Below are 144,179 nucleotides of genomic sequence, written 5' to 3'. Positions count from 1 at the left end.
TCCTACATGACTGTAGCTGGCCCATAAAGGAGGCTATACATCCTACATGACTGTAGCTGGCCCATAAAGGAGGCTTTACATCCTACATGACTGTAGCAGGCCCATAAAGGAGGCTTTACATCCTACATGACTGAAGCTGGCCCATAAAGGAGGCTATACATCCTACATGACTGTAGCAGGCCCATAAAGGAGGCTATATATCCTACATGACTGAAGCTGGCCCATAAAGGAGGCTATATATCCTACATGACTGAAGCTGGCCCATAAAGGAGGCTATATACTACATGACTGCAGCTGGCCCATAAAGTAGGTTATATCTCCCAGCTCCTGTATTTGGAACCCAAGACACTAAAGTGATAATGTGGTGGGCAGAAGGTTGAATCAGTAAATGAAAGCCTTGATTGGTAGGTGACTCACCACTCTAAATAAAGCCTTTACAAAATGTCACAAGTCAGCTCTCTTAAAAAAAATTTAAAAAACAGGCAAAAGCGACTTGCGGAGAGAGGAGGATAACCTGACCACATACCAAAAAAAAGTGCTTGATAACTAGGCCAGAGGTATACATTTCCCGTTGACCTTAAGCTGCACAAAGAGTTTAAACAGCTAAAATACTTGATTATGTCATGAAGATGAGCATTCCCTGTGGTTCCCATTCAACTCCATTCTAAAAACGCAAATGCCCCTGTAACACAAACTACTATTGACAAACTGACAACAACAAAGGTTCTGCGTATTGAAACAAGGTGTTAGTAGGCTCTAAGAGTACACATAACCACTATGCATAACTTTACTCACATCTTGGCCATAAAAGCAAAACACATTGAGAGAGAATTGAACTATGGGCCTGGAGGAGACAAACACAACCTTTCCAACTTAATGCGAGTCCTCTCGCCAGGTTTCTATAGGACTTCGCAATGGTATAGGGATGTCGTGTCTTCCAACAGGTGAGGGTGCTTGCTTTGGTAAGACACTGATCTAAATTCGGGAACACCATGAAATCTGCTACTGCTGTTCATTCAGTTTGAAGGTAGATCGAAAAACAAAAAAAAAATACCTTGTATACGTCTCCATATGTGCCGCTCCCAACTCGTTGAATAAGCTCGAAATCCTGCTGAGGGTTTTTTCTTTGTATTTCTCCACTAGGTCTAGAAAAAATATCCATGGCAGCTAGCTAACTGGCTGGCTACTCCACTTTACATTTAGCAAGTTAACTTGTGCAAATACACGTCGGTATCATTCGGTGAGGAGTAACGTTGTTACTTCAAGTGGTGATCATTTGGTTATTCTCTAAAACTGCAGGAGTGTTGCTTCCAAGTCCAGCTTCTGGTCCATTTCCTGCCGTTAAGACAAGAGTAGAAAAATAATAGTTAATAAACCTCTAGCTAATAGGTAGTTACAAAACAAACAACCACAAGACATTTAACAATCAACGTATTTGATGTCTGGCCGGCTAACGTTAGTTTGAGGCTAACTAACTAACTTGCAAGCTAACTAGTTAGCTAGGAAAAAAGTTAGCAGAAACTATGGATTGATCATTGAATTTAGCTATAGAAATACAATGATTAATCCTCTAACGTTAGAGAGTAAGTCAAGTGAGCTACTTACACTGTAGTTAGATAACAACCAGGGTGATGTTTTTCAAAAACCTAGTTAAATTGACTTAGTTAAATTATCCAAAGCAAACGTTACAGTAGCTAAACGGTTAGCTGGCTAACGAACGTTAATCCAAAAACAGTAGCTCGGTTGGCGAATTTACCATTTACACCATATACATTACACATACGAAAGGCATATGTTAAAATGTGCCAATGGTATAAATTCCCTATTGTTCCAAACATAAATTCAATGTTGCTATTGAGAGAAAGTGTAAAGTTCTGCTGGCAGCTCAGTCTCCCAGAAAACAACGGCGAACACAGCTTGAAGTGGAACAGCAACCTAGTCCACATCCCCCTGTTGACGAGATGCTACTAACTAGTGGGAAACCGTACTTTATCCGCCATGCATTCAACTGTACAGGGTACCTACCGACTTCACAAGAAAACAATAACAACTAACATCATTTCATCGATTAAAATGCTTTTTGTTGTTGTTGTTTAAATCAAGCCGTATTTAATCTGTCTGTTAGATGATGTGTAACTACCGCCACCTACAGATGTAAATAAGCAAGCAACTGGAGCCACAACAAAAACGTCCAGAAAAACATCGAAACAGCACCACCTTGAAATGTATACAAATACTGCACACCCAACTCCCGTGGGCTTCAGCGTCCTCTCTTCTATGAGCATCCTCCTCGGTGTCGGTTTGTTAGAGGTCCTCCAGTTAACTCCCGTGTCTACATGACAGCCGCGTCGGTTCTCACGTACCGTCAAACAGAAAGGAACAACACCATGGCGAGAAACCGTAAAGACCGAGACAGCTGGGGTGAGTGGTTCATCATTATGAAGATGACTAAATCGGTCCTCTGTAGACGCACGTAATAAAGAGGTGCGCTATTTAGCCTATTTAATGTAGCCTAGGCTATGGGAGAGTCTCAGCAATGCAGCTTGATCAGATTGTTTGTGTATGAATAATGATGGGACAGTCGTTGTAATTTGCATGTTGTTGTCAGAACAAACCGTTAAAATCTATTGAATGCTCAACTATCGCAAAAACGCTGACCTGGATCAGACCCAACCAAGCCCCGTTCAGCTGATCAACTAATATAAACCCAGGCCAAGCGTCTATTCTATTCTATTCACTCTAGTTCTACAGGCCAGTGGATCGTCTGTCTGAGCATCCCCGCACCCTTTAAAATGATTACGGCACAGAATAACGAACGACACCAATAAAAACACAATGCTAGAATTAACCAGTGTTAGAGAGATTTGATTTACAGGACTAGGCCCTTACACAAATACCTGTCAAGGCGGTGTGGCTATAGGGGGTATGGGTTAGCTACAGGGGGTATGGGTGGACCTGAGGCAAACAGATGGCATCATCCTCAGCATTACATTTCACTCAGCTACTGTATGTATGTCGCTGGTTTCTGATTGGTGTTCATCTCATATCTGTTTTGATAAACACCAATTGTGCCATGTCGTTTGGGTCTGTTATCACATAGTAAAAATGAGCTTGTGTACAACCGTCATCATTAGACATACTAAGAGCCATAGACGTCAACACAACCCTGCTATATCGTCTATACTAAGAGCCATAGACGTCAACAGAACCCTGCTATACCGTCTATACTAAGAGCTGTCAGGTATTCAACATAATGTAGCCTATTGTGATAGCCTATTGTGATAGAATGACTGGGGTGGAAGCTATAGAGTGACATAGAATGTTTTTTTGTTATCAAAGAGATTTGAGCAGCAGTGAGCATTGACCCAGTACATGTACAGAGTAGACCTAGACTGCTGATGTCTGAAGCTGCTCTGGAGCAGGAGTCAAGGAGCAGCTAGTTTGGAAGTTGGGGATTGTGTCCCAAATGACACCCTATTCCCTATATACTGCCCTATTTTGACCAGGGGTCCATGTCTCAAATGGCACCCTATTCCCTATATAGTGCATTACATAATCATGTGCCATTTGGGATGTGGAGATACCTGTTATTTTAGGACAGGCTTTGCTTTGGCCTTTTTTTCTTTTTTGTGAGAATTAAATAAATGCCCCAGTCCAGACCAGAGAAACATAGGATGACTGGACTGTTCCTTTATCACCTACAGTATTAGTCACTTTTGTATTCATGAGACTTGCTATGTTTATTATTATGTCATCTTATACAAATGCAGAAATAGAGCTTGGAGTGTTGTGGGTGATAAGATATATTCTTAGACAGTAGGCGTTCCATCTATCAACTCTTCTCTGTGTTAACAGCCTGCTAACACTGCACATTACTTCAAGGGGAGAAAATGATTCAACATTGACTATTGTTAACCACACACACACCCCGAAAGATAGACAGCCACCATATAGTGACTGTGTGCTCCTCAGTCTTCTCCCTGTTAGCAGACTAGCTAGGATTTTGCGGCCTACACAGCCATTAGGCCTCTGGAGACTGTGAAGAGGCAGACTGAGTCACTGCCTTCCTGGAAAGGAAAGATTTCTCTCTCTCTCTCTGTCTCTCTCTCTCTCTGTCTCAATGCACATCCTCTGTTCTGAACCAATGCTTAACTTTAATCATTACTGGATTTAACATCTCGCTCAGCTACAGTATGTTGGTGTCCCAAATGGCACTCTATTCCCTACATAGTGCACTACTTTTGACCAGGGCCCACTCCATATATGGAATAGGGTGCCATTTGTGATGCAGATTTTTGGTGATGAGATGATACTGATCTGTTAACCACCAGGGTAGATAGCTGTTATGGTATTAACAAGCCTTTAACACTACTTGCCATTACGAAAAAGTTATTGACATATCCAGATTTTAATTCAATTCACAAAAACATGTTTGTGCGCTTTGATGGCATCATCTTTTTCAGTTTATTCCTCCTCCCTCTGGATATTGGTGTTAAGTCTGTCTCCGTTTTCCCTTCAACCCTGAGGAAGGTACTGGGTGCTGATGTAACAGTGTAGGTTCCATCCCTCTCTTCGCCCCAACCCGGGCTCAAACCAGGGACCCTTGCACACACAACAACTGACACCCCACGAAGCATCGTTACCCATCGCGCCACAAAAGCTGCAGCCCTTGCAACGCAAGGGGAACAACCACTTCAGGTCTCAGAGCGAGTGACGTCACTGATTGAAACGCTATTAGCGCGCACCACCGCTAACTAACTAGCCATTTCACATCGGTTACACTGAAACATTGGTTCCCCAATAAATCACTGGGGAGTATTATAGTGTGAGTCGGTGTCCCAAATGGCGCCCTATTCCCTATTTAGTGCACTACTTTTGAACAGGACCCATAGGGTAGTGCACTATATAGGGCTCTTAGATCTCTGGTCAAAAGTACACTATACTATGCACTACATAGGAAATAGGGAGCCATTTCGGACGCACTTGAGAGAATTATAGGATGTGAAATTTCTTTGTAAAAATTTGTACCTCCCGTGTCATGTGACAGGGTCCTTCACAGACAAAGCCACCTACGACTGGAGCTCAGAGGAGGAGGAGCCTGATGGAAGGGCGCGGCCCATCCAGGTGCTTGTTGTCAAGGAAGACCACACCTTTGAGTTGGACGAGGCGGCGCTGAGCCGGATCCTATTGGCCGAAGAGGTCCACAACAGGGAAGTGGTGGCCATATCTGTGGCCGGGGCGTTCCGCAAGGGCAAGTCCTTCCTCATGGACTTCATGCTGCGTTACATGTACAGCCAGGTGAATTCAAAGGTCGTGCTTGTGTAAATGATGGGGATTGGTAACCTCACTCCTCAGCTTGAAATGTCTCCATCCATGTTGCGGGGTATGCTATCTTTTTAGTGGCGAAGTTGGCTAAGACATTAGGAAGGTCACTTGTGTTTGTGAGACAGCGGTCCAGAGGTCCAGTCTCTGTGTGAGCTGGTGAGGAAGGAAGCAATACTGTTAAATGACGCCTGTCACACCTGGCTTTTGGGATTAGCTTGTGTTCATATCTCTTGACCCGGCTATGACCCATCCTTCAGCGTGTAAGAGACGATCTGTAATTAAACTTTGTGTCACTGTTGCTACATTGACATAATGTGATGATTAAGGTTATGGTGCGTCTTACTGTTTTAAGGTTTGTGACTAATATGGTAGCAGCAGGATTGGTCGAAGAAGCTTCAATCTGTGTTGTGTTTCTCTCCTGAATCAGTCTATATCCAATCTAATGTCCCCAGGCGTCTGAGGAGTGGCTGGGGGAGGCAGAGGAGCCTCTGACAGGGTTCTCCTGGAGAGGTGGATCTGAGAGGGAGACCACAGGGATTCAGATCTGGAGCGAAGTCTTCCTGGTGGACAAGCCAGATGGACGCAAGGTATCAGATCCTCACATTTGACCTGTATTCAAGGGTATGCGTCCCAAATGGCACCCTATTCCCTAAATACTACACTACTTTAGACCCTATTCCCTACATAGTGCACTACTTTAGACCCTATTCCCTACATACTACACTACTTTAGACCCTATTCCCTACATAGTGCACTACTTTAGACCCTATTCCCTACATAGTGCACTACTTTAGACCCTATCCCCTACATAGTGCACTACTTTAGACCCTAATCCCTACATAGTGCACTACTTTAGACCCTAATCCCTACATAGTGCACTACTTTAGACCCTAATCCCTACATACTGCACTACTTTAGACCCTATTCCCTACATACTGCACTACTTTAGACCCTATTCCCTACGTAGTGCACTACTTTAGACCCTATTCCCTACGTAGTGCACTACTTTAGACCCTATTCCCTTCATTCTGCACTACTTTAGACCCTATTCCCTACATAGTGCACTACTTTTGACTCAGAGCCCCATGGGTAGATTCTGTATAACGACTACAGTTAGAGACATTGTTTGGTCCATGTTAATCAGGGATGGGCCCGCTCAGTGGAACTCAGTCAGGGTCTTAACTTACTGTTGTGATTTATAATAGTAGAATAAACCAGGTGAATTTCTAAATGTGGTTGTGCATCATCAGTTTTACTCTTGTTGTCAGTCACTGAGAATCACTTAATTAGCTCATGTCAGCTAGCATGTTTTTAGATTGGTAAGTTAGTCTAGCAGCCAGCTACCTAAACCTGTAGTAATTATGTAAATAGTTCTCTCCTCGCCATGGCAAAATGTGTAGAATTGCAGGAAGTGAACTGTACATCTTCAGGTTTGTCTCTCCAATTTAAAGTGTAACAACATTAACACTGATGAATGAAGAGTTCTCTTCTCCTGTCTCGTCCCTCAGGTGGCAGTTCTACTGATGGATACCCAGGGAACGTTTGACAGCCAGTCAACGTTGAGGGATTCAGCCACTGTGTTCGCACTAAGCACTATGATCAGCTCCATGCAGGTACAATACAGTGGCTTTGGCCCCTAACGACCCTACTGTCTTAACAGATACAGTGGCTTTGGCCCCTAACGACCCTACTGTCTTAACAGATACAGTGGCTTTGGCCCCTAACGACCCTACTGTCTTAACAGGTACAGTGGCTTTGGTCCTTAACGACCCCACTGTCTTAACAGATACAGTGGCTTTGGCCCTTAACGACCCCACTGTCTTAACAGATACAGTGGCTTTGGCCCTTAATGACCCCACTGTCTTAACAGATACAGTGGCTTTGGTCCTAACGACCCCACTGTCTTAACAGGTACAGTGGCTTTGGCCCTTAACGACCCCACTGTCTTAACAGATACAGTGGCTTTGGCCCTTAACGACCCCACTGTCTTAACAGATACAGTGGCTTTGGCCCCTAACGACCCTGCTGTCTTAACAGGTACAGTGGCTTTGGTCCTTAACGACCCCACTGTCTTAACAGATACAGTGGCTTTGGCCCTTAACGACCCCACTGTCTTAACAGATACAGTGGCTTTGGCCCTTAACGACCCCACTGTCTTAACAGATACAGTGGCTTTGGTCCTAACGACCCCACTGTCTTAACAGGTACAGTGGCTTTGGCCCTTAACGACCCCACTGTCTTAACAGATACAGTGGCTTTGGCCCTTAACGACCCCACTGTCTTAACAGATACAGTGGCTTTGGCCCTTAACGACCCCACTGTCTTAACAGATACAGTGGCTTTGGCCCTTAACGACCCCACTGTCTTAACAGATACAGTGGCTTTGGCCCTTAACGACCCCACTGTCTTAACAGATACAGTGGCTTTGGCCCTTAACGACCCCACTGTCTTAACAGATACAGTGGCTTTGGCCCTTAACGACACCACTGTCTTAACAGATACAGTGGCTTTGGCCCTTAACGACCCCACTGTCTTAACAGATACAGTGGCTTTGGCCCTTAACGACCCCACTGTCTTAACAGATACAGTGGCTTTGGTCCTAACGACCCCACTGTCTTAACAGGTACAGTGGCTTTGGCCCTTAACGACCCCACTGTCTTAACAGGTACAGTGGCTTTGGCCCTTAACGACCCCACTGTCTTAACAGATACAGTGGCTTTGGCCCTTAACGACCCCACTGTCTTAACAGATACAGTGGCTTTGGCCCTTAACGACCCCACTGTCTTAACAGATACAGTGGCTTTGGCCCTTAACGACCCCACTGTCTTAACAGATACAGTGGCTTTGGCCCTTAACGACCCCACTGTCTTAACAGATACAGTGGCTTTGGCCCTTAACGACCCCACTGTCTTAACAGATACAGTGGCTTTGGCCCTTAACGACACCACTGTCTTAACAGATACAGTGGCTTTGGCCCTTAACGACACCACTGTCTTAACAGATACAGTGGCTTTGGCCCTTAACGACACCACTGTCTTAACAGATACAGTGGCTTTGGCCCTTAACGACACCACTGTCTTAACAGATACAGTGGCTTTGGCCCTTAACGACCCCACTGTCTTAACAGATACAGTGGCTTTGGCCCTTAACGACCCCACTGTCTTAACAGGTACAGTGGCTTTGGCCCTAACGACCCCACTGTCTTAACAGATATAGTGGCTTTGGCCCTTAACGACCCCACTGTCTTTGAACATAAATAATGACATAAATAGAGACCTTGACAACGGTAGATGTTCTGTGCAAAAAAACATGTTGGAGTAGAAAAGTTGAATCTCGTTTCGCAGGTGTACAACATCTCCCAGAACGTGCAGGAGGATGATCTTCAACACTTACAGGTACAGTAGACGGATTGATTACATCACCTACATTATCACTGAGATCTTTCACTGTGGAGAAATTCAGATAGATAATGACTCTAAAATTAGCTGTTTCTCTGAACACTTTTAAAACGCCTGATTGTGATCAATGTTGATTTTTTTTTTCTTTCTTCTCCTCTCTCTTTGTGGTGTTTTTGTAGCTCTTCACTGAATATGGCAGACTCGCTATGGAGGAAACTTTCCTTAAACCATTCCAGGTAGGACATTCTCTCCTTTCTGTTATTCAGTTTTAGGCTTGTGCAACCAGACTGACCACTGCGCTGATGTTCGTGAAACAGAATGTGAGCTCGCGAGATCAGGGTGGTTTAACGATGCTGATTCAGTTGACCAGAAGGCTGGTTTAGATCAGGCTGGTTTAACGATGCTTTACCAGAAGGCTGGTTTAAATCAGGCTGGTTTAACGAGGCTGATCCAGTTTACCAGAAGGCTGGTTTAACTCGGGCTGGTTTAACGATGCTGATTCAGTTTACCAGAAGGCTGGTTTAAATCAGGCTGGTTTAACGAGGCTGATCCAGTTTACCAGAAGGCTGGTTTAAATCAGGCTGGTTTAACGATGCTGATTCAGTTTACCAGAAGGCTGGTTTAACTCGGGCTGGTTTAACGAGGCTGATCCAGTTTACCAGAAGGCTGGTTTAAATCAGGCTGGTTTAACGAGGCTGATCCAGTTTACCAGAAGGCTGGTTTAACTCGGGCTGGTTTAACGAGGCTGATTCAGTTTACCAGAAGGCTGGTTTAAATCAGGCTGGTTTAACGATGCTGATTCAGTTTACCAGAAGGCTGGTTTAACGATGCTTTACCAGAAGGCTGGTTTAACTCAGGCTGGTTTAACGAGGCTGATCCAGTTAACCAGAAGACTGGTTTAGATCAGGCTGGTTTAACGATGCTGATCCAGTTTACCAGAAGGCTGGTTTAAATCAGGCTGGTTTAACGATGCTGATTCAGTTTACCAGAAGGCTGGTTTAACGAGACTGATTCAGTTTACCAGAAGGCTGGTTTAAATCAGGCTGGTTTAACGATGCTGATTCAGTTTACCAGAAGGCTGGTTTAACGATGCTTTACCAGAAGGCTGGTTTAACTCAGGCTGGTTTAACGAGGCTGATCCAGTTAACCAGAAGACTGGTTTAGATCAGGCTGGTTTAACGATGCTGATCCAGTTTACCAGAAGGCTGGTTTAAATCAGGCTGGTTTAACGATGCTGATTCAGTTTACCAGAAGGCTGGTTTAACGAGGCTGATTCAGTTTACCAGAAGGCTGGTTTAACTCAGGCTGGTTTAACGAGGCTGATTCAGTTTACCAGAAGGCTGGTTTAGATCAGGCTGGTTTAACGATGCTGATTCACCAGAGCAGGAATTATTTAGGTCCTTTTTACTTTGATAGCTTCTTGCTGTCAGAGACTTTCCTTGCTAATGCTTTGCCACTGCACCGTAACTTACTGAAGCCATGTCTGTATTGTTCCAGTCCATGATATTCCTGGTCCGGGATTGGAGTTTTCCCTACGAGTTTGGCTACGGGCAGGAAGGAGGCATGAAGTTCCTGGAGAAAAGACTCAAGGTCAGAGGTCACAGATGAACAATGATTATAGTGGTTCATATAAAGATAACAAGAGTTATATTAACACAGTGTTGTTACTTGAAACTGAAAGGCTGCTATTTATGCGACATGATCATGTTAGTTATAATAATGATAATGATGATAATAATACTAATAATAATACTGATGATAATAATGATAATAATGATGAAGCTGATAATGACAATGATGATAATGATGATGATAATAATGATGATAATAATAATAATAATACTGGTGATAATAATAATGATAATAATAATAATGCTAATGATGATGGTGATGATAATAATGATGATACTGATGATAATAATACTGGTGATAATGATAATAATAATACTGATGATAAGAATAATGATGATGATGATAATAATAATGCTAATAATGATGATGATAATGATAATGATGATGATGATGATAATAATAATGATAATAATAGCGATGATGATAACAATAATATTGATAATGGTAATGATGATAATGATGATGATAATAATAATAATGATGATAATGATTATAACGATAATGATGATAATAGTAATATAAGAAGACACTTTAATCCAAACAAACATACAGATCCCTCTAATCCTCTGCAGGAATTGAACCCATGACCTTGGATTTGGTAGCAGTACCCTGTTACCAACTGAGCTTGTGTCTGTGGTTGACTGTTTGTGTCTTTGTTGGTGTCTGTGGTTCTGTATTGTAGATCTCTGAGAACCAACATGAGGAGCTGCAGAACGTTCGTAAACACATCCACTCCTGCTTCACCAACATCTCCTGCTTCCTGATGCCTCACCCCGGACTCAAAGTGGCCACCAACCCGAACTTCGACGGCAGACTCAAAGGTACAATACATATTTTGTCATCTTGGTGGTCTTAAAACAAGCACAACACACTTTGTGATGACAAAACACAACAGACTAATCCCATTGATTAATTTAAAGCGCACAGCACACTATAGTTTGAGGCGGCAGGTAGCCTAGTGGTTAGAGGGGGGAGGCAGGTAGCCTAGTGGTTAGAGGGGGGAGGCAGGTAGCCTAGTGGTTAGAGGGGGGAGGCAGGTAGCCTAGTGGTTAGAGCGTTGGGCCAGTAACCGAAAGGTTGTTTGATCGAATCCCAGAGTTGACAAGGTAAAAATCTGTCGTTCTGCCCCCTGAACAAGGCAGTTAACCCACTGTTCCCCTGGTAGGCTGTCATTGTAAATAAGAATTTGTTCTTAACTGACTTGCCTAGTTAAAAGTAAATAATAATTAAAGTTAGACGTTCCTTTGACGCGATTTCATTTTACAGGAACATGACTGAAATTGTCACATGACAGGAAGTGTGTTTTTGTTTAGCCCTCCTATTTGGTTAATGCATAGGGCCGCTGGTTCAAGCCCAGCTCGAGACAGGATAGGCACGGAAGTAACATGGTTACATACCTACCCTACCATTCATCTAATCTCACTTCTCCCTGACCCGTGTTTAGAGATCGACCGTGAGTTCATCAACAACCTGCAGATCCTGGTCCCGTGGCTGCTGAGTCCCAAGAACCTGGATGTCAAGGAGATCAACGGCAGCAACATCACCTGCAGAGGCCTGCTGGAGTACTTCAAGGTCCGGGGTCTTCGATTTTTAGCCTGGTTCCAGATCTGTTTGTGCAGTCTTACCAAGTCCTATGGTTGTTGTCAGAAGTTAACAAGACAGCACAAACAGATCTGGGACCAGGCTACTCGAATTTAGTACGGTTAAACAATGTGCATCAATCGATGTTCACAATGGAGTGAATGTTTCAACCAACCAGTGAAAATAATGTTATTGAAATGTTGTTAAGTAATGTAGGTGTTTGTTGATGACGATTTCCCAAACCCCCCCCCCCCCCCCACTACCCAGGCATACATCAAAATCTACCAGGGGGAGGAGCTGCCACACCCGAAATCCATGCTGCAGGTAACAATGTCTTGTGTTGTATCTTTCTTCCATCGTTATAATGCATTATTACCGGATGAATCTAACCATGTGGTGTTCCTCAGGCCACAGCAGAGGCCAACAACCTGGCAGCAGTGGCAGCAGCCAGGGACCTGTACAACAAGAAGATGGAGCAGGTGACAAGGCAGGGCTGTATTCTGTGACGGACTTATCCGGGCTTATCTCCAATTCTAATGCTGCTGCCTACCTGAGACCTACTGTTGTCCCAGAGACCTACTGTTGTCCTCTCTCCCCAGGTGTGTGGTGGGGACCGGCCCTTCCTGGCCCCAGCAGAGCTCCAGGCCAGACACAGTGACATCAGAGAGGAAGCCCTCCAGGTGTTCCGTGGGGTCAAGAAAATGGGAGGGGAGGAGTTCAGTCGACGCTACCTGCTACAGCTGGAGGGAGAGGTATGTCACAGGAAGCACAGGTGGAATCTGAACCCCCTGTCTCTCGCACGGAAAACCAACATCTTTCTTATAACCATTAACCCAATAGGAAATTCCCTCTTTTGTGTTATGTTACAGGTGGGATCTGAACCCCCTGTCTTCCGTTGGGGTTGTTGGGATAGCGCTCTACCTACTTTGCATACCTTTGACCATTGTTCTTTACAAAACTGTTCAAGCTCTGTTAAATTCCTGGCGGAGCGTTGATGGACAGCAATCTTCAAGTCATTCAATCTCTAAGTAATTTATTCCTTAGCCACACCACTGTAGCTTTGACTGTGTGCTTCGTTGTCATGTTGAAAGGTGAACTTCTGTCCCAGTTTCAGCTTTCTCGCAGAGGGCAGCAGCTTTTCCTCAAGGACTTTTCTGTACATTGCTACATTAATTTCCTGTTCTATCCTGATCAGAAACTTCTCCATAACATGGTGCTGCCAACACCATGCTTCACAGTAGGGATGGTGTTCATTGGGTGATGTGCCATGTTGGATTTGCGCCAAACGTAACGCTTTGCATTCAGGGCAAAAGGTTCAGTTGTTGTTTCTTCAGACGACTAAACTTTTTGCCATATAGCTAAAGAATCTCCGTAGTGTTCTACTTTTTTATTTGTATTTATTTTTGTTTCATCCTTCAAACAGGATTCAAGGTGGGCTTTCTGGAGTAATGGCTTCCTTCGGGCCACGCTACTATACATGGCAGACATTGTTGTCACGTGCACACTGTGACCAGTCGTGGAAATAAAAACCTGTAGCTCTTTCAAAGTTGCCATTGAACTCTTAGTAGCCTCTCTCTGATCAGTCTCCTACTGACTCAGTCATCCAGGTTGGAGCGACGACCTGATCTAGGCAGGGTCTCGGTAGTGCCATACACCTTCCGGTTCTTAATGATCATCTTTACCAAGGGATATTCAAGGCTGTTGAAATTGTTTTATACACATCCCCTGATCTTGGCCTTAACACAACTTTGTCCTGGAAATCTTTTGAACGCTCCTTGGTGCTCATGGTTGAAGTGTCTGCTTTGCAATTCACTACCCAGCAGAGGGAACCATCTTTCTTCTTCTTTGGTATTATGGCGGTCAGCAAGCAAACAAAATGTTCTAACCTTGTTACCCATTAGAACTTCCCCAATAATAGAAGGAACCTACAGGAACTGCTGAATTTATCCTGAAATCATGTAAATCACTCAAATGTAATACAGATGGATGCTAATTCACTTGGTGTGTGAAGGTGATTGCAGAAGGTGATTGGTGTAGGTGATTGGTGAAGGTGATTGGTTACAGCCAAGCTCATTTAGGATTGCTATTACAATATTACAAGTGGGTGGACACTTATCCAACCAAGGTATTTATGTTCGTTTTTTATTGATATAAATAAATCTGAATATGTTTTTTCACTTGGAAGTTGTCGGGCAGGATGTGTAGATCGATGACAAAAATAATATATTTTAATGCATTTTAATTTCGGGCTGTAAACCAACAAAAGGGGGAATATTTTGAAAGTGGGTGTAGACCTTAGGCACTGGAAACATTCAGGGGCCGTCGACTGGAAACAGTCACGGGCCGTCGACTGGAAACATTCAGGGGCCGTCGACTGGAAACAGAATAAGCCTTATCCTGGACTATAAAGCATTTAATGGAGATTCTCTAGAGTTATCTTTTTTCACCCAGGTCTAGGTTTAGGGCTCGATTCAATCTGTAGCGCTGAAGAGCCGTGCTAACAGTGCGATTTGAAATTTTAAAGGTGGAATCTGCATAGAAAAAACCTGTAATAGTCATCTCTATGCAGATGGCACTGTTTTGTATGCTATGGCTCCTACATCTGACCAGGCTGGGCTGACAATAAATTGATGTTTTAAAAAAACCTACAGATGAGCTAGTTAAGAAGCTGAATTAAGGTAGGCTTATTCTATAGAAATAGATCCTTCCCTAAACAGCAGGAAGCAGATTGTAAGTCAACCATCCTGTCGGTTCTTTACTATGGTGACATCATTTATGGGAATGCAGCAATCACTAGTCTTAAACCTCTGGATGCCGTCAACCATAGCGCCCTTCTTTTTTATCACAAGTGACATTTTTAATACGCATCACTGCATCCTGTATGGAAAGTTTGGCTGGTCCTCATTAATGTCTTGTAGATCACTTCATTAATCCTTCTGTTTACAAAGCTCTACAGCACAAGCTTCCGACTTAACCTCACTACGTTGTTGAAGTATAAAGACATGAGTGACACAACACATTGACAGGGTTGGTTAACTCTTGAGGTTCCTCAGGTCTCCAGCAAATTGTGTAGATACTTTTTTTTTCGTTTTGAAGCGGGCCCACTTCTGGAACAATCTGCAGATCTCATTAAAATGGGATGTTCTAGTGCCGCTCAGGTAGTTTAGAGTGTTGATTGAGGACCTAGTAGCTGAGATATGTAACTTTTCTTTATGATTGTTTTTTTTTTCGCGTATTTTTGTGTATTGTGTTCACAGGGCTCACCTGGAAATGAGACCCTCTGTCTCAATGTTGACTTCCTGTTAAAATAAAAGGTCCAATATGTACATAAAATAAAGACTATGGGTCAATCGGAAATTACCTTTTAAATTAGAATTCTGCTGTAGCTGTGGCTCTTCAGAGCAGAATGAATGGACTTATTTCTAGAGTAGCATTATGGTCAATCCCCTATAACCAACTCTGTTCCAGGTGGACGAGGTGTTCAACCAATACATCAAGCACAACGACTCCAAGAACATCTTCCACGCCGCCCGCACCCCGGCCACGCTGTTCGTGGTCATCTTCATCATGTACGTGGCGGCGGGGATCACGGGCTTCGTGGGGGTTGACATCATCGCCAGCGTGTGTAATATGATTCTGGGCCTGGCGCTGATCACCCTGTGTACCTGGGCCTATATCCGTTACTCCGGAGAGTACCGAGAGCTGGGCCAGGTCATCGACCAGGTGGCTGGAGCACTCTGGGACCAGGTAGGTCCCCAGACCTGGGCTATGCCCAAATGGTATTTTATTCTATTTTTTAGTTTATTGCCAGGGGTATGGGTGTCCATTTTTAGGATATTCACAGCCTCATACTTCACCCCATCCATTGAGTCAAATCGTACTCCTCCTTGAAGGGATTGACTCAAAAGGAGGAAAAGGAATGACTCAAGGAAGGTTTGAGGCTGAGGATGTCCTAAAATGGACACCGTACATGCTCTCTATGACAATGTGCGTTATCATATCGATGTGTGTACCATAAAGTGATTAAAAGTTTATGGACTCCTAAACCCTAAGGATCCTAAGTTTTAACTACAGATGTTGTGTATAAGTAAGTGATAGAGCATCTAAACCACTAGGTGGCGACATAACATTTTACTGTGTTGAACAATCTGGAAATAATCACAACGTGTTGTCTTTAGAGTTTGAGCTGAAAACATTTCAAAACATGTAAATATTTTATATTACATTTGATTTATTTGTCTAAGACCTGTGTTTATGTTTTTCCTCTATGTTTTGCAACAGGGAAGCACAAATGAGGTGAGTGGGGAGTTGGGCTCTCAATCAGTCAGTGTTAGGCCATAGAGATAAAAAGAGAACTTCAGATGGATAGAACTAGTTTATCCATAATGGTACAGATACTAAGATAAGTCCTCTTTCTTATCCATCTCTATGGTATAGGTCTACTGGATGTTTCAATCCATCTCTGTGGTATAGGTCTACTGGATGTTTCAATCCATCTCTGTGGTATAGGCCTACTGGGTGTATCAATCCATCTCTGTGGTATAGGCCTACTGGGTGTATCAATCCATCTCTGTGGTATAGGCCTACTGGGTGTATCAATCCATCTCTGTGGTATAGGCCTACTGGATGTATCAATTCATCTGTGGTATAGGCCTACTGGATGTATCAATCCATCTCTGTGGTATAGGCCTACTGGATGTATCAATCCATCTCTGTGGTATAGGCCTACTGGATGTATCAATCCATCTATGGTATAGACCTACTGGATGTACCAATAACTCTATCCATCTTGAGCATTCCAGTATTGGTTAGTCTGAAACACACCCTCTTCCTGTCCTGTTGTTCACAGGTTCTGTAGAAGGCTAAATGTTGCCTAGGAAGTACCGTTTCTGTATCTAGACACATTGCACACATTCGGAACCAACAATCTTAAGCATTCTGACAATGAATTATTTTAAAATGCCCCCCCCCCCTATTCTTGGCCAGATAGTTACGATCCCTCTTTCCTCCTCCTTTCTCCAGGCACTGTATAAGCTGTATAACGCTGCAGCCAATCACGGGCACCTGTACCACCACGCATTCTCTGGTCCCCAGGCCTCCGAAGAGGGGGGGGAGGCCCCCGAGAAGCCCACCAGGAAGAGGAACTGACTGGGTGATCTGATTGGCTAGAGCACAGCAGGGACTGCTGGGTACCTCTTAAGTAGCATGATGGACAGAGAGGAGGGGAAGCAGGGGGAAGCATCCTCATCCACAGGGCACTCTTTTACTATGGTATTGGCTGGAACAGTCCAGCGACGCGTTCACTATTTTAAATCCAAATGTGGACAATGTAATGTCCCAGAGGCAGTGGCACAATCTCCCTTTGAACTGGGGGTGCTTCCCTATCAACAATGGGGATTTTCACTTATCATTGTCCATCATTTGGAGAACATGGGTGCAGTAGAGAATTTATAGTTTACGGCAGATTTAATTGGTCTTACGTCAGATAGCGTGACGAACCACTGTCTGCAACTGGTAGTTTGGCAACGTGTTCCCCTTTAGAAAAACGAAGCCATCTGTCTGAAGACAATGCTGCTGATTTTCACAAATAGGAGTTTACCTGATTATGCCATTTGAGGAGAGGTTGACCTGTAACTGACTGGTGGTCCATGTATATTGATGGTCATGTTTGATCAAGTTTAGTGATTTTTATCTAAGAAACGTATACGATGGATGCATCCCAAATGACACCCTAATAAAAAGGGAATAGGGTCCCTTTTGGTCGCAGACGCCATCTTTGCTTAAAATATACATTTTCATCAGCATGGTAAAATCGTTAGGTCTACCATTTTAGGCTCTCCACTCTTATCTTGAGTCTGGTATATTTGTTAACATGTTTAGGGCTTGTACTTATCCTGGCACTTTAAAAGGAAAACTCCACCCAAAGACTATCTTTTGGTATTTGTTTCATTGTTGACATAATCCTAAAAATGTTTTGCTTATCAGCGATCACGTTTTACAGATAACTTTCAAAATGCAGAAATCATCCCTGTGTGATGCATCATATGATGAAAAATACATCATACAGGGATGATTTCATTATACGGGATGGTTTAGTTTGTTTCTTAGTTACTGAATCTATGGGTACTGTGTGCCAGTATCGTGTATCTACAGTTTCATGCAGCATTGTCTTCCTTCGTATGTGGCTGCCACTAGTTTACATGACGTCAGAGCGTCATACTGTGCACACAGAATTAAAATAAAATATATCTTATTGTATCTCAAAATGGTCACAAATTTAGACTGGAAAATAATTCACTGGCGGAGACATGATAGTTGTAATTCAAGTAGTGGAAATACTCCCCAACACTGAGTTAGTTATGGGATAGGTCAGTAGACATGAACCAGAGTGTAATTTGTGATGAGATCAAACAGCCTTCAACTAATAGCACAGGGCTGGGTAGAGGTAAAGAGTTCAAAGTTCACTCTATTATATGTATCTATCACTTCATATTGGTCTGCTTCCTGCTCAGTTTTGTTAAATAAATGAACTTCAAAAACAGAAATTGTATGATCCTTTGAACTGGTGTGGCCTTTGTGGGTGGAGGGATGGCTGGGGAAAATAGATGTTCGTCCATTGTACAGAAGAGGAGAGAGAGAGAGACCGTTGTTGTTGGTACACATTGAATGTTCTAGCAAAACACTAGAACATTCAGAATGAGTTTACTGGTCATTCATCTAGGAAGCCTGGTTATGAAATATCTTCATAGATCCCCTCTTACTAGCCTGGTTTGTACGGTCTTGCCAACTCCTGTAGTCCTTGTCATGCAGCTGTGACCGCAGTAGTTGGCAAGACGGCACAAACAGATCTGAGAGCAGGCTATGGTTGGGAAAGATGTCCATACTTCTTCAGGCGATGTCTGTCTGGACTACTGCATGGTAAAGATAAAGGAGGCTGCCCTAGAGGGGTAAACTACAACACAGGATCAATGAGTTAGCCAGCTAACTTTAATAAACCAGAAATAACTTGATTTTCTGATTCATTAGAGATTCTCCAGTACTTTATAGCCAGTAGTTCTGAAAGTAGTGTATACTAAATCTGCCTGATCTTCAACATACAGTGATTTAATATCTAAAAGGAGAATGTCACGTCGTTTTCATTAAGAACCAAACGGATTGAAACAGGGACTGGGAGGCTACGCTCACGTTTGTTTTTTCCCCTGAACAACACCCTGACTTGTTAAAATGATGTTGGTCAGGTTTTGTACATTTCTGCCAGAATGGTGTTACAAACAATAATTTCAAAAAAATTACCTCTCAATAGGTTTAAATAATTTATTGATGCTTTTTCAAAAGACAATAGTTACAATTACAGATTAAAGAAATTGACTGTACATAAGAGGATTGTGTATTACTTGAGTGCATAGTTTGGGGTTTTGAATGAAAAACAGGCATCGGTTGGAGGAAAAAAGACAGACTAGCTGTTTAGTCTCCCCCCTTTTCCACAGGCTTGAAAAATAGTTGTTTTCGCAGCAAACTATTGCTTTTGTCCTGCATCTGCTCTCCATGAGGTTAAGCATCAACTGTATGGTGATATTCTGAACAGATGGGTCGTGGCTAGCTGTAGGGTGACGTCATTCTGAACAGACGGGTCGTAGCTAGCTGTATGGTGACGTCATTCTGAACAGACGGGTCGTAGCTAGCTGTATGGTGACGTCATTCTGAACAGACGGGTCGTAGCTAGCTGTATGGTGACGTCATTCTGAACAGACGGGTCGTAGCTAGCTGTATGGTGACGACATTCTGAACAGACGGGTCGTAGCTAGCTGTATGGTGACGACATTCTGAACAGACGGGTCGTAGCTAGCTGTATGGTGACGACATTCTGAACAGACGGGTCGTAGCTAGCTGTATGGTGACGTCATTAAGAACAGACGGGTCGTAGCTAGCTGTATGGTGACGTCATTAAGAACAGACGGGTCGTAGCTAGCTGTATGGTGACATTCTGAACAGATGGGTCGTAACTAGCTGTTATTGCATAGCTTAGTAACTGTGGTTTACTAAGCTCAGAACAGAGCTGAGACAATGTCACTCCATCACAACATAATAAGGCATTACAAAACCCACATCCAGAAAATAACCAATTATCAGAGGTTAATTCCCAAACGGCACCCTATTCCCTACATAGTGCAATACGTTTGACCAGAGCCTATAGTCTAAAGTAGTGCACTATATAGGGAATAGGGTGCCATTTGGGATGCAGACAGAGTACATTCACATACAGAAGATCATCAGGAAATGCACTTCAGATGTTTGTTTTGGCAAAGCTAAGGCATCTTGGGAAGTCAGTGTTATAATAGGTAGTGCCCCAAATGGCATGCTATCCCCTATATCGGTGTTTCCCAACCCCGGTCCTCCAGTACCCCCAACAGTACACCGACCCCGGTCCTCCAGTACCCCCAACAGTACCCCCAACCCCGGTCCTCCAGTACCCCCAACCCCGGTCCTCCAGTACCCCCAACCCCGGTCCTCCAGTACCCCCAACCCCGGTCCTCCAGTACCCCCAACCCCGGTCCTCCAGTACCCCCAACCCCGGTCCTCCAGTACCCCCAACCCCGGTCCTCCAGTACCCCCAACACCGGTCCTCCAGTACCCCCAACACCGGTCCTCCAGTACCAACAACACCGGTCCTCCAGTACCAACACCGGTCCTCCAGTACCCCCAACACCGGTCCTCCAGTACCAACAACACCGGTCCTCCAGTACCAACAACACCGGTCCTCCAGTACCAACAACACCGGTCCTCCAGTACCAACAACACCGGTCCTCCAGTACCAACAACACCGGTCCTCCAGTACCAACAACACCGGTCCTCCAGTACCAACAACACCGGTCCTCCATTACCCCCAACACCGGTCCTCCATTACCCCCAACACCGGTCCTCCATTACCCCCAACACCGGTCCTCCAGTACCCCCAACACCGGTCCTCCAGTACCCCCAACACCGGTCCTCCAGTACCCCCAACACCGGTCCTCCAGTACCCCCAACACCGGTCCTCCAGTACCCCCAACACCGGTCCTCCAGTACCCCCAACAATACACATTGGTATTGTAACGCCTATAACTTGTCAACTAATCATCAAGCCCTTAATGAGGTGTGCTTGTCCAGGGCAACAACAACGTGTACTGTTGGGGGTACTGGAGGACCAGGGAAACACTGCCCTATGTAGTGCACTACTTTAGACCAGGGCTCTTAGGGAATAGGGTGTAATTTGGGCTGAAGACATGTTTCCAGTAGCTTGTGTTTTCATAATAAACAGGTCATATTATAATAAGGATAGTGTGATTTAATTCATTAATTATGATGTATAGTGATGCACAGAGCCAAGTTCCTGACATGTAATGCTGTAGTGTATCCTACAAAGCCTCAGGTCTTCATGAAGACCTATTCCATATCAGAACGTCAAATTCTTCTGTAAGACAATTACATACGTTTTAGAGGATTGTCTTATAAAAGGAAGTATTGATGACAATTACAATATATCACATGAAATTGTTGAAAAGTTCAATAATATCCTTTCTGTTTTATGGGGCGGGCTACAAATACAATAAAAAAAAAACATTTATGAAGCAGAATTAATATGGAAACGAGTTCCTAAGGCAACGCTGCTGGTCCTGCTCTCCTTAAAATTCATTTTTAATATAATTTTACAAAGAAAAAAATAACAGGCAAGTGCTGCCTCTGATGAAAAGGCACAATATCAACCTGCCATCTCATTATAGTCATTTATGAACATTCAAACAAGCAGATCTGTCAGCCTGTAATCTTCCTGTCTTCAGAAAACACAGCCAGGAGCTTCCCTACTGTAGAAACCTACTGCAGCCCGACCCTCAGAGGGGGGTGGAACTCCCTACAAACCTCAGGGGAACAAGGCCAAAACCTCAGAGGAGGAGAGCTCCGTACTGTAGTAACCTCAGAGGAGGAGAGCTCCGTACTGTAGTAACCTCAGAGGAGGAGAGCTCAGTACTGTAGTAACCTCAGAGGAGGAGAGCTCCGTACTGTAGTAACCTCAGAGGAGGAGGAGAGCTCAGTACTGTAGTAACCTCAGAGGAGGAGGAGAGCTCAGTACTGTAGTAACCTCAGAGGAGGAGGAGAGCTCAGTACTGTAGTAACCTCAGAGGAGGAGGAGAGCTCAGTACTGTAGTAACCTCAGAGGAGGAGGAGAGCTCAGTACTGTAGTAACCTCAGAGGAGGAGGAGAGCTCCGTACTGTAGTAACCTCAGAGGAGGAGGAGAGCTCCGTACTGTAGTAACCTCAGAGGAGGAGGAGAGCTCCGTACTGTAGTAACCTCAGAGGAGGAGGAGAGCTCCGTACTGTAGTAACCTCAGAGGAGGAGAGCTCCGTACTGTAGTAACCTCAGAGGAGGAGAGCTCCGTACTGTAGTAACCTCAGAGGAGGAGAGCTCCGTACTGTAGTAACCTCAGAGGAGGAGAGCTCCGTACTGTAGTAACCTCAGAGGAGGAGAGCTCCGTACTGTAGTAACCTCAGAGGAGGAGAGCTCCGTACTGTAGTAACCTCAGAGGAGGAGAGCTCCGTACTGTAGTAACCTCAGAGGAGGAGAGCTCCGTACTGTAGTAACCTCAGAGGAGGAGAGCTCCGTACTGTAGTAACCTCAGAGGAGGAGGAGAGCTCCGTACTGTAGTAACCTCAGAGGAGGAGAGCTCCGTACTGTAGTAACCTCAGAGGAGGAGAGCTCAGTACTGTAGTAACCTCAGAGGGATGGGACAACGGTCCACCAGGGCTGAACTTCATATGAACAGTGTAGAATGAGAGTCCTTGAAGTCCTATGTCGAGCTAGCCACAGAGTCCATTCCTCCGTCCAGTCAGTTCAGGGTTGTATTCATTAGTGCATACCGTAGCAAACTGTTTAGCAACAACCAACTGGTTTATTATTGGACAAATTCAGGTAGGTCCTTCCTTGTTTTGTCACCGTTTGCTTCCTAGTGAATTACGACCCAGTTCACATGTTCCCTGTGAAGTTCTTGCCTGACTGCTGCTGGGCCTGAGCGTACCACTGCTGCCTCGGTTTCCTTTGGTCCACCTCAGACAGCAGGGCGTGACGGTAAGCCTCGTAGGACTTGACGATGCGCTCCAGTTCCTTCATGAAGAGCAGCTTCAACATGCCCTGGTACGTGTCCAGATCCACCAGCTGGAACAGCTCCCACTTCAGGATGTGGTCATACCTGGTGGAAGAGAGAGGTGTGCGCACCTGAACATCCTGTCTGCCTCCTCACTGTCCACATCCTTATACCTGAACATCCTGTCTGCCTCTTCACTGTCCACATCCTTATACCTGAACATCCTGTCTGCCTCTTCACTGCCCACATCCTTATACCTGAACATCCTGTCTGCCTCCTCACTGCCCACATCCTTATACCTGAACATCCTGTCTGCCTCCTCACTGTCCACATCCTTATACCTGAACATCCTGTCTGCCTCCTCACTGTCCACATCCTTATACCTGAACATCCTGTCTGCCTCCTCACTGTCCACATCCTTATACCTGAACATCCTGTCTGCCTCTTCACTGTCCACATCCTTATACCTGAACATCCTGTCTGCCTCCTCACTGTCCACATCCTTATACCTGAACATCCTGTCTGCCTCCTCACTGCCCACATCCTTATACCTGAACATCCTGTCTGCCTCCTCACTGTCCACATCCTTATACCTGAACATCCTGTCTGCCTCCTGAAAGTCCACATCACAGGGAAGTGTAATCATAATACATAAGATTTGAACAATGCTCGTTTAAAACCCAAAGATGCTTTACAATAAACGCAGCAACAGTAAAATCCCTTTACAATAAACGTAGCAACAGTAAAAATCTATTTACAATAAACGCAGCAACAGTAAAAGGTGACAAGAACCTCTAATATAGCCATCACTAAATCAATAAACACAATAACCTTTTCCAGAATATTTAACCAAGTTGCTAGTTGTTAAGTTATGAGAAAGAGTACAGTATGGAGCCCCACTCCCCACTGCCTCAGCCATGGAAACAAGTATCGGGGTAAATCCCCACAGATATACGGAGGAAAGCCAGGTGGATGTTACTCACTTGAGTGGGGCGCGGGCGTACACCTGTAGCCAGTCAGGGATCTCTGCCGTGTGGTACGGGTTGGCTGGTACCATCACTGGATGGTTCCTCTCTGAGGGGCGAGGCTGGTATACTACCGGAGGGGGCAGGGGAGGGGGCTGGTCATAACGAGGCACGCTGGAGCAGAAGGAGGAGGGGGGTTGGACAGTCAGTATGGACAGAGGCTAGGGTTAGGAGTCGAGTTGAATCATGTCAAAAACAAAATGGTAAAAAAAAATAAAAAATAAAATAAGAAGTCTACATTTCCTCCCTTACCTAGGAGCACAGGGGCGCCTCTACTGCCTACCTAGGGGCACAGGGGCGCCTCTACTGCCTACCTAGGGGCACGGGGCGCGCCTCTACTGCCTACCTAGGGGCACAGGGGCGCGCCTCTACTGCCTACCTAGGGGCACGGGGGGCGCCTCTACTGCCTACCTAGGGGCGCGCCTCTACTGCCTACCTAGGGGCGCGCCTCTACTGCCTACCTAGGGGCGCGCCTCTACTGCCTACCTAGGGGCGCGCCTCTACTGCCTACCTAGGGGCGCGCCTCTACTGCCTACCTAGGGGCGCGCCTCTACTGCCTACCTAGGGGCGCGCCTCTACTGCCTACCTAGGGGCGCGCCTCTACTGCCTACCTAGGGGCACAGGGGCGCCTCTACTGCCTACCTAGGGGCACCTCTACTGCCTACCTAGGGGCACAGGGGCGCCTCTACTGCCTACCTAGGGGCACAGGGGCGTCTATACTGCCTACCTAGGAGCACAGGGGTGTCTATACTGCCTACCTAGGAGCACAGGGGTGTCTATACTGGGCCCTCTTGTTGACGTGGTCCACGTAGTAGGTTCCAAACTCAGCCGACTCCACTTTCTCCCAGCCAGGGGGCAGACCCTCTCTCTCCAGGGGGTGGGACCAGTGGGTGGTGTTGGTGTTGTGGTCGATGTAGTACTTCCTGCCTCGGATGGTCCAGTCTACCGTCCAACCACGGGGCAGGGGGAGGTCCTCGCCGCTCGGACTGGACAGGTTCCCCAGAGACTTAGCCTGCATCCGACCGATACCTGGGGACCCAGAGAGGAGAGGAGAGAGGAAGAGGGCAGAGGAGAGAGGAAAACAGTCAGGCTGTGTCCCACTCCCAAATGACACCCTCTTACCCAGAGCAGGGTTTCCCAAACTCGGTCCTGGGGCCCACTAGGTGTACGTGAAGGGTTTGTGGCCTAGCACTACACAGCCCGTTCAAATATCCAACTGATCATCATCAAGCTTTGATTATTTGAATCGGCTGTGTAGTGCTAAAAATTCTAATAGTTGGCCTAATTTCAGTTTGTGACAAAACCATTAAAGGGTAGAGAATAATTGTACCACCTACACCGCTGAGAAATATATATTTTCCATAATCAAAACCATTGTATTTTCAGCTGGTGTACAAAACTAAAAAGATGCAAAAAATCGAAACTTGACAACGGGAAGCATAGAAATAGAACACATTTCAATGAGAATTACTATACCACAAATTTCGATGGAAATGGTCAGGTTACCCCCCCAAAAAGTACATATTGCAGCTTTAAATGCATACTTTAAAATTGTGAGACAAATTATTATTTTTTGTTGTTGTTGTTAAATCTAATGTTACTGTCCCCACTACAACAAAAAAATGCATTTTATTTTGTCCTTTATTAACATTTAAGTGAAATACTGTAGAATTCCATTCATTTCTATGGAGGACTGCTCCTACAAGGCCTCTCAGTGGCCAATACATAACATCAGCACTCCAGGGGTTTAAATACGTACACGTCATTGGTTGGTGCTCATGGGTCCGTTAACATGGAAATGATAATTAAATTACATTTTACAGGCTCAAATGAGAACTGTAGCATCAAAAAGAGAGAGCAGATATTTTCAGCACATTTGGCAACTGGGAATCTGATCAATTCTGCTTGGGAGTGATGGACGACAACACGATTGGTGCTCTTAGCCGGTATAGTGAGTAAAAGACTGGAATGTGCACACGTTCGACAGAAATACACTGCTCCGCCCACAGAGAGGGAAGCATTGGTTCAGTCAGTTACAGAGCATTGTCTGAGAGGAGAAATGTACTGGGATAACTAGTAAAATCACCAAAAAGCTTCAATCTATACTAATAACAAAACTGGGAGTAGCCAGCCACCTAGAAAAAGTAGACAGCCAGGACTTCAAAACATTTTGCCCAACTATCAATATTTTTGGTGGCCTCTGTTACATTCTAATGCCTTGATTCCATCCAAAATACACAGCCAAACTATTGAATACTTAATCAAAATTGATCTCCCAGGTTAGAAACATTAGTTGTGGTATTGTGTGTAAAAGGACGAGACTTTACAATTTAAAATAACTGAAAATGTATGAATTCTGTCAATTTAAAACAAAGGTAGGGGAGTGGATCAGAAAACCAGTCAGCATTCTCGTGTGACCATCATTTGCCTCATGCAGCGCGACATCTACTTTCACATTGAGTTGATCAGGATGTTGATTGTGGCCTGTGCAATTTTGTCGCACTTCTCTTCAATGGCTGTGGGAAGTTACTGGATATTGGCAGGAACTGGAACATGCTGTCGATCCAGAGCATCCCAAACATGCTCTATGGGATTCTCTGCCTCTAACCCCATTATGAGGGCTGAGTCACTGGCTTACTGGTGCTCTTCCATGCCGTCCCTAGGAGGGGTGCTTCACTTGAGTGGGTTGAGTCACTGTAGTTATCTTCCTGTCTGGGTTTGCACCCCCCTCGGGTTTGTGCTGTGGGGAGATCTTCGTGGGCTATACTCGGCCTTGTCTCAGGGTAGTAAGTTAGTGGTTTGAAGATATCTCTCTAGTGGGGTGGGGGCTGTGCTTTGGCAAAGTAGGTGGGGTTATATCCTGCCTGGGGGTAAAGTTGATTGACATGGTGAATATGCAGGCCACGGAAGAACTGGGACATTTTTAGCTTCCAGGAATTGTGTACACATCCTTGCGACATGGGGTCGTGCATTATCATGCTGAAACACGAGGCGATGGCGGCAGATGAATGACACGACAATGGGCCTCAGGATCTCGTCACGGTATCTCTGTGTATTCAAATTGACATCAATAAAAATGCAATTGTGTTTGTTGTCCGTAGTTTATTCCTTCCCATACCATAACCCCACCGCCACCATGGGGCACTCTGTTCACAATGTTGATATTAGCAAACCACTTGCCCACATGACGCCATACACGTGGTTTGCGGTTGGTTGGACATACTGACAAATTCTCTAAAACGACTTTGGAGGCGGCTTATGGTAGACAAATGAACATTAAATGCTCTGGTGGACATTCCTGCAGTCAGAATGCCAATTGCACGCTCCCTCAACTTGAGGCATCTGCAGCATTGTGATGTGGCCTTTTATTGTCCCCAGCGCAAGGTGCACCTGTGTAATGATCATGCTGTTTAATCAGCTTCTTGATATGCCACACCTGTCAGGTGGATGGATTATCTCCATAAAGTAAAAGTGCTCACTAACAGGGAAATCAACAAATATATGCACAACATTTGAGAGAAATAAACTTTTTGTGCGTCTGGAACATTTCTGGGATGTTTTATTTTAGCTCATGAAACATCAGACCAACACTTTACATGTTGAGTTTTGATGGATTCTGACTCCTAAACTTGGAATAGTGTTAATTATTTTATTTAACTAGGAAAGTTAATATTTCAATAGGATACATGATAATTTGAGTGCCGTAGTCTGGTTTCTACACCAGAAGTTAATGGGTATGTGTAAGAGGAATGTATATGGTGGAGGCAATTAAGCTGGAATGTACCGAGTGAAGGAAAGATAATCACATGGTTGCAGGCACTGATAAGGGCGGAGAGATGTGGGTTAGTGAGGAATAGAGGTCCGATCAGGTCACATTAAGGGAGAAGGAACCGTTTATTGCCCGCGTCACTTAATTTCTTGCCTAGCAACAGAGATGTAATGTTTAGCGAGAAAGAGGATGTCCCACAAATTGGCATATATATACCCACACTACCACTGGTGGAACTGTGTCCGTCTGCCTGCAGCTGTATGACCCAATCAGCGAATAAACTTGGTTAGAGCTTTACTAATCTTCTGTGAAATGTTATAAGGTTCATTTAGAACCTAACAGTTAGTATGTGTGTTCAGTTTTGCCCCAAACATACAACATATTGAGTACCACTCTCCATATTTTCAAGCAAAGTGGTGGCTGCATCATGTTATGGGTATGCTTGTACTAGTTAAGGACTGGGAAGTTTCAGCATAGAAGCGGAATAGAGCTAAGCACTGGCAAAATCCTAGAGGAAAACCTGGTTCAGTCTGCTTTCCACTAGACACCGGGAGATTAATTCACTTTTCAGCAGGACAATAACCTAAAACACAAGGCCAAATCTACACTGGAGTTGCTTACCAAGACGACAGTGAACATTCCAGAGGGGCCGAGGTACAGTTTTGACTTAAATCTACTTCAATATCTATGGCAATACTTGAAAAATGGTTGTCTAGCAATGATCAACAACCAATTTGACAGATCTTGAAGAATTTAGAAAATAATAAATGGGCAAATGTTGCACAATCCAGGTTTGGAAAGCTCTTAGAGACTTACCCAGAATGACTGGTGCCAAAGGTGCTTCTAACATGTATTGACTCAGGGGTGTGAATACTTATGTAAATTAGATATGTTTGTATTTAATTTTCAATAAAATGTGCAAACAATAAAAAAAGATTTTCACTGTCATTATGGGGTACTGTGTGTAGATGGGTGAGAAATGTTTAATTCAGGCTGTAACAACGTGGAATAAGTTAAGGGGTATGAATATTTTCTGCCTCCAGAAAGTATTCATACTTCGGAAAGTATTCAGACCCCTCGACTATTTCCAGATTTTGGTAGGTTACAGCCTTATACTAAAATTGATTAAATTGTTTTAGAAATTGCTAATTTACTTTTACATAAGTACCGTGCCATTTTGTTGAAGCACCTTTGGCAGCGATTACAGCCAAGTCTTCTTGGGTATGACGCTACAAGCTTGGCACACCTGTATTTGGGTAGTTCCTCCCATTCTTCTCTGCAGATCCTCTCAAACTCTGTCAACTTGTATGGGGAGCGTTGCTGCACAACTATTTTCAGGTCTCTCCAGAGACATTTGACAGGGTTCAAGTCCAGGCTCTGGCTGGACCACTCAAGGACATTCAAGACTTCCCTACAGCATGATGCTGCCACCACGCTTTCCCGTAGGGATGGTACCAGGTTTCCTCCAAACGTGACGCTTGGCATTCAAGCCAAAGAGTTCAATCTTGGTTTCTTTAGACCAGAGAATCTTGTTTCTCATGGTCTGAGAGTCCTTTAGGTGCCTTTTGGCAAACTCCAAGCGGGCTGTCATGTGCCTTTTACTGAGGAGTGGCTTCCCTCTGGCCACTCTACCATAAAGGCCTGATCAGTGGACTGCTGCAGAGATGGTTGTCCTTCTGAAAGGTTCTCCCATCTCCACAGAGGAACTCTGGAGCTCTGTCAGAGTGACCATCAGGACCTTGGTCACCTCCCTGACCAAGGCCCTTCTCCCTCGATTACTCAGTTTGGCCAGCTCTAGGAAGAGTCTTAGTGGTTCAAAACTTATTCCATTTAAGAATGATGGAGGCCACTGTGTTCTTGGGGACCTTCAATGCTGCAGAAATGTTTTGGTATCATTCCCCAGATCTGTGCCTCGACACAATCCTGTCTCAGAGCTCTACGGACAATTCCTTCAACCTCATGGCTTGGTTTTTGCTCTGACATGCACTGTCAACTGTGGGACCTTATATAGACAGGTGTGTGCCTTTCCAAACCATGTCCAATCAATTGAAATTTACCACAGGTGGACTTCAAGTTATAGAAACATCTCAAGGATGATCAATGGAAACAGGATGCACCTGAGCTCAATTTTGAGTCTCATAGCAAAGGGTCTGAATACTTACTTAAATAATGCACCTGGTTTTTTGGGGGGGGGGTTTTGTAATACATTTGCTAAAATTTCCAAATACCTGTTTTCATTTTGTCATTATGAGGTATTGTGTCTAGATTTTTTTATTTTTTTTAAATCTATTTTAGAATAACATAAAATGTGTCTTGTCACAACTGATTGTCTTAAACGCATTTAAGGAGGAAAGAAATTCCACAAATTAACAAGACACACCTGTTAATTAAAATGCATTCCAGGTGACTACCTCATGAAGCTGGTTGAGAGAATGCCAAGCTGTCATCAAGGCAAAAGGTGGCTATTTAAAAAAAAAAAAAAAAATCTCAAATCTATTTTGATTTGTTTAACACTTTTTTGGTTACTACATGATTCCATATGTGCTATTTCATAGTTATGATGTCTTCACTATTATTCTACAATGTAGAAAATAGTAAAAATAACAACAACCCTTGAATGAGTAGGTGTCCAAACTTTGGACTGGTACTACATAAATTATTTTACACATATTTAACCACTTTTTTGGGGTTGTTGTGTTGGCACAAAACTACAAACATATTTCCAATCCTTTTTTAAAACTGGTACCGGGTTACCTTAACAGAACACCATTGTGTTTGTGAGAGTCTCCCCTTCCCATAGTAGGGTCATATTAGTTTGTAGCCAGAACAGTTTTGGACCCTACAGACAGGAGTTGACACGTCAGCGGTAGCGACTTCAGACAAGGTCCGATGGCGCTTGTGGGGGTCGTATACGCTACAGATGTTTGTGAGAAGACAGATTTTCAGGGTGTCTCCTGGTCTGACAGAGCTGTAGCTCTGCCACCTTCCACTGCGGATGGGAAGACCGACATATGCAGAGGCGGTGTATTGAGATACAACGGGTACGTCAAATTGACTCTTAAGGATTTACTGTACATACAGAGAAAGACTTGTGAAGTCAACATTTGAAATGAAGCAGTCTGGGGATGAGGTATTTGACTTGGGTTCGGGCGGTCCCACTCAGTCTGCAAATTACTAGTTTGCAGCCAGACTACATTTTGAAGATCCAAACAGTGAGGTTTAACTGAACCGGCACCACCCCTTTCTCTTAAGGCTCTATCCAAACCAAAAAAAACAAGGATCTGCTAGCTGAGTACCCAGGAGAATGTAGCAGCAAAGAAATACTTGTTTCTAAGCTGTATTGACTAGTTACAATATAGCTCCATGGCCAACGCATTCATGCTCATACTGAAGAGTGGCAGTCCAGGAATTAACCATTGAATATGTAGTCTAGTCACCACGTCCAATGAGCAGCCTACTCACCACGTCCAATGAGCAGCCTACTCACCACGTCCAATGAGCAGCCTACTCACCACGTCCAATGAGCAGCCTACTCACCACGTCCAATGAGCAGCCTACTCACCACGTCCAATGAGCAAAGCAATGTCAACCTATTATTCCCCATATCCTAGTGGACACAAGGTTGTTTGACTCATCTCAGTCATGAAGAAAAATAACTTTGCAGCCGTTACTGAATAATAAACAATGGCGTGCTGGAGGTTGGTAACATTAAAATAAAACCCAGTCTTGAAACGAAAACCTAAAATAATTTGTATGTCATATCATAGGAATCACACAGATTTGTAGGGGGCAGTTCATATTTGTCACTTCAAGCCCAAATACATTATACTTTGACTAAAATGATGACTTGACTTAAATCGTTGTGCAACATCATGGCTAAGCTTTGGCCATTGTCTTTCAGCTGGGAAAACGTGGCTTTTTACTGATGTGGGCATTTAAGGCCTCAGTCATCATTTTCTTCTTGTTGACTAAACTACAACGCTGCCTTATTACTGAGTCATAGCTTTATTATGCTCCTTTATTAAATATGTATCAAATTTCAAAAAGATGTATGGTAACAGTTGAATAAGTTGAGAAGAAAAAGAAGAAACCTGCACACTGCTCTGGCTAGTATCACTGCTCTTTAAGCTTTACGTGTCATCCTCAAGGCCTTCGTCAGAGCTTTACATATCATCCTCAAGGCCTTCGTCAGAGCTTTACATATCATCCTCAAGGCCTTCGTCAGAGCTTTACATATCATCCTCAAGGCCTTCGTCAAAGCTTTTCGAAGACAAAAAAAAGAAGCTCTGACTAAGGCCTTGAGGCCGATACGTAAAGCTCTGACTAAGGCCTTGAGGCCGATACGTAAAGCTTAATAATGACCAGTGATACTAGCCAGAGCAGTGTATGGGTTTCTTATTTTTTCCCCTCATCATATTGGATCCAATTGAAATGGGTTCAACTGATAAAAAAAATTAAAAATAAAATATTAGGTAAGACTTATTTGGGGTGATTTCTGGGATAGTTTAGAATTTTTTAATCCAGGACTAAGACTAATTTATGTCTGGGGAAACCACCACTTTATTCTTACCTGTTGGCGGTCTGTTGGGGGTCGGGGAGGTGTGTTGTTGTGGTGGTAGTCTTTGGAAGTTTGGATGTTCGTTGTGTTCATAGTATCTATAGTCCTCATGGAAGCGTTCAGGTGCTCTGGGCTGCTGTGGCCTGGGCTGAGGCCGTCTCTGCTGCTGCTGGCTGTCGTAGTAAGGCTCCGGAGGCGGAGGGTAGTAGTAGCGTCCAGCGTCTCCGTTCTCAGCCACGGGGCTCACGTCCGTGAGGAAAGACTGTGAGGAGCCACCGTACTCGTGGGTTATATCCCCCAGGCTACGTGGTAGGTACGGAGGGGCTGACATCCTATGGCTTTCCCTCCGAGCCACCTCGTGGGGTGGTCTCTGCACAGGGGCACGCAGGAAGCTCTTGTTGCGGGCCACCACAGGCTCAGGGCTGGGTCCCACGGGGTAAGCTTGGGGTCCTGGCTCCGGCAGAGGGACCTCTGTGCGTCTGGGAATAGTGGGTCCATGTCGGATGAATGAGGGCATGAGATCTGAAACAGACCAACACGTGTATGTGTCAAGAACATTGGGGGGGAGGGGGGGGGGGGGACAGATTACAATTCTGGGTATACAGATTAGAGTAAGGACTCATCCGCGGTCTACCAACATCTTTAGTCGTTGGTTAGTAACTAAAGCCTTTCACTCAACAAAATCATGTTTGGAAATCAACAATGGATGACGCTCGGGACCAGAGCTAGCTAAGAAGTTAGCTGAATAGCGCTTGGGACCAGAGCTAGCTAACCGCATATATATCAACTTTGGCTAGTTAGACATGCAGAAAACACAGTAACTATTTAAATATTACGTTTACCAAGCTTCTTATGCTTGGGTATCATCATATGATCAAAAACTCACGACTTGTAAAAAAAGTGAACGAAGAGACATTGCTAACCTAGGTAGCTAGTTAGCCAGCCAACTTACTTCTCAGGACTGGTGAGGTCTCCTTCTTCACATATTTCCCGTGTACCTCCGCTGGTTTCGACGCCTCGCTTTTACTTTTCTTTCTTGAAAGCATAACTCAAAAAGGAGACATCAATGCAATGTAATAAACTCGTGGAAAGTTCCCCAAAAACTACGAGCGTCCCTTCCAATCTGCAGTGTGTACATTTTAGCTAACTAACGTTAGATAGCTAGCTAGCAAGGCTAATTAACTAGACTAAGCTAGCTAGCTAACGTTAGTTAACTTACGCATACCTGTTGCTAATTTTCTGGCAATCTAGACAAAAGCCAAAACAGAACGATTGCTTGTATCAACTAACTCTAGCCAGTTTTGCTGAAGTAAACTATTTTTTCGCCCAGTTAAATCACTGTTTTTCTTCTCCAAGCCAGTTGAAGTCGAAGTTGCTTTTCCATTCAGTGGATTTATCCAGCCCATGTCATCACCCCACTCCACACAAACTGCTCAACGCCTCCTCAACTCATTCCAGCCAGCCCGCGGAGGGTTGTGGGATGGGAATACCACAGTGAAGTCATACCGTAGCTACATATGCTCACAGTTTAAAATACAATAGGGAGAAAAGGGGGGTAAAAATAGGGAGAAAAGGGGGGGTAAAACGTTGTTTTCTTTAACGATATATAAAAAAAGGTTTAAAATACGTTTATTTTTGTATCTTTTACTAACTTTTTTTTAACTATATACATTTTTTTTTTTTGTGGTTTGAAGGATAGCACTTGTTTGTAGCCAAATAGACCACTGCACCAACCCAAGTAGCCTCTTGTCAAAGTCTGTTTTGAAGGGTTGGCCCAACTGAATAAATACATTACATTTTAGTCATTTAGCAGACGCTCTTATCCAGAGCAACTTACAGTAGTGAATACATACATTTCATTTCATACCTACAAATATCCTCACATCCCATATGAGAATGGGCTGTCATTTAGTCATTCATTATCAGGAATGTTCTCTGGTACAGTGGTTTAGTATCATAGTAAAAAAGAAAGATGAATGAAAACCTTAAAACAAAAAGGTACTGTATTCTAAAAAGGTAGGTATGTGACATGTGGGACATACAGTACAATGTGTCAATTTGTAAATAACTAACAATAAGTGAACGTCTGAATAACCCTCAGAGCTGTCATGTAGCTAGTATGATGAGAATTAATAAAATGCTCCAAAACCTGGAGATTAAATGAAAAATTATTTTGATACGCATGGAATGTCATCTGCTATGTAAGCACTAGTTTCTCTATAAAAATTAAAAAAACACGTTGAAACGTTTCTAAATGTCATAATTAAAATAAAAACATCTGCAATGTTTTCATACTTTAAATGAAGAAGAAGCTGGTGTAATACTTTACTGACAGTGGTAAAACAAGTGCTGGTGGTGGACTGGTGTTGGACTGGAGAGAACAGGACCAGAGGGGTACACTACAAAGCAGGATCAAAGTGTTAGATTGCTAATGTGCCTAAATATTCTGATATAACGTTTTATTTTTGTAATAACGATAAGCTTGAAATGGGCATGGTCTCATTTATTTAACAAACAAAAAAAATACATTTCTAGAATTAGCTTTTGCAATCAACCATAAAAATCAAGTTATTTCTGGTTGCTAATCAAAGTTAGATGGCTAACTCATTGATCCTTCTTTGTAGTATACCGCTCAGGGTAGACGATAACGCTGTAATGTACAAGTATTGGGGCTTGGGTATGCCACTAGGTGGAATGGTAGTGTAATGCTGTAGTTCCGTCCAATGACATAGATGGTTCCATCCATGTTCAGCTCACACCTGCTACATTAGGAACAGGTAAAGTGGTAAAGGACTGGGGGTAGGGGCTCAGGTGGAATGTCAGTGTAACGATCAAGTTCCATCCCTGTCTAGCACCTGGCTGCTACATTAGGACCAGTTGATGGGTAATAAATCAAATCAAATTTTATTGGTCACATACACATGGTTAGCAGATGTTATTGGTCACATACACATGGTTAGCAGATGTTATTGGTCACATACACATGGTTAGCAGATGTTATTGCGAGTGTAGTGAAATGCTAGGGGACTGGGGGTAGGGCACAGGTGGGCTCAGGTAGGGCATAGGTAGGCTCAGGTAGAGTGTAGTCTTTGGCGGCCACTCCGTCCTACTGTCCTCCTCAGTCTCCAACCTTGGTGTGTTACTGGACCCCTCACTTTCTCCGACAATAAAAAAATAAAAATAGGTCTGCAAAAAAAATAATTATTTCACCTGAGAAACATCACCTGTTCTCTCCAGACCTGCTGGTTAACTACCTCGCCACCTACCGACTCAATGACTGCATGCCCTCCTTGATGGTCTCCCCCTCAAAAAGCATCCACAGGATGCAGATTGTGCAGAACAGTGCCGCACAGGAACCTGGGGATCTGCCCACATCACCCCCATTCTAGCCTCCACTGGCTACCCACCCAATTCAAAACCAACTTCAAAACCCTCCTGTTAGTCTTCAAAAACCCTCAATGGCTCTGGTCCCCAATAACTCAGTTAACTCCTCAGCCCCAAACAGTCTTCAGGTTCACTCCGGTCAAATGATCAAAGACTCCTTGCAGTCCCAAAGAAACACCTAAAACCCTTCTTCAAACTGTCTTTCACTTTATGCCATCTATGTTGTGTTGTCTGTTGGTGTCACGTTTCAAGTTTTATTGTTCCGTCCTTGTCGCCTCCTTTAATATTCTGTGTGTCTTGTGTATGATGAGATAGATGTTGTTCTTCTTTGTTTTTATATCTCGCTGTAATACTGTGTTCAACCGTGATGGATCTTGACTAGCCATCTTGTTTCAAGAGGACCGCAATGGAAATAAGTCCCAGACTGTGTGTTTTCCTCCATGATTTAACTCATGTATGGCTTTTTCCAATTTTGTGTGTGCTTGTTTTTTTTTTTTTTTTTAAACGGTTGAATTAATAAAGTATCTTAATTTCTCACCTAATGTCTTTAGTCCTTTCATTAAAGCTTTTTTTCTTTGAATGGTTTCTCTGTAAAGAGCTTTGGGATTTATGAAAAGCGCTCTACAAATGTAATGTATAATATTATAAGAAAGGGTCAAGTGGTAGGGAACTTGGGGTAGGCAACTAGGTGTAGGGGTGAGGGGACTGGGTGTAGGGGCTCAGGTGAGGTATAGTCTTAGGAACCGGTCAAGTGGTAGGGTACGGGAGGTAGGGGTGAGGAGCTCAGGTGGAGTGTTAGGAACAGGTAAAATGGTAGGGCATTGTGGGTAGGCGTGAGGGACTCAGGTCTCTGACTATCTTGTTGAGGCTGGAGATCTTCTCTTCCAGTAGATAGTTCTTCTTCTCTGCTACTTTCTGTCTCTGCTCGGTCATCTCCAAGGCCTTCAGCAGCTGGGCGTTCTCCACATACAGGTCCTTGATCAACAAATCAGCTTTACCGTTCTTATGGTGCTGGAGACAGAACAGAGTGAGAACATGACCCATCAACCAACCAACCACATTTATTTTATAAAGCCCTTTTTACAACAGCAACTGTCACTAAGTGTCTAACCTTGATACCGTGTCATGATACATTTACACTGCATCGATTCCATACATTTCTTTTCTTTTGTAACAACTTGTAAGAGGGCTCAATAAACAACTCTCATGTGACATTATCCAAGTCCAAATAATTGCTAGGCAACCTCACTCAGTAAAAACCAATATAGAAAAAGTGATAACAGATCCTGAGATAACATTGTAAAGAGACCACTGACTGAGGGCTTTAACAGGGGCAGCAGGTTAAGAGTGTTGGACCAGTAACAGAAAAATTGTGGGCCAGTAACAGAAAGGATGCTGGTTCAGAGCAGACTAGGTGAAAAATCTGTTGACGTGGCCTTGAGCAAGGCCTTAATTGCGCCTTTAAGTTATTTTGGATAAAAGTCTGCTAAATGACTATAATGTAAATAGTAAATCATATATTTTGCCTATAGATTAAAGTGTACCTGATCTTTCAGTTGGGAGACCTTCTCTTTGAGAAGCAGCTTGACGTTATGCAGCGACAGTTCGATCTCCCTCATACGTTCCTCCATCTTCATCATTATCATCATCACCCTCTCATCCTGGTGATGGAGAAGAGTTATGGAGATGTTTAATCATCTTTATGTACCATCTGGCATGTTTAACCATCTTTACGTATCATCTGGCATGTTTAACCATCTTTATGTACCATCTGGCATGTTTAACATCTTTATGTTCCTTCTGGCATGTTTAACCATCTTTATGTACCATCTGGCATGTTTAACATCTTTATGCACCATCTTTATGCACCATCTTTATGTACCATCTGGCACGTTTAACCATCTTTATGTACCATCTGGCACGTTTAACCATCTTTATGTACCATCTGGCACGTTTAACCATCTTTATGCACCATCTGGCACGTTTAACCATCTTTATGCACCATCTGGCACGTTTAACCATCTTTATGCACCATCTGGCACGTTTAACCATCTTTATGCACCATCTGGCACGTTTAACCATCTTTATGTACCATCTGGCACGTTTAACCATCTTTATGCACCATCTGGCATGTTTAACCATCTTTATGCACCATCTGGCATGTTTAAAGTGAAAAGAAAAATAAATACACGTATGGTTTAAAAATCACACAAGTAAATCATTTGGAGTACGGTACTGCATGTCTGGCTTTAAACGGGTGGGTCTAATGCGGATTGGTTACATTTACATTTTAGTCATTTAGCAGAAGCTCTTATCCAGAGCGACTTACAGTAGTGAATGCATACATTTGTTTTTTTTTGTACTGGCCCCCCGTGGGAATCGAACCCACAACCCTGGCATTGCAAACACCATGCTCTACCAACTTAACCACAGGGAAGCGCAGTCTAGCCGGTGTCTATTCCACAAATTACCACCAGCTAAATCTATGACGTTAAAATATTTACTCTGTTCCATTTGAATGCGCAATCCACTGTCTCATCAGCACAGGAAGTGAAATTATTAACTTAATCTCCACAATAAAAAGCTTCTAGACATCTAATTTCTTTTAGGCTAACATTTAGTTTAACAGCGGAAATTTGCATAAACCTTACAGCCTCTCAGACATTTGCAACATTGTTTCAATATTAAATTCAATCTCCAACAGTCCTGTAGTAATTAACGTGTAAGTGTCAACTCAAACAAATGCATCTACTGTTGTTATTCTGTCTGCACTGTTTGACGTGACTGTAAATTAGCCGTAGCTGGATGGCTGGCTCGTGAGCAAGGGATAAGAACGTTTCCTTCCCGTATGGCAATGGAACGAACGACTGGGTCGCGTCTCTGGCAATGGAACGGAACCAATAGAACGAATAACCAGCCGGTTTGGGTAGCAACCCTAGATTTGGTTCGGGACTACATCTTATGGAAGGATGAAATGGTACGAATAAATTCATCAAAATAACATTAATTAAAATATGTCAATCATTATTTGAATATGTTGGTAACCCGTTGTATAAAAATAATGCCATCTTAGCCGGTGTTTGGAGGATATATTGGCACGGTTTGCTGGCCCTTGACTTCCTCTCGGGCCTAACACCCGTGCCAATTATATCCTCAAAAACTACGGCTTCTTGGGCATTGTCACTTAAGTATGACCTGCAAAATGCTCATAGCTGGCAAATAGGTGTAGAAAACTGATTGTCTTCTATGTGGTAATATATTCTTACAATAACAAAGATGTTTCAACAGAACAATCAGAGAGGAAAATGAACGAAAAATGAACGAAACAGAAATACACAGAGCAAAAGAGAATAAAACTGTGGTTTGACATTATCTAAAAGACCCTGGATTTTATTATTCTGAGTCTGGACTATCAAAGATCCTGAAGAACCATAGTGACTATACTAACATGGTTGCTACAGCAACATGACACAAGTGATGGAAGAACATGAGTCAAAGCATTCTGATAAATATCATGAGAAATGTGGACATTTGTTTACAAATCAAAACTGTTGTTGGTCCTTTTGAGTTCAATACGGTTGGTAATGAACTGGTCCAGTTTACAATAAACCACAGTACTTTCAGATATACCGTACCTGTAGTGAGAGGTGAGCATGTTCACCAACAAAAGGTTATTAAAATCCTATGTGACAAAGATGAATAAAAATCGGTTGATATTGATGTTGTGGGTTAACTGCAAAAAAATATCAATATGCATGATACATTCTGTTGAAACTAGGAATCTACTGCAATCAGAGCATATATCATGAACCTTTGTTTGAATCAACAGTTAAGAGCTGAAGAATGCACTTTGATTTGAGGAAAATAACAAAAGACTAGCCTGTTTTACTCTCATACTCTACCACCTAGTGGATACATACACTCATTAGACATTCCCTTACAATGAGCTGTTTCTGACACCCTATTCAGGTACCTGGTCATCTCCTATAAGGACGGAAGGCAGAGGAACACGCTCCCAGAAGTTTCCGTCTTCCAGTGCTTCAAGAAAGTGGGATATGGGGAAATTCAGGGAATTCCTGGAGGATTGGGTGGGGCTGGGGTTAGGTGAGGACAGGTTTGGAGGGAGTTAGAAACTGCCAGGTAAGGGGAATTCAGGAGAGATGAGCCTTGGAGAATCAGGTGGGGCTGGGGTTAGGTGAGGACAGGTTTGGAGGGAGTTAGAAACTGCCAGGTAGGGGGAATTCAGGAGAGATGAGCCTTGGAGAATCAGGTGGGGCTGGGGTTAGGTGAGGACAGGTTTGGAGGGAGTTAGAAACTGCCAGGTAGGGGGAATTCAGGGGAGATGAGCCTCGGAGAATCAGGTGGGGTTAGGTGATGGCGGACAGTCAGAAAGCTAGGAAACTGAACTAGGGGATGTTTAAAACTGCCAAGCTGCTGTCAGAGTCCACCAATCCTCCGGTAGCTGTCCGCATGAGCGGCCCTCTGTTCTGGCATCGCAGCATCCTGGAGAGAGAAGGCAGGTAGACTTCACCAGGGTTCACCCCTCCATCCAGGCCTCGAGTCCTTTAAACCTTCAACGCTTAGCTCGGCTTTAGCAGTGCAATCTGAGCACCAACCCCCACCAGAATAGAAAGTGACAGACATGGTGAATCTAGAGAAAACACAACCAAACCCAGAATGTTCCCTCTCCACACACTACGGCTGTCCCAGACAAAATCATAATCAGGGTCATCCTGTTCTTACGACCAATCGATTGGTCGAAATGTTTAAACTTACACACACCTTATATGTTTGAATAAAATCAACTACATATGCACTGAGCTTGTCTGATACTTTAAGCACACCGTTTGATCACACAAATGGACTCAAGAGCCCGATGGTCACACTGGTAACAAAAATGACAGCGAGTCCCTACTGCAGAGAAAAGGTCTCTCTCTCCCCCTCCCTCCCTCTCCCCTACTGCAGAGAAAAGGTCTCTCTCTCCCCCTCCCTCCCTCTCTCCTCTCTCCCCTACTGCAGAGAAAAGGTCTCTCTCCCCCCTCCCTCCCTCTCCCCCTACTGCAGAGAAAAGGTCTCTCTCCCCCTCCCTCCCTCTCTCTCTCCCTCTCCCCTACTGCAGAGAAAAGGTCTCTCTCCCCCTCCCTCCCTCTCCCCTACTGCAGAGAAAAGGTCTCTCTCTCCCCCCTCCCTCCCTCTCTCCCTCTCCCCTACTGCAGAGAAAAGGCACCACGTTGTCTCTCTCTCTCCTCCCTACTGCAGAGAAAAGGCACCACGTTGTCTCTCTCTCTCTCCTCCCTACTGCAGAGAAAAGGCACCACGTTGTCTCTCTCTCTCTCTCTCCTCCCTACTGCAGAGAAAAGGCACCACAGCACAGTAAGTGTTTATTGCGCTGTCCGTGCTGAAGCTGCCACATCATTACAGCCATTTAGTTTCTTACTGACTGAAAAGTTCTGTTACTGAAATCCCTCATTTGTTAAAGGGGGAAAAAAATGTCCCCTATGCCCTCAACACTTGCTCTTTACACAAAACATGTAAGCATCGCATGCGACGCCTGACCTATAGCCTATCATAAATACGTCAATAAATAAATTAACAAAACCTGAACACTTGACAGCAAAATGGATGTGGATGACGTGAAAAATAAACTCGAAACCGGCGAACGCTCCGGAGGGGAAGTCAGATCTGTGGAAGACATTTGACTTTGTTTAGGAAACTACTGGTGAGCAAGTAGAAAGGGGGTATGTGAGGAAGCGTTGTGTGATCAAGTAAAAAGCGGGTATAGGAGGAAGCGTTGTGTGATCAAGTAAAAAGCGGGTATAGGAGGAAGCGTTGTGTGATCAAGTAAAAAGCGGGTATAGGAGGAAGCGTTGTGTGATCAAGTAAAAAGCGGGTATAGGAGGAAGCGTTGTGTGATCAAGTAAAAAGCAGGTATAGGAGGAAGCGTTGTGTGATCCAGTAAAAAGCGGGTATAGGAGGAAGCGTTGTGTGATCAAGTAGAAAGAGGGTATATGAGGAAGTGTTGTGTGAATATTTGTGTGCCAAACAGTTGTTGTTAGATTACAATATTTAGTCTGACCATTTGGAACAGTGTAAACACTAAATAAGTGTACCAGAGAGAACTTGGTTCTATTTGTTACGCTTGACGCGCTGCAAGTCCTGCCTCTACCATCTCATTGGTTTTTAAGAGCATATACCCACGTGGGTGATCGAGGTCCACACTCCAACTTGCGTGTCCTCGTCTGGTGTGGGTGGACAAAACTAACATGTGTGCGATGGCAGACGCGCGAGCAGTCTGGTCAGCATGTTAGGCTATTGATTCTAGACCAAATTAAATTGGGATTTCCTCTTCCTCAATTTTCTTAGACAATTCAGCTAAGGGCTGTTTCCTCGTTTCTGCTGCATTGTTCTCAATCCCAACATGCTGCTTAACATAGCAACATAGGGAAAGGCGCCAATTTTACAGTGCACTGAATATTATGTTCCAGAAACACAGACAGCGAGAGGGAGAAAGCACATTTGTTATAAAATAATAATATATTTATTAGCGTTGGGCCATTATTTTTTTTACATAATATCACGATCTACAATTTCTTAGAGTGATGCACTGTGCCATCCCAGTGGCCTCAGTAATGGATTATTCCACTGAGACAGGCAGGTGATGGACTGTGCCATCCCAGTGGCCTCAGTAATGGATTATTCCACTGAGACAGGCAGGTGATGCACTGTGCCATCCCAGTGGCCTCAGTAATGGATTATTCCACTGAGACAGGCAGGTGATGGACTGTGCCATCCCAGTGGCCTCAGTAATGGATTATTCCACTGAGACAGGCAGGTGATGGACTGTGCCATCCCAGTGGCCTCAGTAATGGATTATTCCACTGAGACAGGCAGGTGATGGACTGTGCCATCCCAGTGGCCTCAGTAATGGATTATTCCACTGAGACAGGCAGGTGATGGACTGTGCCATCCCAGTGGCCTCAATAATGGATTATTCCACTGAAACAGGCAGGTGTTTGGTGCACCATGAAAACAGAAAATATACTGCGACTGCTCGGCTAAAGAATCTCGGGTTGACCAACAGCCTATCGACCAAACAATCGACCAGTCGACTAAATGGGGTCAGCCCTACTACAAAACACACACGTGAGAGAACATGAAGATGGCAAGGCAGTGGGTGTGGTGATGAAACCAGGACAAAATGTCCCAGCTACAGAACCCCCCCCCCCCCAAAAAAAGGCATTTCAATTCTTACTTCTATTTTCAAACATTTATATCCCCAAAGTGAAAATGGAGGGACATTTTGTAAGGTGTCTGTGGTTCAGTTCCTATAATAATAAATGTAATCAAGGTGTCTGTGGTTCAGTTCCTATAATAATAAATGTAATCAAGGTGTCTGTGGTTCAGTTCCTATAATAATAAATGTAATCAAGGTGTCTGTGGTTCAGTTCATATAATAATAATAATAATAATAATAATGTAATCAAGGTATTTGTGGTTCAGGTCCCATCAGAGTGTAATAAAGGGAGATCAGAAGAGTCAGGTATTCCCATAATCAACAGGATATGATGCAGAGCTGTAGAATGGACAGTGTATAAAGTGTGATAGTAGCAGTAAATAGCTGTTGAACACAGTAAGAGTGAAGATACTGTATACTAAGTGCTAGATTGTAGATCACCAGATATGCCAGCTGCATTGATTGATTCAAAGAACAAGAAGGAGATCTGAGGATTGACTTCCAGTTAGAGGTGCGATTCGCCTGCAATAGGAAGTGATGGGTAGCCCTGATCTCTCCTACCTGTATGTTCTCTGGGTTGTGGTCGTTCTCGCAGTGTTGTCCTCGCCACTCACCAGGCATCCTGCGAGGGGAGGGGGGCAGCAGACCACCCAGCTGGGCCTAGAGAGACAAGGCTGAATGTTAGGAGATGAGATAATGAGAGAGTCAGGAGAAAGAGAGGAGTGACAGACAGGAGAGATACAGTTAGGAAAGAGACGGAGGATTTGATAGGATCTCATTATCCGATGCCAACCAACTAGTCTTATTTGGGTCCGACACATAACGGAAAAGACATTAGACAAGACTTACCAATTTACATACATTTAAAAACATTAACATGGAGTGTGTGCGCATGGGGGAGAGGCATTGTGTTGTGAGGTGTTGCTTTATTTGTTTTTTGAAACCAGGTTTGCTGTTTACTTGCGCTATATAAGATGGGAGTTCCATGCACTCATGTCGCTGTATAATACTGTACATTTCTTGAATTTGTTCTTGACCTGGGGACTGTGCAAAGACCCCTGGTGGCATGTCTAGTAGAGTAAGTGTGCATCAGTGCTGTAATTAAGTTGACTATGCAAACAATTTGGGATTTCCAACACATGAATGTTTCTTATAAAAACAAGTGATGCTGTCAGTTTTTCCTCAACTTGTTCAACAGCCACATTATTCATTACCAGATTCAGCTGAGGTCTAGAACTTAAGGAATGATTTGTACCAAATAAAATGCTCTTAGTTTTAGAGATGTTCAGGACCAGTTTTATTACTGGCCTCTCATTCCAAAACAGACTGCAACTCTTTGTTAAGGGTTTCAGTGACTTCATTAGCTGTGGTTAGCACATTGGCTAACCGGGCTATCTGCATTGTGTCCCACCACCCGCCAACCCCTCTTTTTACGCTACTGCTACTCTCTGTTCATATATGCATAGTCACTTTAACCAAACCTATATGTACATACTACCTCAATCAGCCTGACTAACCGGTGTCTGTATATAGCCTTGCTACTCTTATTTTCAAATGTCTTTTTACTGTTGTTTTATTTCTTTACTTACCCCCACACACACACACACACACACACACACACACACACCGTTTTTCCCCACACTATTGGTTAGAGCCTGTAAGTAAGCATTTCACCTGTTGTATTCGGTGCATATGACAAATAAACTTTGATTTGATTCACCAGCATACATGGACACACATGCTTTGTTTAATGCCAGTGGCAGGTCATTGGTAAAATAAAATAGAGAAGAGTAGAGGGCCTAGAGAGCTGCCCTGCGGTACCACACTTTACATGTGACAGAGAAGCTTCCATAAATTTCTTTTTACAAATCCTCTGAGGTCTACTAGATAGATTGCCATATCGTGGATTCAGAGCTGAGGTTGAAAAGCCATAACACATGTTGTTTTCAACAGGTTATGGTCAATAATACAAAAAGGTTGTACTGAAATCTAACAGTACATCTGCCACAATCTTCTTATCAAATTTCTTTCAACCAAATTTGTCATTTTGAAACAGCACAGTTACAAATAGATGGCAAAAAGAAATCAAAACTGGACGGTCTTCAGAGATAAGATGGGAGGGGTTGAGGGTAGCTGAAGGATGAGATAAAAAAAAAATGTTTCCGTGAAATGTATATATATGTATAAGAGTTGTTGTCGTTGATTAAATTACTCCAACTACGGGAGGGATGGTAGGGTTAGGGGAACATAAAAATATATTGCAATAAATCGAAATAAAAGTTAATGTGGAATTTCTTTCCTTCTTAATGCGTTTCAGCCAATCCATTGTGTGGTGACAAGGTATGGGTAGCAAACAGAAGATAGCCCTATTTGGTAAAAGACCAAGTCCATATTTTGGCAAGAACCGCTCAAATAAGCAAAGAGGAACGACAGTCCATCACTTGGGTTACCAAGTGGCGCAGCGGTCTAAGGCATTGCATCTCAGTGCTAGAGGCGTCACTACAGACCCTGGTTCGATTCCAGGCTGTAACACAACCGGCCGTGGTTGGTAGTCCCATAGGGCGGCGCACAATTGCCCCAGTGTCGTCCGGGTTAGGGTTTGGCTCAGAGTTACCAGCCTCAGAAATTGCAGCCTAAATAAATGTTTCAGAGTTCAAGTAACATACACATCTCAACATCAACTGTTCAGAGGAGACTGCATGAATCAGGCCTTCATGGTCGAATTGCTGCAAAAAAGCACTACTAAAAGAGACGAATAAGAAGAAAAGACTCGCTTGGGCCAAGAAACACGAGCTGGTGGAAATCTGTACTTTGTCGTCTGATGAGGTGAGATTGTTTCAAACCGCCGTGTCTTTGTAAGACGCAGAGTAGGTGAACGGGTGATCTCCGCATGCATGGTTCCCACTGTGAAGCATGGAGGAGGTGGTGTTGTAATAGTGTCACCAGCAAAGCACCCCAACACTGTCTGATTTATTTTGAATTCAAGGCATACTTAACCAGCATTCTGCAGCAATACGCCAGCCATCTATCACTTGTTTTTCAACAGGACAATGACCCAACACACCTCCAGGCTGTGTAAGGGCTATTTGACCAAGAAGGAGAGTGATGGAGTGCTGCATCAGACGACCTGGCCTCCACAAATCACCCGACCTCAACCCAATTGAGATGGTTTGGGATGAGTTGGACCGCAGAGTGAAGGAAAATCAGCGCCTAGCATATGTGGGAAGACTTTTGGAAAAGCATTCCTTATGAAGCCGATTGAGGGAACGCCAAGAGCATGCAAAGCTGTCATCAAGGCCAAGGGTGGCTACTTTGAAGAAACAACAAATATATTGATTTGTTTAACACTTTTGTTCACATGATTCCATATGTGTTATTTCATAGTTGATGTCTTCACTATTATTCTACAATGTAGAAAATAGTAAAAACAAAGAAAAACCCTTGAATGTGGAGGTGTACAAACTTTTGACTGGTACTGTATATATGGGGGATGGGAAATGCAGATAATTACATTGATGGAAGCTACAATCTACCCCATTAATAATATACTGCTCAAAAAAAACAAAAGGGTACACTTAAACAACACATCCTAGATCTTAATGAAGGAAATAATCTTATTAAATACTTTGTTCTTTACATAGTTGAATGTGCTGACAACAAAATCACACAAAAATAATCAATGGAAATCCAATTTATCAACCCATGGAGGTCTGGATTTGGAGTCACACTCAAAATTAAAGTGGAAAACCACACTACAGGCTGATCCAACTTTGATGTAACGTCCTTAAAACAAGTCAAAATGAGGCTCAGTAGTGTGTGTGGCCTCCACGTGCATGTATAACCTCCCTACAATGCCTGGGCATGCTCCTGATGAGGTGGTGGATGGTCTCCTGAGGGATCTCCTCCCAGACCTGGACTAAAGCATCCGCCAACTCCCGGACAGTCTGCTGTGCAACGTGGCGTTGGTGGATGGAGCGAGACATGATGTCCCAGATGTGCTCAATTGGATTCAGGTCTGGGGAACGGGCGGGCCAGTCCATAGCATCAATGCCTTCCTCTTTCAGGAACTGCTGACACACTCCAGCCACATGAAGTCTAGCATTGGCTTGCATTAGGAGGAACCCAGGGCCAACCGCACCAGCATATGGTCTCACAAGGGGTCTGAAGATCTCATCTCGGTACCTAATGGCAGTCAGGCTACCTCTGGCGAGCACATGGAGGGCTGTGCGGCCCCCCAAAGAAATGCCATCCAACACCATGACTGACCCACCGCCAAACCGGTCATGCTGGAGGATGTTGCAGGCAGCAGAACGTTCTCCACGGCGTCTCCAGACTCTGTCACGTCTGTCACGTGCTCAGTGTGAACCTGCTTTCATCTGTGAAGAGCACAGGGCGCCAGTGGCGAATTTGCCAATCTTGGTGTTCTCTGGCAAATGCCAAACGTCCTGCACGGTGTTGGGCTGTAAGCACAACCCCCACCTGTGTACGTCGGGCCCTCATACCACCTTCATGGAGTCTGTTTCTGACCGTTTGAGCAGACACATGCACATTTGTGGCCTGCTGGAGGTCATTTTGCAGGGCTCTGGCAGTGCTTCTCCTGCTCCTCCTTGCACAAAGGCGGAGGTAGCGGTCCTGCTGCTGGGTTGTTGCCCTTCTACGGCCTCCTCCACGTCTCCTGATGTACTGGCCTGTCTCCTGGTAGCGCCTCCATGCTCTGGACACTACGCTGACAGACACAGCAAACCTTCTTGCCACAGCTCGCATTGATGTGCCATCCTGGATGAGCTGCACTACCTGAGCCACTTGTTTGGGTTGTAGACTCCGTCTCATGCTACCACTAGAGTGAAAGCACCGCCAGCATTCAAAAGTGACCAAGACATCAGCCAGGAAGCATAGGAACTAAGAAGTGGTCTGTGGTCCCCACCTGCAGAACCACTCCTTTATTGGGGGAGTCTTGCTAATTGCCTATAATTTCCACCTGTTGTCTATTCCATTTGCACAACAGCATGTGAAATGTATTGTCAATCAGTGTTGCTTCCTAAGTGGACAGTTTGATTTCACACATTGTGTTTAACTCCAAGTCAATCACACTTCTAAACGTTCCCTTTATTTTTTTGAGCAGTGTATATACATTTAGTCATTTGTGTCAGTGCAGTACATGTTGAGTGCCCTTCTCTATAAGCATGCTGAACGTCTGTTTTGAATTGTTTACAGAGAAATAGCATTGTATTAGGTCAAACAATTTTTTCCAACCGTTTGCTAAGAGCTGACAGGTCTGCTATTAGAACCAGTAAAGGCCACTTTACCACTCTTGGGTAGTGGAATTACCTTGGCTTCCCTCCAGGCCTGAGGACAAAGACTTTACTCTAGGCTAATATAAAAAAATATGACAGATAGGAGTAGCTATAGTCAGCTAACATCCTCAGTAGCTTTCCATCGACGTTGTCAATGCCAGGAGGTTTGTCATTATTGATCGATAACAATAGATTTTCCACCTCTCCCTAACTTCACAAAAACAGGTTTAGAAATGTATTCAAAACGTATATATTTTATTTAAAGATCACATTTACATTTAAACTAAAATATTACATAAGTATTCAGACCCTTTACTCAGTACTTTGTTAAAGCACCTTTGGCAGCGATTACAGCCTCGAGTCTTCTTTGGTATGACGCTACAAGCTTGGCACACCTGTATTTGTGGAGTTTCTTCCATTCTTCTCTGCAGATCCTCTGAAGCTCTGTCAGGTTGGATGGGGAGTGTTGCTGCACAGCTATTTTCAGGTTTCTCCAGAGATGTTCGATTGGGTTCAAGTCCGGCCTCTGGCTGGGCCACTCAAGGACATCCAGAGACTTGTCCCGAAGCCACTCCTGCGTTGTCTTCGCTGTGTTCTTAGGGTTGTTGTCCTGTTGGAAGGTGAACCATCGCCCCAGTCTGAGGTCCTGAGCAGGTTTTCATCAAGGATCTCTGTACTTTTCTCATGGTCTGAGAGCCCTTTAGGTGGCTTTTGGCAAACTCCAAGCGAACCGTCGTATGCCTTTTACTGAGGAGTGGCTTCCGGCTGGCCACTCCACCAAAAAGGCCTGATTGGTTGAGTCCTGCAGTGATGGGTGTCGTTCTGGAAGGTTCTCCCATCTCCACAGAGGAACTCTGGAGCTCTGTCAGAGTGACCATTGGGTTCTTGGTCACCTCCCTGACCAAGGCCCTTCTCCCCAGATTACTCAGTTTGACCGGCCGGCCAGCTCTAGGAAGAGTCTGTGGTTCCAAACTTCTTCCATTTAAAGAATAATGGAGGCCACTGTGTTCTTGGGGACCTTCAATGATGCATAATGTTTTTGGTGGCCTTCCACAGAGCTCTACGGACAATTCCTTCTTCCTCGTGGCTTCGTTTTTGCTCTGACATGCACTGTCAACTGTGGGACCTTATATAGACCTCATCCTTTCCAAATCATGCCGAAACAAATTAAATTTACCACAGATGAACTCCAATCAAGTTGTAGAAACATCAAGGATGACCAATGGAAACAGGATTCACCGGGGCTCAATTTCCAGTCTCATAGCAAAGGGCCTGAATACTTATGTAAATAAGGTATGTCTAAAAACCTGTTTTTACTTTGTCATTATGGGGTATTGTGTGTAGATTGTTGTATTTAATCCATTTCGGAATAATGCTGTGACGTAACAAAATGTGGAAAAAGGGGAAGGGGTCTGAATACTTTCCGAAGGAACTGTATAAACGCTATCGAATGTTGGCAAGTTATTGATTTCATGAACCTTATTTCTAAGGGGACATATATTAAATTGGGTTATTTTCAGCCCTTTCCTGGGTAGCTTATCAGAGACGGACAAAATGGAAAAGAGCAGACAAAGCAAGAGGGAAAAAAAAGTACATTAAACAGTTGGTGTGTGTGCTGTAGGGTTGAAGCCATAGGCTTGGCTCTCTCTCATCCCTTCCAGGCTTCTGGGAGGGAGGACAATGATCCTGTCATAGCGGATATAAGCAGTGTCTCCACGCACTCTGGCAGCTTTTATGGCTGGGCTAAGTTCTTTCCTCTTCTGGCGCACAGCTTAAGGATAGTCCTCGTTGAAGAAGATGTACGTTCCTATTTATATAGGAAATTACAGACGAGTAAGGAATAGGGAGAAAGGTGACATTAAAAAGAGGACAGGTGTTTGACAGGTAGATTAAAGTCCAGAGTACAAGAGGGGGAAGTTAGGGAAGGTTGGCAGAGAACTGACCTCCAGAAGCCAGGCCTGTAGTGGGACCTGTTGGATCTTCAGCCCCTCATTCTCCTGACGTAGACTCTCCAGCTCTCGCTGAACCTCACACACCTGCAAACCACACCATCACGCCGGGCACACAAGACCATCAGATAACAAGGAAAGATCCTGTATAACAGACAATGTCAAAAGCTGACTGCTTCAGAAATACAAGTTTCTTGTGAATTATATGTGGAGGTAAGCTTTCCTTTTCTACACAGGTTGATATTATTGATGTACAGGGAAAGTGTAACTCAACCAATCAATCAGCTAACGCTAGCTAGCCAACCAATCAGAGCAGGTGTAAGAGTAGATCCTCCTGTTAGATGACCTTTTTCTGAGCAGAGAGTAGCTCCTGATGTATCATGTCCAGCTCTCTCTTCAGAGCAGTCTTCTCCTGTTCTACAGTCTTCCCCACGCTGGACTGGCCCTGCTGTTTCTGCTGCTTCACGGTTAAGATGGCTGCCTCCAGCTGTGAGGAGATGATACAGGGTTTGATAGAGGTATTCTCATATGCAGGGTGTACCGCTGTCCTCTAAACCTCAAACTTAAAAGATCTTGAGACATTAAGTCAGATATGATTTTTTATATTTTGTCGAATGGATGAATGAGTCTGTCCCATCCATCCATCATCCATCCATCCATCCATCCATCCATCCGTAATCTCACCTTGTCCCTGGTGTGGTGGAGCTCCATGGTCAGCCTCTCGTTCTCCTGCCTCAGCTGCTGCTGCTCCTGTTCCACCAGCCTGGCCAGCTCATCCTGGTACAGCTTCTTATGCTGGCTCTGGTATCCACTGGAGTGCAGGGCCATCTCCAGAACCTGGTTCTGATTCAGGAAAACCCATCAGATGTCACAATAACAAATCAGCTGAGAGACTGAGCATTATCTGACCCATAGAAATATACTATAAGGGACAAAGCTGCTCAGACCACAGCAATTTGACTGGATGCCCGTTTTAATATTTCTATACCAACCTAACAACCAGTCTGTGTTTTTGTATGTTGTCGAACTGCTTTGCTTTATCTTGACCAGGTCGCAATTGTAAATGAGAACTTGTTCTCAACTTGCCTACCTGGTTAAATAAAGGTGAAATAAATAAAAAAGAAATTAGAGAAATATAATGACTAGAACTGACCAACCTGAAGCCAGCCAACTACCCAACTAGCCAGCCAACCAACCAACCTCAAGCCAGCCAACTACCCAACCAACCAACCTCAAGCCAGCCAATCAACTACCCAACCAACCAACCTCAAGCAAGCTAGCCAGCCAGCCAGCCAATCAACTACCCAACCAACCTCAAGCAAGCCAGCCAGCCAGCCAATCAACCAACCTGTAGCCAGCCAGCCAGCCAGCCAGCCAATCAACCAACCTGTAGCCAGCCAATCAACCAACCTGTAGCCAGCCAATCAACCAACCTGTAGCCAGCCAATCAACCAACCTGTAGCCAGCCAATCAACCAACCTGTAGCCAGCCAATCAACCAACCTGTAGCCAGCCAATCAACCAACCTGTAGCCAGCCAATCAACCAACCTGTAGCCAGCCAGCCAGCCAATCAACCAACCTGTAGCCAGCCAGCCAGCCAATCAACCAGCCTGAAGCCAGCCAGCCAGCCAATCAACCAACCTGTAGCCAGCCAATCAACCAACCTGTAGCCAGCCAATCAACCAACCTGAAGCCAGCCAGCCAGCCAATCAACCAACCTGAAGCCAGCCAATCAACCAACCTGAAGCCAGCCAATCAACCAACCTGAAGCCAGCCAGCCAGCCAATCAACCAGCCTGAAGCCAGCCAGCCAGCCAATCAACCAACCTGAAGCCAGCCAGCCAGCCAATCAACCAACCTGAAGACAGCCAGCCAGCCAATCAACCAACCTGAAGCCAGCCAGCCAGCCAGCCAATCAACCAACCTGAAGCCAGCCAGCCAGCCAGCCAATCAACCAACCTGAAGCCAGCCAGCCAGCCAATCAACCAACCTGAAGCCAGCCAATCAACCAACCTGAAGCCAGCCAATCAACCAACCTGAAGCCAGCCAATCAACCAACCTGAAGCCAGCCAATCAACCAACCTGAAGCCAGCCAATCAACCAACCTGAAGCCAGCCAATCAACCAACCTGAAGCCAGCCAATCAACCAACCTGAAGCCAGCCAATCAACCAACCTGAAGCCAGCCAATCAACCAACCTGAAGCCAGCCAATCAACCAACCTGAAGCCAGCTAGCCAGCCAAACAGAAGCCAGCCAATCAATTTACCAACCAAACAGAAGCCAGCCAATCAACTAACCAAACAAACAGAAGCCAGCCAATCAATTAGCGTGTCATCATAGTAGGCCTCACCTTATCATTGTAATTCTGCAGCTGTTTGTGCAGTGACATCACTTCCTGTTTGAGGGTGTCCTTCTCCTGCTGTGTCACGCGGAGGTCTGACTTGAGACAGCCGCTCTGGAGGTTAACAGACTTAAGACTTTCCTCCAACACCTGGGTCTGAGAGAGACCACCTTGGTCATGAATAGGGTTACAAAGTTCCCCTAACTTTCCTTAAATTCCCTGGTTTTCCAGAAATCCTGGTTGGAGGAGTCCGGATTCCCTTATAATTCCCTTGTGATTCAGGAATCCTCCAGCCAGGATTTCTTGGAAACTTTACATAAATACTGACTGACACTACAAAGCATATTGACTAAACACATAAATCAATAAGAGTCATAGAATTTGTCAAATGTTGCATAATTAATTAGAAATACTTAATTGTCTTTGCAATGTTGAAATGTGTCTTCGGCTTGACACACACAGAACATACCGTCCATTATAATTGATGATGATATTGAATGAAAGTGGTAACTATTTTAATTGTAGATCACTACTGTGTCATAAGTGGTTGACAAGGGTACGTCCCAAAAGGCACCCCCTATTCCCTATAAAAGTGTACTACTATTGACCAGGCAGTGTAAAAGGTTGCCCGACTGAACAGAGTATCCTTACCCTCTCCTGAGATTTGGCTAGCTGGTTGCGTAATCCCTGGGTTTGTTTTTCCAAAGCCTTGCGTTCCTGCAGGAGGAGGGAGAGCTGGCACTCTACAGCCCCCATCTTAGCCACCTACAGATGGACAAGGCGAAGAAGAATGGGGTTGTATGTACCATATAACCAATTTAACCATAATGTATCTAAACCCCTACATCCATGTGTAACATACGGTATATAATATACAGAAACTGCTAGTAGGTCTCTGCAGGTCTCCCTTGCAAAATACTAAACTAACCTGGATAAATAAAAGTTTAATACAAATTTTTAAAAAAGTGAGTTAAGGATGATTCTATTTGATTTTTACTACATAATGTTTATAATCTGCTCACATCTCACCTTATCTCTGAGGGTATTGAGTTGTAGCACCAGCTGGGCCTTGCCCACCTCTAGAAGTACAGTCCCTTCCACAGCGTTGGTCAGCTCCGCCTCCAGGGCAGACACGCACACTGCCATCTGATACAGGAAAACAAGTCGTTAGGACCACCAATGGCTTTTTCTCTATTTATCCAGTCCTCTCCATCCTCATCTCCTACTTAAAACACACTGGAGAAGAAAACCAGAGAGCAGGGACATGCAATCTTCTTGTCCAATGCAATTTTGAGGAAGAGAAACGAAGAGGAATCGAGCGAAGATGAATTGAGAAACAGGTTGTGACTACAATCAAAAGATTCAAAGAGATAGTTTGGGGATTTTGTCAATGAAGCCCTTTATCAACTTGCCCAGAGTGAGATGGACTCGTACCATTTTTTTTTTAACTCTAGATAGGCATTTGCTTGTTAACCTACTTCTAACTTCTTTCATACTGGACTCAAAGAGGACATAACATTATCACTTCACGCGCCAGACCCCGGCGCCACGAGGGGGCTTAGCCGCCCCACCCCCTAGTTGAAACTTGAGCCCCCTCAACTTTGAGTTTTATGTCCCAATATAAAATACGATAGGTTGGTGCACAGTCTGTGTCAACCTATCTCCGCTGTGTCAGCACCATGGACATGTAGGGGGAGGGGGGGGGGCTATGGAAAGCCACTAGGGAGGGTAGGTATGACTTCTTTGGGTTTCCATAAAAAGCAAGAAAAAAAGAAAACACGCTTCTCATCTGTGGTACGCTAAGTGAATAACGTGATAGGCTTCCGCCTGTAATATTTGATTTATAAAAAGGGCGGGGTCAAGTTAACCGTTGAAAACTGCTTCACTCAACTCTGCCTCATCACAACAGAGTTTAGTTAGCGTCTTAGCTTAGCTGTAAAAAGCATTACGTGTTATTAGCCATAGCCTATTTAGTTCAAACAAGCATTATTATTATGGTGTACGGCTGCATTCACATAGGGTAATTCAACTATTACAAACATCCCATCTTGCAGCCTATATTCATGACCAAAATGGCCTTGCTTTGTGTGTAGGGCGCTGTCCATTGTGCTGATACAGATTGACACCAAACTATCATTTCAAAAGCACTCAATGGCCTCGGCATTTTAACTTTGTTTATTGTGGTATAGTGTGATATAAGCAGAATTCAACATAATACCAATGCAATAACCCCCCCCAAAATTGTGCCCCTCACCAATTTCAACTGTACCCTTAGTCCCTTTATCCTGGAACTGGGTTGGCCATGACTTAACCTGACTCTGGGAAGTAGATAAGGGCTTCACTGCCAAAATCCTGAACCATCCCTTTAAAAACAACTGTGTCCTCATTTACCTTCATCCTCTCATCCCCCGGTACAGTACGTTGCTGGTCTCTGACAGCTTCCTGTCTCTCACTCTGTCTGAGCAGTTCACCCAGCTGTTGGCTCAACCCCTCCACTCCTGCTGCGTTCTGGGCGTTCTTCTCCGACAGCTGCTCGTTCTCATCCTCCAGCTGCTGACTGCGGAGACGAAGCACTGAGATCTACGGGGGGGGGGGGAGGATGCAGATTTAGCGGTCATCCCAAATGGAACCCTATATAGTGCACTACTTTGTAACCAGGGCCTGCACCCCATTCCCTATATAGTGCACTACTTTTTACCTACGTCCTATACAATACCCTACTTTGTAACCAGTGCCTGCACCCTATTCCCTGCTCAAAAGTAGTTCACTATATAGAGAAAAATGACACCTTTTCTGACACCGATCTAGATTTATTAGAGTTGCCATGTATTGCCCGTGTTAGCACAAAGGAACCATGGTCTTAAGTGCAATGCACAGCCCCTAGAACCAAGTCAAAGGGTAACATTAATATCGCTGATAAAGTCAGTTGGTTGACTCTCGTCCTACCTGTCTCTTGAAACTCTCCGTCTTCTTTTGCGCAGAAATCTTCTCCTTCCTGAAATGCTCCAGTTTGAAGCTAAGATAGGGGGCGAAGAAAAGTTCAAGTTCAACGACCCAATGAAATGAAAAATACAGTTGTACCATATTACGGGCTTCGATACTCTACATCAGTGTTCCTTAGTCCTGGTACTGGGGACTTAGTGGTACACATTTGAGTTTTTGTCCTAGCACTAACACACCTGTTCATTCCCCTAATCAAAGGCTTGATAAGCTGATTAGTTAAATCAGGTGTGTAAGTGCTAGCACAGATGTAGTGGTTAATCTCACTAGGGTAGGGGGCACTATTTTCACCTCCGGATGAAAAGCGTGCCCAAAAGTAAACTACCTGCTACTCAGGCCCAGAAGCTAGGATATGCATATAATTAGTAGATTTGGATAGAAAAAAAAAACTCCAAAGTTTCTAAAACTGTTAAAATAATGTCTGAGTATAACAGAACTGATATGGCAGGCAAAAACCTGAGAAATTCATCCAGGAAGTGGGATTTTTTATGTTTGTAGTTTTCCATTGACTGCCTACATGGATTCCATTGACTTAGGATTCAAATTGCACTTCCTATGGCTTCCACTAGATGTCATCAGTCTTTAGAAATTGTTTCAGGCTTGTATTCTGAAAAATGAGGGAGTGTCTTGGACCTGCAGTGTCCCAGAGGTTTTTCATGCGCACGACCGAGAGCGCACTTTTCTTGTTTTCCTTTTATATTGACAAAGTTTTTGTCCAGTTGAAATATTGATTATTGTGACTAAAAACAACCTGAGGATTGATTATAAACATCGTTTGACATGTTTCTACGAACTTTACTGATACTTTTCGGATTTTGTGTCTGGCTGTTTTGACTGCCTTTGAGCCTGTGGATTACTGAACAAAACGCACAAACAAAACGGAGGTTTTTGGATATAAAGAGGGACTTTAGCGAACAAAACAAACATTTATTGAGTAAATGGGAGTCTTGTGAGTGCAACCCAACTATGATCATCAAAGTGATAGATTTTAATCACCATTTCTGACTTGTGTAACTCCTCTACTTGGCTGGTAACTGTTTGTAATGATTTGTCTGCTGGGCGCTGTTCTCAGATAATCGCATGGTTTGCTTTCACCGTAAAGTCTTTTTGAAATCTGACACCGTGGTTGGATTAACAAGAAGTTAATCTTTAAACTGATGTAGAACACTTGTATGTTTCATGAATTTTTATAATGAGTGTGGTGGATGAATCAGAATTAGTTGGGTAACATTGATAATTAAGATGTTTTATTAGTATAATATGCTTTGGACTCTGGTGTCTTTCAGTTGCACGTTTCCCTTAGCTGGGGCTGAGTCACTTGGGGCCCAGAGAGGGGAGAGGTCACACTTGTTTTTTACATGTCTCTGTTGCTATGCAGAATATCAGCAAGAGAGGAGGACAGAATGATATTGTCTTCATATGTGAATGTGTCTTTACCTATTCTTAAACCATGTGAAGGGATGGCGTGATTAATGGGGAACCAATTATGTCTCCACAATGTCTGTGCGCAAGTCACTCCCCTCAGTGAGCTTGTCCAGGAGTGGAGTCAAGAGGGGGTTTACTTGAGATGGGAGTATCTAGAGTTGACAATTGATTTATGCCATTGGATGAAATGGTGTTTTTGTTCTATGAAGTACCAGGGACGAGATTAGAACCTCGTCATTAGGGACCAAACTGAACAATAATTTATAGCGAATGCTATCTGGCTGTGGATACTCCTTTCTAAAGTACAAGGTCCCTTTGTGAACTGTTCCTAAGATATGTGGTTTGTCATGTCAAAGGGGGGTGGATATTTGCTATAAAATATCTCAGTAGCCATTGTGTTGACTCTTAACGGGTCATTAGAAATGGTGAATCGTTGAAGGTCAAAGTGCTTTTGCAAAAGTATCTTAATTATTAAAGATGTAGTTAACTCGGACTGGTGTGTTTGTAACTCTCCTCATTTGGTAATGCAGAAATTAGCCACCACATAAGTATTTCTGTTTTTGAATTTGGTGCTCTGCAATTTCACTGGATGTTGGCCAGGTGAGACGCTACCGTCCCACACCCCCTAGAGAGGTATAAAAAAAAAATAACAAAAATAACAAAAATATGAGGTGGATAAAGTCTGATCTGCAGTTACAGTGAAGAAAGTTGTGCTCCCTATACTTTAAATGCATTTTTCAGCAAAAGGCTGAGTAACCTGCATTTACTTGCGTTTAACCTCCACTAGACCAGGGAAGATTGCTAGGGTATAAAAAAATAATGGTCCCCAGGAGCAGGAAACACTGATGTACATGAACATGAGTTTTCTTACAGCATCTCTTCCTGGCTGTCTCTCAGGTCCTCATCCTTCAGCGTTGAGATCTTCTGTCTGAGTAAAAGGTTCTCCTCTACTAGACGACCCGCCTCACACCTACAGCCAACAGAGGAAAACAAAGTCAGGAACAGCAGATCTGTACAATGAAACAGATAAATAATGCTAGTAAAAAGCTGTGGAGCTTAAAGGAAATTTTGGGAAAAAAAGGCAAACTCAGCACCATCTTTCATTACAAAATCTACTGATATTACCAACTACCTTAATGATTTTTATATACACTGCTCAAAAAAATAAAGGGAACACTTAAACAACACATCCTAGATCTGAATGAAAGAAATAATCTTATTAAATACTTTTTTCTTTACATAGTTGAATGTGCTGACAACAAAATCACACCAAAAATAATCAATGGAAATCCAATTTATCAACCCATGGAGGTCTGGATATGGAGTCACACTCCAAATTAAAGTGGAAAACCACACTACAGGCTGATCCAACTTTGATGTAATGTCCTTAAAACAAGTCAAAATGAGGCTCAGTAGTGTGTGTGGCCTCCACGTGCCTGTATGACCTCCCTACAATGCCTGGACATGCTCCTGATGAGGTGGCGGATGGTCTCCTGAGGGATCTCCTCCCAGACCTGGACTAAAGTATCCGCCAACTCCTGGACAGTCTGTGGTGCAACGTGGCGTTGGTGGATGGAGCGAGACATGATGTCCCAGATGTGCTCAATTGGATTCAGGTCTGGGGAATGGGCGGGCCAGTCCATAGCATCAATGCCTTCCTCTTGCAGGAACTGCTGACACACTCCAGCCACATGAGGTCTAGCATTGGCTTGCATTAGGAGGAACCCAGGGCCAACCGCACCAGCATATGGTCTCACAAGGGGTCTGAGGATCTCATCTCGGTACCTAATGGCAGTCAGGCTACCTCTGGCGAGCACATGGAGGGCTGTGCGGCCCCCCCAAAAAATGCCACCCCACACCATGACTGACCCACCGCCAAACCGGTCATGCTGGAGGATGTTGCAGGCAGCAGAACGTTCTCCACGGCGTCTCCAGACTCTGTCACGTCTGTCACGTGCTCAGTGTGAACCTGCTTTCATCTGTGAAGAGCACAGGGCGCCAGTGGCGAATTTGCCAATCTTGGTGTTCTCTGGCAAATGCAAAACATCTTGCACGGTGTTGGGCTGTAAGCACAACCCCCACCTGTGGACGTCGGGCCCTCATACCACCCTCATGGAGTCTGTTTCTGACCGTTTGAGCAGACACATGCACATTTGTGGCCTGCTGGAGGTCATTTTGCAGGGCTCTGGCAGTGCTCCTCCTTGCACAAAGGCGGAGGTAGCGGTCCTGCTGCTGGGTTGTTGCCCTCCTACGGCCTCCTCCACGTCTCCTGATGTACTGGCCCGTCTCCTGGTAGCGCCTCCATGCTCTGGACACTACGCTGACAGACACAGCAAACCTTCTTGCCACAGCTCGCATTGATGTGCCATCCTGGATGAGCTGCACTACCTGAGCCATTTGTGTGGGTTGTAGACTCCGTCTCATGCTACCACTAGAGTGAAAGCACCGCCAGCATCCATAAGTGACCAAAACATCACCCAGGAAGCATAGGAACTGAGAAGTGGTCTGTGGTTACCACCTGCAGAGCCACTCCTTTATTGGGGGTGTCTTGCTAATTGCCTATAATTTCCACCTGTTGTCTGTTCCATTTGCACAACAGCATGTGAAATTTATTGTCAATCAGTGTTGCTTCCTAAGTGGACAGTTTGATTTCACAGAAGTGTGATTGACTTGGAGTTACATTGTGTTGTTTAAGTGTTCCCTTTATTTTTTTGAGCAGTATATATAGCCTGGCGAAGCGGCTTGATAAGCTGACTGAATGGAAGCTGATAATGACCTTTTTACATTTTTTTTAAGCTTTTTACAGGTTTTTAATGGACAAATAGTCAATGCTGGGACATAAACCTTAAACAATGTAACAAAGGAAATTGTTCATAAGCTGATTCAATTACAGTAAGACAGTCTTACCTCTTCTCAGCGATGTTGTCCCGCAGTTTATCCAGTAGACCGCTGAGCTGTTCTCTCTCCTCATGGTGTTTGGCACTCAGTTCCTGCACGGCCTGTCTGTGGGCCTCCTTTAGGCTCTGCCTCTCCTCCTGCAGCCGCTCCTGAAACATCCCCTCATAGTCCCCCTCCAGCTGGAGTCTCTCCCTGTCCCAGTCCTCCCTCAGCCTCCTCTCAGTTTCCTCCTGCTGATTCAGGCGCTCCTCGGCTAACCTGGTGAGGAGAGCCACCTCATGACACTCCTGAAGCCGAGCTCGTTCCAGCTCCCACTGCTCAGTGAGCCTGGCCTCCCTGTTCTGCTGCTCCTTGACTAGTCGTAACGTCGCCTCCTCTAACATGGTCTGCAGCGACTCGTTACTCTGCTTGTTCAACTGAGTCTTCTCGCTCTCCCACTCCTCCATGAGTCTCATCTCCAGCTCCTCTCGCTCCGCTTGGAACCTGACACTCACCTCCTCTATCCTAGCCTTCACTGTCTCCTCGTGGCTCTGCTTTAACTCCAGCTTTTCCCTCTCCCACTCCTTTAACAGCCTCATCTCCACCTCCGCCCTCTCCTCCTGTAGCTTCCCCCGCTCTTCTTCCATCCTGGTCAAAAGGATCTCTTTGTGCTCCTCGTCCAGCTTGTTGAGTTCCACAGCATGTAGTTTCCTTAGCTCCTGCATCTCTGTGTCCAGGCCCAGCTCAGCGTTCGACTGTTGGGCCTCCAGGCCCTTCAGCTGCTCCTCCAGGGCGGCAGCCTGGGCGCGGGCCTCTAGGAGCCGCTCCTCCAGGGCGGCAGCCTGGGCGCGGGCCTCTAGGAGCCGCTCCTCCAGGGCGGCAGCCTGGGCGCGGGCCTCTAGGAGCCGCTCCTCCAGGGCGGCAGCCTGGGCGCGGGCCTCTAGGAGCCGCTCCTCCAGGGCGGCAGCCTGGGCGCGGGCCTCTAGGAGCCGCTCCTCCAGGGCGGCAGCCTGGGCGCGGGCCTCTAGGAGCCGCTCCTCCAGGGCGGCAGCCTGGGCGCGGGCCTCTAGGAGCCGCTCCTCCAGGGCGGCAGCCTGGGCGCGGGCCTCTAGGAGCCGCTCCTCCAGGGCGGCAGCCTGGGCGCGGGCCTCTAGGAGCCGCTCCTCCAGGGCGGCAGCCTGGGCGCGGGCCTCTAGGAGCCGCTCCTCCAGTGCGGCAGCCTGGGCGCGGGCCTCTAGGAGCTGCTGCTTCAGGCTGCTCACCTAATATAATCAAATAATGGAATAGACGCCCTTTACCACTGACTTATCACTGAGCGCATACATTTTTGTATGGGTGGCCCCAGCAAGAATCAAACCCCATGATTCCCTGCAAGTGCCATGCTTTAACCAATTGGGTCACACAGTCTTCTACTCACTTCCTCCTCTTGCTGGTGCTCCAGCTCTTCTCTCTCCTCAGCCTGCCTCTGCTCCAAGCCAGCCCGCTCCTCCTCTGCCTGCTCTAGCTGGGCCTGGAGCTCCAGGGCCCTGTTCTGGCTGCTGGACATCTCGCCGTGTAGAGCCTGGATCTCCTCCATGTACTGCAGAGACAAGGCTGACTTCTGGGTCTCCTGGTCCGTCTTCTGCTCCTCCACCTTCTGGTCAAATTCACTCACCTGTAATGACATGGGGAAAATCATATCCAGCTATATCAGAACAAAACAATGCAGTGTGGTCTGTGTGGCCCAGGTTTGTGGTTAGAGCCGCTAACCCTGGCATACATACATAAACACACACCTAGCTACACCCACTCTGTCTCCGATAAAGGAGTGGGGACTGCCCCATCTAGCTACACCCACTCTGTCTCCGATAAAGGAGTGGGGACTGCCCCATCTAGCTACACCCAATCCATCTCCGTTAAACGAGTGGAGAATTCCATCTAGCTACACCCAATCCATCTCCGTTAAACGAGTGGGGAATTCCATCTAGCTACACCCAATCTGTCTCCTATAAAGGAGTGGGGAATTCCATCTAGCTACACCCAATCTGTCTCCTATAAAGGAGTGGGGAATTCCATCTAGCTACACCCAATCTGTCTCCTATAAAGGAGTGGGGAATTCCATCTAGCTACACCCAATCTGTCTCCTATAAAGGAGTGGGGAATTCCATCTAGCTACACCCAATCTGTCTCCTATAAAGGAGTGGGGAATTCCATCTAGCTACACCCAATCTGTCTCCTATAAAGGAGTGGGGAATTCCATCTAGCTACACCCAATCTGTCTCCTATAAAGGAGTGGGGAATTCCATCTAGCTACACCCAATCTGTCTCCAATAAAGTAAACATGGCACAGTGAAATAGGGATTGCTTTAGGAATTCTGTTGAAACACTGGTAGTTAAGTGTCTGAGCCTGTAGATGCGCCATCTCTTGGAGGTGCTTCTCTTTCAGCTGCTCCAGCATCAACTCTGCCTCCAGGCTCATGTTGAACAATGGCTGGCCCTCCTCCAAGCCCAGGCCTGGAGACAATCAAATGCGTTTTTTTCTCCCCCATCAGCAGTTGTCAAAGTTGTTTTTTTGTTGTTGTTTTTTTACAGATACCTGGCATAAAACATCAAACAAGCAATGCAGAAGCACAGGTGGCAAGGATAAACTCCCGCGAAGGAAGGAAACTAGGAAGAAACCTAGAGGAACCAGGCTCAGAGGGAAGGCCAGTCCTCTTCTGGCTGTACTGACAAACAGACAGGTGAGGAACCAGGCTCAGAGGGAAGGCCAGTCCTCTTCTGGCTGTACTGGCAAACAGACAGGTGAGGAACCAGGCTCAGAGGGAAGGCCAGTCCTCTTCTGGCTGTACTGACAAACAGACAGGAGAGGAACCAGGCTCAGAGGGAAGGCCAGTCCTCTTCTGGCTGTACTGGCAAACAGACAGGAGAGGAACCAGGCTCAGAGGGAAGGCCAGTCCTCTTCTGGCTGTACTGACAAACAGACAGGAGAGGAACCAGGCTCAGAGGGAAGGCCAGTCCTCTTCTGGCTGTACTGACAAACAGACAGGTGAGGAACCAGGCTCAGAGGGAAGGCCAGTCCTCTTCTGGCTGTACTGGCAAACAGACAGGTGAGGAACCAGGCTCAGAGGGAAGGCCAGTCCTCTTCTGGCTGTACTGGCAAACAGACAGGAGAGGCAGGAGCTACTAACTAGCTCTCATGTTCTTTAGCTTATCAATGTGTTCTTTAGCTTATCAATGTGTTTGACTACATAGCTGTTGTACTGGGCAATATCACTGATCTAAAATAAATACATAAATAAAATCATATATATCTAATACACAAAAATAAAATCATATATATATCTAATACACAAATAAAATCATATCTAATACATAAATAAAATCATATCTAATACAAAAATAAAATCATATCTAATACATAAAAATAAAATCATATATATCTAATACATAAAAATAAAATCATATATCTAATACATAAAAATAAAATCATATATCTAATACATAAAAATAAAATCATATATCTAATACATAAAAATAAAATCATATATCTAATACATAAAAATAAAATCATATATATCTAATACATAAAAATAAAATCATATATATCTAATACATAAAAATAAAATATATATACCTAATACATAAAAATAAAATATATATACCTAATACATAAAAATAAAATATATATAAAAATAAAAAATCTCCTTGCATCCAAATAACTAGTGATGTGATTACGTGATCAAGATGAAGGATTCTACATCTTGCCTTGCTCAAGCAGCATCTCTATCTCCAGATACCCAGCAAACGTCTACTCTGAAAGTCATAGGGCATGTCTGGGGACTTTCAGGGAAGATGTTTGCGGGGTATCTGGACATAGAAATACATATATAAAAGGTCAAAAGAAGTGCACTACATAGGAAATAGGGTGCCATTTGGTACATAAACCCCCCCCCCCCCCCCCCAAATGCTATATGAGTTCAAACCAATGTTCTGCTTCAATGTACCTGGGTCTGACTCCATGCCAGGACTCATACTCCCCAGCTCCTCAGAGAGCGAGGGTTTGAGACAGGGCTGAGAGGTGCGGCCCAAGTTGTAGTACGCCTGCAGCTCTGCTTGAAGCTCATCAATGCGATCCTGCAGCTCCTGCCACAAACACATTCACAATAAAATCAGTCAAAACAAATATTAGTCATAAAAATAAAAAAAATAGGCAACCTACCTCTAAAGTAGTATGTTTACAGTTAGTTGATGGATTGATTGATAGTTTTAATGATTACTTGATGGATTGGTTCCAGTGAGACCCATTACCCGGCCCTGCCTCTCGGCGGGCACGTGCCCTGCCTCTCTGGGCGGGCACGTGCCCTGCCTCTCTGGGCGGGCACGTGCCCTGCCTCTCTGGGCGGGCACGTGCCCTGCCTCTCTGGGCGGGCACGTGCCCTGCCTCTCTGGGCGGGCACGTGCCCTGCCTCTCTGGGCGGGCACGTGCCCTGCCTCTCTGGGCGGGCACGTGCCCTGCCTCTCTGGGCGGGCACGTGCCCTGCCTCTCTGGGCGGGCACGTGCCCTGCCTCTCTGGGCGGGCACGTGCCCTGCCTCTCTGGGCGGGCACGTGCCCTGCCTCTCTGGGCGGGCACGTGCCCTGCCTCTCTGGGCGGGCACGTGCCCTGCCTCTCGGCGGGCCCTACGCTTACCCGGCACTGTTCCTCATAGCTGCTGCGGAGCCGTCCGAGACGCTCCTCCTGTAGGAAGAACTCCGCACTGCCTGGGTCCAGGTCCCCAAACTGAGGAAACAGAACCAGAACTTCTTACAGACAGATACTTCAGAATAGATATAGATTCTCATTCCATTAGCCAGAACTGAAAAACGTGTGCCAGATTACTATGGACATCTACTACAGTAGATGTATATTATTAAAATGGGGCCCTTTGTGACTGCTAGCCCTGAAAACGGTTAATGTCAATACACAATACTGTAGGAGAGAATGATCTTTACCTTTTCCTTCAGGATGTTATCCAGATTCTTCTGCAGTTCGCTGACTTGGCTTTCTGCCTCCAACAGTTTCTCAGTGCTGTCCAGCAGCTCCATCTCCAGACGCCTACTTTCCTGAAGTTAGAGTGAGGGTTAACGTGAGAAGTGAGGGTTAACGTGAGAAGTGAGGGTTAAGTGTGTGGGTTTAAATAAAATATGTATATTTTGTGTCATATTTAGCAAACAACAGGTGTAGACTAACAGTGAAATGCATACTTACGGGTCCTTTGCCAACGATGGAAAGTTGTTTAAAAATGCCACAGCTATATACAGGAAGTACCAGGTAAAGCCACAGCTATATACAGGAAGTACCAGGTAAAGCCACGGCTATATACAGGAAGTACCAGGTAAAGCCACGGCTATATACAGGAAGTACCAGGTAAAGCCACGGCTATATACAGGAAGTACCAGGTAAAGCCACGGCTATATACAGGAAGTACCAGGTAAAGCCACGGCTATATACAGGAAGTACCAGGTAAAGCCACGGCTATATACAGGAAGTACCAGGTAAAGCCACGGCTATATACAGGAAGTACCAGGTAAAGCCACGGCTATATACAGGAAGTACCAGGTAAAGCCACGGCTATATACAGGAAGTACCAGGTAAAGCCACGGCTATATACAGGAAGTACCAGGTAAAGCCACGGCTATATACAGGAAGTACCAGGTAAAGCCACGGCTATATACAGGAAGTACCAGGTAAAGCCACGGCTATATACAGGAAGTACCAGGTAAAGCCACGGCTATATACAGGAAGTACCAGGTAAAGCCACGGCTATATACAGGAAGTACCAGGTAAAGCCACGGCTATATACAGGAAGTACCAGGTAAAGCCACGGCTATATACAGGAAGTACCAGGTAAAGCCACGGCTATATACAGGAAGTACCAGGTAAAGCCACGGCTATATACAGGAAGTACCAGGTAAAGCCACGGCTATATACAGGAAGTACCAGGTAAAGCCACGGCTATATACAGGAAGTACCAGGTAAAGCCACGGCTATATACAGGAAGTACCAGGTAATGCCACGGCTATATACAGGAAGTACCAGGTAAAGCCACGGCTATATACAGGAAGTACCAGGTAAAGCCACGGCTATATACAGGAAGTACCAGGTAAAGCCACGGCTATATACAGGAAGTACCAGGTAAAGCCACGGCTATATACAGGAAGTACCAGGTAATGCCACGGCTATATACAGGAAGTACCAGGTAATGCCACGGCTATATACAGGAAGTACCAGGTAATGCCACGGCTATATACAGGAAGTACCAGGTAATGCCACGGCTATATACAGGAAGTACCAGGTAATGCCACAGCTATATACAGGAAGTACCAGGTAATGCCACGGCTATATACAGGAAGTACCAGTACTGAGTTGATGTGCAGGGGTACGCGGTAATTGAGGTAGATATGTACAGTTGAAGTGGGAAGTTTACATACACTTAGGTTGGAGTCATTAAAACTCGTTTTTCAACCACTTCACAAACTATAGTTTTGGCAAGTCGGTTAGAACATCTACTTTGTGCATGACAAGTAATTTTTCCGACAATTGTTTACAGACAGATTATTTCACTGTATCACAATTCCAGTGGGTCAGAAAAGTACATACATACATATTGACTGTGGCTTTAAACAGCTTGGAAAATTCCAGAAAATAATGTCATGGCTTTAGAAGCTTCTGATAGGCTAATTGACATAATTTGAGTCAATTGGAGGTGTACCGGTGGATGTATTTCGAGGCCTACCTTCAAACTCAGCGCCTCTTTGCTTGACATCATGGGAAAATCAAAAGAAATCAGACAAGACCTCAGAAAATAAATTGTAGACCTCCACAAGTCTGGTTCATCCTTGGGAGCAATTTCCAAACGCCTGAAGGTACCACGTTCATCTGTACAAACAATAGTACGCAAGTATAAACACCATGGGACCACGCAGCCATCATACCGCTCAGGAAGGAGACACGTTCTGTCTCCTAGAGATTAACATACTTTGGTGCGAAAACTGCAAATCAATCCCAGAACAACAGCAAAGGACCTTGTGAAGATGCTGGAGTAAACCGGTACAAAAGTATCTATATCCACAGTAAAACAAGTCCTATATCGACATAACCTGAAAGGCCGCTCAGCAAGGAAGAAGCCACTGCTCCAAAACCGCCATAAAAAAGCCAGTCTACAGTTTGCAACTGCACATGGGGACAAAGATGGTACTTTTTTGAGAAATGTCCTCTGGTCTGATGAAACAAAAATAGAACTGTTTGGCCATAATGACCATCATTATGTTTGGAGGAAAAAGGGGGTTACTTGCAAGCCGAAGAACATCATCCCAACCATGAAGCACAAGGGTGGTAGCATCATGTTGTGGGGATGCTTTGCTGCAGGAGGGACTGGTGCACTTCACAAAATGGATGGCTTCATGAGGAAGGAAAATTATGAAAATATATTGAAGCAACATCTCAAGACATCAGTCAGGAAGTTAAAGCTTGGTCGCAAATGGGTCTTCCAAATGGACAATGACCCCAAGCATACTTCCAAAGTTGTGACAAAATGTCTTAAGGACAGTAAAGTCAAGTTATTGGAGTGGCCATCACAAAGCCCTGACTTCAATCCTATAGAACATTTGTGGGCAGAACTGAAAAAGCATGTGACAGCAAGGAGGCCTTCAAACATGACTCAGTTGCACCAGCTCTGTCAGGAGAAATGGGCCAGAATTCACCCAACTTATTATGGGAAGCTTGTGGAAGGCTACCCAAAACGTTTGACCCAAGTTAAACAATTTGAAGGCAATGCTACCAAATACTAATTGAGTATGTAAGCTTCTGACCCACTGGGAATGTGATGAAAGAAATAAAAGCTTAAATAAATCACTACTATTATTCTGACATTTCACATTCTTAAAATAAAGTGGTGATCCTGACTGATCTAAGACAGGGAATTTTTACTAGGATTAAATGTCAGGAATCGTAAAAAAAATTGAGTTTAAATGTATTTGGCTAAGGTGTATGTAAACTTCCGACTTCAACTGTACATGTAGGTAGGAGTGAAGTGACTAGGCAACAGGATAGACAGAGCAGCAGCGTATATGGTGAGTGTGGGGTCAGTATGCATGTATGGGAATGTTATGTGGGTGTATGTAGTGTGTGTTGGGGTGTCATTGTAGCAGTGTTATGGCTTGGGTGTAGAAGGTGTTCAGGGTCCTGTTGGTTCCAGACTGTAGCAGGGAGAACAGTCTACGGCTTGGGTGGCTGGAGTCTGAATGAGTTTTTACCTTCCTCTGACACCCCCTGGTATAGAGGTCTTAGATGGCAGGGAACTCGGCCCCAGTGATGTACTGGGCCATGATCACCATCTGTAGCACCTTGCCATGGGATGCCTTGCCGTTGCCATACCAAGCGGTGATGCAGCCAGTCAAGATGCTCTCAATGGTGCAGCTGTAGAACTTTGAAGGGGCCATGCCAAATCTTTTCAGCCTCCTGAGGGGGAAGAAGCGTTGTCGTGATCTCGTCACGACTGTGTGTGGACCATGATAGATCCTTATTGATGTGGACACCGAGGAACATGATGCTCCACTACAGCCCTGTCGATGTGAATGGGGGCGTCCATGATCAGCTCCTTTGTCTTGCTGACGTTGAGGTTGTCCTGGCACCACACTGCCAGGTCTTTGACCTCCCTGTATGCCGTCTCATCGTCGATCAGGCCTACCACCATCGTGTCGTCAGCATGATGACGGTGTTGGAGTCATGTGAGGCCACTCAGTCGTGGGTGAACAGGAAGTACAGGAGGGGACTAAGTACACACCACTGAGGGACCCCCGTGTTGAGGGTCAGTTTAGCTCAGGTGTCGTTGCCTATCCTCACCACCTGGGGGCGGCCCATCAGGAAGTCCAGGATCCAGTTGCAGAGGGAGGTCTTCAGCCCCAGGATCCTGAGCTTGGAGGGTACTATGGTGTTGAATGCTGAGCTATAGTCAATGAACATTCTTACACCAAAGGTATTCCTTTTGACCAGGTGGGTGAGGGGAGTGTGGAGTACAATAGACATCACGTCATCTGTGGATCTGTTGGGGCGGTATGTGGGTCTAAGGTGTCTGGGATGAGTGTGTTGATGTGAGCCATGACCAGCCTTTCATGGCTATAGATGTGAGCGCTAGGGGAAATAGTCATGCAGACAGGTCACCTTGGCATTCTTGGGAACGGGGACTATGGTGGTCTAACTTGAAAGAAGTTAGTTTTAGAGACCGGGTCAGGTTGAACATGTCAGTGGGGTTAGAGATAGGGGGAGACAGATCACCAGTTTCTCTGTGCCATCTCCAGATGCCTACGGTCCTGAGAGAGCCAGACCAACCTGCTATCCTCTATTGATTTAGAGCAACAACCTATTTGGCAACAGCAGAACTTTCCATCTGCTTTCTAGTACATCAAACAATATTCAGAAGGAAAGTTCTGATTGAGCTGTTACCGTGACAGTGAGTGAGAGAGGTGGTTGTGTTAGTTACCGTGACAGTGAGTGACAGGTGATCTCTGAGGAAGGTCTCATCGTCTCTGATCTTCTCCATCTCTGCCTCAAGTTTCTCTTTCTGCTGCTGTATCTGGTCCATCTCTTGAATGATCTCTGACCTGACAGATACCAGCTTATCCCTGTGTTCCTGCTCCAGCTTCCTGTAGAACAAACAGGGGGAGGGAAAAAAATGTAATTCCATTCCATTCCTTAGATTCCCCCAATTTATTTTGTCATTTTTACCCCCTTTTTCGTGATTACGATCTTGTCTCATCGCTGCCGCTCGCCAACGGGCTCAGGAGAGGCGAAGGTCGAGTCATGCATCCTCCGAAACATAACACACGCTCGCTTAACCCGGAAGCCAGATGCACCAAGGTGTCGGAGGAAACACCATTCAACTGACGACCGATGTCAGCCTGCAGGCGCCCGGGCCGCCACAAGGAGTCGCTAGAGCACGATGAGCCAAGTAAAGCCCCCCCACCCCGGCCAAACCCTCCCCTAACCTGGACGACGCTGGGCCAATGGGACTCCCGGTCACGTCCGGTAATGACGCCACAACACTGCGATCCAGTGCCTTAGACCGCTGTGCCACTCAGGAGGCCCCATTCGATTCAATTTAATTCAACTTTAGTTACAAAATCTTCATTTATCCCCCCAGGGGCATTTAAGAAAGACATTGCCAGGTTACAAGTACCATACATACAGTTGACGTCTGAAGTTTACATACACCTTAGCTAAATACATTTAAACTCAGTTTTTCACAATTCCTGACATTCCATCCTAGTAAAAAGTCCCTGTCTTAGGTCAGTTAGGATCACCACTTTATTTTAAGAATGTGAAATGCCAGAATAATAGTAGAGAGAATGATTTATTTCAGCTTTTATTTCTTTCATCACATTCCCAGTGGGTCAGAAGTTTACATACACTCAATTAGTATTTGGTAGCATTGCATTTACATTTTTTTTTTTAAACTTGGGTCAGGTTTGAAGGCCTCCTTGCTCTCACACGCTTTTTCAGTTCTGCCCACAAATGTTCTATAGGATTGAGGTCAGGGCTTTGTGATGGCCACTCCAATACCTTGACTTTGTTGTCCTTAAGCCATTTTGCCACAGCTTTGGAAGTATGCTTGGTGTCATTGTCCATTTGGAAGACCCATTTGCAACCAAGCTTTAACTTCCTGACTGATGTCTTGAGATGTTGCTTCAATATATCCACAATTTTTCTTGCTCATGAAGCCATCTATTTTGTGAAGTGCACCAGTCCCTCCTGCAGCAAAGCACCCCCACAACATGATGCTGCCATCCCCGTGCTTCATGGTTGGGATGGTGTTCTTCGACTTGCAAGCCTCCCACGTTTTTCATCCAAACATATCGATGGTCATTATGGCCAAACAGTTCTATTTTTTTTCATCAGACCAGAGGACATTTCTCGAAAAAGTACAATCTTTGTCCCCATGTGCAGTTGCAAACCGTAATCTGGCTTTTTTATGGCGGTTTTGGAGCAGTGGCTTCTTCCTTGCTGAGCGACCTTTCAGGTTATGTCGATATAGGACTCGTTTTACTGTGGATATAGATCATTTTGGACCCGTTTCCTCCAGCATCTTCACAAGGTCCTTTGCTGTTGTTCTGGGATTGATTTGCACTTTCCACACCAAAGTACGTTAATCTCTAGGAGACAGAACGCGTCTCCTGAGCGGTATGATGGCTGCGTGGTCCCATGGTGTTTATACTTGCGTACTATTGTTTGTACAGATTAACGTGGTACCTTCAGGCATTTGGAAATTGCTCCCAAGGATTTCTTATGATGATCATCATCATCATGATTTTCCCATGATGTCAAGGAGAGAGGCACTGAGTTTGAAGGTAGGCCTTGAAATACATCCACAGGTACACCTCCAATTGACTCAAATTATGTCAATTAGCCTATCAGAAGCTTCTAAAGCCATGACATTTTCTGGAATTTTACAAGCTGTTTAAAAGGCAGGCAACTTAGTGTATGGAAACTTCTGATCCACTGGAATTGTGGTACAGTGAATTATAAGTGAAATTATCTGTCTGTAAACAGTTGGGAAAATTACTTAGGACATCTACTTTGTGCATAACACAGACTTGCCAAAACTATAGTTTGTTAACAAGAAATTTGTGGAGTGGTTGAAAAACGAGTTTTAATGACTCCGACCTAAGTGTATGTAAACTTCCGACTTCAACTGTATAATACAAATTAAATAACAACAGCCATCAATGAATGAACGGGTCGACGAGGAACGCCACCCAGAGGTTGAGGTCACGGAGCGCCACCCAGAGGTTGAGGTCACGGAGCGCCACCCAGAGGTTGAGGTCACGGAACATTACCTGAGGTTGAGGTCATTCATGCGTTCGATGGCAGAGTGATGCTCGTCCACCTCAGCAGCCAGTTGGGTTTTTAACTTCTCCGCTTTGTCCAGGTCAGAGCGAATCTTCTCTTTCTCTCTGCGCTCACGATCAACACGCTCACTGGGGGGGGGAAAAAAACACGGAAGCTAATCAAAACACTTTACAACCATTTAGAATGTTACAAAACCTGCAATAACATCTGCAAAAATGTGTGTACGCGACCAATAAACTGATTAGAAAATTCCGGTAGTTTCCCCAAAATTAACAGGATTTCCAGGAATTGTTGGTGGAATCTGGATTTCCTGCCTTTCCCCTCCTGATTATGGGAATTTTCCAATCGAGATTTCTGGAAAACCAGGACATTTTGGGGAAGTTACTGGCATTTTGCAAACCTAAACACCAGTGTAGAAATCTCCTCATACTCACAGTAGGTATCTGATCTCAGTCTTAAAGCTGGCCAGTAGGTATCTGATCTCAGCCTTAAAGCTGGCCAGTAGGTATCTGATCTCAGCCTTAAAGCTGGCCAGTAGGTATCTGATCTCAGCCTTAAAGCTGGCCAGTAGGTATCTGATCTCAGCCTTAAAGCTGGCCAGTAGGTATCTGATCTCAGCCTTAAAGCTGGCCAGTAGGTTTCTCCTCATACTCACAGTAGGTATCTGATCTCAGCCTTAAAGCTGGCCAGTAGGTTTCTCCTCATACTCACAGTAGGTATCTGATCTCAGCCTTAAAGCTGGCCAGTAGGTATCTGATCTCAGCCTTAAAGCTGGCCAGTAGGTATCTGATCTAAGCCTTAAAGCTGGCCAGTAGGTTTCTCCTCATACTCACAGTAGGTATCTGATCTCAGCCTTAAAGCTGGCCAGTAGGTTTCTCCTCATACTCACAGTAGGTATCTGATCTCAGCCTTAAAGCTGGCCAGTAGGTTTCTCCTCATACTCACAGTAGGTATCTGATCTCAGCCTTAAAGCTGGCCAGTAGGTTTCTCCTCATACTCACAGTAGGTATCTGATCTCAGCCTTAAAGCTGGCCAGTGCAGCCTGGTGGATGCCATTCTTTGTCATGAGGAGCTCGTTCTCCAGAGCCAGAGTCAGCTCACTGAGGTTCACTTTGCCTTCCAGGTCAAAATCCAAGGCCTACAGAACATACATAACTCAGTGTGAACATATCAAGCCCTCGAAATAGGGGATAAAAAACAACAACCTCAAGTCAAGAGTGAGAGTTACATTGTGTATTGGGAAGGAGACAGGACACCATTATGTTCCAAACAGAGCATTATGGGTACTGTAGCATATCATGCAGACCAGGCAACTGTAAACCCCGCCCATCCAGCACTGCAGGTAGACTTAAGAAAACTGAACAGACTATTTGAACAGAGGTCTGATAGGCAAAAAATGAATAAATAGTGTGACCTTTAGTATCTCAGGGCTGTTCTCTATGCCCTCCTCCATCCAGGCATCCAGGACGTCCTCGGCAAGAGTGGACCCTGTCCCATCGTCCAGAGTTGAGAACAGACACATCCTGATGGTGCTGGTCATACAGCTGGTCCTACGGCCCGTCTCATCAAACGGCTGCCACGATGGACAGGGACAGAAGAGCAAGGTCAAATTGTCTAATAAATATATTGATTCGTTAATTTGTGTCTTCGTTCATGAGTGACTCAAAAACAGGAAAATGTAATATTTCCTCCACAAAACGTTTTATTTTTTTTAAAGTAGATAAGAGTTTGGAAGAAATCCCCAAACTATGTTAACCAGAGGCAAGTGCATCCATATGGCTTTGATGGTACAGTACCCATGTCAGGATACAACATGGATTAGAAGGTGAGGTGAGGCACGCTCTTATAAAACATAGTTTATTGTACTGCAGATCCATGGTTAAAAACACATTGTGATGTTTCGGTCAGAGAAGTTCAGACGGCGGCTACAACATGGGAATTAGACCTGAGATGGGTTTCACTGTACCTGTGAGGAGTGTAGTCTTTTGAGCTGTCTGTAAGGTGTGGAGGCAGATGGGGTAGGGAGCTTGGCATGGTTCAGAACCCAGGAAGTAAACGCCTGAACGCTCATGATCTCATCACCACTTAGAACCTGGAGGACATCCTCCGTCACCTGGAGACAGAAGTAAACAACAACAATTACAAACATTTCCCAGCATCTACTCAGACTCTCAAACCTCCACTTGGGATATGTCCAAAATAGCACCCTATTCCCCCCCATTATAGGGAATAGGATGCCATTTCATACCCTTTCCCCTTGGCACACCACCAAATTACTTCCACCTTACAGATCTGCTAACATGGAAGGGTTTAGGGCCAAGAGGAAGGGTTTAGGGAGTGAATTGAGACCGTCAGTCTCGTTCTTCACCTCCAAAGAAAAACAGGTGGAATCCAAAATGCCACCCCATTCCCCATCTAATGCACTATAAGAAATGGGGGGCCATTTTGGACAGTCTCTTTCCTCACCTCCAGGCCCAGGTGGTTACAGAGAGCCAGTAGCTCATGGTGGCTGGCACATCCATCCCAGGGCATAGCCAGCTCTTCACAGGCCTGTCGTAACCTCTCCTCCAGGCGGTCTGACAGGGGCACCGTGGAGCCCCGCGGGGTGGAGGGATCATCAGGGTTCCACAGGTGCAGCTGGCCTACAGACAGACAGATATTTTAAGATTGTTTTATTATGGTCAGACTCGCCTTAAGACCTTGGCTCCTATAAGGAACAGAGGCCCTTGACAAAATGTCCTCCGTCTCTCTCCTATGATCAGTGTTGCGGTCAATTCTACTTGAAATTGACCCCCAAACCGGACTATCTATTGAAGATAATAAGTATCACAACTTTCCACCCACCATCTGCCTCGTACTCATCCGTACTGCTTTCATGAGAGTTCCAGCGCTGTAGAAGAAACATAACGTTATGGAAATTACTCATCAACTCAGAAAAATCAACACTTTAAAAACATGCAGACAAGATGACCCACTTTCTCATGTGCAAGTCAGGTTGAGACAAGATGGGTGGGGGGTTGCAGCAGGCTGTGCGTGTGTCCAACGAAAAGGACAACAGAGCTATTGTGACGGCACGGACCCCTCTGAAGGTCAAAGGTGAACCCAAAGCTGGTGATCATATCAGAGAATTAGAGAGAGAACAATCCATGTTGACAGAGCTGATTGAAACCCTCACTTCTCCAACTGTTTCTCTTTCAGTCTTTCCATTTGTATTTAAGGACAATGATCCAAGTGAGCTAACATTACCGTAAAGATAGACTTTAAAAATGTATAAATAGTAGGACACTTTTTTTTAAAGGCAAATCATTTAAATTGGTTGTTATAATACACATGATAAACAGAATCATAATTTCCACGTTTCATATTTAGTGTTAGTCTGGTCCTAAGTGTGAGACAGGAAACAGGAGCATAGTGATCTATTGTACTGTAGCCCAGGCCAGTATACAGGCATCTATTGTCTGGAAGGGAACCACAGTGAAGGAATGAAGAACAGATGGGTCTCTACAACTCTATTCTATCACGGGGGGGCTCATTGTTCCTCTGTCAGACCCCAAAAAACCCTCCCAAATCAGGCAGAGCCCCCTGACCTGTCCCCTGGTGCACCAGGCCGGAGGATGGACAGTATTCAACACAACCCAAGCTGTGTTCCAAATGGCACCCTATTTCCTGTCAAATCAAACTTTATTAGTCACATGCACCGAACACAACAAGTGTAAACCTTACCGTGAAATGCTTGCTTACAAGCCCTTAACAGTTTAGTTCCAGAAAGAGTTAAGAAAAATATTTACGTATATAAACTAAAAATAATAATAAAAACAATAACAAGGCTATATACAGGAGGTACCAGTACCGAATTAGTCGAGGTAATTGAGGTAATATGTACATGTAGTTAGGGGTAAAGTGACTATGTATAGATAAATAAAGAGTAGCAGCAGCAGCATAAGAAAAGGGGGAGGGGGGGGGGGGGGTCAATGAAAATAGTCTGGGTAGCCATTTGATTAGCTGTTAAGAAGCCTTTTGGACCTAGACTTGGTGCTTCGGTACCTCTTGCCGTGCGGTAGCAGAGAAAACAATCTATGACTAGTGGCTGGAGTCTGGCAATTTTTTCCCCCTCTGCCATCACCTGGTATAGAAGTCCTGGACGGCAGGAAGCTTGGCCCCAGTGATGTACTGGGCCGTACGCATTACCCTCTGTAGCGCCTTGCGGTCGGAGGCCGAGCAGTTGCCATACCAGGCATTGATGCAACCAGTCAGGACGCTCTCGATGGTGCAGCTGTAGAACTGAGGATCTGAGGGCCCATGCCAAATCTTTTCAGTCTCGAGGGAGAATAGGTGTTGTCGTGCCTTCATGACTGTCTTGGTGTGTTTGGACAATAATAGTTTGTGGACACTAACTTGAAGCGCTCAACCCGCTTCACTACAGCCCCGTTGATGAGAATGGGGGCGTGTTCGGTCCTCCTTTTCCTGTAGTCCACGATCAGCTCCTTTGTCTTGATCACAATGAGGGAGAGGTTGTTGTCCTGGCAGTGTCTCTTACCTCCCTATAGGCTGTCTCATCATTGTCGGTGATCAGGCCTACAACTGTTGTGTCGTCAGCAAACTTGGTGTTGGAGTTGTGTTTAGCCACGCAGTCATGGGTGAACAGGGAGTACAGGAGGGAACTAGGCACACGTGTTGAGGATCAGCGTGGTAGATGTGTTGTTGCCTACGCTTACCACCTGGGGGTGCCAAGTCCAGGATCCAGTTTCAGAGGGAGGTGTTTAGTCCCAGGGTCCTTCATTTGGCGATGAGCTTTGTGGGAACTATGGTGTTGAACGCTGAGCTGTAGTCAATGAACATCATTCTCACATAGGTGTTCCTTTTGTCCAGGTGTGAAAGGACGGTGTGGAGTGCAATAGAGACTGCATCATCTGTGGATCTGTTGGGGCGGTATGCAAATTGGAGTGGGTCTAGTGTTTCTGAGATAATGGTGTTGATGTGAGCCATGACCAGCCTTTCAAATTACTTCATGGCTACAGACGTGAGTCCTACGGGTCAACAGTCATTTAGGCAGGTTGCCTTAGTGTTCTTGGGCACAGGGACTATGATGGTCTGCTTGAAACATGTAGGTATTACAGACTCGTACGGTGTGAAATTGAGAATCAACCCCTGATTAGTCAGCAACACACACTTCATCTCTGTCAAGTGGAGTAAGAACACAGAGCCACAGACAATCATTATACCAACCTCCAGCCGCCCAGAGGGCAGTATCCTAATACCAACCTCCAGCCGCCCAGAGGGCAGTATCCTAATACCAACCTCCAGCCGCCCAGAGGGCAGTATCCTAATACCAACCTCCAGCCGCCCAGAGGGCAGTATCCTAATACCAACCTCCAGCCGCCCAGAGGGCAGTATCCTAATACCAACCTCCAGCCGCCCAGAGGGCAGTATCCTAATACCAACCTCCAGCCGCCCAGAGGGCAGTATCCTAATACCAACCTCCAGCCGCCCAGAGGGCAGTATCCTAATACCAACCTCCAGCCGCCCAGAGGGCAGTATCCTAATACCAACCTCCAGCCGCCCAGAGGGCAGTATCCTAATACCAACCTCCAGCCGCCCAGAGGGCAGTATCCTAATACCAACCTCCAGCCGCCCAGAGGGCAGTATCCTAATACCAACCTCCAGCCGCCCAGAGGGCAGTATCCTAATACCAACCTCCAGCCGCCCAGAGGGCAGTATCCTAATACCAACCTCCAGCCGCCCAGAGGGCAGTATCCTAATACCAACCTCCAGCCGCCCAGAGGGCAGTATCCTAATACCAACCTCCAGCCGCCCAGAGGGCAGTATCCTAATACCAACCTCCAGCCGCCCAGAGGGCAGTATCCTAATACCAACCTCCAGCCGCCCAGAGGGCAGTATCCTAATACCAACCTCCAGCCGCCCAGAGGGCAGTATCCTAATACCAACCTCCAGCCGCCCAGAGGGCAGTATCCTAATACCAACCTCCAGCCGCCCAGAGGGCAGTATCCTAATACCAACCTCCAGCCGCCCAGAGGGCAGTATCCTAATACCAACCTCCAGCCGCCCAGAGGGCAGTATCCTAATACCAACCTCCAGCCGCCCAGAGGGCAGTATCCTAATACCAACCTCCAGCCGCCCAGAGGGCAGTATCCTAATACCAACCTCCAGCCGCCCAGAGGGCAGTATCCTAATACCAACCTCCAGCCGCCCAGAGGGCAGTATCCTAATACCAACCTCCAGCCGCCCAGAGGGCAGTATCCTAATACCAACCTCCAGCCGCCCAGAGGGCAGTATCCTAATACCAACCTCCAGCCGCCCAGAGGGCAGTATCCTAATACCAACCTCCAGCCGCCCAGAGGGCAGTATCCTAATACCAACCTCCAGCCGCCCAGAGGGCAGTATCCTAATACCAACCTCCAGCCGCCCAGAGGGCAGTATCCTAATACCAACCTCCAGCCGCCCAGAGGGCAGTATCCTAATACCAACCTCCAGCCGCCCAGAGGGCAGTATCCTAATACCAACCTCCAGCCGCCCAGAGGGCAGTATCCTAATACCAACCTCCAGCCGCCCAGAGGGCAGTATCCTAATACCAACCTCCAGCCGCCCAGAGGGCAGTATCCTAATACCAACCTCCAGCCGCCCAGAGGGCAGTATCCTAATACCAACCTCCAGCCGCCCAGAGGGCAGTATCCTAATACCAACCTCCAGCCGCCCAGAGGGCAGTATCCTAATACCAACCTCCAGCCGCCCAGAGGGCAGTATCCTAATACCAACCTCCAGCCGCCCAGAGGGCAGCCTTCGGTCCCCATCTGTTCACCTTGGTTGCCAACAACTAACAATCTCTGCAGTGAGCATGAGTGCAGTCCAGAGGTTCTTTTTCCTCTGGTTGCACATTTAACATGCTTATAGAAATTTGGTAAAACTGATTTAAGTTTCCCTGCATTAAAGTCACCGGCTACTAGTGTTGTGTGTTCGAGGTGAAAGGACAACCGAAGCCCAATGATCCTACGCATACAAATTTTCCCCATTTGCAAAATGCGGTGACAGTACTTAAATAATAACTATGAATTGAAACTGAGGTAATGATTCATCAGAATATTAATTCACTCATCCATATATGCATTCATTCTCAATAGTCAAGTTTTTACCTCACGTTTCCTCGGTACAGTGGAGTCATGGTCCTCTGAGCTCACCACCTCTGAGAAGTCTGCGATGGTCTCGATGAACTCTGGTGTAGAGCGTCGGCCATAGCGCTTACTACCCCGCACAAACTTAGCTTGGACTGGTGAGTCTTGAGAAGGAGAAGATTATAATGGTTCATAAGAATAAAATCTAAATTATAAAGATGTTAAAGCCTAGCGATTGTCTCCAGTCACTTCTCCTAAAGTAATTCAATAACAAGAAAAAAATTGCCAATGAGAGGATTAAATATTGTGCATGCATACTTATGATTGAACAAAACAGATAAAAAAAAAAAAAGGCGCTTCATGTCAAACTGAATGTCCATTAGTCTCATGTAGAGACTAACTAAAATGTCATTTGTTTGTTTTTTTCCCCACGGCGTCTCATTGTTGATAGTTTGTCATGAAAAATAGGTAGTTGGAAAGTATTTTGTCAGAGTTCTTGTTGACAAAATTAACAAACTCGAGGTGAATGTTTTCACTTTCATTCAGACACCAACTGTGACTCACCAGAACACATTAGCTCCATTGACAGGAATTTGAAGCGCAGTCATATTTAACAAGGTAGAGTGATGACCTGGTCCAAAACGTTGAGAAGGACTGACTCATCGCGAATTCTTTGGCCCCGACAGTGCCTTCAGAAAGTATTCACACCCCTTGACATTTTCCACATTTTGTTGTGTTACAGCTTGAATTTAAAATTGATTAAATTGAGATTTTGTATCACTGGCCTGCACACAATACCCCATAATGTCAAAGTGGAATTGTGTTTTCAGAATTTCTTTACAAATGAATTATAAATCAAAGCTGAAATATCTTGAGTCAGGTCTTTATGACATAAAGTGCCTTCAGAAAGTAGTCTCACCCCTTGACTTTTTCCCACGTTGTTGTTGTTGGCAGGCTAAATTTAAAATTTATTAAAATTGAGATTAAATTAAGTGTCACACAATACCCTATAATGTCAGTGGAAATGTATTTTTACATTTATACAAATTAATAAAAAAAATTAAAAGCTGAAATGTCTTGAGTCAATAAGTATTCAAGCCTTTCGTTATGTCAAGCCTAAATAAGTTCAGGAGTAAACATTTGCTTAACAAGTCACATAATAAGTTGCATGGAGTCACTCTGAGAGCAATAATAGTGTTTAACATGATTTTTGAATGACTACCTCATCTCTGTACCCCACACATACAATTATCTGTAAGGTCCCTCAGCCGAGCAGTGAATTTCAAACACAGATTCAACCACAAAGACCAGGGAGGTTTTCCAATGCCTCAGTCAGTCGGTAGTTCATGACCCATGATGCATTTGGCTTTGCGCCTGAGTATGTTGGATCTCCTACTGATGCCTATATGGTCATCGCGGTTAGTATTGCATTGAACCCTCGTCACGGTTAGTATTGTATAGCATCCTGCTATTTAGTCCAGAAATACAACTGTATTCATTCCTTACCCACGATGCATTTGGCTATTGTACCTCCGTTTGTTGGATCTACTACTGATGCCTAGCTAGCTGGCATGGCAAGTATTGTAAATAGTGTTAATTGCATTGCTATTCATTACAGAAATACAACTATCTGTAACCAAATTGGATTGGTAACCTCACTCCTCAGCTTGAAATGCATCCACCCGCGGCAGTGCCATCGAATTAGTAGCTTACCTAGCGAAGGCCTTGTCAAGAGGGCGGTGGCGTGGATTTGGGAGACGGGTGAATAACAGTAAAGGTTTATGAGTGAGGAAGCTATACTGTTGATCAAGCACATTGACTCCTTCTTTACCTGGCTGTGGCGGTGCACACGTTGTCTCCTGACTGGACGGTGCTGCTGTAGTCGTTGATAACACCAGAATTAAAGCATTCTTGAACTGGTCAAAATCAACCTGCAACACAAATTCCACAATGAAACAGTCTTTCTGAACGTAAGGACTACTAGTAGCAATGTCCTAAGGGTCAAACCCTAAAACGTCCACTGGATGAGTATTACATAGTCATGATGTCAACGAGACACCAACTATGTGAACATATGACGTAAGAGGAAGGTAAGAGGAATTCCTAATGGCAACAAGATGGGTGCTCAACAAGTAGAAACATTACTCAGATAACATATTGGTCTGGAAATTCCTAACATTGATTTGAATCCTGGATGACATGTCTAAGGGGGGATGGGGGGAACGAGGGAGGACATACGTCTGAAGCAGCAGCTGCTGGCCATGTGCCAATAGATATGGAGATTCTCTTTGTGTTCTGTTGCCAGGCGGATGACTGCTGGCTATAGTGGGGATTTCCTTCCTGGCTTCATTGTTGAGGGGTACCCTGGTCCTTTATTGTTGAGGGATACCCTGGTGTTTGGGTCAGCCATTATCACTGCCCTGCTTCTGCCGACACCCCCCCTCCCTTCAGTCCCCACATGCTTACCAACACACGGACATTGACCACCCTTCCAGGAAAGTCATATGCCAGATTTGGGGAGGTGGTTATGAGTAATGTAGGTTTATTTTGATGGAGCCACCCACAGATGTATAGAAACTTCTAGGTTATATGCCAGATGTTGTTGAGCAGATACAGTATATGTAGTAAAGTACACCCTACCATTAAAAGAATTTGAGTAATAATCAAAGGCTTGTTTTATTTTGATCAGACATGAAGAATATGCGATAGCAAAAAAAAAAAACCACTAAAACCCCATTTATCTAGATTTAAAGGCCCAGTGTAGTCAAAAACTTGATTTTCCTGTATTTTGTATGTATGTGTTTCCACACTATGACGTTGGAATAATACTGTGAAAATGATAAAGCCTTTTTTTTTGTGTAACACCTGTTTGAAAAACCCCCCCCTGAAAATTCAGCCTGTTTTGGTGGGAGTTATAGGCCTTCCATGGTGACATCACCAGGCTGTAAATTAGTTAAAAGACCAATAAGAAAGAGTTCAGAACCTCAGACAATAACAGCTATTTTTCCTTTTCCCCATCCCCACTCAGACCACTCCTAGACAGTCTAGCATTTGTATTGTTTGAAAAATGTCTCTTTGCTAAGATTGAAAACAAAGTACTTAATTGTTACCCAGAAATGAAAAACAGCTACATGAGACCTTTAACCAATGGCCTTCCTACTTCAGCCTTAACAAAGCAAGAGGGCCATTTTCCTCATCAAGCACCCTCTCAAACTGACACACTTCAATTGAGAATGTTGATTGGCCTGGTTGTCATGACAACAGACACCTGGGATGAGGAGGTCAATGACAGGGTCTAATTTCTCTCTAAAACTGGACAACTAACAAAGCACAAGGAGACTGGCCCTGGCTGGCTGGCTCCCTGGCTGGCTGGCTGGCTGGCTGGCCCCTGGCTGTCTGGCTGGCTGTCTGGCTGGCTAAACAAAGACCTGAGAGCTGGAGGCTGTATAAAGAGTTCAGAGGTGCTCTGAGGACAGAGTAGAGTCTGTATCTCACTAAAAACATAAGAGCTAAATAAAACTAAATTCACCTCATACGCCCCCTGTACTTTAGGTTTGTGATTCTACAGAGTCTAAGGGAAAGAAACCCTGTCTGTCTACCTCCCTCTCCATCCAACAGCTAGATTACCCTGAGCTGTGGCTGGTGCAGGGGGCTGACCCTGCCAGTAAAACACTAACTTAAGGCTGAGAAGATCCAGAGATTCCAGGTTCTGTTCATTAGTGAACACAATAGTGTTTCTTATTGGACACTTTGTGGTAGTCCCTCCTTGTTTCAGTCCGTTTTCTTCAGGTTGGTGCCTAATGAACAGGCCCAGGTGTAGGGCTTACCCTGTCAGTGAGTCGGTCCTGGTTCTGCAGCAGGGCATGTAGCAGTGCGGGGGTGGCATCCTCCAGGTGCAGGGCCTGGCACAGGCCAGATAGCTCCTCGGGGCACAGCAACCCGGCGCCACTGGTGTCGAAACTCTCAAATACCTCCTTCAGACGCTCCTCGTACTGATCCTGCTGGCCGTCATCCATCCCATAGGACAGCACCCTGCCCTGGACAGACAGGTAAAGATAGAGACAGGGACACGGTTAGAACAGACAGCACCAGGTCCAAACAGCACCTCCCTTCCCACCAGGTCCAAACAGCACCTCCCTTCCCACCAGGTCCAAACAGCACCTCCCGTCCAAACAGCACCTCCCTTCCCACCAGGTCCAAACAGAACCTCCCTTCCCACCAGGTCCAAACAGCACCTCCCTTCCCACCAGGTCCAAACAGCACCTCCCTTCCCACCAGGTCCAAACAGCACCTCCCTTCCCACCAGGTCCAAACAGCACCTCCCTTCCCACCAGGTCCAAACAGCACCTCCCTTCCCACCAGGTCCAAACAGCACCTCCCTTCCCACCATGTCCAAACAGCACCTCCCTTCCCACCAGGTCCAAACAGCACCTCCCTTCCCACCAAGTCCAAACAGCACCTCCCTTCCCACCAAGTCCAAACAGCACCTCCCTTCCCACCAAGTCCAAACAGCACCTCCCTTCCCACCAAGTCCAAACAGCACCTCCCTTCCCACCAAGTCCAAACAGCACCTCCCTTCCCACCAAGTCCAAACAGCACCTCCCTTCCCACCAAGTCCAGCCTGTACCTGCTGCTGGGATGTTGATCTACTGCCACTACACAGCGTCATGTGGTTGAGAGGAAAGTAATCCAATCAGCCTTACTGGATGACAAAACCAGGCCTGCAACCCAAATGACATCCTATTCCCTATATAGTGCACTACTTTGACCAGGACCCTTCGAAAAGTATTCAAACCCCTAGACTTTTTCCAAATTGTTGGGTTACAGCCTTATTCTAAAATGGATTAAATAAATAAACATTTCTCAAATCGACATCACAATAGCCCAGAATGACAAAGTGAAAACAGGATCTTTATAAATTTTTGCAAATGTATTAAAAATATAAAGACCTTATTTACATAAGTATTCAGACCCTTTGCTATGAGACTTGAAATTGAGCTCAGGTGCATCCTGTTTCCATTGATCATCCTTGAGATGTTTCTACAACTTGATTGGAGTGCGATTTACCACTTGACTGTTGTAAATTCAATTGACATGATTTGGAAAGGCACACACCTGTCTATATTAGGTCCCATAGTTGACAGCGCATGTCAGAGCAAAAACCAAGCCATGAGGTTGAAGGAATTGTCCGTAGAGCTCTGAGACAGGATTGTGTTGAGTCATAGATCTGGGGAAGGGTACCTAAAATTGTCTGCAGCATTGAAGGTCCCCAAGAACACAGTGGCCTCCATTATATTTAAACGGAAGAAGTTTGGAACCACTAAGACTCTTCCTAGAGCTGGCTGCCCGGCCAAACTGAGCAATCGGGGGAGAAGGGTGACCAAGAATCCGATGGTCACTGACAGAGCTCTAGAGTTCCTCTGTGGAGATGGGAGAACCTTCCAGAAGGACAACCATCTCTGCAGCACTCCACAAATCAGGTTTTTATGGTAGAGGGGCCAGACAGAAGCCACTTCTCAGTAAAAGGCACATGACAGCCCACTTGGAGTTTGCCAAAAGGCACCTAAAGGATTCTCAGACCATGAGAAACAAGATTCTCTGGTCTGATGATACCAAAATGTAACTCTTCGGCCTGAATGCCAAGCGTCACGTCTGGAGGAAACCTGGCACCATCCCTACGGTGAAGCATGGTGGTGGCAGCATCATGCTGTGGGGATGTTTTTCAGCAGCAGTGACTGGAGACTAGTCAGGAGAGGGAAAGATGAACGGAGCAAAGTACAGAAAGATCCTTGAAAACCTGCTCCAGATCGCTCAGGACCTCAGACTGGGGCAAAGGGTCACCTTCCAATATGACAATGACCCTAAGCACACAGCTAAGACAACGCAGGAGTGGCTTTGGGACAAGTCTCTGAATGTCCCCGAGTGGCCCAGCCAAAGACTGGACTTGAACCCGATCAAACATCTCTGGAGAGACCTGAAAATAGCTGTGCAGCAACACTCCCCATCCAACCTGACAGAGCTTGAGAGGATCTGCAGAGAAGAATGAGAGAAACTCCCCAAATAAAGGTGTGCCAAGCTTGTAGCGTCATACCCAAGAAGACTCGATGCTGTAAACGCTGTCATGCAAATATGATTTAATTTATATAAATTAGCAAACATTTATAAAAATCCGTTTGTGCTTTGTTATTATGGGGTATTGTGTGTACATTGAGGGGAGAAAAAAACGATTTAATCAATTTTAGAATAAGGGAGCTATTTAGCTAAGAGGTGATGGATGACAGAACGTTGAGTAAACACACAAGCTTCAAGGAGGAACGGGGTTAAGAACCATACCATAGCAACCAGTGATTCAGACATTGCATGTTGCAGAGGGAAGGGAAAGACGAGGAAACAGAAGAGCATTCAAATCCTTGGGCGGACCAAACAGTGTAATTTTTTATTTTTTTTTAAATGGAAAAAGGCTTTCAGGGTAAACTTTAAAAAACAACTAAAACCATATATAAAGTATGTAGAAGAGACAATGGACCTATAGACACACAGTGTACAAAACACCTTCCTAATATTGAGTTGCACCCCAAACGGCCTCAGAACAGCCTCAATTGGTCGGTGTATGGACTCTGCAAGGTGTTGAAAGTGTTCCACAGGGATGCTGGTCCATGTTGACTCCAATGCTACACACTGTTGTTTCAAGTTGGCTGGATGTCCTTTGGATGGGTGGACCATTCTTGATACACACGGGAAACTGTTGGCGTGAAAACCCCCAGCAGCGTTGCAGTTCTTAACACACTAAAACCGGTGCGCCTGGCCCCAATATTTTGTCTTGCCCATTCACTCAATTGTCTCAAGGCTTTAAAAGTATTATTGAACCTGTCTCCTTCCCTTCATCTACAATGACTGAAGTGGATTTAACAAGTGACATCAATAAGGGATCAAAGCTTTCACCTGGATTCACCTGGTCAGTTTGTCGTGGAAAGAGCAGGTGTTCCACTGTATTTTTGAAATTAATTTTTGAGAACGAACAATCACCAAATTAAAAGCTAGCTCGTCATGGAAAATGTAATTCCAATAACAATGAATTTAGCAGAACACAGCATTAGCCATGGGGGAAAAAAATAGAAATGTAGGAAATGTCCTATAAAATAGCAACATTCTCTCAGCTCCATGGAGAAAATTGTTGAATTGCAGTAAATTGGCCCCCAAAAAATATACATTCTCTACACAGCCAATATGGGGCCCCCTGCCATGACCACCATCTAAGGCCCTTTTTTATCCAGAAAAAAAACGACCGGCCCACGCTCGATGGGGGGGTTCGACAGGACCAACGACAGAGACCGGCCCACGCTCGATGGGGGGGGGGGGGGGGGGTTCGACAGGCTCAACGACAGAGACCGGCCCACGCTCGATGGGGGGGGGGGTTCGACAGGCTCAACGACAGAGACCGGCCCACGCTCGATGGGGGGGGTTCGACAGGCTCAACGACAGAGACCGGCCCACGCTCGATGGGGGGGTTCGACAGGCTCAACGACAGAGACCGGCCCACGCTCGATGGGGGGGTTCGACAGGATCAACGACAGAGACCGGCCCACGCTCGATGGGGGGGTTCGACAGGCTCAACGACAGAGACCGGCCCACGCTCGATGGGGGGGGGGTTCGACAGGATCAACGACAGAGACCGGCCCACGCTCGATGGGGGGGGGGTTCGACAGGATCAACGACAGAGACATGGTCAGTGATCCTGCAGAGGAGAGGGGCAACGTTGGAGTTACTGGACAATACAGATGGTATAATCTTGGAAATGGATCTGATTGCTTCAGATTTGAATTTCAGTTTCTAAATTAGTATTGTTTATTACTTTGTATAATAAAATCGGACAAAATAAATTAACAAAAAGTTCTCCATAACTAGTAGAAATTGATCGCAAAAAAAATATATACGCAAGTCACTGCTAAATGGCGTAATATTATCTAAAATAATATGTATAATAGGAGTTGATTCAGTATCTCTGGTGTAGACTGAAGATGTAGAGGGCAGAACTAAATCTGTCTTATACAGACAGAGGAGGATCTGCTATTTCACACCACTGGACTTTTCAGGCTGAATTTAAAAATGGATTCAATTGATATTTTGTGTTCCTGGTTTACACACAATATCCCATAAATGTCAAAGTGGAATATATGTTTAGACATTATAAATAAATTAGAAATCAAAAAAACTTAAATGTCTTGACTCAATAAGTATTCAACCCATTTGTTATGGCAAGCCAAAATCATTTCAGGAGTACAAATTTGCTTAACAAGTCACATAATAAGTTGCATGGACTCACCGTGTGCAATTGTGTGGAACATGATTTTTGAATGACTACCTCATCTCTGTAACCCCACACATACAATTATCTGTAAGGTCACTCAGGTGAGCAGTGAATTTAAAACACAGATTCCACCACAAAGACCAGGGAGGATTTCCAATGCATCGCAAAGGGCACCTATTGGTAGATGGGTAAAAGAAAGCAGACATTAAATAACCCTTTGAGCATGAAGTTATTAATTACACTTTGGATGGTGTATCAATACAAAGATACAGGTGTCCTTCCTAACTCAGTTGCCGGAGAGGAAGGAAACCGCTCAGAGATTTCCCCCTAAGGTGACTGTAACACAGTTAAAGTTTAAATGGCTGTGATAGGAGAAAATTGAGGATGGATCAACACATTTTTGTTACTCCACAATACTAACCTAAATGACAGAGGGAAAAGAATTAAGTACAGAATAAAAATATTCTATAAAGGTACTTCCTGTTTGCAACAAGGCACTAAAGTCAGACTGCAAAAAATGTGGTAAAGCGATTACATTTTTGTCCATAATACAAAGTGCTATGTTCGGGGAAAATCCAATACAACACATTACTGAGTACAACTCTCCATATTTTCAAATATAGTGGTGGCTGCATCATGTTATGGGCTTGCTTGTAATCGTTAAGGACTGGGGAGTTCTTCAAGATAAAAAAGAATCAGAACAGAGCTAAGCACAGGCTAAATCCAGGAGGAAAACCTGGTTCAGTGTGTTTTCTACCAGACACTGGGAGATGAATTCACCTTTCAGCAGGAAAATATCCTAAAACAAGGCCAAATCTACACTGGTTGCTTACCAAGAGAGTGAACCTTCCTGAGTGGCTGAGATAAATCTACTTGAAAATCTAAGGCAAAACTATGGTAAGACCTGAAAATGGTTGTCTAGCAATGATCAACAACCAATTTGACAGAGTTTGACATTTTTTAAGAATAAAATGGGCAAATGTTGCACAATCCAGGTGTGGAAAGCGTTTAGGGAGTTACCCAGAAAGACACAGCTGTAATCGCTGCCAAAAGGTGCTTCTACAAAGTATTTCCTTGTCAATACATAAAAACATGTTCACTGTCATTATGGGGTATTGTGTGTAGATGGGTGAGAGAAAAATAATCTGTTCCATCAATTTTGAATTATGGCAATAACACAAATGTGGAATAAGTCAAGGGGTATGAATATTTTCTGAAAGCACTGCCCTGCTGAAAAGTAGTGGTCATGGTGCCATTTCTGAAGCACTACTTTTGACCAGGGCCCATAGGGCATAGTATACTAGTATATAGTCTTCCCTGTGGCTCAGTTGGTAGAGCATGGTGTTTGCAACGCCAGCATGGAGTGTGCAACGCCAGGGTTGTGGGTTCGATTCCCACGGGGGGCCAGTACCAAAAAAATAAAATAAAAAGGGAAAAAAAAGTGTGGATAAGAGCGTCTGCTAAATGACTAAAATGTATACTAATTTAAAACCAGGTTATTTCATCTATCAGGATTATGCTCAGACAGCTTTAACCGAGGTCGAGTTATACAACAAAATCAAAAAGACATCTGTTAAAAATCAGACTCAATATCAATATAGATAATTGACTAATGTCACAAAAATCTGACTAAGTCCATTTCAATCATGTCGGACAAAGGAAGCATCACACACACACGGTGTAGATAGACTACCACCATAACCAGCTGCTCGTTGTCATAGTGACATCATTATGGTACTTCATATAAAGTCTGTATTAGCCAGGTGTCCCCTCCTCCTAGACCGGGGCTACCCACCCATTCAACTCAAGACAATGGGCTGTCCAAACCCATAATCAGTATTCAGCTTCTGCAAGTCTCAGCAGCGAATCTCATTCAAGTGAACCATCCCGTTAGCATTACGGTCAGAAGATCACACATTAATCCCATACCCCAGCTAGTCAGCTACCCCCATAACATCACAGTAAAAACACAAGACAAAGACCAGGGGCCTGAATCCACAAAGTGTCCCAGAGTAAGAGTGCTGATCTAGAATCTGTCCATATACCCCCATTCATTCATTCTGATCTAGAATCTGTCCATATACCCTCATTCATTCATTCATTCATTCTGATCTAGAATCTGTCCATATACCCTCATTCATTCATTCATTCTGATCTAGAATCTGTCCATATACCCTCATTCATTCATTCATTCTGATCTAGAATCTGTCCATATACCCTCATTCATTCATTCTGATCTAGAATCTGTCCATATACCCTCATTCATTCATTCTGATCTAGAATCTGTCCATACACCCTCATTCATTCATTCTGATCTAGAATCTGTCCATACACCCTCATTCATTCATTCTGATCTAGAATCTGTCCATACACCCTCATTCATTCATTCTGATCTAGAATCTGTCCATACACCCTCATTCATTCATTCTGATCTAGAATCTGTCCATACACCCTCATTCATTCATTCTGATCTAGAATCTGTCCATACACCCTCATTCATTCATTCTGATCTAGAATCTGTCCATACACCCTCATTCATTCATTCTGATCTAGAATCTGTCCATACACCCTCATTCATTCATTCTGATCTAGAATCTGTCCATACACCCTCATTCATTCTGATCTAGAATCTGCCCATACACCCTCATTCATTCTGATCTAGAATCTGTCCATACACCCTCATTCATTCTGATCTAGAATCTGCCCATACACCCTCATTCATTCTGATCTAGAATCTGCCCATACACCCTCATTCATTCTGATCTAGGATCTGCCCATACACCCTCATTCATTCTGATCTAGGATCTGCCCATATACCCTCATTCATTCTGATCTAGGATCTGCCCATATACCCTCATTCAATCTGATCTAGGATCTGCCCATATACCCTCATTCAATCTGATCTAGGATCTGCCCATAAACCCTCATTCAATCTGATCTAGGATCTGCCCATACACCCTCATTCAATCTGATCTAGGATCTGCCCATATACCCTCATTCATTCTGATCTAGGATCTGTCCATACACCCTCATTCATTATGATCTAAAAGGCTAAACTGATCCTAGATCACTTCTGACACTGTGGATACGGACCCAGACTTGACACTTTCCTTCTCAATGGATTCCTTTACAACCTCGACAACTATTGTCTTTATATTTTTCTAGTAGGCACCAAGAGGTCAGTAAAATAGACTTGTACATCAACAAGGTCCTTGTTGGATCCCTGCAGTGGGTCATTGTGGCTGTAGATTGACAGAATCAGGACCAAGGCAGAGCAGACTGGAGTAGGGGGAATCATAAGAGGTTAATCTTCCTTCCGTGAGGGCTACAAAGCCCTCAAGCAGAAACTGAAACAGGAATCAGCCGTGGTAAGAACTGTTCAACATTGGTCTGACCTTTCAGAATCTATACTTCAGGTCTGTTTTGATCAAGCAGACTGGGAAATGTTCCAGGTAGCCTCTGGGAATAGTGTCGACGTATACACTGACTGGTTTAATCAGGAAGTGGATAAGAGGATGTTGTTCCTACTATGACGATTAGAACTCATCCAAACCAAAAAAAACATGGATAGATGGTGATATTTGCGAAAAACTGAAAGTGCAAACCACAGAATTTAACTGGCAATCACCACTGCACACTGCCCTATCCCACCTGGACAAGAGGAATACCTATGTGAGAATGTTGTTCATCGACTACAGCTCAGCCTTCAAACACCACAGTGCCCTCCAAGCGCATCGCTAAGCTCAGGGCCCTGGGTCTGAACTCCTCCCTGTGCAACTGGGTCCTAGACTTCCTGACGGGCTGACCCCAGGTGGTAAAGGTAGGCAACACTTCCGCCACGCTGATCCTCAACACCGGGCCCCACAGGGGTGCGTGCTCAGCCCACTCCTGTACTTCACCCATGAACCGCATGGCTACGCACAACTCAATCATCAAGTTTACTGACGACACAAGTGATCGGCCTGATTAACAACAACGCCTACAGGGAGGTGAGAGCCCTGACTAAGTGGTGCCAAGAAATAACCACTCCCTCAACAAAAGAAAGGACCTGATCATTACAACAAGAGACAGCAGAGAGGACCGCAGTGGAGAGGGTCAAAAGCTTGAAGTTCCTTGGTGTGCACATCATGGAGGACCTGAAATGGTCCCGCCACACCAACACCATGGTGAAGGAGGAGGCTGCCGAAATACAGCTTGGCCCCTTAGACCCTCAAACTTCTACAAACTTCTACAGATGCACCATCGAGAGCATTCTGTCGGGCTGCGTCACCACCTGGTACAGCAACTGACCCCCCCCCCCGCAACCGCAGGGTTCTACAGAGGGAGGTCCAACGCATCACCGGGGACACAGGAAGGACCTCAGCCACCCGAGCCATGGCCTGGTCTCCCTGCTACCATATAGCAGACAAGACAAGACAGGTGCATCAAAGCTGGGACCGAGAGACTGAAAACAGCTTCAATCTCAAGGCCATCAGACTGTTGAACAGGTCATCACTAGCTGGCCTCCACCCGGCCACCTGCACCTTAGAGACTGCTGTGCTATGTAGACACCTTGACGGTTTCCCCATTTTGTTACATTACAGCCTTATTCTAAAATGGTTTTAAAAAAAGCAATCACACAATACCCCATAACGACAAAGCGAAAACCTGTAGTAAATTCAATTGATTGGACATGATTTGGATAGGCACACACGTGTCTATATAAAAAGGTCCCACAGTTGACAATGCATATCAGAGCAAAAAACAGCAGCACTCCACCAATCAGGCCTTTATGGTAGAGTGGCCAGACGGAAGCCACTCCTTAGTAAAATGCATGACAGCCCGCTTGGAGTTTGCCAAAAGGCACCGAAAGACTCTCAGACCATGAGAAACAAGATTCTCTGGTCTAATGAAACCTAGATTAAACTATCTGGCCTGAATGCCAAGCATCACGTCTGGAGGAAACCTGGCACCATCCCTACGGTGAAGCATGGTGGTGGCAGCATCATGCTGTGGGGATGTTTTTCAGCAGCAGGGACTGGGAGGCTAGTCAGGAGAGGGAAAGATGAACTGAGTAAAGTACAGAGAGATCCTTGATGAAAACCTGCTCCAGAGCGCTCAGGACCTCAGACTGGGGCGAAGGTTCACCTTCCAACAGGACAACGACCCAAAGCACACAGCCAAGACAACGCAGGAGTGGCTTCGGGACAAGTCTCTGAATGTCCCTGAGTGGCCCAGCCAGAGTCCGGACTTGAACCCAATCAAACATCTCTGGAGAGACCTGAAAATAGCTGTGCAGCAACACTCCCATCCAACCTGACAGAGCTTGAGAGGATCTGCAGAGAAGAATGAGAGAAACTCCCCAAATACAGGTGTGTCAAGCTTGTAGCGTCATACCCAAGAAGACTCAATGCTGGAATCACTGCCAAATGTGCTTCTAAGTACTGAGTAAAGGGTCTGAATAATTTTTTTAATATAAATTAGCAAACATTTCTAAAAACCTGTTTTTGCTTTGTCATTATTTGGTATTGTGTGTAGATTGATGAGGGGGAAAAAACTATTGAATCAATTTGAGAATAAAGCTGTAACGTGTCAAAATATGAAAAAAGTTATGGGGTCTGAATACCCACCGAATGCACTGTATATAGTCATTGAACACTGGTCATTTTAATAATGTTAACATAGGTTTATTGTTCTGAAATTGTGTCTGTACTTGGAAACATGATTAGCATTCCTGCAACATTACATTGTTGAAATTTAATTTATTCTGAGTAATTATGCTAATTGCTTACTTTATATGTGCACACTATGATCAAAGTAGCTCAGCCAGCTACTGCATACCTTTTCCTACTTATATTATAGACACAAATGTCTTCCAGACTCTGATATTGCTCGCTCTGACATTTCTTAATTTCTGTTTTTGAGAGAAAAAAAAACAATCATGTATTGTACTGTCAGACATTTACTGCACTGCTGGGGCCATCTGCTAATCTGTGTACGGGACAAATAAACGGATTAGATTTCAAATCTGGACTCCCGCTGCATCAGGTGTATTGGTCATCCCTGGCCAGTAGGCCTATTCAATGAGCTAATGGCTAGCAGAGATTCCAGCGATGGTTCAGAATCACCATGTCAGACAACAGACTAAGGCTATGTTCCAAACAGCACTATATAGTGCACTACTTTAGACCAGGGCCCATAGGTGGTCCAATACATAATATGGAAAAGTGCACCATTTGTGACTCAGATCACAGTCAGAACAGTTGCACATAAACTTATTGAAGCATGCGTTATTGTTTCAGATAGGTCTAACCAAGTAGACACACACCTCTCACAAAAGGTCTACTACTATCATTTCAATGTGAATGATTTACATTGTCACCAGGGCAGTCTTCATTAAACAACATCTGTGTGTTGAGTCAACATATCCATGGCAACAGGCGCAACAAGCCCTCGGCACAAGCCCTCGGCACAAGCCCTCGGCACAAGGCCAGTACAAAACAACAGGCAGAACAAGCCCTCGGCACAAGGCCAGTACAAAACAACAGGCAGAACAAGCCCTCGGCACAAGGCCAGTACAAAACAACAGGCAGAACAAGCCCTCGGCACAAGGCCAGTACAAAACAACAGGCAGAACAAGCCCTCGGCACAAGGCCAGTACAAAACAACAGGCAGAACAAGCCCTCGGCACAAGGCCAGTACAAAACAACAGGCAGAATAAGCCCTCGGCACAAGGCCAGTACAAACAGATGCATAACAGCCAATAATGCAACCTAGAGCATAATACCCAAGTAATTAAATGTAAGAAATGACTGTTTCATAGGTATACCATGGGGCGGCAGGTAGCCTAGTGGTTAGAGCGCTGGACTAGTAACCGAAAGGTTGCAAGATCAAATCCCCGAGCTGACAAGGTAAAAATCTGTTGTTCTGCTCCTGAACAAGGCAGTTAACCCACTGTTCCTAGGCCGTCATTGAAAATAAGAATTTGTTCTTAACTGACTTGCCTAGTTAAATAAAGGTTAAATAAATATTTTAAAAACTACACTATCATGTGAACGTTAAACTGGGTGGTGAATGTTGCCAAAACAAAATGACCATGTCATAATTATAATACAATTACAGGAAGTAGCGAAATGAAACTAATCTAATATGACCCATCCAGGAGACTCCATGACCAAAAGTATGTGGACACCTGCTCGTTGAACATCTCATTCCAAAATCATGGGCATTAATAAAGGAGTTGGTCCCTCCGTTGCTGCTATAACAGCCTCCAGTCTTCTGGGAAGGCTTTCCACTAGATGATGGAACATTGCTGCAGGAACTTGCTTCTATTCAGTCACAAGAACATTAGTGAGGTCGGGCAACTGATGTTGAGCGATTAGGCCTGGCTCGCTATGGGCGTTCTAATTCATCCCCCAAATCATCCCAAATGTGTTCGATAGGGTTGAGGTTAGAGGTCGACCGATTAATTGGAATGGGCGATTAATTAGGGCCGATTTCAAGTTTTTAATAACAATCGGTAATCGTCATTTTTGGACATCGATTATGGCCGATTACATTGCACTCCACGAGGAGACTGCATGTCAGGCCTGTTACGCGAGTGCAGCAAGGAGCCAGCATTATAAACTTATCTTATAAAAAACAATCAATCTTCACATAATCACTAGTTAACTACACATGGTTGATGATATTACTAGTTTATCTAGCTTGTCCAGCGTTGCATATAATCGATGCAGTGCCTGTAAATGTATCATTGAATCACAGCCTACTTCGCCAAACGGATGATTTAACAAGCACATTCGCGAAAAAAGCACTGTCGTTGCACCAATGTGTACCTAACCAGAAACATCAACGCCTTTCTTAAAATCAATACACAAGTATATATTTTTAAACCTGCATATTTAGTTAATATTGCCTGCTAACATGAATTTCTTTTATCTAGGGAAATTGTGTCACTTCTCTTGCGTTCTGTGCAAGCAGAGTCAGGGTGTATGCAGCAGTTTGGGCCGCTTGGCTCGTTGTGAACTGTGCGAAGACCATTTCTTCCTAATAAAGACCGTAACTAATTTGCCAGAATTGTACATAATTATGACATAACATTGAAGGTTGTGCAATGTAACAGCCCTAAGTCAAAATATTGATGCCACCCGTTAGATAAAATACGGAACGGTTCCGTATTTCAGTGAAAGAATAAATGTTTTGTTATCAAAATGATAGTTTTCGGATTTGACCATATTAATGACCTAAGGCTCGTATTTCTGTGCGTTATTAAATTATAATTAAGTCTGTGATTTGATAGAGCAGTCTGAGCGGTGGTAGGCAGCAGCAGGCTCGTAAGCATTCATTCAAACAGCACTTTACTGTGTTTGCCAGCAGCTCTTAGCAATGCTTGAAGCATTGCGCTGTTTATGACTTCAAGCCTATCAACTCCCGAGATTAGGCTGGCAATACTATAGTGCGCCTATAAGAACATCCAATAGTCAAAGGTATATGAAATACAAATGGTATAGAGACAAATAGTCCTATAATAACTACAACCTAAAACTTCTTACCTGGGAATATTGAAGACTCATGTTAAAAGGAACCACCAGCTTTCATATGTTCCCATGTTCTGAGCAAGGAACTTAAACGTTAGCTTTTTTTACATGGCAAATTTGCACTTTTACTTTCTTCTCCAACACTTTGTTCTTGCATTATTTAAACCAAATTGAACATGTTTCATTATTTATTTGAGGCTAAATTGATTTTATTGTGCATTATATTAAGTTAAAATAAGTGTTCATTCAGTATTGTTGTAATTGTCATTATTACAAATATATATATAAATAAAATAAAAAAATTGGCCGATTAATCGGTATCGGCTTATTTTTGGTCCTCCAATAATCGGTATTAGCGTTGAAAAATCATAATCGGTCGACCTCTAGTTGAGATCAGGGCTCTGTGCAGGCCAGTAAAGTTCTTCCACATCGATCTCTACGAACCATTTCTGTATGGACCTCGTTTTGTGCACGGGGGCATTGTCATGCTGAAAACAGGAAAATGCCTTCCCCAAACTGTTTCAACAAAGCACAGAATTGTCTACAATGTCATTGTATGCTGTAGTCATTAACATTTCCCTTCACTGGAACTAAAGGGCCTAGCCTGAACCATGAAAACATCCCCAGACCATTATTCCTCCACCAAACTTTACAGTTCGCAATATGCATTGGGGCAGGTAGCGTTCTCCTGGCATCCACCTAACCCAAATTCGTCTGTCAGACTGCCAGATAGGTGAAGCATTTCATCAGTCCAGAGAACACGTTTCCACTACTCCAGAGTCCAATGGTGGCAAGGTTTACGCCACACCAGCAGACATTTGGCATCGCGTATGGTGAATCAAAGCTGGGACCGAGAGAATGAGAAATAGCTTCCTCTCAAGGCCATCAGACTGTTAAACAGTCATCACTAACTCAGAGAGGCTGCTGCCTCCATACAGACTTGAAATCAATGGCCACTAATAAATGGATCACTAGTCACTTTAATAATGTTTACATATCTTGCATTACTCATCCCATATGTATTTTATACTATCTATTGCATCTTGCCTATGCCGCTCGGCCATCGCTCATCCATATATTTATATGTATATTGTTATTCCATCCCTTTGCTTATATTTGGGTGTATTAGGTGGTTGTTGTGGGATTGTTAGATATTACTTGTTAGATATTACTGCACTGTCAAAACTAGAAGCACAAGCATTTAGCTACACTCGCAATAACATCTGCTAACCCTGTGACCAATAACATCTGCTGACCCTGTGACCAATAACATCTGCTGACCGTGTGACCAATAACATCTGCTGACCGTGTGACCAATAACATCTGCTAACCGTGTGTATGGACCAATAACATCTGCTAACCGCGTGTATGGACCAATAACATCTGCTAACCGCGTGTATGGACCAATAACATCTGCTAACCGCGTGTATGGACCAATAACATCTGCTAACCGCGTGTATGGACCAATAACATCTGCTAACCGCGTGTATGGACCAATAACATCTGCTAACCGCGTGTATGGACCAATAACATCTGCTAACCGCGTGTATGGACCAATAACATCTGCTAACCGCGTGTATGGACCAATAACATCTGCTAACCGCGTGTATGGACCAATAACATCTGCTAACCGCGTGTATGGACCAATAACATCTGCTAACCGCGTGTATGGACCAATAACATCTGCTAACCGCGTGTATGGACCAATAACATCTGCTAACCGCGTGTATGGACCAATAACATCTGCTAACCGCGTGTATGGACCAATAACATCTGCTAACCGCGTGTATGGACCAATAACATCTGCTAACCGCGTGTATGGACCAATAACATCTGCTAACCGCGTGTATGGACCAATAACATCTGCTAACCGCGTGTATGGACCAATAACATCTGCTAACCGCGTGTATGGACCAATAACATCTGCTAACCGCGTGTATGGACCAATAACATCTGCTAACCGCGTGTATGGACCAATAACATCTGCTAACCGCGTGTATGGACCAATAACATCTGCTAACCGCGTGTATGGACCAATAACATCTGCTAACCGCGTGTATGGACCAATAACATCTGCTAACCGCGTGTATGGACCAATAACATCTGCTAACCGCGTGTATGGACCAATAACATCTGCTAACCGCGTGTATGGACCAATAACATCTGCTAACCGCGTGTATGGACCAATAACATCTGCTAACCGCGTGTATGGACCAATAACATCTGCTAACCGCGTGTATGGACCAATAACATCTGCTAACCGTGTGTATGGACCAATAACATCTGCTAACCGTGTGTATGGACCAATAACATCTGCTAACCGTGTGTATGGACCAATAACATCTGCTAACCGTGTGTATGGACCAATAACATCTGCTAACCGTGTGTATGGACCAATAACATCTGCTAACCGTGTGTATGGACCAATAACATCTGCTAACCGTGTGTATGGACCAATAACATCTGCTAACCGTGTGTATGGACCAATAACACCTGCTAACCGTGTGCATGTGACCAATAACATCTGCTAACCGTGTGCATGTGACCAATAACATCTGATGGTGACGTTAGGCTTGTGTGCAGCCACAGAAACCCACTTTCACGATGCTCCTGAGGAACAGTTCTCTTGCTTCGAGGCAGTTTGGAACTTGATAGTGTAACCGAGGACAGACTATTTTTACACGCTACATGTGGCCTACCACTTCATGGCTGAGCCATTGTTGCACCTAGACATTTCCACTTCACACTAACAGCGCTTACAGTTGACCGCAGCAGCTCTAGCAGGGCATCTGAAGACCCTGCCACGTTGAAAATGTGTCACTGAGCTCTTCTGTAACACCATTCAACTGCCAATGTTTGTCTATGGAGATTGCATGGCGGTGTGCTCGATTTTATACACCGGTCAACAACGGGTGTGGCTGAAGTAGCCGAATCCACAAATTTGAAGGGGTGTCCACATACTTTTGTGTATGCGTGTGTACACGCACACTCTACCTTCCCTGGGGAGTTAGCGAGGGTCAAAGGCCAGAGAGCCAAATGATCCATGCAGTGACTCGGTTTTATTAACATGTTGCAACAAAGTAACCAGACTAACTTCTGCTTGTTACCTTGTTCAAAACGTGACGACTGGAACATAGATACATTGTAACGAGGCACGCACGACAGGCGCATTTCTGCCAAGATACTTTTTTGTGATGATAAAGCTTTGAAAAAGTCCAACGGTCTAGTAATGTCGATTTGCAGGCAAGGAAAATAGGGTTGAAGAAAGCGAAAAACGGGGCGCTGCATGAAGAACATGTTGAAATGTCTTCGGCGGCGTGTAACAACTAAACCACACCGTTTAATTTGTATTAAGTTTTTTGGGGGGATCGTTGCCTACAAGCCTGGTAGGTAATGAAGTTGACATGTTTTAAAAAAATAGATAAGTTAAAAATTGCTACAAACTTACCCACAACAACTCCACTGACTCGGAAGATGCCTATTCCTCCTCTCTGGTCGTGGTTTAGGGAGACGGCTACAAAAGTTTCCCAACAACGTTCCGTCTTTGCTATGTTGTCTAAAAAAATTAACTTACCGAAACTTGATTATTAAACTTCTTGTTTTGGGGTGGCGTGTCACGGTTGGCCTACTTTACATTTTATTTCGTTGTCAAAACGGTTTGTTCTTGTTCAGTACGCTAAAATGCCTTCTGCATCCTGCTGCCTCTCCTTTCAGATTTTGAAACTCTCTTCAGGGAGAAAGGGGTGGTGACGCGTTGAAATGCACTCGAGTCGAACGGATGTCGTCATGGGTAGAATCTCAATCCGACATTATTCAGTCATTGGGAGAATCTCAATCCGATCTGACTCAGTCATTGGGAGAATCTCAATTGAAAACTCTTCGCGTCCTCTCTCTTCATTGGCATGGGAAACCAAAACCCATTAAATAGATAATAAACAAAGTGAAATAAACAATAAAAAAAGAGTACAGTAAACATTACACAAAAAGTTTCAAAGGGATAGAGACATTGCAAATGTCCTATTATGGCTATGTACGGTGTTGTAATGCTGTGTAAAATAGGTCCCGCCCCTCTGACCTTCCCCTCCAATGGGTTTTGAGAAGGAGGCGAGGAGAGAGGTACTGGGAGGAGTATCCAAGTATCCAAAGGTGCACCAGCCAAAGTATCCAAGTATGGGGACAGGTGCCCATTTGAAATGTAAAAAAAATCCTCTTCAAGGCCAATGCATCTGTTTAAAACTGTCATTGTTTCAAAATAGCTTTAATGTCAAATATATATATATATATACACACACACACACACACACACACACACACACACACACACACACACACACACACACACACACACACACACACACACACACACACACATCATCCTTTGCAAATAAATGATTAAACATGACAAATAAGTCATGGGTTGAAATAAAACATGCTTTCATTCATAACATTGAAAACTTAATTTAACAAAAGTTACTTAAATTTTGTCATGAGAATGTCTTCAGATTTGTATAATAAGTCTACACAGACAGCTGACTGTCATTCCCTTTCCTTGACATAATGATAATTATTAGGCCTCTTGACTGCCCTCCCCTCTGTAGCCTGCTGTTATCAAGCAGAACTCATATTATATATCCCTGTGTGTGTGTGTGTGTGTTTAGCCTAATCAACATGTTGACCTTTTAATAACTTTTGTGAGCCAATCATAATATTGCTTCCTATTGCACATAGACCACCCTTCACCTCAAGTTTCACAATCCTTCATGTCGTCAGGAAGTACACCTACGCATTCTCTCCTATGTCTGGCCCAAAGTCAAGATCTCTGCAGTTTACACTTCAAAATTAGGAAAAGAGATACTGAAAATGAAACCAAGACCATGGACATCAAAGTAACCAAGGCAATCCCCTGAAAAGAAGAAGTTACACAACAAACTGACAACTGGTTCAAGTGAACAGTCACTCTAGTAAGTCAGCCTATACGACTGTATTTGCCCTCCTTTCAGCGTTGCCATAGCTAACCTCATCCCCCAGGCTCAGCGTTGCCATAGCTAACCTCATCTCCCAGGCTCAGCGTTGCCATAGCTAACCTCATCCCCCAGGCTCAGCGTTGCCATAGCTAACCTCATCTCCCAGGCTCAGCGTTGCCATAACTAACCTCATCCCCCAGGCTCAGCGTTGCCATAGCTAACCTCATCCCCCAGGCTCAGCGTTGCCATAGCTAACCTCATCCCCCAGGCTCAGCGTTGCCATAACTAACCTCATCCCCCAGGCTCAGCGTTGCCATAGCTAACCTCATCTCCCAGGCTCAGCGTTGCCATAGCTAACCTCATCCCCCAGGCTCAGCGTTGCCATAGCTAACCTCATCCCCCAGACTCAGCGTTGCCATAGCTAACCTCATCTCCCAGGCTCAGCGTTGTCATAGCCAACCTCATCCCCCAGGCTCAGCGTTGCCATAGCTAACCTCATCCCCCAGACTCAGCGTTGCCATAGCTAACCTCACCCCCCAGGCTAAATAGAATGGAAAGCCAGTCTGCTGGTGGACTACATTATGTCATCACAGCCTACCAGTACTTCATCTATGAGTATATATAGATGTGTCACGTCTTTGTAAGTTAAAATGCACAGCACTAGGCTGCAATTGTTTTGGCCCATTAAAAGGCCTCTCTTGTATGCTCAGAACATTCCCAACTGCCTCATTCTACCCCGATAAAGTCTGAAAGAATGATTAATAACATTTTTTACTTTCTCTGTAAGCCAGAGACACATTTCCATTTTTTTTGTTGTGTAATCCTATTGGACAACACAGTTTTCTTATCTTCTCTCTGTTAGTTCTCAGGGGCTGTCCAGACAGAAGAAAGTGACCTTATTTCTGTGCATCGTCTACATACCTGTCATTCTCTGCCCGTTTCCATGGATACGTGTTGTCTACTCCCACTGGTGTAAGTCGACGAGGTCAGTCTGACCCTATTGATTGATATGGAGAATATTATACAATGACTGTCAGGAAGCAGAACAACTGTATATACACACATATTGGCCATTACCAGAGTTAGATGTGTCACAGCATCCTGTAAGACTTAGGGATGGGTCGTCAATGGACATTTGACAACAATAAAAATGCATTCTCAAAAGTCTATAGGACTTCATCTGGTTGGTACTGTAACACATCTGGTTGGTACTGTAACACATCTGGTTGGTACTGTAACACATCTGGTAGGTACTGTAACACATCTGGTTGGTACTGTAACACATCTGGTTGGTACTGTAACTCATCTGGTTGGTACTGTAACATCTGGTTGGTACTGTAACTCATCTGGTTGGTACTGTAACACATCTGGTTGGTACTGTAACTCATCTGGTTGGTACTTTAACACATCTGGTTGGTACCGTAACTAATCTGGTTGGTACTGTAACACATCTGGTTGGTACTGTAACACATCTGGTTGGTACTGTAACTCATCTGGTTGGTACTGTAACACATCTGGTTGGTACTGTAACACATCTGGTTGGTACTGTAACTCATCTGGTTGGTATTGTAACATCTGGTTGGTACTGTAACTCATCTGGTTGGTACTGTAACACATCTGGTTGGTACTGTAACTCATCTGGTTGGTACTGTAACTCATCTGGTTGGTACTGTAACACATCTGGTTGGTACTGTAACTCATCTGGTTGGTATTGTAACATCTGGTTGGTACTGTAACTCATCTGGTTGGTACTGTAACACATCTGGTTGGTACTGTAACTCATCTGGTTGGTACTGTAACACATCTGGTTGGTACTGTAACTCATCTGGTTGGTACTGTAACACATCTGGTTGGTACTGTAACACATCTGGTTGGTACTGTAACTCATCTGGTAGGTACTGTAACATCTGGTTGGTACTGTAACACATCTGGTTGGTACTGTAACACATCTGGTTGGTACTGTAACTCATCTGGTTGGTACTGAAACATCTGGTTGGTACAGTAACTCATCTGGTTGGTACTGTAACACATCTGGTAGGTACTGTAACATCTGGTTGGTACTGTAACTCATCTGGTTGATACTGTAACTCATCTGGTTGGTACTGTAACATCTGGTTGGTACTGTAACTCATCTGGTTGGTACTGTAACACATCTGGTTGGTACTGTAACTCATCTGGTTGGTACTGTAACACATCTGGTTTGTTACTGTAACTCATCTGGTTGGTACTGTAACACATCTGGTTGGTACTGTAACATCTGGTTGGTACTGTAACTCATCTGGTTGGTACTGTAACTCATCTGGTTGGTACTGTAACATCTGGTTGGTACTGTAACTCATCTGGTTGGTACTGTAACTCATCTGGTTGGTACTGTAACTCATCTGGTTGGTACTGTAACACATCTGGTTGGTACTGTAACACATCTGGTTGGTACTGTAACACATCTGGTTGGTACTGTAACATCTGGTTGGTACTGTAACACATCTGGTTGGTACTGTAACTCATCTGGTTGGTACTGTAACACATCTGGTTGGTACTGTAACTCATCTGGTTGGTACTGTAATACATCTGGTTTTTACTGTAACACATCTGGTTGGTACTGTAACACATCTGGTTGGTACTGTAACACATCTGGTTGGTACTGTAACACATCTGGTTGGTACTGTAACTCATCTGGTTGGTATTGTAACATCTGGTTGGTACTGTAACTCATCTGGTTGGTACTGTAACACATCTGGTTGGTACTGTAACTCATCTGGTTGGTACTGTAACACATCTGGTTGGTACTGTAACTCATCTGGTTGGTACTGTAACACATCTGGTTGGTACTGTAACACATCTGGTTGGTACTGTAACTCATCTGGTAGGTACTGTAACATCTGGTTCGTACTGTAACACATCTGGTTGGTACTGTAACACATCTGGTTGGTACTGTAACTCATCTGGTTGGTACTGTAACACATCTGGTAGGTACTGTAACATCTGGTTGGTACTGTAACTCATCTGGTTGGTACTGTAACTCATCTGGTTGGTACTGTAACATCTGGTTGGTACTGTAACTCATCTGGTTGGTACTGTAACACATCTGGTTGGTACTGTAACTCATCTGGTTGGTACTGTAACACATCTGGTTTGTTACTGTAACTCATCTGGTTGGTACTGTAACACATCTGGTTGGTACTGTAACATCTGGTTGGTACTGTAACTCATCTGGTTGGTACTGTAACTCATCTGGTTGGTACTGTAACACATCTGGTTGGAACTGTAACTCATCTGGTTGGTACTGTAACACATCTGGTTGCTACTGTAACTCATCTGGTTGGTACTGTAACTCATCTGGTTGGTACTGTAACACATCTGGTTGGTACTGTAACACATCTGGTAGGTACTGTAACATCTGGTTGGTACTGTAACTCATCTGGTTGGTACTGTAACATCTGGTTGGTACTGTAACTCATCTGGTTGGTACTGTAACTCATCTGGTTGGTACTGTAACACATCTGGTTGGTACTGTAACTCATCTAGTTGGTACTGTAACACATCTGGTTTGTTACTGTAACTCATCTGTTTGGTACTGTAACACATCTGGTTGGTACTGTAACTCATCTGGTTGGTACTGTAACTCATCTGGTTGGTACTGTAACTCATCTGGTTTGTACTGTAACACATCTGGTTGGTACCGTAACACATCTAGTTGGTACCGTAACTCATCTGGTTGGTACTGTAACTCATCTGGTTGGTACTGTAACATCTGGTTGGTACTGTAACTCATCTGGTTGGTACTGTAACTCATCTGGTTGGTACTGTAACACATCTGGTTGGTACTGTAACATCTGGTTGGTACTGTAACACATATGGTTGGTACTGTAACACATCTGGTTGGTACTGTAACTCATCTGGTTGGTACTGTAACATCTGGTTGGTACTGTAACACATCTGGTTTGTACTGTAACATCTGGTTGTACTGTAACACATCTGGTTGGTACTGTAACTCATCTGGTTGGAACTGTAACACATCTGGTTGGTACTGTAACACATCTGGTTGGTACTGTAACACATCTGGTTGGTACTGTAACACATCTGGTTGGTACTGTAACATCTGGTTGGTACTGTAACATCTGGTTGGTACTGTAACACATCTGGGTAGTACTGTAACACATCTGGTTGGTACTGTAACATCTGGTTGGTACTGTAACTCATCTGGTTGGTACTGTAACACATCTGGTTGGTACTGTAACACATCTGGTTGGTACTGTAACTCATCTGGTTGGTACTGTAACACATCTGGTTGTATTGTAACATCTGGTTGGTACTGTAACTCATCTGGTAGGTACTGTAACATCTGGTTGGTACTGTAACACATCTGGTAGGTACTGTAACTCATCTGGTAGGTACTGTAACACATCTGGTAGGTACTGTAACACATCTGGTTGGTACTGTAACATCTGGTTGCTACTGTAACTCATCTGGTTGGTACTGTAACTCATCTGGTTGGTACTGTAACACATCTGGTTGGTACTGTAACTCATCTGGTTGGTACTGTAACACATCTGGTTGGAACTGTAACTCATCTGGTTGGTACTGTAACACATCTGGTTGCTACTGTAACTCATCTGGTTGGTACTGTAACTCATCTGGTTGGTACTGTAACACATCTGGTTGGTACTGTAACACATCTGGTAGGTACTGTAGCTCAAATCGCCATTACCGATGCTGGCACTAAGACCGCACTCAGAGGGGGAAAAAACTCTAGACCCCCTTTACTCCACACACAGAGATGAGTACAAAGCTCTCCCTCTCCCTCCATTTGGCAAATCTGACCATAACTCTATCCTCCTGATTCCTGCTTACAAGCTAAAACTAAAGCAGGAAGTACCAATGACTCGCTCAATACGGAAGTGGTCAGATGACAACAAAGGGAAGCACAGCTGTGAGCTTCCCAGTGACACGACCTTACCAAACGAGAAACATTACTTCTATGCGTGCTTCGAGGCAAGCAACTCTGAAGCATGCATGAGAGGACCAGCTGTTCCAGATGACTGTGTCATCACGGTCTCCGTAGCCGATGTGAGTAAGATCTTTAAACAGGTCAACAGACGGATTACCAGGACGTGTACTCCGAGCATGCGCTGACCAACTGGCAGGTGTCTAACTTAGATTTTCAACCTGTTCCTGACCGAGTCTGTAATACCAACATGTTTTAAGCAGACCACAATAGTCCCTGTGCCCAAGAACACTGAGATAACCTGCCTAAATGACTACCAATCTGTAGCACTCACGTATGTAGTCATGAAGTGCTTTGAAAGGCTTCATGGCTCACATCAACACCATCATCCCAGAAACCCTAGATCCACTTCAATTTGCATACAGCCCCAACAGATGACGCAATCTCTATTGCAATCCACACTGCCCTTTCCCACCGGGACAAAAGGAACACCTACGTGAGAATGCTATTCATTGACTACAGATCAGTGTTCAACACCATAGTGCCCACGAAGCTCATCAGTAAGCTAAGGACCCTGGAACTAAACACCTCCCTCTGCAACTGGATCCTGGACTTTCTGACGGGTCGTCCCCAGGTGGTAAGGGTAGGTAACAACACATCTGCCACGCTGATCCTCATCATGGAGGCCCCTCAAGGGTGCATGCTCAGTCCCCTCCTGTACTTAACCTCTCCCTCATCGACAAAGGAGATGATCGTGGACTACAGGAAAATGAGGGCAGAGCACGCCCCCATTCTCATCGACGGGGCTGTAGTGGAGCAGGTTGAGAGCTTCAAGTTCCTTGGTTTCCACATCACCAACGAACTGTCATGGACCAAACACACTAAGACAGTCGTGAAGAGGGCACAACAACGCCTATTCCCCCTCAGACTGAGACTGAAACATCGAGAGCATCCTGACTGGTTGCATCACCACCTGGTATGGCAACTGCTCGGCCTCCGACCGCAAGGCACTACAGAGGGTAGTGCGTATGACCCAGTACAACACTGGGGCCAAGCTTCCTGCCATCCAGGACCTCTATTCCAGGTGATATCAGAGGAAGGCCCTAAAACTTGTCAAAGATTCCAGCCACCCTAATCATAGACTGTTCTCTCTGCTACCACACGGCAAGCGGTACCGAAGCGCCAAGTTTAGGTCCAAAGGGCTTGCTTCTTAACAGCTTCTACCACCAAGCCATAAAAATCCTGAACAGCTAACAAAATGGCTACCTGGACTATTTGCATTGACCCCCCCTCCCTATCTACATGTACATATTACCTCAATTACCTCAACTAACCGGTGCCCCCCCACAATGACTCTACCGGTACCCCCTGTATATAGCCTCGTTACTGTTATTTTATTGTTGCTCTTTAATTATTCGTTATTTTTCTATTTCTTCTTCTTTTATTTATTGTTTACTTCAGTTTATTTACTAAATACTTTAACACTTATTTTTTCTTAAAACTGCACTATTTTGGCGCATGTGACAAATTTGATTTGGTGGAAACTCCCTCTATCCCATGCCTCCATCAGTCCAATATATTTAGATTTATGGGAACTATCTGAAGTAGTGAACAAGTGTAGACTTCAGGAGAAAGGTTTGTGTTTGAAGATTTGGTTTCATTCTAGACTCTTTTCCCCAAAATGGAGATGTGTGAACTCTCTATGGAGGGTGGTGACCAATGATGCTGTGAAGATACAGGAGCAAGGTGAGTTACTCCCTCCAGACATTTCTTACACCAATCCAATATGTTTTTAAATCCATGACGGACTTTGGTGGAAGTGTGGAGAATCGGGAAATATAGGGAGAACGTCAATGATTCCTCACATCCTCTCTCTCCTCTCCTTCTTCTCAAAACCCATTGGATGAGGTCAGAGTTCCCTCCACTCCAACCTTCTCCTCCAATGGGTTTGAGGAGGTGAGGAGCAGACACAAGGAATCAAGGAAATGCCATTGAGATTCTACCAAGCATATTCGTATGTCACTGGTGATGAACAGAAGTCTGTAGCTCCACCTAGTGGTCAACATTAGATACGTCTGTAGTGCCCCTAGTGGTCAACATTAGATATGTCTGTAGTGCCCCTAGTGGTCAACATTAGCAAATGAGCAGACAGTTATGAGTTGATCTACCTTCACAGTTAGCTATGTAATGATTTTCCATTCCTCAACTAGTCATCATTTTTATATTCAACTGATCTATGGTGCACTCAATTATTATTTTTCCTGCTGTTTTTAATGTCTGTCAGACAGGCCAAGCTTTTCACATATTGTCATGCCAAACAGTCTGGCTGTGAGGTCAGTGATTGAACATAACTTTAATAATGACAGAAATGTTTGGCTTGACAACGAAGGAGAGGGGAAAAAAGCAAAAGATCATCTGTTGCAAAGAGTACAAGCAGATCCGGAACCAGGCTATACCGAAGGCACTATATATAAACACACACACACACACTACCGGTCAAACGTTTTAGAACACCTACTCATTCAAGGGTTTTTCTTTATTTTTACAATTTTCTACATTGTAGAATAATAGTGAAGACATCAAAACTATGAAATAACATAAATGGAATCATGTACCAAAAAAGTTAAACTGATCAAAATATACACTGCTCAAAAAAATAAAGGGAACACTTAAAAAACACAATGTAACTGGAAGTAAATCACACTTCTGTGAAAGGAAGCAACACTGATTGACAATAAATTTCACATGCTGTTGTGCAAATTGAATAGACATTGAATAGACAACAGGTGGAAATTATAGGCAATTAGCAATTAGCAAGACACCCCCAATAAAGGAGTGGTTCTGCAGGTGGGGACCACAGACCACTTCTCAGTTCCTATGCTTCCTGGCTGATGTTTTGGTCACTTTTGAATGCTGGCAGTGCTTTCACTCTAGTGGTAGCATGAGACGGAGTCTACAACCCACACAAGTGGCTCAGGTAGTGCAGCTCATCCAGGATGGCACATCAATGCGAGCTGTGGCAAGAAGGTTTGCTGTGTCTGTCAGCGTAGTGTCCAGAGCATGGAGGCGCTACCAGGAGACAGGCCAGTACATCAGGAGACGTGGAGGAGGCCGTAGAAGGGCAACAACCCAGCAGCAGGACCACTACCTCTGCCTTTGTGCAAGGAGGAGCAGGAGAAGCACTGCCAGAGCCCTGCAAAATGACCTCCAGCAGGCCACAAATGTGCATGTGTCTGCTCAAACGGTCAGAAACAGACTCCATGAAGGTGGTATGAGGGCCCGACGTACACAGGTGGGGGTTGTGCTTACAGCCCAACACCGTGCAGGACGTTTGGCATTTGCCAGAGAACACCAAGATTGGCAAATTCGCCACTGGCGCCCTGTGCTCTTCACAGATGAAGCAGGTTCACACTGAGCACGTGACAGACGTGACAGAGTCTGGAGACGCCGTGGAGAACGTTCTGCTGCCTGCAACATCCTCCAGCATGACCGGTTTGGCGGTGGGTCAGTCATGGTGTGGGGTGGCATTTCTTTGGGGGGCCGCACAGCCCTCCATGTGCTCGCCAGAGGTAGCCTGACTGCCATTAGGTACCGAGATGAGATCCTCAGACCCCTTGTGAGACCATATGCTGGTGCGGTTGGCCCTGGGTTCCTCCTAATGCAAGACCTCATGTGGCTGGAGTGTGTCAGCAGTTCCTGCAAGAGGAAGACATTGATGCTATGGACTGGCCCGCCCGTTCCCCAGACCTGAATCCAATTGAGCACATCTGGGACATCATGTCTCGCTCCATCCACCAACGCCACGTTGCACCACAGACTGTCCAGGAGTTGGCGGATGCTTTAGTCCAGGTCTGGGAGGAGATCCCTCAGGAGACCATCCGCCACCTCATCAGGAGCATGCCCAGGCATTGTAGGGAGGTCATACAGGCACGTGGAGGCCACACACACTACTGAGCCTCATTTTGACTTGTTTTAAGGACATTACATCAAAGTTGGATCAGCCTGTAGTGTGGTTTTCCACTTTAATTTTGAGTGTGACTCCAAATCCAGACCTCCATGGGTTGATAAATTGGATTTCCATTGATTATTTTTGTGTGATTTTGTTGTCAGCACATTCAACTATGTAAAGAAAAAAGTATTTAATCAGATTATTTCTTTCATTCAGATCTAGGATGTGTTGTTTAAGTGTTCCCTTTATTTTTTTGAGCAGTATATTTTATATTTGAGATTATTTAAATAGCCACCCTTTTCCTTGATGACAGCTTTGTACACTCTTGGCATTCTCTCAACCAGCTTCACTTGGAATGCTTTTCCAACAGTCGTGAAGGACTTCCCACATATGCTGAGCACTTGTTGGCTGCTTTTCCTTCACTCTGCGGTCCAACTCATCCCAAACCCTCTCAATTGGGTTGAGGTTGGGTGATTGTGGAGATCAGGTCGTCTGATGCAGCACTACATCACTCTCCTTGGTAAAATAGTCCTTACACAGCCTGGAGGTGTGGTGGCTAATTTCTGCATTACCAAATGAGGAGAGTTACAGACTTCACACACCAGTCAGAGTTATACTTAGAACTACATCTTTAATAATTAAGATGCTTCTGCAAAAGCACTTCACATTCAATGATGCGCTCTCTCTAATGAACCATTGAAAAGTGACTACACAAAAGTACAAAGATCTTTTATAGCCAAGATACACCCCTCTCAACGTACATGACGAACCACAGATCTTAGGAACAGTTCAAAGGTTAAGTTTTGTATGAAAGATATCTATAAAAACATAGCAGACAGCAACTGCTGTGTCAACAGTTTTCATTGTATAGACCAGTGTCTGGCCCTCCTACCCCAAACTGGAACCGTGTCTTCCTGGTACGGGATAGAACAGAACCATTAGCTCATCCAATGGCAAATCAATTGACGACTCTAGATACTCCCATCTCAAGTAAACCCCCTCTTGACTCCACTCCTGGACAAGCTCACTGAGGGGAGTTAGCCTCTAGGTCATACACTATCCCAGGATAAGTGCAACATCAGAGAGGACATACAATGGTTCCAGACACTGCCATACACCTTCCCCCAATGCCAAAGGAGGGAGTGACTTGAGCACAGACATTGTGGAGACAAGTAATTGGTTCCCCATTAATCACGCCATCCCTTCACATGGTTTAACAGATACTTGTCATATGTGAATGTATCTCACATAAGCATATTATGCAAATAAAACATCTTAATTATCTATGTTACCCAACTAATTCTGACTCATCCGCCACAGAGGTGTAATGGGTTATTGTCCTGTTGAAAAATAAATGACAGTCCCACTAAGCCCAAACCAGATGGGATGGCGCATCACTGTCCTCACTGGAACTTTCATGGCGGTGTGTCCATGTTCTGAGTCAGACTTTGTATTGCACTAGTCTTTCTCGTAACTGTGTTCATAATATTACTATTAAAGTAGAAAAATAAACATTAAAAGACATCAGATCAGAGACGATTAGATTTATTTTTAAGTAACAATACAGATTATTAGAAAATTAAGGGTCATAATAAACTTTTTTTTTTATAAATTCACTTTCAAGTACAGTATGAGCCAGTTGGCAACTGAAAGACAGGGTAAGACTCTGGTAGCAACAGTATAGCACCTAGAAGATGGGGGTCAGAAAAATAGAACACTTTGTTGATGCTGAAAGTATATAACAGACTGTTATTAAGTAGTCAACTGCTTTACGTAAAGAACTCCGTTTATTGAGTTACATATTTTTAGATTTTTCCTTTAAATAACGGCAGGCAATCTGGGGTGAAGTTTCCCCCTAGGTACAGATCAAGGATCAGCTTTCCCATCTCCCAATCCTGACCTTAACCATTAGTGGGGGGGACAATGCTAAACTGACAAGAACAGCATCTAGGGGCAACTTCACCCTGGCCGCACCACACCAGGCAGCCTCACTTCTCCCTCAGCGCCCTGGCCGTCTCGTCGAGAGCCTCCCGTGGCTCATTGGGGGGTGGGATCTTCAGATCTGTAGGCTCCACCCCCCACACCTCCGTGGCGTAGTCGGTGATGGTGCGGTCGCTAGAGAACTTCCCGGACGCAGCAATGTTCTTGATCACCATCTGGGTCCACTCCCTCGGGTTCTAAAAATAAAATAAAAAAACATTATATAATGCCACTACTTTTACATTTTGGTCATTCAGCGGAAGCTGTTATCCAGAGCAACTGAACATCAGCGTATTCAGCTAAGGTACCCAAGACAACTACATAGTCATTATTTTGTCCAAAACGACTTGCAGTAGTGAGTGCATACATGTTTATGGTAGCATGCGATCCCTGTGGGAATTGAACCCACAAGGGTGGTACTGCTAACACCACTGTCTTACCTACTGTGCCACAAAGGACCACCTTAGAATGGTAATTGTGCCCAGACATACCTTTTCAGCAGTATTATCCGTATCATGCTCTACTGTAATCTTTTCTGCAGTATGAGCCGTATCAGGCTCTACTGTAATCTTATCTGCAGTATGATCCATATAAGGCTCTACTGTAATCTTTTCTATAGTATGATCCGTATCAGGCGCTACTGTAGTCTTTTCAGCAGGATGATCTGTATCAGGCTCTGCTGTAATCAGGCTTCAGCAGCATACCACCCTGCATCCCACTGCTGGCTTGCCTCTGAAGCTAAGCAGGTCAGGTACTGGTCGGTCCCCTGGATGGGAGACCAGATGCTGCTGGAGGGCCAGTAGGAGGCACTCTTTCCTCTGGTCTAATAAAAATGCCCCAGGACAGTGATTGGGGACATTGCCCTGTGTAGGGTGCTGTCTTTCAGATTGGACATTAAACGAGTGTCCTGACTCTGTGGTCACTAAAGATCCCATGGTACTTATTGTAAGGTTGTTAACCCCGGTATCCTGGCTAAATTCCCAATCTGTTCCCTCATGACATCTAATCATCCCCAGCTTCTAACTGGCTCATTCATCTCCATTGTAACTATTCCCCAGCTCTTTGCTGTAAATGAGAATGTGTTCTCAGTCAACTTACCTGGGAAAATAAAACATTTTATGCAGTATGATCCTATCCACGCTATTAGCAAGAGGTACATGGGGGAATAATGATGATTACCTGATACAGTTCGCTGACTTTCTCCTGGCTCTTTATGTAGTCCTCATAGTCTGCAAACACCTTGAAGCTGAAGACAGAGACAGTCAATGCCAAGACTCAGGAAGGACAGGAGGGACCACAGCAGCCAACAGTACTGTAGCCATAGAAATACAATTACCGTAAATTCCGGACTATAAGCCGCAACTTTTTTCCCAGGCTTTGAACCTCGCGGCTTAAACAATGACGCGGCTAATATATGGATTTTTCCCGCTTTCAATCTGTGACGTGCTCAGTTTTTTGGCGGCATGAAGCTTTCATTAGACCAATGAAATTGCCGAAAGGGTTAAGGTCAAACAACTTTTTTGTTTACTGTTTAGATGAAATCGAGCGCGCTCAAACTTCCCATCATTCTGATTACGGTAGTCATTTTGTCACCCTCATGGCAAAGACACGGAGAAATGCATATGATGCAGCTTTCAAGTTGAAGGTGATTGATCTGGCTGTTGGAAAAGGAAATAGAGCTGCTGCACGGGAGCTTGGTCTTAATGAGTCCATGATAAGACGTTGGAAACAGCAGCGTGAGGAATTGACTCAGTACAAAAAGACAACTAAAGCTTACTGCTAATTTTGTATTTTTTGTTACAAGCCGTGTTTCGTTAAAGCCTGTGTAAAGTTCATTTGTTTTAATGTACCGGTAGGCACCTGCGGCTTATAGACATGTGCGGCTTATTTATGTTCAAAATATATATATTTTTGAAAATTCAGTGGGTGCGGCTTATATTCAGGTGCGCTTAATAGCACGGAAATTACGGTACTGGAATGAACATTCCCATTCAAATCAATGTTCTGTGATGGGTGTTGCAGTCAATGTTCCAGTCAAATTGACTGGAGAGGCGTTCCTTGACCCTTCTGGTAATTTTGTTGCTGCATCCCAAATGGCATCCTATTCCTTTTATAGTTCACTACTTTTGACCAGGGCCTGGCCAAAAAGTAGTGCACTATATAGGGAATAGGGTGCCATTTGGGGTTGAAGCCACTACCTACCGGTCATGGTTGAAGAGCATGTTGGTGACGTCTTTGAAGAGCTCTGGTTGTTTGGGGCTGAAGAATCCACTGTTGATCTGATCAATGGCTTGCTTCAGTTCTGGAATATTCTCATAATATGTCATGGCATCGTAGCTAAGAGGAGAGAACAGAGTAGCAACATTTCTCACAACAAGACATCATAGTCACATCTCTAAATTACAACTTCTCTTTCAACCAAAACTGGTAAACAATGTGTTCATGTATTACTTACTCAGTAAATCATACATGAGTCAAGTTTCTTATTGAGTTTAGCATCACCCAACTTTATGGCATGGTCGAGGTAACGTGGTCGAGGTAACGTGGCCGAGGTAAAGTTGCATAAAGTAGGACCCTTAGATTAGTATTAGATATATTTGGGAAAACAAACCCTACCCTCTATGTGTGTGTGTGTGTGTGTGTTACCCCTCTACGTCCATCTGTGCCACGTCCTCCACCCTCATGCCGAAGATGAACATGTTCTCCTCTCCAGCCTCCTCTGCCATCTCTACGTTGGCTCCGTCCATGGTGCCGATGGTGAGTGCTCCGTTCAACATGAACTTCATGTTGCCAGTGCCTGACGCCTCCGTGCCAGCTGTGGAGATCTGCTCAGACAGGTCCGTGGCTGGGATTACTGTAGGGGGAAAGAGATTACTATTAGGGGGGGACAGAGACTACTATAGGGGGACAGAGACTACTTTAGGGGGACAGAGACTACTATAGGGGGACAGAGACTACTATAGGGGGACAGAGACTACTATACTGGGACAGAGACTACTATAGGGGGACAGAGACTACTATAGGGGGACAGAGACTACTATAGGGGGACAGAGACTACTATAGGGGGACAGAGATACAGAAAAACTGATCCATATCTAATACAGGAGACAGTTTATAGTGCACTACTTCTGACCAGGGACCCATTTACATTTACATTGATCATGTTAGTCATTTAGCAGACGCTCTTATCCAGAGAGACTTACAGTAGTGAGTCATTTAGCAGACGCTCTTATCCAGCGAGACTTACAGTAGAGAGTCATTTAGCAGGACTTACAGTAGTGAGTCATTTAGCAGACGCTCTTATCCAGCGAGACTTACAGTAGAGAGTCATTTAGCAGACTCTCTTATCCAGAGAGACTTACAGTACTGAGTCATTTAGCAGACGCTCTTATCCAGAGAGACTTACAGTACTGAGTCATTTAGCAGACGCTCTTATCCAGAGAGACTTACAGTAGTGAGTCATTTAGCAGACGCTCTTACCCAGAGAGACTTACAGTAGAGAGTCATTTAGCAGACTCTCTTATCCAGAGAGACTTACAGTAGTGAGTCATTTAGCAGATGCTCTTACCCAGAGAGACTTACAGTAGAGAGTCATTTAGCAGACTCTCTTATCCAGAGAGACTTACAGTAGAGAGTCATTTAGCAGAAGCTCTTATCCAGAGAGACTTACAGTAGTGAGTCATTTAGCAGACTCTCTTATCCAGAGAGACTTACAGTAGAGAGTCATTTAGCAGACGCTCTTATCCAGAGAGACTTACAGTAGTGAGTCATTTAGCAGACTCTCTTATCCAGAGAGACTTACAGGAACAATTAGGGTTAAGTTCATTGCTCAAGGGCACAGACATTGTTTTACCTAGCCGGTTTGGGGATTCAAACCAGCAACCTTTCGGTTGTTGGCCCAATGCTCTTATCCGCTAGGCTACCTGGCGCATTTGGGGCGCACATTTAGAGCTACCTGTATCTAATAGAGTAACTAACAAAATAAAGGAAACACTTGAGTAAATGAGGGACACAAAGTATATTGGAAGCAGGTTCTGAGTTAATTAAGCAATTACCTTCCCATCATGCTTAGGGTTAGATATAAATTGCTGGGCAGGCCATTATTTTTGCTACGCCCCCACAGGATGACAATTCCCTCATCCACAGGGCACGAGTGGTCACAATGGTTTCATGAGCATGAAAACGATGTAAACCATATGCCATGGCCGTCTCAGTTACCAGATCTCAACCCAATTGAACACTTCCGGGAGATTCTGGAGCGGCGCCTGAGACAGCGTTTTCCACCACCACCAATTTCTCGTGGAAGAATGGTGTCGCATCCCTCCGATAGATTCTACAAACGTCTGGAACTCTACGCCAAGGTACACTGAAGCTGTTCTGATTCATGGTGACCCAAAAACCTTTTTAAGATGCTTTATGTTGACGGTTTCCTTCCTATTTTTGGCAGTTACCTGTACATCACTAATACTCCCACAAGGATAATAGTGATAATACTTCCCTTCAGGGGAAAAGTATGTTGGCAGCATCATGTTATGGGTATGCTAGTCACTGGCAGGGACTGGGGAGTTTGTCAAGATCAAAATAAATATGAACAAAAAAAAAAAAGAGCAAAGCCCATAACTTTCACTAGTGACTGTAGACATATACAGTACCCGTCTCAGCCAGAGAGACCCTGTAGTTCTCTAGATAGATACAGTACCCGTCTCAGCCAGAGAGACACTGTAGTTCTCTAGATAGATACAGTACCCGTCTCAGCCAGAGAGACACTGTAGTTCTCTAGATAGATACAGTACCCGTCTCAGCCAGGGAGACACTGTAGTTCTCTAGATAGATACAGTACCCGTCTCAGCCAGGGAGACCCTGTAGTTCTCTAGATAGATACAGTACCCGTCTCAGCCAGGGAGACCCTGTAGTTCTATAGATAGATACAGTACCCGTCTCAGCCAGAGAGACCCTGTAGTTCTCTAGATAGATACAGTACCCGTCTCAGCCAGAGAGACCCTGTAGTTCTCTAGATAGATACAGTACCCGTCTCAGCCAGAGAGACCCTGTAGTTCTCTAGATAGATACAGTACCCGTCTCAGCCAGAGAGACCCTGTAGTTCTCTAGATAGATACAGTACCCGTCTCAGCCAGAGAGACCCTGTAGTTCTCTAGATAGATACAGTACCTTTCTCAGCCAGAGAGACCCTGTAGTTCTCCAGGTAGATGACCTTTAGCTTGCTGCCCACCACAGGGTCTTTGTTGACCACCTCTCCCACAGCCGTGATCAGCTTGATGATCATCTTGGCCATGTGGTACCCTGGCGCAGCCTGTAGAGGGAGACACAGAATCTTTCTCAATTGAGCTTTCCTCCATTCCTGGGGCTGCATCCAAAATGGTACCATTTTTCCCTAGATTTAGTGCACTACTTTTAACCAGGGCGCCTAGGGGTCATATTGCCTTTGAACGGGGTATGGTAGTAGGTGCCAGGCGCACTGGTTTGTGTCAAGAACTGCAACGCTGCTGGGTTTGTGCACACTACTTTTTACCAGGGGCCCCTAGGGTGTCAATTAATTTCACTAGGGTGTCCTCTCTCCTCACTTCCTTCTCAAAATACATCTGAGGAGAAGCGCCACAGTTCCTCCCATCGAGCCTTTTCCTCCAATGGGGAGAGGCTGTGAGGAATAAATTAAAGGCACATGGAGAATCTCAATTGTATTTCTTTGATTCCTCGTGTCCGCTTTCCTCCTTCTCAAAACCCATTGGATGAGAAAGTCAGGAGGTCTTTCTCTCTTTCTGATATTGAGATAAAGAGTTGAGCGAGTTCAGTACGTACCTTGCCACCAATGATCACAGTCCGGGGAACAAAAGGTGCTTTTGGGTTCTTCCTGATGCCTTCAACAAACAAAACAACAAAATATTTGATCAGATTTTAAACAAAAAGGTGTTACTTATTATAAACGCCTAAATTAAGCCTTCATAACCCTTTATAAAAAGGCCTACGTAGAAGCTTCATAGATCATTTATAACCAAGGGTCATCATAAGGCAGGGAGGCGAGGATCCCAAATGGCACCCTATTCCTCATTTGACAAAACTAGTGCACTATACACACACACACACACACACACACACACACACACACACACAACGTACGGTTGTACATGGTGACGATGTGAAGGCAGTTGAGGAGCTGGCGCTTGTACTCATGAATCCTCTTGACGTGAACATCAAACATGGAGGATGGGTTGATTTCCACCATGTACTCTTTCTCCAGGTACCGGGAAAACTTCTCCTTGTTATCCTGGGCACAGAAAGACATGACTTTATACACATGGCATTCTATTCCCAAGTAGTGAATGTACTCCCTCTGACCAGGGCCCATAGGGCTTGTCACAAGCAGTCAATGGGGTAAAGTACGTAAGTAAAAATACTTTAAAGTACTACTTAAGTAGTTTTTTGGGGCATCTGTACGTTACTATTTATATTTTTCACTACACTCCTAAAGAAAATATGGTACTTTTTACTCCATTCATTTTCCCTGACACCCAAAAGTACTCGTTACATTTTGAATGTTCAGCAGTACAGGAAAATGGTCCAATTTAGTCACTTATCAAGAGAACATCCCTGGTCCTCCCTACTGCCTCTGATCTGGAGGACTCACTAAACAGAGAACATCCCTGGTCATCTCTACTGCCTCTGATCTGGAGGACTCACTAAACAGAGAACATCCCTGGTCATCCCTACTGCCTCTGATCTGGAGGACTCACTAAACACAAAAGCTTTGTTTGTAAATTATGTCTGAGTGTTGGGAGTGTGCCCCTGGCTATCCATAAAGAAAAAAATTGTGCAGTCTTGTTTGCTTAATATAAAAAATGTGAAATGATTTATACTTAAGTATATTTAAAAGCAAATACTTTTTTACTTTTACTCAAGTAGTATTTTACTGTGTGACTTTCACTTTTACTTGAGTCATTTTCTAGTTATCTTTACTTTTACTCAAGTATGACATGGTACTTTTACCACCACTGGAAGTAGTACACTTTAGGGTTCCATTTGGGGCGTAACCCTGTTGAACCAATGGGATCAGTTTGATAGGATGATCTTATGAAATAGTAGCAACCGCAACATGCCCCAACGTGTACCAAGGAACAAAACCAATTATATAAGGTCAACTTCCTGTCTGCTCTGCATTTGCATGGAATTATATACGGTCAACTTCCTGTCTGCTCTGCGTTTTGCATGGAATTATTAACGATCAACTTCCGGTCTGCTCTGCGTTTGCATGGAATTATATACGGTCAACTTCCTGTCTGCTCTGCGTTTTGCATGGAATTATTAACGATCAACTTCCGGTCTGCTCTGCGTTTGCATGGAATTATATACGGTCAACTTCCTGTCTGCTCTGCGTTTGCATGGAATTAGGAGTTCCACACTGATGTGTATTCAGTGTATTTATTCAGTTAGTTGGATTGTTTGCCTGGCTGGAACATTGTTTTTATCCATATGGGGGGTAATTTTCTGCCAATATTACTATTGGGAAATGGCATGGTTCTTCAGAACAGTAGATATACAGAGTAGAACTCACAAATATGATCCATTATAGGTCATGTGTGTTGACTGTTGTTAATGAATGGGAGACGTAAGCTTCACCTGCTTGACTTTACAGACATCTCTAATGAAGGCATCATCGTCTACCAGCTCATTGAGCTTATGTAACTGGCTGAGGTCCTTCACATATTCCTCCCCAATGGCCTAGAAACATGTAGACAAAGTACATGAAGGTGACATAGCAAATTAGGGAATAAAAATTGCATTCAAAAGATATGAATATCAAAAGAGAGAAAACGGCCAATCACAGATGCCAATCAAACCTCAGCAATGAGCTCAGCCAATCCCGGGTTACAGAGGAGGAGCCAGCGTCTAGGCGTGATGCCATTGGTCTTGTTCTGGAACTTCTCCGGTTCTAATTCGCTGAAGTCTCGGAACCTTTCAGAACAAAAAAGGAAATATATTTTAGAATCTAGAAGGACGTTTTTAGAAGACGGTAGAATCGTGTTCAATAAGGCTCACCGTAGCAAAACAGTTGTTCAGAAGGTTACATTAAAAAATATATATTTTTTTAATTTAAACTAGGCAAGTCAGTTAAGAACAAATTTTTATTTACAATGACGGCCTAGGAACAGTGGGTTAACTGCCTTGTTCAGGGGCAGAACGACTGATTTGTACCTTGTCAGCTCAGGGATTCAATCTAGCAACCTTTCAGTTACTGGCCCAACACTCTAACCACTAGGTTACCTGCCGCCCCTGGTTTCAGACAGTTGGAGTTTCTCTTACATAGTATTCCTACTGAACACAACCTAGAGAAGTTCCATCGTACACATCTGAGAGAATGCTGCTACTATCAGGGAGAATACAGTAGAGATGAACCATCTTACACATCAGTCTTGATGATGTTGGAGTGTATCTCAGCGACTCCGTTGACGACGTGAGATCCCACGATGCACAGGTGAGCCATGTTGACCCTCTTGCCCCCGTCCTCCTCGATCAGAGACATCCTACGTATCCGGTCCATGTCCTCTGGGAAGAGAGCTGAAATCTCCTGGAGCAACACCAGAAAGATACGGTCAGCTGGTCCCAATCTGCTCCATATCCCTCCGAAATCACATGAAGCTGCCAATCTGAACAGTCTGGTTATTGACACAGTACAAGCAGCATGTCTATGGATGAATTAGGGCCAAGAGGAGTAGGGAGTTGATGGTGACCGGATGAGTGTCCATGCATCTTGTAAGGGGGAATACACTTCAAGTCCTTCAGTATCAATGTATTCATATGCTTAGCAGAGAGCACAACCCAGTCTATAGTGGTACATCCAGTCAGAATACCACCCACTGAACCCAGTCTATAGTGGTACATCCAGTCAGAATACCACCCACTGAACCCAGTCTATAGTGGTACATCCAGTCAGAATCCCACCCACTGAACCCAGTCTATAGTGGTACATCCAGTCAGAATACCACCCACTGAACCCAGTCTATAGTGGTACATCCAGTCAGAATACCACCCACTGAACCCAGCCTATAGTGGTACATCCAGTCAGAATACCACCCACTGAACCCAGTCTATAGTGGTACATCAGTCAGAATACCACCCACTGAACCCAGTCTATAGTGGTACATCAGTCAGAATACCACCCACTGAACCCAGTCTATAGTGGTACATCAGTCAGAATACCACCCACTGAACCCAGTCTATAGTGGTACATCCAGTCAGAATCCCACCCACTGAACCCAGCCTATAGTGGTACATCCAGTCAGAATACCACCCACTGAACCCAGTCTATAGTGGTACATCAGTCAGAATACCACCCACTGAACCCAGCCTATAGTGGTACATCAGTCAGAATACCACCCACTGAACCCAGCCTATAGTGGTACATCAGTCAGAATACCACCCACTGAACCCAGCCTATAGTGGTACATCAGTCAGAATACCACCCACTGAACCCAGCCTATAGTGGTACATCAGTCAGAATACCACCCACTGAACCCAGCCTATAGTGGTACATCAGAATACCACCCACTGAACCCAGTCTATAGTGGGTACATCAGAATACCACCCACTGAACCCAGCCTATACGGTACGTACGTCCAGATGTCCCTGGTTGATCCTGTAGATGATCTGGAGGTGTCTGGGCAGCAGGGTCTCCAGCAGTCCAATGGGCCAGCGCTCCAGAGCCTCAGGAAGCACCGTGTGGTTGGTGTACGCAAAGGTCCGCTTGGTGATGGCCCACGCCTGATAGGAAAGAGCAATGGTTCTAATAGCACAGTACACACTGAATGACGTAGCCTGGTCACTAGCCACTTTAACAATGTTTACATACTGCTTTACTCATCTCATATGTCTATACTGTATTTTATTCCACTATATTTTAGTCAACACCACTAAGACATTGCTCATCCAAATATTTATACATTTCTTAATTCCATTACTTAACTTTTAGATGAGCGTATTGTTAGGTACTACTGCACTGTTGGAGCTAGGAACACAAGCATTTCTCTACACCCGCAATAACATCTGCTAAATTTGTGTATGTGACCAATAACATTTGATGGCTTCAGATCTGTTTTGTACTCTATAGCCAACTTCTGTGGTTGTTCACTACCAGGCTACGACAGACGAGGCTCTTGTACACTACCAGGCTACGACAGACGAGGCTCTTGTACACTACCAGGCTACGACAGACGAGGCTCTTGTACACTACCAGGCTACGACAGACGAGGCTCTTGTACACTACCAGGCTACGACAGACGAGGCTCTTGTACACTACCAGGCTACGACAGACGAGGCTCTTGTTCTATGACATAAAGGTGCTTTAGGGTTCAAGGTGCTGTGCAGCATGGCTTTTCACTCATCTACCCAAAATACCAAACACACACACACAGACTTATTATATGAGTTGGACAAAGTTAGTGGTTTTATTTTCATACATACGCACCGTGTCCCAGTCGAGTTTCTCGATGTCCACAAAGACCCTCATGAGCTCTGGGATGGCCATGGCAGGATGAGTGTCATTCAGCTGGATGGCCACCTGTCAACACAAAATAAAATAACCAACTGTATTTTTTGTTGTTGTTAGGATTCAGTGGAGTCATGATAATCAGTAAGTAACCTACTTTCTCTGGGAAGCTGTCGAAGGAGACCGGGCCGGTGGAGCCCTTCTTGGAGTTCTTGAAGCGTCGCATGATGTCCTGGAGGGTTGCAGCCACCACAAAGTACTCCTGCTTCAGCCGCAGCTCCTTCCCTTCAAAGAACTACAACAGTGCAGGAATCAAGGTGAGTGTGCCAAAAATGGCACCCTATACGTTATAGTGCACTACTGTTGACCAGGGCCCACAGGGTAGTACACTACTTTTGACCAGGGCCCACAGGGTAGTGCACTACTGTTGACCAGGGCCCACAGGGTAGTGCACTACTGTAGACCAGGGCCCACTGGGTAGTACACTACTGTAGACCAGGGCCCACTGGGTAGTACACTACTGTAGACCAGGGCCCATTGGGTAGTACACTACTGTAGACCAGGGCCCATTGGGTAGTACACTACTGTAGACCAGGGCCCACTGGGTAGTACACTACTGTAGACCAGGGCCCACTGGGTAGTACACTACTGTAGACCAGGGCCCACTGGGTAGTACACTACTGTAGACCAGGGCCCACTGGGTAGTACACTACTGTAGACCAGGGCCCACTGGGTAGTACACTACTGTAGACCAGGGCCCACTGGGTAGTACACTACTGTAGACCAGGGCCCACTGGGTAGTACACTACTGTAGACCAGGGCCCACTGGGTAGTACACTACTGTAGACCAGGGCCCACTGGGTAGTACACTACTGTAGACCAGGGCCCACTGGGTAGTGTACTACTGTAGACCAGGGCCCACTGGGTAGTGTACTACTGTAGACCAGGGCCCACTGGGTAGTGTACTACTGTAGACCAGGGCCCACTGGGTAGTGTACTACTGTAGACCAGGGCCCACTGGGTAGTACACTACTGTTGACCAGGGCCCATAGGGTAGTACACTACTTTAGACCAGGGCCCATAGGGTAGTACACTACTGTAGACCAGGGCCCATTGGGTAGTACACTACTGTAGACCAGGGCCCATTGGGTAGTACACTACTGTAGACCAGGGCCCATAGGGTAGTACACTACTGTAGACCAGGGCCCATAGGGTAGTACACTACTGTAGACCAGGGCCCATAGGGTAGTACACTACTGTTGACCAGGGCCCATAGGGTAGTGGACTACATTAGACCAGGGCCCATAGGGTAGTACACTACTGTAGACCAGGGCCCATTGGGTAGTACACTACTGTAGACCAGGGCCCATAGGGTAGTACACTACTGTAGACCAGGGCCCATTGGGTAGTACACTACTGTAGACCAGGGCCCATAGGGTAGTACACTACTGTAGACCAGGGCCCATTGGGTAGTGCACTACTTTAGACCAGGGCCCATTAGGGAAACATCCACAAATAGGATTGGGAGAAAACAAGAGGTGCCAAGTGAGAATTAGAGAACACACACACACACACACACACACACACACACACACACACTAGAGCATGGCTTTTGCAACACCAGGGTTGTGGGTTCAATTCCCATGAGGGGACCAGTGTGTGTGAAGAAAAAAAAAAATCTATGAATATGTATGCACTCAGTACTGTAAGTCGCTCTGGATAAGAGCGTCTGCTAAAGGATGCGAGAGAGAGAGCAGGAGGGAGAGAAAATGGACACCTACGCGGTCAATGTACCAATCTAGAACTTACGTTATCGTTGGGGTAAAGCACACGAGAAATATTCTCTGCCAGATTCCTGTCCAGAACAGCTTGGATGTAATCTCCAACATTGACTGAGGAGACATAGAATGAAACACAGAAGTGATTTACAGGGACCTTAATGGGAGAAGACACAGAAGTGATTTACAGGGACCTTAATGGGAGAAGACACAGAAGTGATTTACAGGGACCTTAATGGGAGAAGACACAGAAGTGATTTACAGGGACCTTAATGGGAGAAGACAGATGTGATTTACAGGGACCTTAATGGGAGAAGACAGATGTGATTTACAGGGACCTTAATAGGAGAAGACTCGTAGATTTCTGTTTCTCAGGAGAAGAAACGGTTTCATATTATTCACTAGACTCACTGGTTCAATGCTGTCATCATTTAGACCTGGATTCTAACTTGAGATCTGTGTGACTTTGTTTCCTCCGTAAAGCGTACATTGCCAAAAACAAGTCACTTAGTTGACAGGTGACTAAAGTGCTTGCATCTCAGGTTAGCCCTGGTCCAGGGCGTTAATACAGCTCGCTAACACAGCCTTCTTCAAGCAAGCCACACCAACACCATGGACCAGAGCTAGCTCTGAGTAGGCAGGGTTAAAAAGGCAAGTCATCTGCCTGGCCACTGTCATGACGTGGCCCTTTCTGGGTATAGAGTGTGGCATCCCCCTCTCTCTCCCTTCTACACCCAGGTTCTGTTATCTCAGGTTGTAAATGCCTGGAGGAGACTCTCCTTCTGGCCATGCAGTATAGAGAGTTTCACAGTAGAACAAAGGAACTTCTTCTACATCACAGAACTTGAGAACTGAACAATATCCATGTTTTGGAGAAGCCAGCTATGACCCGGTCCGTTTTCTTTCATGTTTGTGAAAGACAATACAGCCACATTACCATAACTCTGTTTATACAGGAGCCTTTGTTATGAGGTTTGCGTCTAATTATTGTATAAAACGAATGAGTAAAGATGAAACTATTTGTGAAATTATGTAAATGTGATTTTAAACCGTTAATGTGAGAGAATTGTATTCCCTTTATAAGTTTAACTAAGTCATTGGCCCGCCCCCATGAACACAGACATGATTTGGCTCATGGGACAGCCCTTTTCTACTGTTCCGAATAAAACCCCCACCTGAAGAAATCCTCTTTAGCCCATGCGTACCTTGATCACTGAGAGACCACAAAAACCTCAGTCTAAGCTAAGGTTGTAATGGTTGTTGAATTCCTAACCAAACCACGTGGAGCATTGGCTACACGGGTGGAAATGGTTCAACTCTGAGACTATCAATCCCGACAGAATAAGAGCAAATCTTAGATGCTAATTACTACACACCCACTTCCCATTGTCCACCAAACTGTCATATCGGCTTAGCCCACTAGGGAACCTCCCCTATAATTTCCTTGTAACTATATCTACTGTTTGTTTGTTATGCATTTCTGTGATTATTTAGTTAGTAAATAAATGATTAAGACAATTGATGTATGGACGATTCATAGTAAAGGCTGGGTTCGTGCAGATAACCAACAATTTACGACGTTTGGAATGAGACTAACGTGAGGTAAAGAATAATTCACTAATTAGAAGACTAACTGATCAGATATTAAAATATCTGAAGAGTTATATTAGGAAAAATAACTTTAATCTGAAGATTTTCCTTGGTGCCTCGACTTCCTAGTTAATTACAATTTATATGATTAGTTTAATCACGTAATAATAATTACAGAGAATTGATTTGATAAAATAAGTCTTCAATTGAATGATGCCAAAGACACGACACACCACTTACAGTCCGTCAGGTTGAAGTCATTGGGAGCTCTGGCAGACCACAGCCTCATGGTGTTGACTGTGTTGTTCATATATCCAGGGATGGGTGTATCATAAGGCATAGCAAGGACCACCTATAGAGGCAAGGCAAGGGGGGGGGAAAAGGGATTAAGATTAGGTTGAAGATTAATTTCCTGGTGACATGGGGCAGTATTCGGAAAATCAATGAATAACGTGCCCAAATGAAACTGTCTGCTACTCGGGCCCAGAAGGTAGGATATGCATATTATTAGTAGATTTTGATAGAAAACACTCTGAAGTTTCTAAAACTGTTTGAATGAGGTCTGAGTATAACAGAACTCATATGGCAGGCAAAAACCTGAGAAAAAAAAAACCCAACCAGGAAGTGGTTTGTAGTTTTTCAACTTATTGCCTTTCCAAACTACAGTGTCTGTGGGGTCATTTTGCACTTCCTAAGGCTTCCACTAGATGTCAACAGTCTTTAGAACCTTGTTTCATGCGTCTACTGTTACTGGGCAGAGAATAAGAGCTGTCTCAAGCCTGGGACCAGTGAGTTGTTTACTGCGCAGGCACGCAGGCGCGCCGTTCCTTCTTTTTCCTCTAATGAATACGCTATTGTCCGGTTGGAATATTATCGAAGAGTTATGTTAAAAAGACCCTAAGGATTGATTGTAAACATCGTTTGACATGTTTCTACGAACGGTAATGGAACTATTTGACTTTGTCTCGGGTTTTGCGCTCACGCATTATGCCTTTGGATTAGTGATCTGAACGCGCGAACAAAACGGATGTATTTGGACATAAATATGGAGTTTATCGAACAAAAAACATTTCTTGTGGAAGTGGGAGTCCTGGGAGTGCATTCCGACAAAGATCAGCAAAGGTAAGTGAAGATTTATTTCTGAGTTTAGTTGACTCCAGAACTTTGCGGGTAACTGTATAGCTTGCTTTGATGGCTGAGCTCTGTACTCAGAATATTGAACAATGTGCTTTCGCCGTAAAGCTATTTTGAAATCTGACACAGCGGTTGCATTGAGAAGTGTATCCAATTCTTTCAATAACTGTTGTAAATTTTATCAACGTTTATGATGAGTATTTTTGTAAATTGATGTGATCATTCACCGGAAGTTTTGGAGGCAATACATTTTCTGAACATCACGTGCCAATGTAAAATGGGGTTTATGGATATAAATAATAACTTTATCGAACAAAACATACATGTATTGTGTAACATTGAGTCCTGGGAGTGTCATCTGATGAAGATCATCAAAGGTTAGTGATTAATTTTAGCTGTATTTCTGGTTTTTGTGACTTGCTTGGAAAATGGCTGTGTGGTTTCTTGTTTAGGCGCTGTCCTAACATAATCTAATGTTATGCTTTCACCGTAAAGCATTTTTGAAATCGGACAATGTGGTTGGATTAATGAGAAGTGTATCTTTAAAATGGGATATAATAGTTGTATGTTTGAGAAGTTTCAATTATGAGATTTTTGTTGTTTTGAATTTGTTTTGGATGCTAGCGTCCCACATGTCCCAGAGGGGTTAAGATTAGGTTGAAGATTAAGATTAAAATGTAAGACTTATCATCTTAAAACTTCAAACTTCCTTCCAAATAAGATTAAGGGTCAATTCAAGACGATAAATTAATAAATACCAAGCTCACTAAAATCATAGATATGCAGGTATTGTACTTAGTGAGTCAACCTATGGGAAGAATTGGGAACACTTGAATTTCACATTATAAATATCAGTAACCCTTTTAGCAAGGTTGACTAATGACCAAAACAATCTTTACCACAATGGCCCCTAGTTGCTGTTATACCTGTGTAGTGACCGTGTAATAACACAAGTGACAATGTAAATGCATTAGAAAATGCATCCTAAATACCCATAGATATGAAGGTACTAAGTGGTACAACTTAGCACTATTATCAGCATGTAACAAATTAAAAGGTAGTATTCATTATCATGATTTGAAGTACCTGTGTGTCCACCCATTTGGCCCCTTCCTTAGACTCCTCCACTCTGCCATAGAAGTGCACTGGTAGCATGTACTCAGGGCGGGCCTTCTCCCAAGGGTTACCATGACGCAGCCAATCGTCTGCTTCTTCCACCTAGGAACAAGCCAATCGCATGACAACATACTGTATAAAGGTTTACAGTGAATTTCAAATCGAAGTGCGACTAAGCAAAACTTGAATGGGTCAATACGTCTATGAAACCATAGCCTGGTCTCAGATCAGTTTGTGTTCTTGCCAACTCAAGCCAATGGCACAACACAAACAGAGTGGTACTCAGGCTAATATAGCTGTAGATGGTCCATGTACAGCAGTAGTAGTAGTAGTAGTAGAGTACAGTGTAGTATAGTTACAGTACACATACAGATACAGTACAGCATGGGTACATCACATTATAGGTACAGTACATTATAGGTACAGTACATAATTGGTACAGTACAGGATATAAGCCACCTTCAACGTTGTTTTAGAGAATTTGTCAGTACGTCCAAACTGCCTCACAACCGCAGACCACGTGTAACCCCGCCAGTCCAGGACCTCCACATCTGGCTTCTTCACCTGCGGGATCATCTGAGACCTTCCACCCGGACAGCTGATGAAACTGTAGGTTTGCACAACCAAAGAATTTCTGCCTAAACTGTCAGAAACTGTCTCAGGGAAGCTCATCTGCATGTTCGTCGTCCTCACCAGGGTCTTGACCTGACTGCAGTTCAGCGTTGTAACCGACTTCAGTGGGTAAATGCTCACCTCTGATGGCCACTGGCACGCTGAAGTGTGCTCTTCATGGACGAATCCTGGTTTCAACTGTACCGGGCAGATGGCAGACAGCGTGTATGGTGTCATGAAGTCCTCCATGGTGGCGGTGGGGTTATGGTATGGGCAGGCATAAGCTACGGACAATTGAACACAATTGCATTTTAAATCAACGGCAATTTGAATGCACAGAGATACTGTGACGAGACCCTGAGGCCCATTGTCGTGTCATTCATCCGCCGCCATCACCTCATGTTTCAACATGATAATGCACAACCCCATGTCGCAAGGATCTGTTCACAATTCCTGGAAACTGAAAATGTCCCAGTTCTTCCATGGCCTACATACACACCAGACATGTCACCCAATGAGCATGTTTGGGGTGCTCTGGATTGACGTGTACGACAGCGTGTTCCAGTTCCCACCAATATCAAACAACTTCACACAGCCATTGAAGTGGAGTGGGACAACATTCCACAGGCCACAATCAACAGCCTGATCAACTCGATGTGAAGGAGATGTGTCGTGCTGCATGAGGCAAATGGTGGTCACACCAGATACTGACTAGTTTTCTGATCCACGCCGGTACCTTAAAAAAAAAAAAAAAAAAAAAAAGGTATTTGTGACCAAAGATGCAATTCTGTATTCCCAGTCATGTGAAATCCATCGATTAGGACCAAATGAATGCATTTCAATTGACTGATTTCCTTATATGAACTGTAACTCAGTAAAATCTACAAAACTGTTGCATGTATATTTTTGCTCAGTGTAGTTCAACATCTGGTTTTGGTAGATTGTTGAAAGTTTTTCCATCCCAAAACTGACCACTTAAATGACCCGCGTAAGAATTTTTTATACAGAAAAACTAAATGAACGCAGATGACTGTAATTTCATCCATATTAAAGAGAATCTCAAACTATGGCAATAAAGCCATTCATCTACTTCCCCAGTGGGCATGCTAACTGTTCCTCTAGACTTTGTGCTAACGGCAGTCATTGTGCTAAAGCTAGTTAGCATTGTCTAGTGAAACTACTATACAACTTCATTCATACTGAAATAGTATTATGTTGCAGCTAGCATTATTAATAAAATACATTTTTCCACACCAAAAATCCAAATAAATATATAACTATACTGAACAAAAATATAAATTAACACATTTTACTGAGTCACAGTTTGTATAAAGGATATCAGTCAATTGAAATAAATTCATTAGGCCCTAATCTATGGATTACACATGGTGGGGCAGGGACGCAGCCATGGGTGGGCATAGGCCCACCCACTGGGGAGCCAGGCCCAACCAATCAGAATGAGTTTTCCCCCCACAAAAGGGCTTTATTACAGACAGAAATACTTTGTTTCATCAGCTGTCCTGGTGGCTGGTCTCAGACTATCCCGCAGATGAAGATGCCGGATGTGGAGGTCCTGAGCTGGCATGGTTACACGTGGTCTGAGGTTGGACATACTGCCAAATTCTCTAAAACGACATTGGAGGTGGCTTATGGTAGATAAATGAACATTCAATTATCTGTCAACAGCTCTGGTGGACATTCCTACAGTCAGCATGCCAATTGCACACTCCCTCAAAACTTGAGACATCTGTGACATGGTGTTGTGTGACAAAACTGCACATTTTAAAGTGGCCTTTTATTGTCCCCAGCACCAGGTGCACCTGTGTAATGATCATGGTGTTTAATCAGCTTCTTGATATGCCACACCTGTCAGGTGGCTGGACAATCTTGGCAAAGGAGAAATACTCACTAACAAGGATATAAAACACATTTGTGCACAACATTTGAAAGAAATAAGCTTTTTGTGCTTATGGAACATTTATGGGATATTTTATTTCAGCTCACGAACCATGGGACCAACACTTTACATGACTTTGGGCGGCAGGTAGCTTAGTGGTTAGAGCGTTGGACTTGTAACCCGAAAGGTTGCAAGATCGAATCCCCGAGCTGACAAGTTAAAAATCTGTCTTTCTACCCCTGAACAAGGCAGTTAACCCACTGTTCCTAGGCCGTCATTGAAAATAAGAATTTGTCCTTAACTGATTTGCCTAGTTAAATAAAGGTACAAATAAAACGTAATATTTTTATTCAGTATTATTATAATAATAATAATTTGCGGACGAGGACACGTTTGCAAACCCCTGCTCTAGATAACTAGACAAATACTACAGCTGAGCTTCTCATTCTAAAACATTTCACCATTCAGTCAGTGTGATCTGACTGAATGATGGTCTATAGGCCCCCCCCATCCTCCAAAATATACATTTCCCCACAGACATGACCTGCTGGTATTATTACACAAATGAAAATCTTTCATGTACGCTTTTAATTTCGAATAAAAATAAACACAATAGGCCATATATAATTGTTTTGAACACATTTGTGTAATATATATATATATATTTTTTTAAATCAGTTGGGGGCCCCATGGGCAGCCGAGGTTCATTTCAATTGAAATCCACCCGTCACACTGTTGCAATCCAGGCTGGAGCCATAGAGAGGAAGGACGTGGGTCGCCACACTGTTGCAGACCTGGAATCTTTCAACTACATTTTAGCTTTTGCTCTAATCTGACTGGACTCTTAGGTGCCAAATGGACAGGATTATTCTATTGGTTCCACTGCATCAAGCAAGCCCAGATAAAGTATTAGAAATGATTTTGAATAGTATTTGAACCCAGGTCTGCGGTGTTGGTCAATCATTAAAAACAGAAAGAGGTTGCTGCTGCCCGTCTTCTTCGCTCTCTGTTGAAGTGGTGAAACACAGGCACTGGTCCCAAATAGCATCCTATTCCCTATATAGTACACATCTTTTGAACAGAGCCCTATGGTCCCTGGTCCAAAGTAGTACACTACATAGGGAATAGGGTGCCATTTGGGACCGGTGCCTGTTGCGATAGCCTTCTCAACCTCTGAGCCAACCAATCGACTAACGTGTTGTTACCCTTGTTTGATTCTGAAAACAAACTACAGTACATACACACCGGAGGGGTTTTGCCCTTTTGAATTTGGGCTGTGTGTTTGCAGTGCAATGCACTTTTGAACGCTGAACTAGATTGTACTGATTATTCATTGACTGAAGTGGAGAGAGGCATGCATGAAACCAGTCCTGTACATACTGAATAGGGTTGTAGAAGTTATACTCTACTGCAAAGAATGAAATCCTTGTGGTTTGTCATTGTTAAAATAAGCTATTTTTTGTTTTCTTTTTCCTAATAGGGTAAGACAGTTTAAATAAGCTCATGAGGCATTTATAAATTATGTTCTCCAAGAATCAAATGATATCTCAAAAATTTTGTCAAAAACCTGGATGTATCAATCCCAGATTGCACCTTTAAAATGCAGTAGACTAACGCAGAAAAGTGTTGTTACCTGCCAACCGTTCTTGATCTTCTGATTGAAGATTCCATATTCATAACGGATACCATAACCGTATGCTGCCAGACCCAGGGTGGCCATCGAGTCCAGGAAACATGCTAGATAGGGAATTTAAATGTATTATTAGTCAATGTATCAAAAACACTAACTGATGAAGTATAAAGATACAGTGGATGCAAAGAGAATCTGTATGGTGTAAGGGGGTAAAGTATGGCGTAAAGTATGGCATAAAGTACGGCGTAAGGGGGTAAAGTATGGCATAACGTATGGCGTAAGTGGGTAACGTATGGCATAACGTATGGAGTAAAGTATGGTGTAAAGTATGGCGTAGGGGGGTAAAGTATGGCGTAAAGTATGGCGTAGGGGGGTAAAGTATGGCATGGGGGGGTAAAGTATGGAGTAGGGGGTAAAGTATGGGGTAGGGGGTAAAGTATGGGGTAGGGGGGTAAAGTATGGCGCAACGTATGGCGTAGGGGGGTAAAGTATGGCGTAGGGGGGTAAAGTATGGGGTAAAGTATGGCGTGGGGGGGTAAAGTATGGCGTGGGGGGGTAAAGTATGGCGTAAGCAGGTAAAGTATGGCGCAAGCAGGTAAAGTATGGCGCAACATATGGCGCAACGTAGGGGGGTAAAGTAGGGCGTAGGGGGTAAAGTATGGAGTAGGGGGGTAAAGTATGGCGCGGTGGGGGGGTAAAGTATGGCGCGGTGGGGGGGTAAAGTATGGCGCGGGGGGGGGGGGGGTAAAGTATGGTAAAAGGGGGTAAAGTATGGTGTAAAGTTCAGGGTAAAGTATGGTGTAGTTGGTAAAGTATGGCATAGTATTTCTTAGTATCTGCTCTGGAATATTCCTATGGAGGTTAGTTCTAGCGACTATAGGAGTTGGCTCTACAAAAACAAACAGATCTGGGACCAGGCTACGGTGAGGTTGTCATTTGCTTTGTTTGTGGCATAAAGATCTGTTCTCATGTCAAAAAAAGGCTGCGTTTACACAGGGAGCCCAATTCTGATCTTTTCCCACAAATTGGTATTTTGACCAAATCAGACCAGCACTTTATTTTTTTTGAGAATTGAGCTGCCTGTGTAAACGCAGCCAAACTATAACAAAAATCAAGAAGTGAAGTGTAATAAAGTGTGTCTGTGGTGCAGCCAACCAAACAGCCTCTTACGGTTGGGTAAACTTCCTGTTTTGGCCAGCCAACAACAGCCTCATAGTGTTAGGTAAGCTTCCTGTTCTGGCTTGCAGACAGGAGAGGCTTGCTGTAGTTTTCCACCCGATGACGACCCACTGTATTCTGTACTACATTAAATAGAACCCCGTAGCCCGGTCCCCAGGTCCATTGGTTCCGTGTTGCCAACTTCTTTGGTCATGAACCACCATAGAAGTTAGCAAGGACACACACGCGCACACGGTCCGTACTGTACCTGCCAGTCTGCCCAAGCCGCCATTCCCCAGCCCTGCATCTTCCTCCATCTCTTCCAGATCTTCCATGTCCAAACCCAGCTACACAACAAACAGACTTCAACAATAACAAACTCAATTCAACTTGTTCAAGCACTACAAAAAAAGGGACAGCCCCATATTAGTGTTTAATAATGTATGAGCTGATGCATCACATTATCATGCCTGACTAAGGCGTGTTAACCACGCTTAACCTGCCTGACTAAGGCGTGTTAACCACGCTTAACCTGCCTGACTAAGGCGTGTTAACCACGCTTAACCTGCCTGACTAAGGCGTGTTAACCACGCTTAACCTGCCTGACTAAGGCGTGTTAACCACGCTTAACCTGCCTGACTAAGGCGTGTTAACCACGCTTAACCTGCCTGACTAAGGCGTGTTAACCACGCTTAACCTGCCTGACTAAGGCGTGTTAACCACGCTTAACCTGCCTGACTAAGGCGTGTTAATTACGCTTAACCTGCCTGACTAAGGCGTGTTAATTACGCTTAACCTGCCTGACTAAGGCGTGTTAATTACGCTTAACCTGCCTGACTAAGGCGTGTTAATTACGCTTAACCTGCCTGACTAAGGCGTGTTAATTACGCTTAACCTGCCTGACTAAGGCGTGTTAATTACGCTTAACCTGCCTGACTAAGGCGTGTTAATTACGCTTAACCTGCCTGACTAAGGCGTGTTAATTACGCTTAACCTGCCTGACTAAGGCGTGTTAATTACGCTTAACCTGCCTGACTAAGGTGTGTTAATTATGCTTTCACAGTTGTTGAGAAATTGTGTCTCTTGTAACAGTATTCGTTAAGTCTCTAGGCTCCAGTGGTTCCTGCCTGTAGACATGCCATTGGTGTGCTCCAGACGTCTGTCAGCTCTGTCTCACCTGGTAGATGGCCTCGTCACAGGCGTTCTGCAGCCCCAGGTTAATCATAGTGTTCTGGAGGGTTCTGCCCATGTAGAACTCCAGGGAGAGGTAGTACACCCGCTGGACAATGGGAACAGGGGTGCATTCATTAGGTGGCAGACCATAATAAAAAATAAAAGTTTTGCAATGCAAAACCCGTTTATTCCAAATAGAAAATGCATGAAAAATAAAACGAGAGGTATGTCAATCCCAGCTTTAGTTCCGTTCTGTTTGCTTCCTAGTGATGAACACATCCCAGGAACATGCAACAAACAGTACTAATACAACACTGGCGCGTATCAAAAAAAGGTTCTCAGAGTCGGAGTGTAAGCCTTCTCATTATGATGGAAAAGTCAGAGAGAGCTGATCCGAGATCAGCTCTCCGACTCTCAGATTCTTCCGGAATACAACCAGGCCATCGAAACTATGATTTCATGAGAGGCCTACAGCTTCATGGTAAGGCTAAATATAGTCTTTATCACAATTTCTCTCTCCTTCCCCTCAAAGTGTACAGTTGTTGAACTACAATAAATTGAAAAAGGACCAGTACGGAAGAAAAAAAAAATTTATGAAATGTATGCATTCGCTACTGTGTGTCGCTCTGGATAAGAGCGTCTGCAAAATGACTAAAATGTAAATGGACTGGTATATGAAATAATGGTGGAAACGCCCACTAACCTATGGTCTCCACCAATCCAACGCTATTAGATTTGTAGAAAGTAGGTTACATTTCAGGAGGAAGGAGATATTATTGGGAAGCATCCAGAGGGTGCAGTGGCGGTTCTAGACCATTTCAACTGGGGGGGCCAAGCTGGGGCCAGTTGTACTGTTAGAGGGGCCAGTTACATTAGACGTTATTGTTGTCATATCGTTTTCTTCACTGCATTGCAGGCATAAGACCATGTTCATAATCATCATCGTTGCCACTGTCTAATAATGGATGTAAAAAACGAACATAGCAAAAATGTGTTATGTAAAAATGATTTCATTCTCCACATTTAGGGGAGCCACAAGGGGGTCCAAAATTGTTGTCACAGGGGCACTGGCCCCCCCAGAACCGCTAGTGGTAAATCGATGATAATGATGAGGAGGAGCAGCAGACAGAAACATTTATTAAAAGGGGGACGGGGCAGTGACTAGTGATGGACATTCCGAGTCTTTTCGGATATCCACAGTATTTGGCTCCGTTCACATAAAAAGATCCGGATAAATTGGGTCCCAAACAGCTCTTCATTCAAAACTCTTCAAAATCGACCTTTAATTTTTTGGGGAAATTGCAAATCTCAAATGTAATCCAAAAAAGTTGGGTACCATGTCAGATCGTGATATGCACGTTCAAATACATATTTACCTAACCCCACATTTCTGGGGGGAGGACGCGGTGCAGAAATGAGCGTGGACCGGATCGACGTGCTCTCTCCACTATTTATTATTTTTTGCAGTGAGGATTCACCATCTTCAGATAATTATTTTTGTAACTTATTAGCAGATAATCGTTGTTTGAAGTTCAAAAAAAGTAGTTTGTAGTCGCAGTATGCAAATCAGGGAATCAAATACGATTCGGTTCTCAAAGCGAACATCCCATCACCAGCTAATACTGGACCAGATAAGGACAGCACAAGACAGACAGGTAGCCAGGATAAATTCTCCAAACAAAAGTACAGCATGATATTTGGAAAAGTCAACAACTTTACCTTGGGATCGGTCTCATAGTAGAACTGCTGGGTTCTGATCCATCTTCCCACCAGGTGATCTCGAACCGTGTGCGCCAGGGCGAAGTAATAATCCCGCTGAGTCGCTACGTTCCGGTCTTTCACCAAAGTAAAATGAAGATGTCGGTTAAAACCTTTCTTCAACTCGGCGACGTTCTCCACCCCGACAATTCCTCTGATACTGATCTGTTTACGCTTCTCCTGGTCAGTGAGAGGAGCCGCCATGCTGCTGAACAAAACGGCTGCTGGCAGTCTTTCAATTTCAACTGAAAAGTGGAGAAATGAGGTTCAGGTAGTTGCTTTTCTGTGGCGTGAGTCTCCTCCTCTTCTATCCTCTTTAATGTCCATTGGGGCATGGAGGAGGAGGTGTGTCGTTTCCCAACCTCTAAACCTCTGGCAGAGGAGCGCAGAGAAAAATATTGGACAAAATGTTTTTGGGACACCTATCATTTTATTGAATATTCACAGATACAGAAAAACACCAAGAGAAATCAGTAATAATAGCAACGCTTCCAAGTACAGTAATAACAATAATCGTAACAATAGCAACATTTGTCTTTATTGACATATAAGTAAACAGACTATATGTAAAGTATAATCAATGTTTAAGGACATTGGACCTTTTGTATAATCCGCCAAGCAGAGCATCAATTGTATTACTTTAGATTTCAGACGCACATTGCTTAAGCGCCGCATTATATACATTGCTAGAACTGCCTACTGTATGTCGCCCAGCGACCGTATGTTAAATGATGCTAAATTAGGAGAGTAATGAAAGGTTGTTTTGAGGGACTGCTAGGACAGATTGTGTTTTTGATACCACCACTATCCACGAGGGGTTCCTGTACTCAAACTTGTGTTTCATTCAACACATCTTCTTCGATGTTGCACCTTATGACTTAAATGATCAGACCACTTGGTCTATACAGCTGGTTTAGAGAAACTACAATGAGTACATTACACCAATAGTTCAACATCAACCTTCCAGTACCGACAGTATCTACACATTTTGTATTTGGTTGAATCTAATATAAATTCAGTCTCAAAATTGCATAAAAACTAGTTTACAAAAGAATGATAATTTAATTTGTATCCTGGAATAGTTATATAACATTGTGGGATAATGAGCATCTTTGTCTTAATTTGGCCTAGATCAGAGATGACCCTCCCCCTCTCTGTTCCCAACCCCTCTCTGTCTTCCTCCCTCCTCCCCCTCTCTGTTCCCCCCCTCTCTGTCTTCCTCCCTCCTCGCTCTCTCTGTCTCCCCCCCACTCTCTGTCTCCCTCCCTCCTCGCTCTCTCTGTCTCCCTGCCCCCCACTCTCTGCCTTCCTGCCCCCCTCGCTCTGTCTCCCTCCCCCCACTCTCTCTCTCTCTTACTGTCTCTCTCTCTTACTGTCTCCCTCCCCTCTCTCTGTCTCCCTCCCCCTCTCTCTGTCTCAGTCCCCCTCCGTCTACCTGTCCGTCCCCCTCCGTCTACCTGTTACTCGCTCCCTCTCTCTGTCCCCCTCCCCCATCTCTCTCTGTCTCAGTCCCCCTCCGTCTACCTGTTACTCGCTCTTTCACTCACTCACACACACACACACACACACACACACACACACACACACACACACACACACACACACACACACACACACACACACACACACACACACACACACACACACACACACACACACACACACACACACACACACACACACACGTCCAGTGACCTCCTCAGTGCTGGGCCTGTGTAGATATTTTTGGGCAGTGTGGGAAAGAGTCTGTCTAGTAGTCTCCATAATGACTAAACAAAGAGGCGAACAGAAAAACAACTATGTGTTTAGAGAGTTGGCAATGGCATTAATGAGTTCCAGGGTGAAATGTCCTCTAGATACAGATCTAGGATCAGCTTCCTCTCCTCCAATCCCAACCTTAACCAACCATGAGGAATATGCAAAACTGACCCAAGATCAGAATCTAGGGGAAAACTTCAACCCTGTCTCAGAGCTCTACTCTAATTGTCCGTAGAGCTCTGAGACAGGATTGTGTCGAGGCACAGATCTGGGGGAAGGGTACCACAAAAAAAATTCTGCAGCATTGAAGGTCCCCAAGAACACAGTGGCCTCTATCGTTGTTAAATGGATGAAGTTTGGAACCACCAAGACTCTTCCTAGAGCTGGCCACCTGGCCAAACTGAGCAATCGGTTGGAGAATGGCCTTGGTCAGGGAGGTGACCAAGAACCCGATGGTCACTCTGACAGAGCTCCAGAGTTCCTCTGTGGAGATGGGAGAACCTTCCAGAAGGACAACCATCTCTGCAGCACTCTACCAATCAGGCCTTTAGAGTGGCCAGACGGAAGCCACTCCCCAGTAAAAGGCACATGACAGCCCACTTGGAGTTTGCCAAAAGGCACCTAAAAGACTCTCAAACCATGACGGTCTGATGAAACCAATATTGAACTCTTTGGCCTGAATGCCAAGCGTCAGGTCTGGAGGAAACCTGGCACCACCCTGACGGTGAAGCATGGTGGTGGCAGAATCATGCTGTGGGGATGTTTTTCAGCAGCAGGGACTGGGAGACTAGTCAGGATCGAGGGAAAGATGAACGGAGTAAAGTATATCAAAATATATATCCATAGGCCTACCAACACCCCAATATATATCCATAGGCCTACCAACACCCCAATAAAGCTCCATAGGCCTACCAACACCCCAAATATATCTCCATAGGCCTACCCACACCCCAAATAACCAACACCCCAATATATCTCCATAGGTCTACCAACACCCCAATATTTCTCTATAGGTCTACCAACACCCCAAATATATCTCCATAGGTCTACCAACACCCAAAATATATCTCCATAGGTCTACCAACACCCAAAATATATCTCCATAGGCCTACCAACACCCCACATATATCTTCATAGGCCTACCAACACCCCAATATATCTCCATAGGCATACCAACACCCAAAATATATCTCCATAGGTCTAACAACACCCCAAATAACCAACACCCCGATATATCTCCATAGGCCCACCAACACCCCAAATAACCAACACCCCAATATATCTCCATAGGCCTACCAACACCCCAATATATCTCCATTTCTACCAACACCCAAAATATATCTCCATAGGTCTACCAACACCCAAAATATATATCCATAGGTCTACCAACACCCCAATATATCTCCGTAGGCCTCCCAACACCCCAATATATCTCCGTAGGCCTACCAACACCCCAATATATCTCAATAGGCCTACCAACACCCCAATATATCTCCGTAGGCCTCCCAAAACCCCTATATATCTCCGTAGGCCTACCAACACCCCAATATATCTCCATAGGCCTACCAACACCCTTAATATATCTCCATAGGTCTACCAACACCTAAAATATATCTCCATAGGACTACCAACACCCCAAATATATCTCCATAGGACTACCAACACCCCAAATATATCTCCATAGGACTACCAACACCCAAATATATCTCCATAGGACTACCAACACCCAAATATATCTCCATAGGACTACCAACACCGAAATATATCTCCGTAGGCCTCCCAAAACCCCAATATATCTCCGTAGGACTACCAACACCTAAATATATCTCCATAGGACTACCAACACCCAAATATATCTCCATAGGACTACCAACACCCAAATATATCTCCGTAGGACTACCAACACCCAAATATATCTCCGTAGGACTACCAACACCCAAATATATCTCCGTAGGACTACCAACACCCAAAATATATCTCCATAGGCCTACCAACACCCACAATATATCTCCATAGGCCTACAAACACCCAAAATATATCTCCATGGGCCTACCAACACCCAAAATATATCTCCATAGGCCTACCAACACCCTATATATATCTCCATAGGCCTACAAACATCACAATATAACTCCATAGGCATACCAACACCCCAAATAACCAACACCCCAATATCTCCATAGGCCCACCAACACCCCAAATAACCAACACCCCAATATATCTCCATAGGCCTACCAACACCCAAAATATATCTCCATAGGCCTACCAACACCCACAATATATCTCCATAGGCCTACAAACACCCAAAATATATCTCCATGGGCCTACCAACACCCAAAATATATCTCCATAGGCCTACCAACACCCCACATATATCTTCATAGGCCTACCAACACCCCAATATATCTCCATAGGCATACCAACACCCAAAATATATCTCCATAGGTCTAACAACACCCCAAATAACCAACACCCCAATATATCTCCATAGGCCCACCAACACCCCAAATAACCACACCCCAATATATCTCCATAGGCCTACCAACACCCCAAATAACCAACACCCCAATATATCTCCATAGGCCTACCAACACCCCAATATATCTCCATAGGCCTATCAACACCCAAAATATATCTCCATAGGTCTACCAACACCCAAAATATATCTCCATAGCCCTACCAACACCCCAATATATCTCCGTAGGCCTACCAACACCCCAATATATCTCCATAGGCCTACCAACACCCTTAATATATCTCCATAGGTCTACCAACACCTAAAATATATCTCCATAGGTCTACCAACACCCAAATATATCTCCATAGGACTACCAACACGCAAATATATCTCCGTAGGACTACCAACACCCAAAATATATCTCCATAGGCCTACCAACACCCACAATATATCTCCATAGGACTACAAACACCCAAATTATATCTCCATGGGCCTACCAACACCCAAAATATATCTCCATAGGCCTACCAACACCCTATATATATCTCCATAGGCCTACAAACATCACAATATAACTCCATAGGCCTACCAACACCCCAAATAACCAACACCCCAATATATCTCCGTAGGCCTACCAACACCCAAAATATATCTCCATAGGCCTACCAATACCCCAAATAAACAACACCCCAATATATCTACATAGGCCTACCAACACCCCAATATATCTACATAGGCCTACCAACACCCCAATATATCTCCATAGGCCTACCCACACCCCAAATAACCAACACCCCAATACATCTACATAGGCCTACCAACACCCCAAATAACCACACCCCAATATATCTCCATAGGCCTACCAACACCCCAAATAACCAACACCCCAATATATCTCCATAGGCCTACCAACACCCCAATATATCTCCATAGGCCTATCAACACCCAAAATATATCTCCATAGGTCTACCAACACCCAAAATATATCTCCATAGCCCTACCAACACCCCAATATATCTCCGTAGGCCTCCCCAAACCCCAATATATCTCCGTAGGCCTACCAACACCCCAATATATCTCCATAGGCCTACCAACACCCTTAATATATCTCCATAGGTCTACCAACACCTAAAATATATCTCCATAGGACTACCAACACCCCAAATATATCTCCATAGGACTACCAACACCCCAAATATATCTCCATAGGACTACCAACACCCCAAATATATCTCCATAGGACTACCAACACCCAAATATATCTCCATAGCACTACCAACACCCAAATATATCTCCGTAGGCCTCCCAAAACCCCAATATATCTCCGTAGGCCTACCAACACCCCAATATATCTCCATAGGCCTACCAACACCCTTAATATATCTCCATAGGTCTACCAACACCTAAAATATATCTCCATAGGACTACCAACACCCCAAATATATCTCCATAGGACTACCAACACCCCAAATATATCTCCATAGGACTACCAACACCCCAAATATATCTCCATAGGACTACCAACACCCAAATATATCTCCATAGCACTACCAACACCCAAATATATCTCCGTAGGCCTCCCAAAACCCCAATATATCTCCGTAGGCCTACCAACACCCCAATATATCTCCATAGGTCTACCAACACCTAAAATATATCTCCGTAGGCCTCCCAACACTCCAATATATCTCCATAGGCATACCAACACCCCAAATAACCAACACCTCAAATATATCTCCATATTTCTACCAACACCCAAAATATATCTCCATAGGCCTACCAACACCCCACATATATCTTCATAGCTCTACCAAAACCCCAAATATATCTCCATAGATCTACCAACACCCCAAATAACCAACACCCCAATATATCTCCATAGGCTGACCAACACCCCAATATATCTCTATAGGTCTACCAACAAGCCAAATAACCAACACCCCAATATATCTCCATAGGTCCTACCAACACCCCAATATATCTCCATAGGTCTACCAACACCCCACATATATCTCCATAGGTCTACCAACACCCCACATATGTCTCCATAGGCCTACCAATACCCCAAATAAACAACACCCTAATATATCTACATAGGCCTACCAACACCCCAATATATCTACATAGGACTACCAACACCCAAATATATCTCCATAGGACTACCAACACCCAAATATATCTCCGTAGGACTACCAACACCCAAATATATCTCCGTAGGACTACCAACACCCAAAATATATCTCCATAGGCCTACCAACACCCTATATATATCTCCATAGGCCTACAAACATCACAATATAACTCCATAGGCATACCAACACCCCAAATAACCAACACCCCAATATCTCCATAGGCCTACCAACACCCCAAATAACCAACACCCCAATATATCTCCATAGGCCTACCAACACCCAAAATATATCTCCATAGGTCTACCAACACCCACAATATATCTCCATAGGCCTACAAACACCCAAAATATATCTCCATGGGCCTACCAACACCCAAAATATATCTCCATAGGCCTACCAACACCCCACATATATCTTCATAGGCCTACCAACACCCCAATATATCTCCATAGGCATACCAACACCCAAAATATATCTCCATAGGTCTAACAACACCCCAAATAACCAACACCCCAATATATCTCCATAGGCCCACCAACACCCCAAATAACCAACACCCCAATATATCTCCATAGGCCTACCAACACCCCAATATATCTCCATAGGTCTACCAACACCCAAAATATATCTCCATAGGTCTACCAACACCCAAAATATATCTCCATAGGCCTACAAACATCACAATATAACTCCATAGGCATACCAACACCCCAAATAACCAACACCCCAATATCTCCATAGGCCTACCAACACCCCAAATAACCAACACCCCAATATATCTCCATAGGCCTACCAACACCCAAAATATATCTCCATAGGCCTACCAACACCCACAATATATCTCCATAGGCCTACAAACACCCAAAATATATCTCCATGGGCCTACCAACACCCAAAATATATCTCCATAGGCCTACCAACACCCCACATATATCTTCATAGGCCTACCAACACCCCAATATATCTCCATAGGCATACCAACACCCAAAATATATCTCCATAGGTCTAACAACACCCCAAATAACCAACACCCCAATATATCTCCATAGGCCCACCAACACCCCAAATAACCAACACCCCAATATATCTCCATAGGCCTACCAACACCCCAATATATCTCCATAGGTCTACCAACACCCAAAATATATCTCCATAGGTCTACCAACACCCAAAATATATCTCCATAGGTCTACCAACACCCCAATATATCTACATAGGCCTACCAACACCCCAATATATCTCCATAGGCCTACCAACACCCCAAATAACCAACACCCCAATATCTCCATAGGCCTACCAACACCCCAAATAATCAACACCCCAATATATCTCCGTAGGCCTACCAACACCACAAATATATCTCCATAGGCCTCCCAACACCCCAAATAACTAACACCCCAATATATCTCCATAGGTCTACTAACACCCCAATATATCTCCATAGGCCTACCAGCACCACAAATAGATCTCCATAGGCCTACCAACACCACAAATATATCTCCATAGGCCTACACACACCCCAATATATCTCCATAGATCTACCCACACCCCAAATAACCAACACCCCAATATTTCTCCATAGGCCTACCAACACCCCAAATAAACAACACCCCAATATATCTCCGTAGGCCTACCAACACCCCAAATATATCTCCATAGGTCTACCAACACCCCAAATATATCTCCATAGGCCTCCCAACACCCCAAATAACAAACACCCAAATATATCTCCATAGGCCTACCAACACCCCAATATATCTCCATAGGCCTATCAACACCCCAATATATCTCCATAGGCCTACCAACACCCCAATATATCTCCATAGGCCTACCAACACCCCAATACATCTCCATAGCCTACCAACACCCCAAATAACCAACACCCCAATATATCTCCATAGCCTCCCAACACCCCAAATAAC

At 44.5% G+C, this 144,179-nt stretch overlaps 5 protein-coding genes across 7 annotated transcripts in view; 1 reads left to right on the top strand and 4 right to left on the bottom strand.

The window, feature by feature from the left end:
• The window catches only part of LOC106611444 (mitogen-activated protein kinase kinase kinase kinase 5), a 123,274-nt gene extending 121,147 nt beyond the window's left edge, over positions 1-2,127 (bottom strand). For 2 of the 3 annotated variants that reach the window (XM_082955811.1, XM_045723729.2), the window contains exons 1-2: positions 1,606-2,127; positions 1,055-1,335 (exon numbers count right to left, since the gene is read on the bottom strand). In XM_082955811.1, coding sequence (XP_082811937.1) covers positions 1,055-1,162 — 108 coding nt within the window. In that variant the 5' untranslated portion in view covers positions 1,163-1,335; positions 1,606-2,127. The remainder of the gene's footprint in view (positions 1-1,054; positions 1,336-1,605) is intronic. The other variant, XM_082955812.1, reaches the window with a different exon arrangement.
• A 116-nt stretch (positions 2,128-2,243) lies between these two features.
• On the top strand, positions 2,244-18,481 carry LOC106611454 (atlastin-1). Its single transcript, XM_014211661.3, has 15 exons — positions 2,244-2,421; positions 5,048-5,298; positions 5,778-5,912; positions 6,834-6,938; positions 8,670-8,720; positions 8,903-8,959; positions 10,221-10,313; positions 11,038-11,176; positions 11,800-11,927; positions 12,204-12,260; positions 12,344-12,415; positions 12,536-12,688; positions 15,405-15,683; positions 16,218-16,232; positions 16,959-18,481. The coding sequence occupies exons 1-15, from the start codon at positions 2,337-2,339 to the stop codon at positions 17,082-17,084; spliced, it is 1,746 nt and encodes a 581-aa protein (XP_014067136.1). The 5' UTR covers positions 2,244-2,336; the 3' UTR covers positions 17,085-18,481.
• A 755-nt stretch (positions 18,482-19,236) lies between these two features.
• LOC106611457 (protein salvador homolog 1) lies at positions 19,237-33,890 on the bottom strand. Its single transcript, XM_014211667.3, has 5 exons — positions 33,358-33,890; positions 32,418-32,927; positions 24,837-25,107; positions 24,037-24,192; positions 19,237-23,158 (listed from the first exon to the last, which is right to left on the bottom strand). Exons 1-5 carry the CDS (start codon positions 33,449-33,451, stop codon positions 22,936-22,938), a joined length of 1,254 nt encoding a protein of 417 aa, XP_014067142.1. The 5' UTR covers positions 33,452-33,890; the 3' UTR covers positions 19,237-22,935.
• Positions 33,891-35,286: 1,396 nt separating this feature from the next.
• LOC106611458 (uncharacterized) lies at positions 35,287-99,463 on the bottom strand. Its single transcript, XM_082955499.1, has 29 exons — positions 99,173-99,463; positions 82,728-82,937; positions 80,732-80,831; positions 78,922-79,064; positions 74,618-74,663; positions 74,240-74,415; positions 73,740-73,886; positions 73,188-73,346; positions 72,775-72,911; positions 71,761-71,901; positions 69,408-69,570; positions 64,879-64,989; positions 64,577-64,666; positions 63,892-64,030; positions 62,253-62,401; positions 61,326-61,592; positions 59,939-61,170; positions 57,903-58,001; positions 55,553-55,622; positions 54,998-55,186; positions 53,636-53,752; positions 53,258-53,371; positions 52,616-52,762; positions 50,951-51,109; positions 50,613-50,753; positions 50,261-50,353; positions 43,585-43,683; positions 37,334-37,450; positions 35,287-36,800 (listed from the first exon to the last, which is right to left on the bottom strand). Exons 2-29 carry the CDS (start codon positions 82,914-82,916, stop codon positions 36,585-36,587), a joined length of 4,950 nt encoding a protein of 1,649 aa, XP_082811625.1. The 5' UTR covers positions 82,917-82,937; positions 99,173-99,463; the 3' UTR covers positions 35,287-36,584.
• An 11,648-nt stretch (positions 99,464-111,111) lies between these two features.
• On the bottom strand, positions 111,112-136,175 carry LOC106611459 (glycogen phosphorylase, liver form). Its single transcript, XM_014211673.3, has 20 exons — positions 135,871-136,175; positions 134,156-134,257; positions 133,247-133,325; positions 131,821-131,924; positions 127,649-127,780; positions 125,669-125,780; positions 123,870-123,952; positions 122,218-122,355; positions 122,040-122,132; positions 121,190-121,336; positions 119,980-120,143; positions 119,416-119,530; positions 119,195-119,296; positions 117,698-117,845; positions 117,380-117,438; positions 116,732-116,873; positions 114,209-114,416; positions 113,765-113,899; positions 112,742-112,808; positions 111,112-111,759 (listed from the first exon to the last, which is right to left on the bottom strand). The coding sequence occupies exons 1-20, from the start codon at positions 136,111-136,113 to the stop codon at positions 111,571-111,573; spliced, it is 2,562 nt and encodes an 853-aa protein (XP_014067148.1). The 5' UTR covers positions 136,114-136,175; the 3' UTR covers positions 111,112-111,570.
• Positions 136,176-144,179: the final 8,004 nt, after the last annotated feature.

Source organism: Salmo salar, chromosome 09 (genome assembly GCF_965601325.2).
Source record: "Salmo salar chromosome 09, fSalSal1, whole genome shotgun sequence".
NCBI lineage: Eukaryota > Metazoa > Chordata > Actinopteri > Salmoniformes > Salmonidae > Salmo > Salmo salar.
This window is presented reverse-complemented; position numbering and strand designations above follow the sequence as displayed.

Bases quoted from the DNA above. Each gene is read 5' to 3' on its own strand.
- LOC106611454 (XM_014211661.3), top strand. From the start codon at position 2,337: ATGACAGCCGCGTCGGTTCTCACGTACCGTCAAACAGAAAGGAACAAC. The intron at 5,299-5,777 runs GTGAATTCAAAG...TAATGTCCCCAG, and splicing joins TGCGTTACATGTACAGCCAG to GCGTCTGAGGAGTGGCTGGG. The intron at 8,960-10,220 runs GTAGGACATTCT...GTATTGTTCCAG, and splicing joins CTTTCCTTAAACCATTCCAG to TCCATGATATTCCTGGTCCG.
- LOC106611457 (XM_014211667.3), bottom strand. From the start codon at position 33,451: ATGCTTTCAAGAAAGAAAAGTAAAAGCGAGGCGTCGAAACCAGCGGAG. The intron at 32,928-33,357 runs GTAAGTTGGCTG...GGTCTGTTTCAG, and splicing joins GACCTCACCAGTCCTGAGAA to ATCTCATGCCCTCATTCATC. The intron at 25,108-32,417 runs GTAAGAATAAAG...CTGGGTCCCCAG, and splicing joins CCCCAACAGACCGCCAACAG to GTATCGGTCGGATGCAGGCT.
- LOC106611458 (XM_082955499.1), bottom strand. From the start codon at position 82,916: ATGGATGACGGCCAGCAGGATCAGTACGAGGAGCGTCTGAAGGAGGTA. The intron at 64,667-64,878 runs GTAAAGATCATT...CTGTTTCCTCAG, and splicing joins ATAACATCCTGAAGGAAAAG to TTTGGGGACCTGGACCCAGG. The intron at 55,623-57,902 runs GTAAGAAAACTC...CCCCTATCTTAG, and splicing joins GACAGCCAGGAAGAGATGCT to CTTCAAACTGGAGCATTTCA.
- LOC106611459 (XM_014211673.3), bottom strand. From the start codon at position 136,113: ATGGCGGCTCCTCTCACTGACCAGGAGAAGCGTAAACAGATCAGTATC. The intron at 122,133-122,217 runs GTAGGTTACTTA...TTGTGTTGACAG, and splicing joins TCGACAGCTTCCCAGAGAAA to GTGGCCATCCAGCTGAATGA. The intron at 121,337-122,039 runs GTGCGTATGTAT...CTTTCCTATCAG, and splicing joins AGAAACTCGACTGGGACACG to GCGTGGGCCATCACCAAGCG.